General features: G+C 38.2%; 2 long non-coding RNA genes across 3 annotated transcripts; both read left to right on the top strand.

Annotated features, from left to right (window-relative positions):
* Positions 16,757 to 20,378, top strand: LOC106507990. Its single transcript, XR_002337645.1, has 2 exons — positions 16,757 to 17,425; positions 17,754 to 20,378. It is a non-coding gene; the product is annotated as an uncharacterized LOC106507990 (long non-coding RNA).
* LOC106505659 lies at positions 45,965 to 136,165 on the top strand. Of its 2 annotated transcripts, none has more exons than XR_002337644.1 (3): positions 45,965 to 47,468; positions 108,587 to 108,839; positions 113,676 to 113,756. It is a non-coding gene; the product is annotated as an uncharacterized LOC106505659 (long non-coding RNA). The 2 variants fall into 2 exon arrangements; XR_002337643.1 differs by lacking the exon at positions 45,965 to 47,468 and adding an exon at positions 122,236 to 136,165 and having other exon boundaries at positions 104,877 to 108,839.

The following is a 144,179-nucleotide window of genomic DNA, read 5'->3' as shown; positions in this document are numbered from 1 at the left end:
ATCATCAAGAAAATGATCTTAAAACTACAACATCAAAAACACAACAAAGACAATGACCAATTAAAAAAAATAAAATGAGCCTCAGATCATGACTTGTGAAAACCACAGAGATTCAACAAAAATGTCATGGCCTATGAGTACCACATGAAGTATTAGTAAAAACTGCAAGAACTACAGAGTGGTAGCTGAGAGTGGTGCTAATGCCTTAAAATATGATCACGTCTGTCAATTAAAGTCTGAGAGTCTTAACTGAGTTGTCAGAGAGTCTGATTAAAGGGGGAATTGTTAAAAAAAAATAAAGAGGAGAAAAGAAACAGTAGGCTCCAAATGGTGTCACTTGTGCTAAGCCACATGTCAGCAAACCAAAACTTTGTATCTAACTTAATTGCAGTTTAAGCCTTTCCCAGGAATGTGACATTTCACCAGTTAATCTGAAATTACCTGCTCAGTATTGATGGGGTAATCTGTCTGATACACCCTTGTTTTTAGAGGAAGGTGGTCTTGCCTGAAACAATCTTTTTTTTTTTTTGCTAGAATAGATTCCTTGCCCTACTTCTACTTATACAAATTTTCCATTTTATACAGTTCCTCAAAGCTCCTTTCTATCTGCTAAAATGGAATGCTGCTCAATTCATGTATCATTAAATAAAGTGAATTAGATCTTCAAATTTACTCAGCTGAATTTTATTTTTTGGTAAAGCTAACAGTATGGGTCCTAGAATTTATAGGCAGCAAAAAGCTTGCACATACAATCCCATATTAGCCAAAGAGAGATAAACTTTGTAATTAACATAATAGGTTAGTCATTCTCTACATGTAGGAAACCCTAAACATCTCTCTTTAAAAGCTAGGAGAGAAATTGTCACCCATTAGCAGCTAACTTGACTCTTTCTGTGTCAATTCTCTATTTCTCTTTATCCAGTCTCCCTATATCTCTTTCACATTAGGCAGTTTCTGCCACCGATTTTATGCAAAACATTCACTTGGTATCTTAACATATGTTGTTGTGCAAGGGCAGTGTTGATCTTCACATGAGGTGTGTTCTCCTGATGACTGAATCAGATATTTTGAATATAGATTTTTGAAAGATGGCTGGTTCATAACCAGGTTTGGGGGATTATTCCCTAAACAAGGATGGGGAGATGTAAAATTGCATAACTAGAACCATCCCTTCTGAAGCTTGAAGGATGTTTCTGGGTCTGTGCTCATAGATGATAGGAGGTCATTCCTAATGTTTTATTTTTAAGATTAGATAAGGGGATAGAGTTCAAGAGAATGTTTATAATTGCTAAAAGAGCTAATGCGACCTGAGGCCTAATGTTTTTAATAAGTATCATGTTTGAAAAAAAGGAAGAGATGTTTTATCACATGTCTTCTGTTTAAATTATTCATTTATTCAACTAAAATGTATGAGACCTATTTTGTAAAAGGCACTGGTCTGTGAAAGATGCAAATATAACAAATAGCACACTGAGATAGCTATAAACAGCATTAAATGAGAGTCCTGTGAGGGAACTGCTGCTTTTCTGGTTTAGCTCATAGGATTGCCAGAATCTTTACTACAGCAATCCCAAACCAAGAGGTCTACAGGAAGTTGGCTGATAAGTGCATAAAATGGCCTGGTGGGGACTGTGCCAAATTGGAGGGAGCACATGCCCTGTTTGAAGTGGGCAGCTGCTATTCAGCAATATAAGATTTTCATCTTGTGAGAATGTGGATCTGGTTTTGCCAAGAGAAACTGGAGGTCCAGAACTTGGTGTGAAATATTTTGTTTAAAAAAATATTGTCAAGATCTAGTTAATACAAGTGATTAAAATCTCTGCAGAACTCTTACCTGCCCTTGGGCTACAGTCTGCTCTTGGGTTCCTGATTTATATATTCTGCTCTTATCTGTAGGGTCCAGCCAGTCCAGGTATATTTGCCAATATTTAGCAGGGTTTTTTAACACGAGACTTCAAGTAAATAGCCAATGGATATTATATTGAGAATGACTCAATTTACTTAATGTGGTCAGTAGTTGAGGACAAACAGTGACATATGTATGTTTTATGTAATTTTGGTGGAGGGAGTTGGTTCTCTGCTTGCAGTGGAAAGTTTTAGCATATTCAACAGCTTGTGACCTGAAAGTGTTTCACATTTCCAGTGGGACAGGTAAGAGGAATTACAACTCCTGGGGTCCATTTACTAATTTGAGAGCAATGAAAGTTATCACTCTGAGGTCTCTCAGTGTAGATTTGTGGTGACCTCAAGTCAAATTTTCTGCTGATGCTTTGATATTATGTCCAGAGCATCATATACATTTCAAAGGAGCTTGCATTCTCTGTGTCCTGATGAAAGAAATGTATGTGTTCAATTACTGGGCTACTGGCTCTTGAGTATCTTCTGGGCTTTCCTGGATGAAATTTTTATTCCTCATGGATATAACCAAATTCTATCTCTTTCTCTGCTATCATGCCAAAGATAGACATACCCCAATTAAATACTGTACATGAATTAGCCCCACTAACAAGAGAAGCATTGAGCCATCTTCCCCTCAGTTATTAATTATATACAATAATTTGAAGTGCCAAGGCTAGTAATGGTTACCGTTTTATTCATTATGATAGAGAAGATAGATGATATACACTCAGTTGCTTTTTTCTATTTTTTGTCAATTTCTTTTTTAAACTCAATGAATTTTGTTACATATATAGTTATACAATGATCAGCACAACCCAATTTTATAGCATTGACATCCCCCAACCCCAGTCTATCCCCCTACCTCCCAATCTGTCTCCTACAAAAACCGTAAGTTATTCAGAGTCTGTGAGAAAGTATCTGTTCTGCAAAGAAGTTCATTGTGTCCTTTTTTTTTGATTCCACATGTAAATGATAGCATACAATGTTGGTGTCTCACTGTCTGACTAACTTCACTTAGCATGATAACTTCTAGGTCCAGTTATGTTGCTGCAAATGCCATTATTATTTTCCTTTTAATGGCTGAGTAATATTCCATTGTGTATATGTACCACATCTTTATCCACTCATCTATTGATGGACATTTGGGTTGTTTCCATGTCTTGGCTATTGTATATGGTGCTGCAATGAACATTGGTTGTATATGTGTCTTTTCAAGTCATGGTTTTCTCTGGATAAATGCCCAGGAAGGGGATTGCTTGGTCAAATGATAATTCTAGTTTTAGTTTTCTGAGGAATCTCCATATGGTTTACCACAGTGGTTGCACAAGTTTGCATTCCCACCAGCAGATTCCCTTTTCTCCACACCTTCTCCAGCATTTACTGCTTTTAGACTTTTTGATGACAGCCATTCTGGCAAGTATAAGGTGGTATCTCAGAGTAGTTTTGATTTGCATTTCTCTAATAATTTGTGATGTTGAACATATTTTCATGTGTTTTTTTGGCCATCTGTATGTCTTTGGAGAATTGTGTTTCGATCTTCTGCACATTTTTTGATGGGGTTGCTGTAGGCTTCCTGGTGGTAGGGACTGGCACCTTCCCACTGGTTGGTGGGGGTTTTTCTTATCCCTCTGGTGTGTGGAGCTTTGTCTCTGGGTGAGATTAGAGGTGGCTGTGTGCCTGGGGGGTCTTTAGGCAGCCTTTTTTCAGATGGGTGGAGCTATGATCCCATCTGGATTATTGTTTGGCCTGGGGCTTCTCAGTGCTAATGGGTGGGGCAGGACTTTTCTAAAATGGCCGCCTCTAGAGGAACTCATGCTGATCATCATTCCAGAAACCTTTGCCTCCAATGTCCTTCCCCCACAACAAGCCACAGTCACCCTCTGTTTTCTCAGGAGATCCTCCAAAACTGCAGTCAGGTCTAGCCCAGATTCCTATGGAGTCCATGCTTTACCCTGGGATCCAGTGCACATGAAATCCTGTGCGTGCCTTTCAAGAATGGGGTATCTGTTTCACCCAGTTCTGTGAAACTCCTGTGCACAATCCCTACTGGCTTTCAATGACAAATGCTCTGGGGGCTCCTTCTTTCAGTGCCAGATCCCCAGGCACTGTAAGTGAGCCTCTGTGATACAGTCACTTTCCAGTCTGTGGACTTCCCAATCAGCAGGTATGGGGTTGCTTATATCATGTAATTGCCTCTCCTAACATCTTGATGTGGCCTCCTCTTTGCATTCTGAAGTAGGATATATTTTTTGATAATTTGTAGTATACTTGGTTGAAGGTTGTTCAGCAGTTGGTTGTAATTTTGTTGCTTTTATGAGAGAAGGTGCGCTCCAGTCCTTCTTCTCTGCCATCTTAATCTTTTTTTTTTTTTTTTTTTTTTTTTTTTTTGTCTTTTGCTATTTCTTTGGGCCTCTCCCACGGCATATGGAGGTTCCCAGGCTAGGGGTCGAATCAGAGCTGTAGCCACCCGCCTACGTCAGAGCCACAGCAACGCGGGATCTGAGCCGCGTCTGCAACCTACACCACAGCTCACGGCAATGCCGGATCATTAACCCACTGAGCAAGGGCAGGGTCCGAACCTGCAACCTCATGGTTCCTAGTCGGATTCGCTAACCACTGCGCCATGACGGGAACTCCGCTTTTTTCTTTTTTAATTAAAATAAGTGGAGTGATGGTTATCCATCAATGATTACTCATCACTTTATATATAAATTAGTAAAAATTCAGCTGGTATATTTGTTCAGATTGTCTTTCCTAGAGTGGGAAACCTAGAATTTAGGCAAATATCTCTCAGACCACTAGCTAACCTTAAAATTTTCTCTGTCCTCACTGTCAATTCTCAACCATTCAACTTTTTTTTTTTTTAATTTAAGCAAGTCCTTGTTTTTAATATTTTATCTCTTTTATTTCTACCATTTGCTTCTCTTCTTCCAGGAGTAAATCATGATTTTTTCAACTGGCCATTATCTATCTCCATTGAGTCTCTATTTAGTGATTGTCCAGAGTCTCCTTTACAAAATCTAAGGAACCAAGCTATTAAAGACATAATTCTTACTGGAAGACTTCTGAGGAGAATAAAGCTGGGAATATTCACACTTTAATAATTTTTTGCTCTGCTCTGTTACACATAAAAGTGCTTTATGTAGTTTCTAGGAATTATTCATAACAAATATGCTTGGACATATTTTACCTCTGAGCCCCTTTTGAATCCTCACTCTGGACAAGACTAAAGAACAGTATGAAGTTCTGGACAGCATGAGAATCAAGAATGGTGTGGGATTCCAAGTATGTGATGGGAGGTGAGGTCAAGTTCATGGGCTGACTGAGTCTCAGCCCTTGATTGAAACTCAGCCTTGAATAAATATGGCAGCATATTTTTTTGGGGGGTGATATTTCTTAAACTGCACAGATGAGTTCTGTTTTGAACAGCATCAAAATAATCCCATGCCAGAATAACTGCAGAAAAATGTTGTTTACTCTGCCTTGGATGCCCTCTGATATCCTTGCCTCTCTCTTTTCCACTTGTATCACTTTTTCCCCAAACTTCTAGATATTGGTTCAAATGTTAGGTTAAAATAATAGAATATCAGGCCTAGAAAGATAAAAGTTATAAAGTTTGATGGTTCCCAAATCTAATACCCAACTCTTTCATATTGCACAATCTGTATTCTCTGCTCAGAAGTTCTGATTTATTACTTTGCTGTGGGGCTCTAAAATCTATATTTAAAAAAAGTCTTCCCAAGAGTTTTTGTTCACCATGTGGTTTGGGAAATCCTGATCGAGTTCATCTCCTTCCATCCCAGCTGATGCCCAAATTCCCTCCAACTGCATACCTCCTGGTGGTCAGCCTGGGGATAATGTTGGTGATGGTGAGGGAAACTCATATATACCAAATGCTTACTAATTGTTAGACACTGAACTAAGGGCTTTATCTAATTTGTTCATATGATACATATAACAACCTCAGGAACTAGATAAGATTATTAGACACACATTTACCCAAGTCTTTGAATTTACTATGATCTCACTCTCTTCTAGGTTTTCATTCATGTATGTTGCCCTGCAAGGCACTCCGAGCCTAACTTACAGCCTTGGTTACACTTCGCTCCTTTGAACTTCTTCAGTATCTTTACTTACTTCTACTCTTCTGTATTGTATTGGGAGAAAAGTAGAGTTTCATAAGTTAAGATTGTGGATTCTGGAACCAAACTCTATAGTTTCAAACAGCTCTGTTACTCTCTGTCAGCGTTGCTCTGGGCTGTTAGCTTTCCTTTGCTGTTTTCATATGTAGAATAGAGATTTAAAACAGCACCTCCTCACAGAGCACATGTGAGGGGTAATACAGCAATGCATGTTAAGCACTTATAATAGACCCAGGAATAGAATAAACATGTGATAAATGTTTTCTATGTTTATCTTATTATACCAAACTTTGTCCATTTACTTGTCTTTTTCACTTTCGAGGCAGTAAGCATCTTGAAGGAAAAGATTATATCTTGTTAGATCTTGTATCTCAGGTGTCTATTGTAAGACCTAATGGATAGTAAATTGTTTAAGAATTGATAATTCTTAATGTAATTCTAATATGTAAGAGGGTTCAGAATAAAACATTATAAAGACTTCCAGCTTCCACAGTGATTTCTCTGAATATTTATGGCCCTTTTAAATCTAATCACTCCACTGCCCACCAATAATATTTTTTTACTGTTATTTAACCACATGGCCCTATAAGTTTACTCACTGCCTTCCCTATCAGACAAACCTGGGTTTGAAAATTCCTTGCTTGCTTCTCTTCTTCTCTTGATTTGGCATTAGGAAAGTCATTGTACTGCTTAGATATTCATTTTTCTTATCTGTGAACCTGAGGTGAAATATCTTCACTACATTGTAGTAGTAGGGTTAGCAGTGTTGCATGAAGGACATGTTACATTGTGCCTGTGAAAAGATGCTCAGGAAGAGGCAGGTAGGCTTATTGTTCCACAGAAGTTCAGCATGAATGTTGATATGGTCTTGGCCTATGTTCAGTATTCTTTTTTTTTTTTTTTTTTTTTTTTTATTACTCAAATGAATTCATCACATCTGTAGTTATATAATGATCATAACAATCCAATTTTACAGGATTCCCATCCCATAGCCCAAGCGCACCCCCCTACCCCCCAAATTGTCTCCTCTGGAGACCATAAGTTTTTCAATGTTTGTGAGTCAGCATCTGTTCTGCAAAGAAGTTCAGTCTATCCTTTTTCCAGATTCCACCTGTAAATGATAGCATATGATGTTGGTGTCTCATTGTATGGCTGACTTCACTTAGCATGATAATTTCTAGGTCCATCCATGTTGCTAAAAATGCCAGTATTTCGTTCTTTTTAATGGCTGAGTAATATTCCATTGTGTATATGTACTACATCTTCTTGATCCACTCCTCTGTTGATGGACATTTAGGTTGTTTCCATGTCTTGGCTATTGTAAATAGTGCTGCAATGAACATTGGAGTACATGTGTCTTTGCGAGTCGTGGTTTTCTCTGGATAGATGCCCAGGAGTGGGATTGCTGGATCAAATGGTAGTTCTATGTTTAGTTTTCAGAGGAATCTCCATACTGTTTTCCACAGTGGTTGCACCAATTTACAATCCCACCAACAGTGTACTAGGGTTCCTTTTTCTTTCACCCTCTCCAGCACTTACTGTTTGTAGCCTTTTTGATGATGGCCATTCCGGCCGGTGTAAGGTGGTACCTCATCATGGTCTTAATGTGCATTTCTCTAATAATGAGTGACGTTGAACATCTTTTCATGTGTTTTTTGGTCATCTGTATGTCTTCTTTGGAGTATGTTCAGTGTTCTTTATTCATGTAGGCTGAAATATTTTGGGAGTAAACTTCTTTAAGTACCATAATGGCTGAATTTTGTACCTCCCCCAAAGACGTCCTGACCCTCAAAACCTCAGAATGTACTTTTTTTTTTTTTTTGGAAATAGAGTCATTTTAGATATAAGTAACTGACGTGGAATAAAGCTAAAATATGGTGAGTACTTAATCCAGTATGACTGATCCTTTATGAGAGGAGAAAGAGACACAGGGAAAAGAATGCTTAGTGATGGCAGAGGCAGAGATGAGTATGAGGGACTTGTAAGCCAAGGAATTCCAAGAATTGACGGTCACCACCAGAAGCTAGGAGGAGGCAAGAAAGGATTCTATTTGGAGTCTCAGAAAGATCACAGCCCTTCTGACACCTTGGCTTTGGACTCCAGAACTATGAGAGAATAAAAGTTTAAGTTCTTCTAAATCAGCCAGTTTGTGGTATTTTGTTATGGCAACCATAGAAAACATACAAGTACTGTGCTAAACTTAATGACCATGACTTTCTAAAGCTACTCTAGAAAAAAGAGCTTTTGCAGCACTCATAAAATTGAGCAAATTGAAGTTTTCCATCCTAAAAATGACTATAACTGTAGAATGGTGCGCTTCCAGAAAAAAAGGAGTGAAACAAATCTTTAATTTACCACTCTCCTTAGAGACTTTTTTAAAAAAAGTTTTTTCCCTTGAACTTCCAAACTTTTCTTAATAAGTTTAGGCCCCTTGAAGACCAGAAATCTTTCCATTATACTTGCTCGTAATGACAAGAAAAATCCTGTTTACATTTACTATTTATGAGCAGTGGCTTCATGTTGTCCGGTGGCCATGTGATACTTGCTTTTAAGAACCTACAAATGAGATCAGATTCATTATTTTTTAATGTAAAGAGGATGATGGCAAACTATGTAGTGTAATATACAATCAGGCTGTCACTCTTGACCTAGAATTTGAGTTAACATTGCTCACTTAGAAACTAGTAAACTGGGAGTTCCTGTCATGGCTCAGTGTTTAACAAACCCAACTAGCATCCATGAGGACACAGGTCGACCCCTGGCCTCGCTCGGTGGGATAAGGATCTGGGGTTGCTGTGAACTGTGGTATAGGTTGCAGATGTGGCTCAGATCCTGTGTTGCTGCGGCTCTTCTGGTGTAGGCTAGCTCCAATTCGACCCCTAGCCTGGGAACCTACTTCCCTATGCTGCTGGTGTGGCCCTAAAAGACAAAAAGACAAAAAAAAAAAAAAAACTAGTAAACTGCATGCCATGTTTACAAACATCATATTGGACATAAAAGCAATATTTGTTGGAAATAGCATTCAAGTGTTTAATTTCAGTATATGATTCATGGGGCAATCTTCTACTCTAAGTAATTCCATGGTACTAAAACTCAGGACCAATTTTTTTCTATGTAAAGAACACATCTAATAACAAAACTCCTTAGCTTAGCTTGGCTCTTATATTTCTCCTTCAGCAAGAGGGCAGCTGCTAAGATCATTCAAATTTTTTTTTTTTTTTTTTTTTTTTTTTTTTTTTTTCTTATTAGGGCCACACCCTTGGCATAGGGAAGTTCCCAGGCTAGGTGTTGAATCTGAGGTAGACCTGCTGCCGACCTACACTACAGCCACTGCAATTCGGGATCTGAGACATGTTTGCGACCCACACCACAGCTCATGGCAACATTGGATTGCCAACTTTTAAGTACAAGGAAAATGAAATTGAAATAGTCAAATCAGTTGGAGAAAAAATAAAAGCTAATGTTACGGTAGTGTTCCAGAGGAGAATTTAATTTGTATTTATATCCAAAAAAGCCTTTCTTCTGGGGAGAAAAATTTTGCATTGTCAGTCTGAAGTAATGTAGCTGGTAACACAGTCCTGAAGAAGCTGCTGTTTGCTCTCCTTTGTATATGTTCAGCTCTCATGTATCTGTCCTGGCCTCAGCTTCAACAGATGTTGCACTCGATGGAATGAAGACATTTCTCTCTTTTGAAGGAAGCAGTTTCACATTTGTTGGGGTGAATTTTGGCCCAGGTGACTACTGCACAGTAGTGCAGTATTTTTAGTTTTTTTTTTACAGAATAGCATTTTCCCCCAGAATTTCCCTAAAATTGCTGGGTTATCATAGAATTGTTTTCTCCTTTTAAAGTTCATCTTCCATTGGTATTGCTCTTAGCCATCTCTGTTCCCTCACCTAATAAATCATTTTAATTAATTCATTCAGCTATAGCCCACACTTGTTAACAAAGGCTCATTGCCTGTGTTTATGCTACTCAAGAGCTAAGAATGTTTTTTAAATGTTTGAAAAAATAGCAAAAGAGGAATGATATTTTGTGATGCAGAAAAATTACGTAAAGTTCAAATTTCAGTGTCCAAAAAAACTTTTGTGGGAACACAGCCTCGCTCATTTATTTACATGTTATCTATGATGAATAAGTCTAGAAATGCCCCATGGTCATTCTAATACCTCAGGGTTCTGCCTCCTCACAGTTCCAAATCCACCAGCACTATCCATAGGCCTCATATTCCTTTCAGGTCTCATGGCCTTGTATCTATTTTTCTCAGCTCTTCCTAGTCCCTTTTGTGGGACACTAGAGTAGAGCTCTGCATGACCTGACCCCCAATTTTTTCCCTTTAAGACAGCTCTACAGCCCATGATCTAGCCCCCATGAACCCCTATTTCTAGCTTATCTGCTAGTTTGGTATCTGTCTTAGCTCAGATTGCTATAGCAAAATACCATAGACTGGGTGGTTTAAATAACAACTATGTATTTCTCACAACTCTAAGAGATTGGGAAATCCAACATTAGGGTGCTAGCACATTTGGTATTAGGTGAGGACCTACTTTCTGGTTCACAGATGACCACCTTTTCCCTTTGTTCTTAGAGGATAGAGGTAAGAGAGCTCTCTGGGGTCTTTTTTTTTTTTTTTTTTTTAATAAGGATACTCATTCTATTTAGAAGACTCCACCCACATGATCTAATCATTCCAAAGTACCACCCCCCTCACCCCACCCAGCAAATACCATCACATCAAGGCATAAGGATTTCAACAGGTAAATCATGTATTCTTTTATCTGAAAGGGAGCTCAGACAGTGAAAAGATAAAAGTCATGAATTTTTGAAAAGACTCTAAAGCTAGGTTTCACTCTTCCTGAATTTATTTAGGCTTTAAAAAAAAAGTTCAAATATTAGGAATCTACAATTATACTTGTTCGATTTCTCCTACTTGGTTTCAGCCCAACATTGCTACCTATGGAGATTTTTTTGGCAATTGTGCTGCTATATTTCCCAGATTTGTGCTGTTCTAAAGATTTTTTCTTTTTTTTGTAGACACATTTTCTACATTTTTCATTAAAACATTCGAGGGTTGGATCCCAAACAGAGCTTTGTGGCACTACCCTAGAAACTTCGCTCCAATACAATATATATATATATATATTTTTTTTTTGTCTTTTTGCCATTTCTTTGGGCCGCTCCCGCGGCATATGGAGGTTCCCAGGCTAGGGGTCGAATCGGAGCTGTAGCTGCCAGCCTACGCCAGAGCCACAGCAACGCAGGATCCGAGCCGCGTCTGCGACTTACACCACAGCTCACGGCAACGCCGGATCGTTAACCCACTGAGCAAGGGCAGGGATAGAACCTGCAACCTCATGGTTCCTAGTCAGATTCATTAACCACTGCGCCACAACGGGAACTCCCCAATACAATATTGATCTATTAAGCAGCACTCATAAGAAATGGTTCAAATAATTGCCTATCCCTGTAACAACAGGTGATTATGGAAGACTATGTGATGTTCTTTGCTAAAACAGGTATGAACTGTATGTCAGCCCTTCCCTGATCCAATTTTTTAATTTCTCCTTGATTTCTTCGTTGACTCATTGGTTGTTCAGTAGTACATTCTTTAATCTCCAATATTTGTTATTTTTCCAGTTCTGTCCCTTTAATTGATTTCTAGTTTAATATTATCATGGTCAGAAAATATGCTTGGTATGATTTCAATCTTCTTAAACTTCTTAATTTTTTGCAACTTAAATTTATTGTTTTGTAGCCTAGCAGATGATCTACCCCAGAGAATCTCCTTTTGCCTTGGGAAGAACATGTATTCTGCTGCTTTTACATGGTATATTCTGTGTATATATATATATATATATATATATATATATATATATATATTAGGTTAATCTGGTGGAATGTTTCATTTAATGCAATGTTTCCTTAATGACTGTCTAGATGATCTATCCAATGATGAAAGTGTGGTATAAAAGTCCCCTGCTATTATTGCATTGCTGCCATTTTAGCCTTTTAAGTGTTTTAATATTTGTTTTATATATTTAGGTGCTCCTTTGTTGGGTGCATATTTACAAATAATATATCTTATTAGATTTATTCATTTATCTTTATGCCCATCTTCACCTTTTGTTAGAATCTTTGTTTTAAAGTCTATTTTGTCTTATATAGGTATGTAACTATGCCATCTTTATTTTGACTTATGTTTTTTGCAGGAAACATCTTTATCCATTCCTTTACTTTTAGTCTATGTGTGTTCTTATATCTGAGATGAATCTCTTACAGGCAATATGTGCATGGGTTTTATTTTTATCCATATAGCTACTCTGTGTCTCTTGATTATTGACTTTAGTCCAGTTATATTTAAAGTAATTATTTACAGGTATCCACTTATTGCCATTGTTTTCTGGCTATTTGTAGACCTTCTCTCTTTCTTCTTCTATTGCTTTCCTCTCTTGTGGTTTGATTGGTTTCTGTAGTGTTATGCTTAGTTTTCCTTTCTCATTATACTTTGTTCATCTATTGTAGGTTTTTGCTTTGTAGTTACCACAAGTCTATTTTAAGTTGATAGCAAGATAAGTTTGAAAGCATCCGAAATTCAGAATTTTTGTTCCTCCCCCCCATGTTTTATGTTTTTGATGTTTTGTTACATTTTACATCTTTTTATTTTGTATATCCCTTAACTAATTCTTGTAGTTACAATTATTTTTTATTACTTTTGTCTTTTAATCTTCATATTAGCCACACAAGTGATCAATCCACTACCTTTATTATGTATTTATTTTTACCAGTGATATTTTACTTTTCATATGCTTTCTTGTTGGCAGTCTGTGCCCTTTCTTTATAGCATAAAGAAGTCCTTTAACATTTCTTCTAAGGCTGGTTTTGTACTGGCTGGTGAAATTTTTTAGATTTTGCTTGCCTGGAAAGGTATTTTTCTCTCCTAATATTTGAACAATGACATTTACAGGTAGAGCATATTTGGTTAGAAAGTTTTTGCTCTCAGCACTTTGAATATAACATGCTACTCCTTTCTTGCCTGCAAAGTTTCTGCTGAGAAATCTGATAGTCTTATGGGGGTTCCCTTATATAACAAGGGTTTGTTTTTCTCTTGCCACTTTGTAAAGATTCTTTCTTTATCTCTAAATTTCACATTTTAATTATATTGCATCTTGTTGTGAGCCTTTTTGGAGTTTATCTTGTTTGGAACTCTTTGAGTTCAGGAATCTGGACATCTTTTTTCTCCCTCAAGTTACCAGGTTGGGGAAGTTTTCAGCCATTATTTCTTCAAATAAGTTTTCTCCCCCTGCCTCATACCTTTTCCTTCTGGGACCTCTATAATGCATATATTATTCTGCTTGATGTTGCCCCATAGGTTCCTTAAGGTATCTTTTTTTTCCCTTTTCTTTTTTCTCTTTGCGACTCTGTTTGGATGAGTTCTAGTACTCTCTTCAGATCACTGATTCTTTCTTATGTTGCTTCTGGTCTGGTGGTGAATCCTTCTAATATATTTTTCAGTTTGGTAATTGTATTATTTATTTATTTATTTATTTATTTTTGTCTTTTTGTCTTTTTGCCTTTTCTAGGGCTGCTTCCTGCAGCATATGGAGGTTCCCAGGCTAGAGGTCGAATCGGAGCTGTAGCCTCTGGCCTATGCCAGAGCCACAGCAACTCAGGATCCAAACCACGTCTGTGACCTACACCACAGCTCACGGCAACGCTGGATCCTTAACCCACTGAGCAAGGCCAGGGATCAAACCCGCAACCTCATGGTTCCTAGTCGGATTCGTTAACCACTGTGCCACGACGGGAACTCCGGTAACTGTATCATTTAGTTCCATGCATCTTTATATCCATTAGTTTGAACTTTTTATCAGAAAAATTACTTATCTATGTTTTCTTTAGGTTTTATTCCGAGGTTTTTATCTTCTTTTGTTTGGGGTATATTCCCATGTTTCCTCATTTTACTTAACTCCCTATGTTTCTTTCTATGTATTAGATGATATAGCTCTCTTTCCTAGTCTTGAAGGAGTATATAGGACTTGTATAGGGATGAATTTTACCATTTAACTTTTTCTTGGTTTTTGGTTGTCTCTTGAACTATTTCTCCAATTGTTCAGACCTGTGGAAGCCAGAAATACAATCCTCCTATCTACAAGAGCCACACCCTCAAGGGGTGTCCCCTTTGAGGGCTCTGAACACCCACCAGCTTTTCTGGGCTGAAGGAATGGTGTAGGGGATAGGCACATACTTGCCTATGCTATCAGGTTAGAATGAGAATGTAAAAATGGCACCTTCCAGCTCTAGTGCTAACAAAGTAGAAGGAGAATGGAAAATGGTGCCCACCAGTGTCTCCATCCCTGGGAGGAGTCCCAACAGGCTTCTCTTCCTCTGGCAGATGCTTTAAGTTTAGCAATGAATCTCTTTCATATATAGTCTAGGCTTTTTTCAAATTGGTGCTTTTGCCCTGGGTTTGGGGCCAAGTGAGTCTGTATGCAAGCCCTTTAAGAGCAGGATCTCCATTCCCCACATCTTTTTGGTTCTCTTGAATATAGGTCCTGTTGGTTTTCAAAGCCTGTTTTTTAGGGGACTTCTCTCTTCAGTGCAGGTCTCAAGGTTTAGGGTGCTTGATGTGGGGCATAAACATCTCACTGCTCAGAGAGATGCTCAGTATTTATGAGATTTCCCCCTGCTTGCATATTGCAGTGCATTGGGTGGGGCTTTTGGTTTTTGGTGAACCCGTGTCTCTGCCTTCCCTACCCATATCAGTGTGTCACTTTTTTTTTTTTTTTGTCTTTTTAGGGCCACACCCACAGTATATGGAGGTTCCCAGGATAGAGGTCAAATAAGAACTGTAGCTGCCAGCCTACACCACAGCCACAGCAACACCAGATCCAAGCTGCATATACAACCTACACCACAGCTCACAGCAATGCCAGAACCTCAGGGATTGAACCCGCATCCTCATGGATACTAGTCAGGTTTGTTAACAGCTGAGCTACAATGCGAACTTTACAATGTGACACTTTTATTTTTGTTGTGGAGTTGATGTTCAGTTCTCAGGTTTTTTTCAGTGGGAATTTTTCCATATGTAGCTGTGGATTTGTTGTGTCTGTAGGAGGAGGTGAGTTCAGGATCCTCCCATACCACCATCTTGAACTATCTCCTCCTGCATGTATTTTCTTTTCAAAGCCTTCTGACAACCAATTCTCTGTCTCCCTATTTTTCTCCCTCTCTCCATATTTACTTTTGTTGGGGACAAAGTAGGTGCCAATGGGAGGCAGTAAAAATGAGTAATGGGATGAATGCAGTCCAATGTACATTTAAAGGTAAAAAAGAAAATCTCTTGAACAATGAGAGGCCTTAGGCACTGAAAATCTCCTTGCTTGGTATATTTAAAATGCCACCTAACAAAGCACTAGAAAATAACTGCCAAGCGAGACTGCCATTTTGGCAGGAAGAAGGGGTTAGATTCTTCCATAGTGTTTCTTCATTTTGAAGTTCTCTATTTTGGTAACACAGGACATTAGTTCATCATACCAGATACTAAGAAATTTTTTAACTTATGCACAATGGCTAGATTTGAGCAACTGAAAAATGCAGACAACAAAGAGCTATAAGACAATTTCTTATGTACAAAACTAACAACCTTGGCTTCAAAGTGAGCCCCTTGCTGAATGCAAGATTTAGTTTTCTCCTAGGTAGGGTATTATCTGTGAATCTATTGAAAAGTGGATAGACTCAATTCTTTCCACAAAGAGTTGGATTATACTGTAGAGGAGACATTTGCAATATTTGGCACCTGAGCATTTATTTCTTTGTCATTCCTTCTCTACCATATCCATTTCCTTGTCTTATAAAATACAAGTTGACTCCTCTCTGTGGGACTTTTTTTTTTCTACTTGAGAAAAGGAATCATATTTGAAGTGATTCATTGCATGCTTACACACCCTCCTCCCACGAAAGGATTGAAAATGACTGAGTATCATGAAAAACACATTTTTAAAACCTTTTCAAATGTTTTGACTTGTAACATTATGTTTTCACCTCCTACCTGATTATCCATTATCATGTTGACAGGGAAAATTGTGTTCTCTTTTGTGATCTTCTCTCTTAAAATGAGTATGAAGAGTAAAGACCACCTGTTGCCATTTAGAAGTATAGTTTTTCTCTAAATCCACTTGACATTTAAGTCTTCACATCTGCTACTTTGTGATAACATTTCCCTTCATAGATCATGTGGTTTCTAAAATGGTGTCATGTGAGTCAAAATCTAGCCAGGAATGGTTTTTAAAATTCCTAAGCTTAATGTTGTTTTAGGATTTCATCCCCTGTAGGAAAAAGTGTGCATTGTGATAAAATCACACTCTTATCTAAAATATGTGAAGCACATTTCTTCTCTTGTGCCCACTCTGATCAGTTGGAAATAAGTGCATGAACTCCACCAACTTCCAAGTGGAGCTTGACTGTTCATAGTTGTCCAAATAAAAAAATCCTCACTGATTTGGATTACCTATTGTAGGTAAGAGATTGGGCAGTATTCTATAATGATCATTCCTCTTCTTTTTGTTTTGTTTTGCTTTTTTTAGGGCCACAGCCATGGCATATGGAAGTTCCCAGGCTAGGGGTTGAACTGGAGCTGCATCTGCCAACCTATACCACAGCAACAGAAACTCAGGATCTGAGCCATGTCTGCAACCTACATCACAGCTCAGGGCATCACTGGATCCCTGATCCACTGAGCAAAGCAGGGATCAAACCCGCATCCTAATGGATACTAGTTGGATGTGTTTCCACCGTGCTACAATGGGAACTCCTGGCCATTCCTTTTTTAGAGGCTTCTTATAGGTGAGAAAAGGCTATCATTTCTGTCCCAAGTACACTTACCGTCTGGCTGAGACAGCAGGGTAGCCATTGGCATCTGGCAACAAACTTCTACCAATCTGTTCTCCCCTTCCCCTCATCTTTTAGTGACTGGTATTTCATCCATTTGGGCTTTCCTAACAAAGAGGAACAATTCCTGGCCCTCATTAAAAAGCCCAGTCAGTGTGATGTGTGCTTGTCAAGGTAAACATTTATCCTCAAACCTCCTCTCTGGGTCTCAGGGGGCTCTTAATCATCAAAGAGATTCAGGTTGCAGAAATATTTGCTCTTGGTGCATTTTCAGAAGGTGGGATAATTCCATGGGCTGCAAATGAAGATAAGAAGTGGGTTGCAGACTGGGCAGCAGTTGCTAGTAGATAAGAACATGTTATTCCATGCCAGAGGTTAATGGGAATTATCAGTGTGGTGGTGATTTTTCCAGTTGTTTGTCCTCATTTTGACAGAAGACATGGCCTGAGACAAACACAGGATCTTATTTCCAAGAACACCTGTCGCTCATGGATCAAATGTAAGAGATACCTCTTGGGGACTCCTTCTATCCCAATGCCCCATGTCTCTCTGTCATATTCCATCTACATTCCTGGCATAAGCTTTCCTCTGGCTGCCTTCATTTGCCAAATGGCTAATCTCCTCTTTGCTGCATGTTGTTTTCTTTCAGAGCTTTAGAATTGTTTCTGTATTTTTGTTCCTTCTCTCTTGTTTCTGAGAAGGGTATATAAATAACAAAAACATTTCTAGTCAACACAAATATCTCTGTCAGCTTTAGTAGAGGGCTCTCGGTAATAATAATCCATGAAAGAATCAAAGTTAAAGTTTATTTTTGTATTTGTTTTTAGGATGCAGTCAATCAGACACATATAAAAGCATCTACTGAGTATCCAGGTCTCCTCCCTCTCCATGGCTGATGTCTGCATGTGAGTCCAAATGCAGGGAAGCCCACTCCCTGCAATTTTAAATGATTTGGATCCAGTGACTAAATGACTAACATTAGTTTTCAGATAATTTTTTTCCTTCTGCTTATCTGAATAGCTAAAAATGGGTTTTATTATTTTAAAAATGAGAATATTTAGGGGATCAGTTTATAACATGACAGGTACCATTCACCAGCCAAGAGAAAGCAATTTACCATAATGAAGTTATTTCACCTGGAAGAAAGAAGGGGCTTCTTGAAAAAATAAAGACTTCTTGGCTCTGTTAAGAAGGCATTGTGGAGTTGTTATCTACTGTAATAATATCATATCCCACTTAGTGGGTGCTTACCATGAGCCAAACATTGAACTAATTTTGTATGCATGCTTGCTCCTATTTAATCCCTATGGAAAATTCCTGAGGCAGGTACACATCTGCATTTGATGGGTAAGGATACTGACTTAGGGTGATGAAGTACCTTGCCTGAGGTCACTGCTAAGGAGAAACTGAACTAGGTCTTTCTGCTTCCACACTTGTGTTTTTCCTGCCTTCCCATAAAGCAACAGATTTTGTTCTTCAAACAGTGCCAAAAAATATTTTTCCAGTTTTTGCATTTTCAGTCCTTCTCATTTTTCCAAGACTTGCCAGAGATCTTAAATATAAGGGTCCTTAACAAAAATGGGCCCTTGCTGAAAAGGCTGTTGAGTCCATGCATCCCTCCTGCCTCCTAACCCAGCGCTCTTTCAGTTTCAACACTCTCTTTCTGGAGGCTGGTGACAGGAAGTCAAGCAATGGCAAGCCATTTTCATAAGTCCTTTCTTCATTTACCCCCACTTTTCCTTCCCTTCCACAGTCCCTCCTCTTTTGTCGCTCTACTCATTTTCAGGGAGTGTGTCCCTCCTTGACATTTTATTGAATATTTATTTGCTCTCTGTTTATTCTGTTTCCCCATAATAGAACACCTGCCTTAGGAGAAGAGAGACTTTGCTTCACTCTCTGTGTCCTCTGGACCTAGAAGAGTGTCTGAGCCTAGCGAGCCCCTAATAAATATCTGGGGGATGAATGAATGAGGACATAGACCTAGTTAGTTGATCTCATTTCCTTGGCTCACTGGTGCGTGAAACTTAGCAAAACCCCTTCTCCTTCACATACTATATATGAAGAACTTGGACACTTTTTTAATGTACTCTAGAGCAGTTTTTTTTTTCTTTATAAAATGATTTAATACATCATTAATATAGTAATGTTTTATATTCAGGACACATCTGTCCACAAGCTCCATCCTTTTGAAAGCATTAGCCAATTTGAAATTAAATACATTTCAGCAATATTGCTCTAATTTATCATGCCACATCATAGAACTTGAAAACATTTGATGTTTCTCCTCTGCCCTATCAATATGAAAAAAAAAACAGAATAAAAACAAAAAACCCAAACAAACAAAAACTGTTCTATTTAACTGTTTCAGCTTTTTGTAAAACCTTTCAAATATTCATTAAATCTAGACAGAATATGTACATGCTATTTGATGTTAATAGTTCCAGATTTTCCAACTCTGAAAAATGTAGAGAAAACTTAAGCTTTCATGAGGTTTTGTTGTCTTTGGGGAAAGAAAGGAAAGAGAGTACCTATATTCTGAGACACATATCTGGCTTTGGGTATTCCCCATACATTGTAGAGTGTGTAACTTTTGGAATTCAGGCTACATTACAAACTTTCCTAGGAATTAATATTTATAAAAGTGTGAGTGTCAAATGATGGGAGCTGGAAACTGGAGGAAAAGCTAGGATGAAAATATTTTATGCTTCTCATAAGTAATCTAGGGAATGATCTTTCTTGTGCTTGGATAAGGAGAAAAGCATTCTCATTTCATAATGCAACTGCATAAAAAGTGATCTTCCTTGCATATGGAAATGACTTAATCTGAAAGGGTATTTTCTCAGCCAAGGTTATCAGCTTTTCTTGCTTTTACTTCAGCACTACTAAAGGCTCCTTTTCTTTCTTTTCTCACCTCCCCACAGTGAGCTATTGCCATGTAATTTCTTCTGAAAGATCCAAATTCACATTGACTCCTTTTACTTTAAAGTGTTTACTTAACGGAGAATGATCAATGTTGAGCCAAATAGGGAAGAAATCATCTGTATAGTTACATTTCTTTATATCTCTCAGCACATGTTCGCCCATTTTAAATGCTAACATGGCAACTATGTTGGATAAGCATTCTGGGGTGTCCATGTGTTCATTATTCTGCAACACAAAGTGTAGATACTCAATCCTTGAAAATTGCTTTCTGAGATTGGATCCTGTACCAAGTCTCCTGACTCATATTTATCTTTAATAAAAAGATATTACGGGAGGAATATGCTTGTTCTTGCTGGATCAACTCTTTACTATAAAAGTGAGTTAAGATATATCGACATTTATTCTTTTGAGAAAAGCTGCTCTTGTATGTGTGTGTAATGTGTAGCTATTTACCAACATTTACCAGATTACCTTTTTTAGAAAAAGTAAGGCTCCCTTATTAAAAAAAAAAAAAAAAAAAGACTCAAGGGTCAAGCATATAGCAATTCTAGCAGGGCGTTTGAGTTTTGACTTTAGTTTTCTAGCTTTGGGCAAGTACTTAATTTCTCCATGACTCTGCTTGATTCCTTATCTACACATTGGAGGTAGTAAGAAAATTAACCTTAAAATAGAATTAAGGGTTAAATAGTCAATCTATGTAAAGCACTCACCACCTCACCACAAAGCTGGGCACATGATATATCCTTAGTTTATGTTACTACTATTATTTATTCGGTTTGCAAAAGTGGACATACAGTGACGCACACCAGGGTTTGGAAAGAGATGGTCAATGACCTGTTGGCCTTACTTATTAGTATATAGTTCTCGGAGAATCCTGCTTTCATTTCCTAAATTAGGGTAGGCTGTCTTCAGTATGAACTTTTATAGCATCCTTTAGAACATTTACCACAGTTTTATTTGTATGGTTGTTCATTTAGGGTCCAATAAGTAGTGAAAGCGATCCTATGTATTTTGTTTACTGTTATATATGCTGTACATATTCCTCAGCCTACACAAAGCAGGTGCTCACAACCACTTGGTGAATGAATGATGAATTCAGGAAAGGGCTGTAACGTTCTCATGCACCTTATGAAAGAATAAATGAATGGATGAATAGATGAATAAATTCTTTTAGTTTCATTTGACCTCTTTAGTTGCTTTTTTTTTCAGGGTTCTTTGCTGTCTCCTTCTCATTTGCTCAATATCTACTTGTGTGTCTGCATGTTAAATTCTATGGTAGGAGAATTTATTGCTTGGTTACATCACTATTCTAGAATCTGCAGCTTAGAACTGGGAAACATGGTCCTTGAGGTCTTGAAATAGGTTCTGTTTCTACATTGTGCCTGGTACTATCAAATTTCCCACTTGATGATGGATTCTACAAGCATGCAGAAACTTGAGGGTCTTCAGGCAGTTGGTGCTATGAAAATAGCCCCTTATATGCACCTAGGGGCAAACTGGATATGAGTACCCCTTCCAGAGGTAGCCCTCACTAAGTTCTTGTTGATTTTTGCCACATGAGAGCCTGTTGCCAGAACTGCCAGTTTTTCATGAGAAGCTAGAAATCTTCATCTCTTTGAGAAATTCTCCTTTTTGAAAATATCATCAGGAGTTCCCATCATGGTTCAGTGGAAACAAATCTGACTAGTATCCATGAAGACCATGAAGTTCCATCCCTGGCTTCACTCAATGGGTTAAATATCCAGTGTTGCCGTGAGCTGTGGTGTAGGTTGCAGACACGGCCCGGATCTGGTGTTGCTGTGGCTGTGGCATAGGCTAGAGGCTATAGCTCTGATTGGACCTCTAGCCAGGGAATCTCCATATGCCATGGGTGTGGCCCTAAAAAGACAAAAAATAAAATAAAATAAAAAAGTAAAAATATTATGAACTAATTCTTTCATTTTTATTAAAAATTTTTTGTGGCCAAACCAATAGTTCTAAATAGCCCACGAGGAGACCATTTGAACAGTTATGTCTGTATAAATCAAAATCGTTTATTGTTAAGTGAAAAAAAAATCCCTAAATAACGTGAGAAAAGCTACTCCAAAAAATGTCTACAAGGTTGCAGTAGATATAAATGCAGGCTTTAGATTCATACCAATCTAGGTTTGCAGTATGACCTAGGACAAATTAACCTCACTGTGATTATTTTTACTGATAAGTTTTTTTGAATTCCTGGAGGCTGATTTAACAGGAAGGAACATAAACTTCTATCTATACTTTGTTATATGCTTAATTTATTAAATTTACATACCTAATAGACAAAAACTGAAACATAAAATTTGTCATTTAAAGTTTATTACACATGTAATTAATTAAACTCTCATGGAAAGTGCAAATTACAATTAAAATTTTAATGATTGAAACTTTGGACACTATAAATACCTTAAAGAGTAGACAAAATAATTATAATTGTTACTGAACTTGTTTCTGTAATTACCCTTAAACTATTCAAAATTATCAATCATCTGATTTATTTCTTTATTATTTCTATATGTATTCTTAAATATTTTTGTAGAGTTACAACAATACTTGTTTTAATTTAATTTAGAAATTATAGTAGAGTTCATATTGATGTGTTCCCAGGATTGGAAGGTTTTTACTGGTTCAAAAAAAAAAAAACCCTAAACAAAACAACCCCAATATCTTCACACACAACCTTGGTTCTAGAACCCGGATTATCAACCAGCTGATTTTTGATCTGTGAGTGGTACTGATTGTTTGTTCCACATTAATTCAAACCTGAGCCATTGTTTGGCAAGGTCCTTCATACAACTATAATTTATTTGTTATATTAATGATGTGGTTTTAATCCTGTGTCTTCCCCATAGTTTTAGATACTTGTACCTTGTGTCTTTTCCCCAGAATGAGGCATTCTTAAAGTTTTGCATGGCCAGTGCTGTATCATCAATTATCCTGCCAATAATTATACACTACACTCTTCTATAAGCATTGTTGGCAACTTACAAATTTCTCATTATTATTTTGTTATAGTCAGTCAGTAGGACCATCTAACTCTCAGAGGGCATTTGGCTAATGAATCATCTCAATATTTTCTGTTGAGCCCTCTTTATATTTGGTCATTGAATGTGACCATTGTTTGATGCTCATTCTACCTAGTTATTACCTCTGGTCATAATCAGTTTTTCCTATTTAGGGGTTTAGTTCCAAAGTTCCTTGGCTGATTCATAATTCTTTTTTTTTTTTTTTTTTTAATGGCCACTCCAGTGGCATATAGTAAATCCTAGGCTAGGGGTCAAATAGGAGTTGTAGCTGCTGGCTCACACCACAGCCGCAGCAACATAGGATCCAAGCTGCATCTGTGACCTACACCACAGCTCACAGCAATGCTGGATCCTTAACCCAGTGATCGAGGCCAGGGATTGAACCTGCATCCTCATGGATGCTAGTAAGATTTGTTTCTGCTGAACCACAATGGGAACTCCTGATTCATAATTCTTTATCTACCCTTCTCAACTTAGGCAGCAAGTACATATCTTTACCTTATGAACAAATGTACAGAAGAATAAATAAACATCTCTACATACAATTTCTCTTTTAATTATTATAACCAGTCAAGAAGAAAATACATGTATATATATTATAATCACTTTTATTTTTGCATTAGAACTACTTTGTAGCTCACTTTGTCTTAACTTTTCCCATTTGCTCTTAGGATGGAATCGTGTCCTTTCACAGACTCAAATTTTTTCATTCAACCATAATTATTTTTCCCTTTTTGAGGTTCAGATTGCCTTAACTTAGTAAGATTTCTCTTTAAGCTCGCCATTTGTCCTGATGGCCTAAAGAGCACCATTATTCTTTAGCAAAATTCAGATGTTCCAGGATCTCATGATATTATTACTGAGTTCCGAAGTGGGAGATCAGTTACTCTCTGAGAATTCCAGGTTTCTTTTTAGGAGAAACTTATCGGAAATTAATATCTGGGCCATAGAAGATCCACATAAAGTGTTGACGGGGTCAAAGTGCTGCTGATGCTATTGCATCATTTTTAGAGAAAAAAAATGTTTTACATTAATTTTTCCAATTTAGCTATTATGTCACTCAATCTTCCCTTAAATATTATTTTCTAAGTAATTTTATCCATATTAAAAAAACGTATCTCCTCAACTATACTACAATTTTATAATCTCTGCTGCTTTTATATACTATTATGTTCTACCAATCTATAGTCAATTTGGGGATTCTTCCTCCTGTGAAATAATTAGATATATAGTTTTTGATCTCTTCTCCCTGTTCCTGATGAAGAGCTTCTAAACCTATTGGAGTTTCTTTGGTGATAGTGGTACTTTTTATTTTAATGAGCTGACTCTTGGCAGTCTTTTAGATGAGGGCTGGTCAAGAGAAAGACTAAGCCATGAGTGGAAGCTTGTAACTTTCAGCATCACCTCTCATTCTACAAAGAGAGGCTAAAAATGGAGTTAATAACTGATGATGCCTATGTGATGAAGTGTCCATAAAAATCCCTAAAATGTGGGATTTTGAGAGTTTCAATATTGGTGAACACACTCATGTACAAAGAGGGTAGTGATGCATCCCAACTCCATAGAGACAGAAGCTCTGCACTCCAGATACTTCTAGATCTTGCTTGATGTACCTCTTCATCTGGCTGTTCATTTGTATCCTTTAAAATATCCTTTGTAATAAATCGGTAGAAGTAAACAAGCTTTTCCTGAGTTTGGCAAAACACTCTAACAAGTGATCAAACCCAAAGGTGGGAGTTATGGGAAACTCACATGTGAAGCCAAGTGGGACAGAAGTGTGAGTAACCTCGGGGTCCACTACATAAGACTGGCATCTGAAGTAGGGAGCAGGTTTGTGGGAATGAGCCCATAGCCTATGAGATCTGCCCTAACTCTAGGCAATTAGTATCAGAATTGCTTGGTTTGGAAAACCCACACATCCTCAGTAGAAGTCTAAAAACATGTTGCTTGTAGGATTGTCATGAGGAGTAAAGAAATTCCCTCACAGTGCATAACACAGAGGTCCCATTTGACCAATGGAAGTTAATGTGATTAAGCATGCATAATCCAGAGGCACACTTACCTGCAATGCAAAGTACCTCTTGCTCAGAAAGTAGAATTCCTATGTAAGGTGCAGAAGCTCTATTTTTAAAATTTATTTTTTTAATCATAGTTGATTTACATTGTTGTGTTAATTTCTGCTGTACAGTAAAGTGACTCAGTTTACACATATATACATTCTTTTAATATTCTTTTCCATTATGGTTTATTCTGGGATGCTGAATATAGTTCCTGATGCTGTACAGTGGGACCTTGTTTTTTATCCATTCTATATATAATAGTTTGCATCTACTCACCACAAACTCCCAAAATATCCCTCCCCCATCTCCCTTCCCCCTTAGCAACCACAAGTCTGTTCTCTATGTCTGTGAATCTGTTTCTGTTTGGTAGACAGGTTAATTTGTGCCATATTTTAGATTCCACATGTAAGTGATATCATATGGTATTTGCCTTGCTATTTCTTTTTTTTTTAGTTATTATTTTTTAAATAGTTATTTCCTCAATACAATTTTTTTTTCTACTGTACATCATGGTGACCCATTTACACATACATGTACACATTCTATTTTCTCACCTTATTATGCTCCATCATAACTGACTATACATAGTTCCCAGCACTACACAGCAGGATCTTATTGCTAATCCATTCCAAAGGCAATGGTTTGTATCTATTAACCCCAAGCTCCCCAACCACCCCACTCCCTCCCCTTCCCCCTTGAAAACCACAAGTCTGTTCTCCAAGTCCATGATTTTCTATTCTGTGGAAAGGTTCATTTGTGTCATATATTTGATTCCAGATATAAGTGATATAATATGGTATTTGTCTTACTCTTTTTGACTTCTTAACTTCACTCAGTATTAGAGTCTCTAGTTCCATCCATGTTGCTGCAAATGGCATTATTGTGTTCTTTTTTATGGCTGAGTAGTATTACATTGTGTATATATACACCACATCTTCCTAATTCAATCATCCGTTGATGGACCTTTGGGTTTGCGTGTCTTGGCTATTGTGAATAGTGCTGCAATGAACATGCGCGTACATTTGTCTTTTTTTAAGGAAAGTTTTGTCTGGATATATGACCAAGAGTGGGACTTCTGGGTCATATGGTAGTTCTATGTATAGATTTCTAAGATATTTCCATACTGATCTCTATAGTGGTTGTATCAATTTATATTCCCACCAAAAGTGCAGGAGGGTATCCTTTTCTCCACAACCTCTCCAGCATTTATTTGTGGACTTCTTAATGATGGCCATTCTGACTGGTGTTAGGTGGTATCTCATGGTAGTTTTGATTTGCATTTCTCTAATAATCAGCGATGTTGAGCATTTTTTCATGTGTTTGTTGGCCATCTGTACATCTTCCTTGGAAAAATGTCTATTAGGTCTTTTGTCCATCTTTCAGTTGGGTAGTTGGCTTTTTTGTTGTTGAGTGTGTAAGTTGTTTGTATGTTCTAGAGACTAAGCCCTTGTCAGTTGCATCATTTGAAACTATTTTCTCCCATTCTGTAAGTTTTTTTTTTTTGCTTTCTTTTTGGTTTCCTTTGCTGTGCAAACTTGTCAGTTTGATTAGGTTCCACTGGTTTATTTTTGCTCTTATTTCTGTTGCTTTGGGAGACTGACCTGAGAAAATATTCATAAAGTTGATATCAGAGCATGTTTTGCCTATGTTCTCTTCTAGGAGTTTGATGGTGTCTTATCTTATATTTAAGTATTTCAGCCATTTTGAGTTTATTTTCATGCATGGTGTGAGGGTGTGTTCTAGTTTCATTGCTTTACATGCAGCTGTCCAGGTTTCCCAGCAATACTTGCTGAAAAGACCATCTTTTTCCCATTTTATGTTCTTGCCTCCTTTGTAAAAGATTAATTGACCATAGATGTCAGGGTTTATTTCTGGCTTCTCTATTCTGTTCTATTGGTCTGTCTGTCTGTTTTGGTACCTGTACCACAATGTCTTGATGACTGTGGCTTTGTAGTAATGCCTGAAGTCTGGGAGAGTTATGCCTCCTGCTTGGTTTTTGTTTCTCAGGATTGCTTTGGCAACTCTGAGTCTTTTGTGGTTCCATATAAATTTTTGGATTGTTTGTTCTAGTTCTGTGAAAAATGTCATGGGTAATTTGATAGGGATTGCATTGAATCTGTAGATTGCTTTGGGTAGTATAGCCATTTTTACAATATTAATTTTTCCAACCCAGGAGCATGGAATATCCTTCCATTTCTTACCTCTTCTTTCATTTCCTGGATTAATGTTTTATAATTCTCAGCATATAGGTCTTTTGCCTTCTGGGTCAGGTGTGTTCTCAGGTATTTCATTTTTTGGGGTACAATTTTAAAAGGTATTGCATTTTTGTATTCCTTTTCTAATATTTCATTGTTAGTATGCAGAAATGCAACTGATTTCTGAATGTTAATCTTATATCCTGCTGCTTTGCTGAATTTGCTGATCAGTTTGAGTAGTTTTGGGGTTGAGTCCTTAGAGTTTTCTATATATAGTATCATGTCATCTGCATACAGTGACAGTTTTACCTCTTCTCTTCCTATTTGGATGTCTTTTATTTCTTTTGTTTGTCTGATTGCTGTGGCTAGACTTCCAGTACTATGCTGAATAGCAGTGGTGATAGTGGACATTCTTGTCTTGTTCCAGATTTTAGTAGGAAGGCTTTCAGCTTTTCTCCATTGAGAATTATATTTGCTGTGGGTTTGTCCTAAATGGCTTAGATTATGTTAAGGTATGTTCCCTCTATACCCACATTGGTAAGAGTTTTGATCATGAATGGATGTCGGACTTTGTCAAATGCTTTCTCTGCATCTATTGAGATGATCATGTGGTTTTTGACTTTTCTTTTGTTAGTGTGCTGTATGACATTGATTGATTTGCTTATGTTGAACCATCCTTGTGCACCTGGGATGAATCCCACCTGGTCGTGGTGTATGATCTTTTTTATGTTATTGGATTCAGATGCCTAAAATATTGTTGAGAATTTTTGTGTCTGTGTTCATCAAAGACATTGGCCTATAGTTTTGTGTTTTGGTGGTATCTTTGTCTGGTTTTGGAATTACAGTGATGGTGGTATCATAGAATGTCTTTGGGAGTGTTCCTTCTTCTTCAACTTTTTGACAAAGTTTAAGGAGGCTGGGTAGAAGTCCCTCTTTGTACGTTTGGTAGAATTTGCCTGTGAAGCCATCTGGTCCTGGACTTTTATTTGTAGGGAGTGTATTTATTACATATTCAATTTAATTTCTAGTGACTGGCCTGTTCAGTTGATCTCTTTCTTCTTGATTCAGTTTTGGCAGGCTGTAAGTCCGTAGAAGAGTTGTCCATTTCTTCTAGGTTGTCAAGTTTGCTGCCATACAAATGTTCATAGGATTTCTCGTATGGTTTTTTGTATTTTTGTAGTATCCATTGTGACTTCTCCATTTTCATTTCTTATTTTGTTTATTTGGGTTTTTTCTCATCTCTTCTTGGTAAGTCTAGCCAGAGGTTTGACAATTTTGTTTACCTTTTCAAAGAACCAACACTTGGTTTTATTGATTTCTTCAATTGTTTTTTTAATCTCTATTTTATTGATTTCCTATTTGATCTTTATGATTTCCTTCCTTCTGCTGACTTTAGGTTGTGTTTGTTCTTCTTTTTCTAATTCATTTAGGTAGTGGGTTAAGTTGTCAATTTAAGATTTTTCTTCTTTTTTGCGGAAGTCCTGTATTGCTATGAATTTCCCCCTGAGCACTGCTTTTGCAGCATCCCATAGATTTTGAGTGGATGTCTCTTCATTATCATTAATCTCAAGGTATTTTTTAATTTCCTTCTTGATTTCCTCATTGGTTTTTTAGTAGCATGTTGTTTAGTCTCCATGTAGTAATTTATTTCTCATTTCTTTTCTTGTGGTTGATTTCTAGTTTTATGCCATTGTGGTCAGACAAGATACTTGAAATAATTTCTATACTCTTAAATTTGCTGAGGCTAGCTTTGTGCCCCAGTATGTGATCAATTCTTGAGAATGTTCCATGTGCACTTGAAAAGAATGTATATTCTGATTTTCTTGGATGTAATGTCCTGAAAATGTTGATTAAGTCTAATTTTTCTATTGTGTCCTTTAGGATCTCTGTTGCCTTTTTGCCTTTTTGATTTTCTTTTACTTTTTTTTTTTTTTTTTTGTCTTTTTGCCATTTCTTGGGCTGCTCCCATGGCATATGGAGGTTCCCAGCCCAGGGGTCGAATCTGAGCTGTAGCCACCAGCCTATGCCAGAGCCACAGCAATGTGGGAACCAAGCTGTGTCTGCAACCTACACCACAGCTCATGGCAATGCCGGATCCTTAACCCACTGAGCAAGGCCAGGGATTGAACCTGTGTCCTCATGGACACTGGTCAGGTAAGTTTCTGCTCCTTGTCCCTAGTAGGAGTCATTAACCACTGAGCCATGATGGGAACTCCTGCCTTTTTGATTTTTTGTCTAGAGGATCTGTCCATTGATGTGAGTGGGGTGTGATAGTCTCCTACTGTATTTGTTTTCCCAGTGATTTCTCCTTTTATGTCTGTTAGTATTTGTTGTAGGTATCTGGGTGCTCCTATATTAGGGGCATATATATTGACGATTGTAATATCCTCTTCTTGAATGGATCCTTTAACCATTAAATAGTGTCCTTCTTTGTCTTTCTTGATGGCCTTTGTTTTAAAGTCTATTTTGTCTGATATAAGTATTGCAACTCCTGCTTTCCTGCCTTGTCCATTGGAATGAAATATCTTTTTCCATCCACTTACTTTCAATCTATATGTGTCTTTGGTCTAAGGTGTGTTTCTTATGGGCGGTAGATGGTAGGTTTTTGCTTTTCTATCCAATCTGCCACTCTGTGTCTTTTGATTGGAGCATTTAGTCCATTGACATTTAAGGTGATTATTGATAGATAATGTATTTATTGCCATTTTAAACCTTGTTTTCCTGTTGATTCTATGTTTTTTTTTGTTGTTGTTGTTGGACGGTTTCCATTTATTTTATGCTTGAGTACTTTTCTCTTCAGTTTTTGTGAATGTAATGTTTGGTTTTGATTTTTGGTTGCCCTGTTTTTTAAGCATGTTAATCCCTTTCTATATTTGCTTGCTTTTGCCTGATAGTCATATAGGCTCATACACATCATTAAAATAGAAAAAGAATCTATATTTTCTTACTTTCCTTCACCATATTGTATGATTTTGGTATCTTTTTAAAAAATATCTTCATGTTTTCATCTGTATGCTGGCCTATTTAAGTGATTGCTTTCCAGTTGTGGTTCCCTCCATCCTAATTCTTCTCTCTCTCTCTCTTTTTTTTTTAATTTAGAGAAGCCCTTTAATTACTTCTTTTAGAATGCGTTCAGTATTGTTGTACTCTTTTAGCTTTGGTTCGTTGGAGAAATTCTTTGTTTCCCCTTCTATTTTAAATAATATTCTTGCCGGATAGAATATTCTAGGTTGCAAATTTTTTCCTTTCAGCACTTTAAATACACCTTGCCACTCCTTTCTGCCCTGTAGTGTTTCTGTAGAGAAATCAGCTGATAGCCTTATGGAGGTTCCATTATAATTAATGCTTTGCTTTTCTCTTGCTGCCTTTAGAATCCTCTCTTTAACTTTTGCCATTTTTATTATAATATGTCTTGGTGTGGGCCTGTTTGGGTTCAGCTTGTGTGGGGCCCTCTGTGCTTCCTGTATCTTAATATCAGTATGCTTTATATTTGGATAGTTTCCAATGATAATTTCTTCAGATATATTTTCCATCTCATCTTTTTCTACTCCTTCTGGAATTCCTATTATGTGTAGTTTGGCATTTCATTTTTTTTATGGCTAAATAGTATTCTATTGTATATATGTACCACAGCTTCTTAATTCTTTCATCTGTCAGTGGACCTTTAGGTTGTTTCCAAATCTTGAATATTGTGAATAGTGTTTCAATGAACATTGGAGTCCATGTATCCCTTTGATCATTGTTTTGTCTGGGTATATACTCAGGGGTGGGATTGCTGGATCATATGGTAGTTCTAAATTTAGATTTTTGAGGAGTCTCCATACTGTTTTCCACAGTGGTTGTATCAATTTACTTTCCCAACAGCAGTGTAGGAAGGTTCCCTTTTCTCCATACCCTCTCTAGCATTTCTTATTTGTGGACGTATTAATGATGGCCATTCTGACCAGAGTGAGGTGGTACCTCATTGTAGTTTTGATTTGCATTTATAAATTAGCAATATTGAGCACATTTTCACCTGCATATTGGCCATCTCAATGTTTTTGAAGAAATATCTATTTAGGTCTTCTGTCCATTTTTCAGTTGGGTTGTTTATTTTTTGCTGTTGTTGTTGAGTTGTATGAGCTGTTTGTATAATTTGGTAAATAAGCCCTTGTCATTTGCATCACTTGCAAGTATTTTCTCCCATTCTGTATGTTGTATTTTAATTTTTTAATGGTTACTTTTGCTGTGCAAAAGAGAAGCTCTCTATAAAATGTTCAAGTGATTGATATACAGAAAAAATTACTTTTCAAAAATAAGTGCCTTCTATCTCTTTTGTATCGCTATTCCTCTATGTGACTTTCTATAGCTCTTTAAAATATTTTTGTTTTAGCATTGAGATTATCCATCTGGGTGGTTTCTGCATCTGCTTGGGTATTAATAGTTTGTTTTGATCTGTTTCCATTTATGGAGAGGCTGTTATACCATAAAGGATTGGATGGTTTGGCCTGAAACCATTAGAAAAAAGCAGATCTAGAGGTTAGGTGACTCAGATGTATTTGGAGCAACCACAGCTGTAATCGCAGGCAATTCTTTTTGTAGTTGTTTTTTAAATTCGGAAATTATCCTAGATGGCACTCTAAAAGATGAATCCCCACTTCTTTTGCATGACTGATGAAAATAGTTTTGAAAGAGGCCTTCCTCATTTTATTTATTAATCAGAAATCAATCACTACTATGTGATCAAAGCTATCTCAGACACATAGAAGCATGTTTACCAAGGGTCTTGGGTTCAAAAATTTCTTCACTATTATGGAGAAAGAGGACTAGTCACTAAAAAGTCCTCATTTTAAACTCAGCTATATCTTACTAACTGTGTAACCACAAGTAAACTGGCTCTCTTTTCTGGGCCTCTGCTTCCACCTCTACCCACAAGTGAAAACAATACTAACCTAATTGGATCATAATGAGGATGACATTTAATGAGGTATGGCTTGTTAAAATGCTTTATTCACTATAAATGTATATGCAAACATGTTATTAACAAAAAGCAGACTATAAGGCCCATTGCTCTTATAACTTAGACACACATGTCTAATATTTTGCTGTCTACAAAGTAATAACTTGTCATAGTCAAAAAAGTATCATATTCATAAGGTGCTCTAACCAGTTCTGAAGAGAAAGAGAGCATTCTTTAGAAGTTGGGGTGGTCAGGTGCTCTTTTACTTTAGAGATAAACTTAAATTAGACTTTGAAGTATTGCTAAGAATGTGTGAAGAAAACAAAGTAACCCTCGAACATTTTAGGACAGTGAATAGACCTCTCTGGCTGTAACTGAAGGTTCATGGGAGGGGCAGAAAGATGTAAATTTGGAACAGTAAGATGAAGCTAAGTTTTGGAGCATCTTGAAAGCCTGGCTAAGGATTTCAGACTATCTGGTCAGCAGTACAGAAAATTTAATGGTCCACGCATCGATCTTAAACTATATGGTTCCCGAAAGAGCATGTGTCTGCTCTTCCTTTCGCACATGGGTAACTACTTTATTTGATGATGGAGTAAAGTTTGCCTTGATGGCACTCACAATCCCTTTCAAATAATTCTTTCTGTGACCCTTAAGGATGATTCTGGGAAATGTTTTTTTTCCTTGTTACAAAGGCAAAATTTCTGGATTAAATTTCTTTTCATTCCTCCTACCCCTTTCTTTTTCAGAGAAATATGTTGATGTGTTTCCCAAACCTTTTTGTTCATAGACATTCCAGTGCTGTCCAGCATGCTGTCCTGGGTCTGCTAGCATTCCATTGCCCCTCGAGTGCAGAGACCTCTCTGTCTTAACTGCTGTCTCCACAGCCTCTGCCCAGTACCAGGCACATAGTAAGCTCTCAGGAGAATTTTGTTGAGCAGATGAGGAAGGAGAGAAGAATGAAAAAGAAGAATTGAAGAGGGAAAGAAGGCTACCTACAAAATAAAGGCAGTATCATTTGAACACAGAAAATTGCAACCCCATGCATTGGATGGACCATTTATAAGTTCAGTTCTTCATGACTGGGGTGCTAAAGAGTAAAATCAATAAGAAAGATTTATCTCACAAAATAACAGAGTGTTTTGCAAAACACCTTGTAATAGAAGGCCAATAGGGAATTTCTAATGGAACATATATTCCTGGCTATTTTTCCCATCCATCGACTTGGTATGATGTAATTTAAAAGGGCTTGGAGAGCTTAAAGCAGATTTAAAGGAACTCTGAGTGGTGACATGAAAAATAGGAATGTTATGTGATAGTTTCTGTGTTGGTTGCAACTGCACAACGACAAAATGAATTCGCAAGATTATTCTGTTCTCTGTTGCCTTCCAACTTTTTTCAGCCATCAAAGAGGAAGATTTATTTGAAAATGTGGTGATATTTTTAAGAGAAAATGAGTACATAGGCACAAGCAATAAATAACACTAATCTATTATTTAGAGCCATTAACAATTTCTCCTGCGTATATATGGCTTTGAATAGGAAAAAAGGGAGTGGGGACAGAAAATAGCATTAGAAGACTAAATTGCAGTGACCTTTGAAATGTCTTCAGTATATTACCACTCTCCTATGGGACTAAGTTTATTTGAGGGCAGAGGTTTCATTTAGCTGTTAAAAAGGGGAGGTTACCACTTTTTATTTTATCATTAGTATCTTCTAGAACTTCAGCATCTGCTTTGGTAGCCAAAGCCATGCATGGCTATTTAGTTTCATTTATATGAATTAAAATTACATATAATTTAAAATTCAGTGTCTCAGTCATATTACCACACTTTAAGAGCTCAAGAGACACATGTGGCTAGTGACAACAATGTTACTCAGAGAAAATACAGAACTTTCCATTGTCTCAGAACATTCTATTGCACAGTGCTGCTTTAGAACAAGCTTGATCTATTTTCTTGACAACAAACAGGATTTGGACGTAATCATCAACAGCTACTGTTATCTGACCTGGATCTCACAATGTCTCTACATCTTTCAATTCATATATTTTTTAAAAAAATATATTTTCATTTTTATTGTAGGTATGATATCAGGTGTGAAAGTTTGGAATGATTTGTTAAGGCGCATCAAAGAAGAAACTTCTAATAATCATGCTTAAAAATTTGTTCCTTGCTGTGTGAGAGGTTGAAAAATAAGGTTAACAATTTACCTGCACCTTTAAAACTTCCAGAGTAACATTTTCCAAATTGCATTGTTAAGGGTACTCCAGAGAAAGATCCTGAGACAGAGCAGAGCTTCTTGTCAACTAACTGTGGGAAATTTTTTAGGCTGTTTCCCACACAGCAGCCAAAGAGAGCTTGTAAAATTGCCAAGGATATTTCAATTCCTCCTTAAACAAAAGGTGATTTTCAAATGCTTCCTTTTGGCTTTTAAAATCTTGAACTCCCTAATAGGAGGTACAAGGCCACACACGTGGAGTCCACTCACCACCGCAACTTCATCTCCTGTCATTCTCCCCTACTCGCTGCATCCAGACATAGTGACTTTTTTATTCCTCTAAATGACCATGTTCTTTGCAGGCTTGTGTTTTTGCACATGCTATTCCTCTTGCCTGGAATGCTTTTCCTCTCTTCTTCTCTGATGGGCTTCTAGTAACATGGTTCTGAATATCCCTTCTTTGAGGATTTAAGTGACCGCCTCCCCAATTTCCAGTGCGTCTCTGTCTCATGGGACTCTGTGTTTTCCCTTGGCCACTTCAGCTTTATATATTGGTTTATTAACATATTTTCTATTGCCTCCACTGAACTGCAATTTCTACAAGTGTTGACACCATGGCTGTTTTATTCATCATTGGTTAACACTCACTGTGCTGAGGCCAGTTTGAACTGGTTAGAAAGGGTTAATGTGTACATTTTGTCCCTACTTTGAGTTCAGTGATGTCACATTGATAGTTTGAAATCAACCATGTGGGAATCTATATATTATAGAGATTGGAAAACCCTTCAAGTTGGGTTGTTTGCTTTTGCCTTTCCTTAGAGAGCTGGTTTCTAAACATTTGCCAACACACCTCTGTTAGCATGTTGCCTGGCATATGTTAAATTCTTAATATTTATTAAACAAATAACAATGTTTCTTGGGCAATCAAAATACACACCAATAGGTTAATGCTCTGAGATGTTCAGCAAATAACCTGATATTCCCAAATATATATGGCCAAGGGACACCATTTCCATTAGCTTTTTTGGATTATTACTCAGAAGATGTATGGAGCACATTTTGGAAAATGATGCCCTAAAATATTAGGGAAGAAAAATATACTGTTATTTGGCCTCCCCATTGTATAAAGACTCCTAGCACAGAAGATGCCATAGCATTTCTTCTAAGGAAACTGAATCTTATCATCATCAGGTATTACTGTTTTGCCTACTACCTGGAGCACAGTGCTAGGCAAAAGCAGTAGTCTTATTCAATAGGAAGCTCATAGAAGTATCTACTTATACAGTCTATCAACATGAATTTGCTATTTATTATGTGTAAAGTTGTATAGAAACTATGTAGCATTCAGAAGAAGTAATAAAATGTTTCCTGCCCACTGAGAAGTTACAGTCTCACTGAGAGGATAGAACGATTGTTTGAAGAGATGCTGAGTGGCCATGCATTTGAACAGGTAACCATTTTAAAGATCATACTGAGGCTGGAGTGGAGAGGTAGCATCCTCTAGATGAAAGTAGAAAGGTCAAAAAATGTACCACTTGATCAGTGTCTGCAGAAGCTCAAGGCTCACATCAAGAAGTCATCAAAGGGAGTTCCCATTGTGGCTCTGTGGTAATGAACCCCACTAGTATCCATGAGGAAGTGGGTTTGATTCCTGGCATCACTCAGTGGGTTAAGGATTTGGCATTGCCACGAACTGTAGTGTAGATCACAAATCTGGTGGCTCGGATCCCGCGTTGCTGGGGGTGAAAGGTGGGGGGGATTAATAGGTAGAGCACAGAAGATTTTTAGTGAAAATGTTGTTTCATTCTATAATGGTGATTACATTTGTCAAAACCCATAGATGTATAACACTGAGAGTGAATTCTAATGTAAGCTTAGGGTAATAATCATGTGTCAGTGTAGGTTCATTGATTACAACAAACATAGCCCTCCAAGGGGGGTCAGTGTGGGAGGTTTTGCATGTGGCAGGGTATGGGGTACCTGGGAACTCTGTACTTCCTGCTCTGAGATTGCTCTGAAAAGTAGTCTTTTTAAAAAAAATTACATCATTATACCAATTCATAGAATTGTGAATCTGTCATCTTTTGTTTTTCTCAGTGTAAGATTTAGAACTTCTGTTCTCTTTCTTTTCTTTCTTTCTTTCTTTCTTTCTTTCTTTCTTTCTTTCTTTCTTTCTTTCTTTCTTTCTCTCTCTCTCTCTCTCTCTCTCTCTCTCTCTCTCTCTCTCTTTCTTTCTTTCTTTCTTTCTTTCCTTCTTCTTTTGTCTTTTTAGGGCTGCATGTGCATCATATGGAGGTTCCCAGGCTAGGGGTCTAATCAGAACTGTAGCTGCCAGCCTACACCACAGCCCCTGCAACATCAGAGCCAAGCCACATCTGCGACCTACACCACAGCTCGTGACAGTGCCGGATCCTTATCCCACTGAGTGTGGCCAGAGATCGAACCCACAACCTCATGGTTCCTAGTCAGATTAGTTTCCACTGTACCATGATGGGAACTCCAGAACTTTTATTTTCAAACTTTTACCATGTCTATATCTTTATCAGAAAAGTTTGTTGTAGTTTTACTGAAAAGTTAGAAACACTTTTCTGGATTATTGGTACCAAAATCACTTAACTCTTTCCCCCCAAGTATCAGTTATACAAAAATCTAAATTTATCCACAAGAATGTTTTAGATTTATCTGATAGTATGTGCAAATCTTCTCCTAAATAATATAGTGCTTTGCTATTCAGAAAATTAAAAGTGGTGGTGGTGGGGTGATGGAATAGGAGAGTCTAAGACTTCAACATGTTTTTCTTCCTTTTTTAATAAATTGAAATGAGAATCAAATCCATAAGGAAAGTGTTAGTACTTTGTGCAGTGAAGAAGAATCCTTACTTCTCCCTTGCCACCAATATAATTCAGAGTCTAGAACACTGATTTGGAAACTACAAAGAGATATTTGATTTTGATTTTCATTGTTTCTGAAATCCATATCTCCAAGTAACCCATGGTCTGCATGTAGCAAATGAGACTATTGGGTTCCTGAGAAGTGCTCTGACATGAGAACAAAGCAGGTAGTCTGGCACATGGAACAAAGCACTGCTTTGATTTTTATCAACTGAAGTTTTTTAAAACTTAAAATATACTTACGTATTTTTTTCTTAGAAGCAATAGTAAGAATTCTAAAGTCTTTATTATCAGATTTTAATTCAACTTTGCCCTAGGTTCAGCATTTTTATTTTCTGTGCTTATTTGATGTTTATCAGATAGCTGTTCATGTAGGGAAGAAAATGTGATATCAAGGAAGGCCCTCTCCCATAGTCAGCATTTTGACTCAAACTCTAGAGAGGCCGTTGCAAAGGAAAATTACTTAGATATTCACATGCTGGTCTATAGAAAAATGATGCCTGAGTTTTCTAAAGTTTGGTGAGAAAATGGTGTCATATGTGAACATTTTCATTAAGTAGAGCTGGGAAATGAAGTGTCCCAAGAAGGGAAAGTCCTGAGTTGAGAGTGCCTGAAGGCCCAAAGCTGAGGCTGGGGGATCAGACTTGCAGGATGCCGAGGAAATCAAACCAAGACACCCAGCCTCTGTATGTAGCTTACTCCTTCTGAGTTGAAGGAGTGGGTGTTTCTCTTGGGCCCTTTTCAGCACAGTATCTTTTGGTCAAATGTTTCTGCGTTTCAGAAGCCTATCGAGGACTCATATTTTTTTCTCAATAGGCGACCTCATTGTTTTCTTCTATGGGTAAATGTCATGTTGTGATTTTTTGGTTTGTTTTTGTTTTTCTCTTTTTAGGGCTACACCCTCAGCATATGGAGTTTCCCAGGCTAGGGGTCTAGTCAGAACTGTAGCTGCTGGCCTACATCACAGGCACAGCAAGATTCGAGCCACGTCCATGACCTATACCACAGCTCATGGCAAAACCAGATCCTTAACCAACTGAGTGAGGCCAGGGAATGAACATGCATCCTCATTGGTGCTAGTCAGATTCATTTCCACTGAGCCACACAGGAACTCCTCATGTTGTGATTTTTTTATGGTTGCTTCATTGAGGAGGTGAAAGACCTTTGCTTTTTCTTTTTCAGTCATCTTCTTTCCTTTCTCCCTTCACACTCCATGGAGTACAAGTAAACCACTAATGAAAGAATTCTAAGGTTCCATGAAGGTGTCACTTGGCAGTGCCCTAGGATGGGCTAATGGGGCCAGACAAAACCATGGAAGGAAAACAGGTGGCCCAACTCACGTGCAAACTTTCCATCTTGCTCTGGAGCTTCATCTCTCCCATTTATGTCTTTCTATGTATGTCCTGTAGTCCAAGCACACCATGTTTTTCTCACATGTATTCATGTTTTTGGCTTAACCCCAAATCTTGCCCCTGCCGTGGCTTGCTAGCTCTCCTTTCCTTCCTTCAAGAAGCCCTCCCTGGCTTCCTCTCAACTGGTTTGGTGCTGCTATAACATTCCGTGGAAAATTTTCCTTTCATTTCCCACAGATTTTTAGGATGATCTGCTGAAGCATGTCTCTCCTGTAAGACCCTTAGCTCCTTCAGTGTAGAAACTATGCATGATTCATGTTTTTATCTCTAGTGCTTACAATTACCTAGAATATATTTGATGATAAGAAAATCATTTTGAGTGAATGAATGAATGAAATACTTCTTTCCTGCCATGTCTTGCCTAGAGCTTGCATCCCTTGTAGAATGTAACCATTTATGCATATCTTTATTGAGCATGTGCTAAATTCTGGGGCTGTTGAAGGCATCAGACACTGATGCTTTCTTTCCCCCTCTATTATATCCATAAACTCTCTTCATGGAAACAGATGAAATACCTCCTCTAAGGTCTTCTTAAACATTATTTACAATAAATAGTTAGATGAATTATAGGGCTTAGACCTGTAAAGCTCTACTATTATTGATTTATTCGCAATTGAGTGTACTGAGATGGCATTTACATTTCTTTACAGGGCACATAGCATTGATTTTAAAACTTGCCTGCTGGATAACAAGGAGTCTTCAGAGAACAACGGGGAGGGACCCAGACTTGGGGTGGGGTGGGGCTCTCCTTCCTTAAGCCCATAGCAATGCGAGTTTCCAGTCCAGGGACTGAACCTAAGCCATGGCAGTGACAGTGACAACACCAATGCCAGATCCTTAACCTACTGAGAACTCATAGTATTCCATTTTCGATTTCATTTTTTTACAGTTATTTTCCTGTAAACTTCCTTTGAAGAATGTGTTTACTATAAATACCACTGTACTGTGCATCTAAAAAATTGTAAAAATGGTAAATTTTTTTGTATTTTTACCACAGTAATAAAAAAATAAAAAGAATATGGTTACACTGTTTTCTTCCTTTGACCTCACTTTTCACAAATAAAACCAATGGGTTGCAAAATTTTTAGGCATCAAATTCATTCTTCAAAGGAAGAATGAAAAAAGTTATAGAAATACGTATGTTGTTCTGCAAAGATTTCTAGAACTTTTTTCATCTTGTAAAGCTATATTATTTTAAATATAGTAACATTGGAATAGTATGACATCTTTCGATTAATTGCTCATTTCATCCTGTTTTTAAATCAATCTCCCTCCCTTTGGCCCATTTACCATGCTAGCATGATAAAAGATATTTATTTTTTATCTCCTTGTTTTTTGAATGAAGAGGAAATATTAACACACTAAGCTATGAGCCTTCATTCTTAAATACTTCTATCTTGGCTTTATTTATGTAATGAAATCCTCTAAAAACTGAGTTTAATGTGGGATCATCTACTTCAACCCCTTATTTGACAGATGAGAAAACAAATTTCAAAGAAGCTAAGGGACTTTGTCACAATCACAGAACTAGCACATGGACTGGTTTTCTTAGCACCTGACCAGTGTCATCTACCTACAAAATTGAATGTTAGTGGATTATCTGCTGTCTTTTACACCGAATCCTTTATTGTGTGCACATTCCAAATCTTTTTGCAGGGATTGTTTGTAGGGAGGAAGGAGATATTAATGATGGGATATGTCTGTTGCTACATGCTATATGCCAGACACTAATTAGGGGATTTTCTTAGGCCATCTGAGATTATTTTTTTAACTTTTAAAAATTTATTTTTAAAATCTATTTTAAAAAATTATGGTAAAGTACACACGGCAGAAAAATTACCATCTGAACAATTTTTTTTTAGCATACAATTTAGCATCATGAAGTATATCCACATTGCTGTGTAGTTATCATCACCACCCATCTCCAGAACTCTTTTCATCTTAAAAAACTCAAACTCTGTTCCTATTAAACAATAACTTCCCACTCCCCTCTCCCCCAGCCCCTGGCAACCACCATTTACTTCCTGTCTCTATAAATGTGATTATTCTAGGTATATCATGTATGTGGAATCACTTACATGTCCTTTTGTGATTTGCTCATTTCACTTAACACAATGTCCTCAAGGTTTGTCCATGTTGTAGCATGTGTCAGAAGGCCCTTCTTTTTAAAAGGTGATTAATAAATATGTACATATCACATTTTGTTTATCCATTCATTTGTCAATGCTTGGGCTGTATCACTTCTGAGAGGGCGTTGTTATCCTCATTTCATGGATGACAAAAACTGAGAATGAAAAGTGTTCAGTAACTTCCTGCTGGCCCTAGAGCCATAATCAGTAAAGTTATGAGCTGAGCCCAGATATACTTGAATCTACAAGTCACGCTCTTTTCAGTGTTGTGAGGCTCTCTCTCAGTCTTGCAATACATTTGACCTATATCAGCATTGTTCGAGGTTTGGAAATTCTTAATATTACAACGTAGAGTCTTTATTTCCTTTATTTTAGAGATAATCTAGAAGCGGATTTACTAACCTTTTAAAAATTGATTAGGGTTTTAACCTTTAAGGTTTATTTACTTGCTGGGAGTAGAGTATTTATTCAAAGTGATTTTATCATAGTATGTATAGTTGGCAATATTCAAATAAAAAGTAGATTATTTTTTAAACACAGTTCCTTGGTAAAATACAAGATGTAAAAATCATCTTATACCGTTATGAAAAATCATTATGATCTTTAGAGTTGGAGGAAAATATTACCAGCATGGGCTTCTCCTCTGTAAAGCAAAGCAAAACAAACTGAGCTTTAAGGATCTATATCCCCACTTTCATGAAAATAATAGCTAGCATTTCCTGCCTTCCAGCTATATGCCAGGCATTATGCTAAACACTTCATATACATTATCTCATTTCATCTTCTTAGCAGCCCTGTGAGGTCAGTACTCCTTATATCCTCTTTTTGTAGAGGGCAATTGAGGATAGGAGGGAGGTTAGATAACTGTTATGGGTTGAAATGCATCCCTTTCCACTACACCCCAACTCCCTCCTCCCACCCCTGGGCCAAAGATATGTTAAAGTCCTAACTATTAGTATGTCAAAAGGTCACCTTATTTGGAAACAGGGTCTTTGCAAGGTTAATCAAGTTAAAATGAGGTCATGAGAGTGGGCCCTAATCCAATAGGACTAGTGTCCTTCTAAAAGGAAATTTGGAGACAGAGATCAACAATCACAGAAAGAAGAAGGCTATGTGACTGGAGCAATACATCTACATGCCACAAGTCCCAAGGATTACCAGCAAACACTAGCAGCTATTAAAGGCCAGAAAGGATTGTCACATAAGGCAGCAAAGGGATTTTAGTCCTGAAGACATTTTGATTTGAGAATTCCAGCCTCTAGGACTGTCAGACACCAAATTTCTATTTAAGGCACCCAGTTTTGTACTTTTTTACAGCAGCTCTAGAAACTAATACAGTAACTTTTCTAGGACAAATCAAAGGCAAGTGATCGGGCTAATATTTGGACATAGGTGCCTACTAAGAGCTCAGTAAATGTTATCTGCTATTACTATTTATAATATTAGCAATAATATTTAAGTTGTTAAATATTAATATTATTGCTATTATTAATAATAAAACTTAGGCCTATTGCTGTTTGCCTTCTCCTAAGCATCCACTCTGCTACAGTTGAGACTGGCTTGTCACAGATTCAAAAACCCATCAATCTTACTCAAAACTGAATAAGAAATCAGTTATCTATACACAGGCAGCCGGCCAAGGTCAGACACCAGAGAGTCCCCACTTAAAGGAAATGTGCCCTTAACAGTTTGTGTGAGACACGTGTGAAACAGTGAGAGAAAACTCATGAAATGATCACTAAATATAGGCCTGGTACATAATAGCCACACCAACCTGAAACCCTACATCCTGAGCAAGGGGAGACAGCAGATCGTTGAAGTCCTGTGTTTTGATTAGGATTTATGTGGAGAGGATTATTATAGCTCTCAACTCTGCACTAATGTCTAGCATCTGAACATGCATCCACAGAAACATAATTCAGCTTCTTAATTTTCCAGACCTGCAGATAATTGGTTCCATAGAGACACAAAGACTCATGCTCTCAACATATGCGTCAGAGATGCTGCTTACTGGTAATCAGAGGATTGGCTTCCTTTGAAGTTTAAAAATGTGTGTGTGTGTGGAGGGGGTTTGGGGTAGGCAGAGAATCATTTCTGGGTTCTTTATCATAATTAAAGAGGATTATGATTTTTTTTTAGGGTGAAACAAATTTAGCAGAGCCAGATCCAAATTTTTCACCCTCTCCCTGCTCTGTATCTCATGTGGTAAGCCATGTTAAAGAGTACTCTGGAATTTAGTGCAAAACAAAGCAAGCAATTTTTCCAGTTTCATAAATTATCCTGATCCACATCTTTGGGGGAATTATGAACAGCTAAGTGAGGACAGAGCTGACCTTGTGGATAAAACCACAGGCTGGACATTTGGAGATAGAGTTTCTAATTTAGGTTCTAATGCTAGCTTGCTTAGACCCTGTGGGAAGTCATATTATTTCCATGACCTTGGTTGGGTTACTTGCGTGTGCCAGAAACACATAGCCCCAAGCTGCGGGAGAAAGTTGCTGGGAGGGTGGCTCTGATGGATTAGAAATATAGTGGTTTTCAAAAGTGAAGGGCGCTACTACAGAACCCTTTCTGTAGAATTTGTTTGTATGACATTGTGCATCACAGTGTTAGAATAGTTCTAGAGATGAGAGCCATAGCTAATATTAGGTAATGATTTATACATCCTTTCTCACCTAGCCTTTTAACATAGCTTTGAAGTCAAAATAATTCCACAAATCTTCATTACATTCCAGTTAACACTGATACCGGCTGTTTCCAAGGGTGAGAGTCAGGGCCAAGCAGTTATAAGCAACCAGCCACAATCAACTCAGATATGGGTTCTGTGTGTTAGAACTGTGAGAGCCATTCCTTTAGCCTGACCTGAACTCCAGCTGTGAACTGTTTTGCCCTATAGTTCAGCTGCTATGGATGTGTTTCAATCCCTCTTGCTTTGGCATTTGAGAATGATTCCACTGATCTATTACCTTGGAATTCCACCTTTGACATTTGCTCCTTACTTGAGAAATTTAGATCCAAAAAAGCAGATTTTACAGTAACTGTGAACAGTAGCTCTAGATGGCAGATCCATAATATAATCAAGGTTTCCAGAGTGTGGCCCATCTTGGTGTTAGTGCTGAATTCAGAGAAAGCAGAGAAAAGGATTGCTTTATCTGCTCCTGTTAGGGAATAGCTAGTGCCATTGCCTTCTAAATCCTGCACACTATTTCCAGGTTAATTTTACAGCTTCAGTTATATCCCCTTCCAGCCTCAGTAAACCATTAATGACTTCCCAATTATATCAATTAGCTTTCACTGCAAGCCATTCCAAAACTTAGTGGACTAAAACAGTAAGTATTTTCTTCTAGCAGTTTGGAGGGTTGTTTTTCTGGTGTGGATTGGCTCTGTTAGGCTGGAATGTCTAGGACAGCCTCATTCATAAATCTGGAGATAAGTAGGCTGGTGGGTCTAGGAGTCTTATCTGACACAGCTTGTCTCAAGTTCACCTATCATCCTCCAGTAGGTTATATTTGCCTTCTTCGCACATGACCTCGGGGTTCCTGAGAGCAGTAAGAGAGGGCAAACCCCAGTATCTCAGTGCTTCTCAAAACTTTGCTTGCACCACACTTGCTAATGTCCAACTAGCCAAGCCCAGAATCAGAACAGGGACAGGGTGATTGTTGCATGGGGTCATTGCTATAATGCCACTTATAAGGTTCACAGTCATTAACATGGTATTAATTCAGTATGAATGCAATCTAGCACCCCAGTACTGCCGCATATATACCAATAGCACTTAGACTCTGGCCAAAGTAAACTTACTGTTTCTAGTTGCTGCCACCCTTTCTGATTTCCATGCCATTATTCTTGCTCTTATATGTCAGAATGCCTTTCCTCCATTTGCTGCTCAGCCAAATCCATCACAGAATATTTTTTTTTTTCTTTTTTAAGCCCCTACAGTGTATAAACAGTCTGCTAGGCTGGAAATACAATCTTCTAGAAGCCCAGGGCTACCTGTGCTGTATTTGTTTTCTAGGGCTACTGTAACAAAGTCCCATGGCTTAAGTGGCATAAACAACAGAAATGTTTTTTTCTCTCAGTTTTGGAAGCTGAGATCAAAGTGTTAGCAGCATTGGTTCCTTCTAAAGTCCATGAGGGAAGAATCTGTTCCAGGTTTCTCTCCTTGGCTTGCAGATGGGTGTATTTTCCCCGTGTCTTCATATGGTCTTATCTTCTCTGTATGTGTCTATGTTTAAATTTCCTCTTCTCCTAAGGACATCGATCGTAACGGATTAGAGCCCCATCCTTATGGCCTTATTTCCACTTACCCATTTAAAGACCATATCACCAAGTATAGTCACATTCCGAGACACTGGGCATAAGGACTTCTTACGAATTTTCGGGGGAGAGGGACACAATTCAGTCTATAACATATCCTTTAAAATCCCCCATTCAATTGTTGTCTCTTCTTTAAAGCCTTGATAATAACTTCTAGGTGAAAATAAATCTTACCTCCTTCTTAACCATCTCTTGCTAATGTAATTACCTCTTTTATGATTCTGATCAGTTTCTGCCTTGTACTGTAGTTATAAATACCTGTGTTGTTTTTCTCCCATTCATTCACTCAATATTTATCAGGCACCAGCCACATGTCAGGCATTGTAGCAAAGGCCAGGTAAGGGAGGGCAGCAGACACTGCTAGTGTGCTGCCCATTTTCACTGATGCAGTTCCTGCCCTGGTGTCCTGTGTAAGCTCCACAACTCTCAGCCCCATGGCTTTCTACCAGGCACCCAGATCAGGTGGGAGTGCTGGGGAGCTAATGCCTCTGGGAGCAGCCCCCACCCAGTGGTAGATGGGAGTTAGTGGATAAACAGCTCAGCTTCATCTCCTCAGCCCTTCCTTTATCCAAAGGTTGCTGGTGGATAAGTACTTCTGATTCCCACCCCATGGGCCATGGAAGCATGATTTCCCATAGGTTCCCAGTAGGATGGAGCCTCAGCTGCACATGGAGATAATGCATATCTTTGTTATTGGCTCCATTCCCTGTTCTTGCCTTTTTTTTTTTGACAGAAGAAAAAAAACCTATTTTTTTTTTTTTTTTTTTTTTTTTTTTGCTGTTTCTTGGGCCACTCCCTCAGCATATGGAGGTTCCCAGGCTAGGGGTTGAATCAGAACTGTAGCCGCCAGCCTACACCAGAGGCACAGCAATGTGGGATCTGAGCCTCGTCTGCAACCTACACCACAGCTCATGGCAATGCCGGATCCTTAACTCACTGAGCAAGGCCAGGGATCGAACCCACAACCTCATGGTTCCTAGTCGGATTCACTAACCCTGAGCCATGACAGGAACTCCCAAAAAACCTATTTTAACTGAAATGTCACAAGAGAAATTTACACACAACTTGACAAACTTAAATATCTCATTGCCTTATTTTCCTACTTATACTTCCTGGGATCAACCCCTAATGAACTGTGTCCTCTCAAGTACCTGTCTAGGGGTCAACTTTCAGGGCAACTCAGATGAAGTCAAGAGGTGAACATACAGGTTGTGGTTTCTATTCTTATATAACTTATTTATTCATGAGGATACAGAGAAGAGAACAGGGAATTACAATACAGTATGCTAGTGACTAGCATCTATTGTGTAGCCTCAAAGCAATTCTAATAAAAATAAATACTATTATTCCCAATTTACATATAAGGAAACCAAGGCTTAGAGAGGTTGAGAACTGACTCAGGGGCAACACAAACTGAGAAGTCTTAGGGATTTAAACCCAGGCTTGTAAGATTTCAGAGGCAGAATTCTGCCATTTAGTTACCTGCCTGTCATTTATTTCTTTCTTCTCCGTTTGCAGATGGGTTCAGAAAAGTTTGATTTATTTAGGAAAAAGAAAAAACCCTAAAAGGGACTGAGGTCATGGTCCATAACATCGCCCAGGTGTGTCTAATTAATGACTATAACCCACCATGTGGAAGCCGGACATGGAGTAGGGAGGCTCTGGGTTCCGACCTGCCCCAGGCCCGGGGATGCGTTTATCCCTCCAAGCCAGCCGGTTACTTAGACCAAATCCTCTCCCTGTAAATGCCAACAAGATCTGGAAACACATGGGTTTCTTCCTATAGCAGAACTGGTGGACCTGGCATCTTGGGGAAGAGCAGCTGCTAGGATTGTCAGCTTCCAGGTGGCCCAGCCTTCCTCCTGATTGCTGCAGTATTGGGATGGGGGAAGGGTGCTTTGGTCTTCCCTTACCAGATCACTGGTGACAGCAGTTCATCCCAGGCAGCTAACTGCTCCATGCTGCAAGTGACCCTTTTGTCTGTTCCAGGTCACCAGAGCACCCTTTCCCATGGGAAGTCAGAGAGGCTGCTCCCTACTGAGCGACTGGTGGGAAGAGAAGCCCCCAGTGCCCCATGAGAGCCGGGGGGTGAGGGTGGGAGGCGAGCTCATTGCTAATGGTTCACAGGCCTCTTGCATTTAGCAGGGATAGCACAGTCAGGATACAGCTCCTAGAAGGCCAGCAACCTGTTACATTTTTCTCTTCTGCTTCTAGGATTAAAAAACAGCAAACGACAACAACAAATCCAAAACGATGACAACTGTAACTATGCTTAATTATTCCATCCTCTTTTAAACAATTGATGTAATAGAAAACCTAGATTTGAGTTTCTGTTCCTCCAGTCCCTGGCCGTGTGACTTTGGCTAAGTGGCCTCCTCTCTCCCAGCCTCTGCTTCTCCTGCAGTCAAGCAGGGTAAGTACTTTATCTAAGGCCACATGGCTAATGTGACCTGGCTGGAATTCTATCCTGTGCCTCCATTGATACCAAAACACATTGCTTCCTCTTAGAAAAGGGCTGACACATAACAAAGTTTCAAAAAGTTCAGCTCTAGGATGCTGCATTGCCACCAAGGCAAAATTGTGAATGTGATATAGTATGTGCTAATTGTTCTTAGTGTCACCCTTTTCTGTCCTTCTAAATTTTAGGCTCCCACAGTTCTTGACATCTCTGCCTGTCAAGACTGTTTTGACTGCTTCTTAGAAAGAACCTGGAATTTGGATTTTCCTAAAATCTTTAGACTCGGGTTCTGACCCTGCCACTTTCCGGCTGCATAATGGTAGATACATTACTTCTACCTTCTATACTTCAACTTCTCATTTTTAAAAAGGAAGAGCTGGTCTGATTAATCTGTTAAGTTTTCTTAGTTTAAAATGATAGGTTTGGGGTCAAATAGTCAGGTTAAGAATTTTCAGGTGTGTGAATTTGGGCACACCTTCACCTTCCCCAATTCTGAAGTTTATTTGTAAAATGGGAATACTGAAAGCCCCTCACTGGTAGGTAGTGTGCAAAAGGGTCAGTGCAAAGGGGGCATTTCTTAGGATAGTGCCTGGCATGTATTATTAGTTGTAGGAGTAGCAGTAATATTCCTAATGGAAATTCTCTGATCTGGGATCAAGTTGGTCATTTTCACCTTAGCCTGAGTTTCAGTCATGGCTTTTTCTCTGGAGACAATTGCTTTATAAAGATGTGAATTGCTTTATAAAGATGTGGTTAGCTGCAAAAGGGATCTCAGTCCAAAGGAAATATTTGAGGATCTTTCCTAGCTCCCTGGAAAGCATGCCACTTGGGCAGCTGCTGACTCTGACAATTTATAAAACGTGTTTGGTGTGGAACAACCAGGTAGTTAGGCCAGGAGGTCGGATTTTTTCCTGCAGAGGCTCTCTGTGGAACCCCAGGAACAGCATGGCTGGCAAGTCTTCAGTTTGAGTGTGTGTGGGTCTTAGGGGAAGAAGGTGGAGGAGTGTGGCTGAAGATGCCAACTCAGCCCAGCTCTGACATTTCCTTTTTAGAATTTAAAGAGGCTTCCTTCTGCTTTTGCTTTCTCTTGCCTCTGCGGGCTGGCATTCTTATTCAAATCAGACCCCAATCAGAGGGGAGTACACATCAGTCAGTCAGACAGGCTTGCAAGCGTGGGCTTTAATTACCCCGTGCGCCTTCTCATAGTTCACACCCAAAGGAAATCACTACAGCAGAGGATCTGGACTTTATTCTCAAAGGAAGCATCCAGGGAATAGAAAGTGCAGAACCTGTGAAATGTGATGGAACTTGGCAAGCAGACAGAGATGGAAGCAGGCTGTAGAAACATAGTCAGGTTGACTATCAGGACCCAAAAGAGAACCTCCTATCCTTCAACTACTGAACATGCTCCTAGGAATCGCTTATTAAATATTTTTGCTTGAGATCTGTAGGTTCCACAATAGAAGTCCTTCTAAATATGGAAGTATAGCTTCATGTGGTTCTAAAGGATCTTAATGGACATGTTTTCTAATCATGCATATGAATCCCCACTATGCCATTTCTGCAAAAATATCTGCTAATCTCTGCTGGAATGTCTCCAGCAGCAGAATACTTTTCTGGTCCAATCCATTTTTGTTCAGGTATCTTAGAAAGTTCTTCCGTAGTGAAGTATTCTTCCAGAAGCCTCCATTATTATTATTATTGTTATTATTATTATTATTGCTTCTAGAGCCTCTTTGGGCTATTCAGCACATACAAACTCAGTTTTCTAAAATTCAGTTATTGGTACACCACCTTTACAATTGTTCTAGATCTGCCCTCTACCCAAAATTTTATCAACTGAATATTTTCCATTTATTTATTTATTTATTTATTTTGGCTTTTTGTCTTTTCAGGGTCACACCCATGGCATATGGAGGTTCCCAGGTTAGTCGTCCTATCGGAGCTGTAGTTGCTGGCCTACACCACAGCCACAACAATGCGGGATCTGAGCCATGTCTTAGACCTACACCACAGCTCGCCACAACGCCAGATCCTTAACCCACTGAACAAGGCCAGGGATTGAACCTGCCACCTCATGGTTCCTAGTCAGATTTGTTTCCACTGCGCCGTGACAGGAAATCCTTCTTTTTTTTTTTTTCTTAATTTTCCTTTTAAAGAATTTGTTTTTTAACTTCAATACTTTAGTTTTATCCTAAACAAAATTAGGATAAAATACTTAGGACAGATACTTAGGACAAAATAATTAGGGAAAAATTAATAAAATACTTTAGTTTCGTCCTATGGGTTTAAAGGGCAACTGTTGTTTTTCACATTATGTATAAAAATAAATACATGTACCCAGGTAAAACCATCGAGTGTGGCATACCACTTGTCTGCTTTCTAAGTACCAATGTTTTATCATATTCAAGTAAATGAAATAAGTTGGGGGATGTTTATTAAGTAGTTACCCTATGCCAGACCCAGAGTAGGTGCTTCATATATGTCATCTCAATGAAGAGTTGAATGCTCATAGTAACCCTCTGAACTCAGTGTATTTTTATACTTGTTTTACAGATAAAAAAGGTAGAAGCTCAGAGAGGAAATATACTAGCCTCAAGCTATACAGTTAATGAATGAAAAGATTAGGACTTGAATTCATGTCTTCTGGTTTCAAATGCCAGGCTTTGTCCACTGATCCACAGAATGACCAGAAGTTCTACTTGCCCCAGGAAGAAGGTACTTCCAGCGGCTTGGTGCCTTTGCCTTATTTTTTCAGCCAGGGTGGAAGCAGATATCCTTGTCGCCAAACAGCTTACTGCTGATTAGAACAGTTGTTCATTCTTTAGTGAATGCTCTTATAGGATCTAAATAGACAGCTAAGTCAACAGACATAAATGTGGCAGGTGTGTCCTAGCCACGATTCCTTTCTTTTGAGAAATGTCTTGGTCTATAGTCAAGCACAAGTCATGCTAGACACAAATAACAGATGCTGATATGAAAGTGGGATAGGGTGGAGGACAGGACAAAAATGTTTCTCCCCAGCATCTCTGATCTAATCCTTTCGACCCTTCCTGTGCTACCTTGAAGGTGTGCTGTGTACAATGTGGGGGGTTAACAAGGTAGGAGTGCAAGAAAAAGATAAGAACTAGTTATAGGAAGTCTGTTGGAACCATTTGCTCACCCAGGAATAAGGAAAAGTCCTGAAAACCACTAAAATCCTTAGGCAAGAAGAGTGCTGTTTCTTTTGTTAGCTCCAGGAGCTTAAAGCCCTCATGGGCAGGTTTCCGAAAGAGTTCTTTATTGATCTTTTATAATATCTTTAAAAGAATTCCATGAAAAAGAGTCTCATGAACAAATAAACTTGGAAAATTGTCCATACTATGTTCTCTCTCTCTCTCTGTTATTTTTGTTGTTGTTTTGTGCTGTTTTTTGTTTTTGTTTTTTCATTTGTTTGTTTTTTGGCAACATACAGAAGTTCCAGGGCCAGGGACCAAAACCATGCCATAGCAGCAACCTGAACCACTGCAGTGACAGTGCTGGATCCTTTTAATCTGCTAGGTCCCCAGGGACTTCTATGTTCTCTTCTTGTTGATTCTAAACTATGTTACTTGCTAAAGGCTCTGAGAAAAGCCAGCCGGTCACTTTAACTCAATGTTTCTCAAACCTATTTTACCACTATCAGGAAAAACTGAATGGCTTTGAAATGGCCAAGAGATTTCTGCGTATCCTTTTGATTGAATATGAGGTATTAACCACTTTATTCTTTTGGAGTATTTGCTTTTATAGGGGTCTTGGTCTATCATTATCTTTGACCAAACTATTTTAAAGATCTGTGAGATGTAGACAACTAATAGTAATGCAGATGATTCTTATCCTTGAAATGCAAATGTTTTTTTTTTTCTAGTAGAGTTGTATAGATGCATCTGCTAGCATTTTTATCTCTACTTTCGTGATTACCAATATATGTATCTATTCATTGAATTCTCCTTTGAACTCTCTCTTTTTTTTTTTTTTTTTTTTTTTTTTTTCTGTCTTTTTGCTATTTCTTGGGCTGCTCCCGTGGTATATGGAGGTTCCCAGGCTAGGGGTCAAATCGGAGCTGTAGCCACCGGCCTACGCCAGAGCCACAGCAATGTGGGATCCAAGCCGCGTCTGCAACCTACACCACAGCTCACGGCAACGCCGGATCCTTAACCCACTGAGCAAGGCCAGGGATCGAACCCGCAACCTCATGGTTCCTAGTCTGATTCTCTAACCACTGCGCCACGACGGGAACTCCTCTTTTTTTTTTTTTTTTTTTGTCTTTTCTAGGGCTGCTCTCGTAGCATATGGAAGTTCCCAGGCTAGGGGTCGAATTAGAGCTGTAGCCACCGGCCTACTCCAGAGCCACAGCAATGTGGGATCCGAGCTGCGTCTGCAACCTACACCACAGCTCACGGCAAAGCCGGATCCTTAACCCACTGAGCAAGGCCAGGGATCAAACCCGAAACCTCATGGTTCCTAGTCGGATTTGTTAACCACTGTGCCATGACGGGAACTCCTGAACTCATTTTTTATAACGTATTTGTTACCTCATTATTTAATGAACTAAATAAAATCTTAAACACATTTCAATTTTACATTTGTAGGAGATGCATGATTTTTCTTTTTTCTAAAAATTACCCTTTCATACTCATTTTGTTTCAAGTGTATTATGAACTTGATCTCTTTGTATACTTGTGTGCGACACCCCTGCGGCTTACCAATTCTGGCCCCTGGCTTCTCTTTGTCTTCTGGCTCAGCACCCTTGCAGTAACCTCCCACTTTCTGGTCTCAGGACTTCCTCTTCTGCAATCCTATGGATCTAGCAGCCAGAGGAAGCACAGCATCTAACTTATTTTCTCTAGTGGCCCTTTCCAGAATATACTTTCTATTTTCCCATTTTCACTACTGGTGGCATCTTCTACTCTCTAAGCTGCTGTCCTCCAATCTTCTTCCCCAGATCTTTCTGTTCTTCCCAGGCCCCACCCCTTCATCTATGTATCTGTCTTTGGTTATTCCAGCCTGAATTACTTTCCTCTTGCACTGAAGTGCCTTAACATTTTGTATCACTCCTATGGCCTTCTTCACATGCTTCCTGATGATGTTCGTGAACATCTAAAAAATTTCAATACATTCCAGAAGACAGAGCATAATCCTTTATAGTTTTTAATGGATGTGTCTTATGGGTGGTCCTGGTACATGGATTTGTTCGCTTGGAGTCAGTCAAAATGTGATCGGTAATGATGTTTGGGGTGTGTGTGTGTGTGTATGTGTGCATGGAATAAATGATTTATTAGGACTCAGAGCATGAGAGGAAGTTAGGCACAAGGCACAAGTGAGATCTCATGTGACATCTTTCAGAGAGTACCTTCAGCCTGACCCCACAGGAAACTCCGGGGCATAAACTGTGTCTCAGAGTTGTTCTCACCAGGGAGCTCCCTTGATTTGGATAAGAGCCACCCAGGTACTTCCTGGGCATTTGTGAGTAGAGTGGCTCAAATAGCCTGAGGGAAGTTCTCCAAATGTAAGCTATGGGTGCTGCTTGTTAGAATAAAATCATATACAAGCAGGACACAAAATATGCTAAATGGGAATCAAATGGAATCAAGGTGGAGCATCAACATGGCTGGTGACCTTGCTTCATAATATATTTTTTTAAAAACTGTGATAAAATACACATAATGTAAAGTTGACTGTCTTAACCATTTATAAATGAACAGTTCAGTGGCATTAAGTACATTCCCATGCACAATGCCTCACCACCACACATCCACAGATTTTTTTTCACCTTGCAAAACTGAAACTCTGTACTTCTGAAATAGTAACTCCACTCTCCCTTTTCCCAGCTCATGGCAATCACCTTTCCACTTTCTGTCGCTATAAATTTGGACTATTCTAGGTACTGAATATAAATAAAATCATACAGTATTTTTCCTTTTGGAGAACTGTAATGCTTTTAAACAAATGACAATAATTCTTTAAAAATAGTGCCCTGAAATGTTTACATCACAGAAATGACCTCCTTAGCCCTCTCTAATTCTGACTGGTTACTAGAGAACCCTCTTACCCCTGCCAACAATGTCAAGTAATAGATCAACAATAGGCCCATGGGGACTTTCATTTACCTGGAGCTGTATGACCCCTACCCTGGTGATGGAATCAAGTCACTGTAGTGCCTTTTAAAATACAGATTGCATGGTTTCTTCTCAGACCTATAAGCATATGTTCTGTTAAGAAAATTATTTTCCACATGAATTTTGTGTAGCCAGAAAAGCATTTCCATAATCACTAATCTTGAAGAGCAGATTTCAGCCTCATATTTTTTCTTTTCTCTCTTTTTTTTTTTTTTTTTTAAGGTCTTTTTTTTAGGGCTGCACCCAAGGCATATGGAAGTTCCCAGGCTAGGGGTCGAATTGGAGCTATAGCTGCCAGTCTAAACCACAGCCACAGCAATGCCATATCTGAGCCACGCCTGCAACCTACACCACAGCTCACAGCAATGCTGGATCCTTAACCAACTGAGCGAGGCCAGGGATCAAACCTGCGTTCTCATGGATACTAGTCAGGTTCACTTCCACTGAGCCATGATGGGAACTTCATTTTCAGCCTCATTTTGAAGCCACCGAATCCTTCCTTGAAATGACATTTCTCACAGGATTGTATTTTCCAAGAGATGAGCAGAGCTGTTCAATGTGGTTGGGGAGAGAGGGGCTCAGAATCTGGTCACAGCTCTTCTTCCTCTGTAATTCCTGCTCTTCCATCCCTGAGCCACAAGTGTTCTTGGTAAAGGCTTGAAAAACAATCATCCAAAAATGTGTTGGAAGCTTCTTTTCTCTACTCATGTGTTAAAAATGAAAAGTGGCCCCTCTGCCACTAGAAGATGTCCATGGCCAGTCCCTGGAACCTGTGAATGTTACCTTATTTGGAAAAAAGTGTCTTTGCAGGTGTGATTAAGTTAAGCATCCTGAGATGAGGACTCTACTATGGATCACTCTCATTGGCCCTGAAAGGCATCACAAGTGTCCTCACAAGAGGGAAGAGAGGGAGACTTTAGACAGAAGAGAAGAAAAAGTCACAAGGGAGATAAGGCTATGTGAGGACTGAGGCAGAGATTGGAGTGATGCTGCCACAATCCCAGGAAACCTGGGCAGATACCACATGCTGGGAAAGGCAAGGAACTGCCTTTCTCTGAAACCCCAGAGAGGATGTGCTCCTGCTAGAGTTTGGAATTGTAGCCTTCATAATTGTGAGAGAATTATTTTCTGTTATTTTAAGGTAGTAGTAACTTGTTACAGCAGCCACTGGGGACAAATCCACTATACAATTAAAAAACAATTTCCAGGAGTTCCCATTGTGGTACAGCAGAAACTAATCTGACTAGTATCCATGAGGATGCGGGTTTGATTCCTGGCCTCACTCAGTGGGTTAAAGATTTGGTGTTGCCATGAGCTGTGTAGGTCACAGACGTGGCTTGGATTTGGTGTTGCTATGGCTGTGGTATAGGCCGGCCACAGCTCCGATTTGACCCCTAGCCTGGGAACATCTACATGCCAGAGGTGTGGCCCTAAAAAGCAAAAAAAAAAAAAAAAAAAAAAAAACAAAAAAAACAAAAAAAAAAAAAAAACCCAGAAGTGTAAAAAACAATTAGTTACTCTATGAAAATAATTGTTCATCATTGTCATTTGTTCCTTCCTAAGTAGAATATGGGCCAATAATGACACCTGGATAAGCATCTAGGTAGAATCAGAAAGCTCCCTGTATCTCTCCTCCTTAGGCAAGACTGTAAATCTTTATCATTTCAGTTAGTTTGATTTTTCAAGTATTCCCCTACCAACTTAGGTTTTGGAGAAACTCTTATGAGTGAAAATATTTAAACAATTTCAGAGTACAAGCCCTTTTTTCCAGTCAAATTTTCCCCTGTATAGACTATATTTTGTTTCTGTGCTACTAATTCATTTACATAAGTTCTGTCTTGGGGAGATGGAAATGTAAATGGCTTGGAAAAAAGGACTCTGTCTGCAATAAGAGATAATGCACCTTTTTATTTTGTGGAAATTAAGCTATTACTGGGTCCGCATAATATAAATATTTAAGCCATTAGATGGCATTTTATGCAAATGAATAAATGAGAAGGAAACACCACTTGCAGAAAAATAAATTCGCTTTTACGGAAGTAGCATGGCCACTTCTAGACTGTAGTTATATACATGACAATCAGTAGGATGACCATGTGCTGTAAGTTTCAAAATTCAAACTCCCACAGGTCCTAATAAATCTTTGTATTTGTATAGTAATTTACAGTTTGCAAAGTGTTTTGATATTCATTCTCTCTCACATCAACTTGGCAAGTAGATAAAACAGGGATTACCAGCCATTAGGGGTTGAATTATATCTCCCCTGCCCCTCCTCAACTCCCTCAAATTCTCATACTGAAGACTTAGCCACAGTACCTCAGAAAGTGACCTTATTTAGAAAGAGTCACTGAAGATGTGATTAGTTAAGATGAGGTCATGTTGGAGTAGGGTTTAAGGGTCAGAAAGCTGTGGTTAATGGATGAAGAAGTCAAAGAATTGATGCGTTGAAGTCAAGACTACCCTTCTAGCTGCCCAAGAATTTCCCCAGAAGAAGGTGGGGCAGCTCTGTCATTTAGGCACAAGGATCTCTGTAGACTGAAACAGCTCTGTTTCTTGGGGACTGTTCCTTGGGACTTGAGGAAGCACATTTCCAGAAGCAGGGGTTCTGTCCAGGATCCTAGTAATTATCTTTGCTCATGCCCCTTCCCCTCTTTGTTCTTATTCACATGGAGACATGAAAGGAAATAGTGGGTTTCAAGAAGGCAGATATACTTTACTGGGCCTCTGATTGGAGCCAGGTTTGTGCTTTCTCTCTCTCTCTCTCTTTTTTTTTTTTTGTCTTTTTTTAGGGCCGCACCCATTGCATATGGAGGCTCCCAGGCCAGGGGTCAAACCTGAGCTGTAGCTGCCAGCCTACACCACAGCCACAGCAATGCAGGATCCAAGCTGTGCCAGCAACCTACGCCACAGCTTGGGGCAATGTTGGATACTTAACCCACTGAGCAAGGCCAGGGATCAAACTTGCATCCTCATAATACTAGTCAGATTCATTTCCTCTGAGCCATGATGGGAAATACTGGTTTGTGCTTACTCTTGAAGATGGCCACCTGGATCCATGCTACCTTATGAGAAAGAAGTGCAGACACACCTGCTGATGCTCCCTGGAAGTAATTTGTGTTTGCTAAGGAGAAAATGCCCCGTATAATGGGAAACATATGAGGTAGGTTCTTTTGGTTGCAGAGGAGAAACACTCAGCCTACCTTAAAGATCCAGGAGTTTATCATATTGATTCATAGATGAATAAAGGAAACAAAAACATTGGCCATACACGTGGTCCTCTCAGAGGTTTGGATATGGTGTGAATGCTGGAGGGATCCAGCCCCTCTCTGTCCATCTGCCATCAGCAGAGTGGGTTCCCTGATTCCTACTCCTATCCTCTGCTCCTCCTCCTCTCTGCTTCTATGATCCCTGCCAAGAGAGGCTTCAGGAAACTGCAAATCCAATATATGGCAAAGATAGGGCCAGTGAAAGTTCTAAGGCAAGATAAAGAGCCTCTATCCATGGAATGGTTTGGGGAGGTAGACAGCCAGACAGCTGACTTTGAATAGTATCAATAAGATTTTTCACCAAGAATTTGAGTAAACAGAAGTAGGCAAGCTATAGCTTCGGATTCACCTCACATTTGTTAAGAACTTAACATGGTGTACACACTGTGCTTGATGCTTTTGCCTCTATAATTTCATTTTTAAAGCTGAAAGTAGAATTCCTCTTAAGGAGGTGATTGTTTTTGTTTAGGAAAATACTTGGGTTGATAAGTTTTCTGGATGTATGTGCAGAAGTCTGTCCTGCATCTCATGTTTTATGGGAAAAAGCTAGATATCTAAAGATCTTAAAGCTGTGTATGATGAAGCTGGAGAATGTCAAATTTTGAAAGATAGCCCAAGATGGAGAAGATACAGAATTGTATAATTTATTCTTCATAGTGACTATATGAGAGAGATACCATTTTTATCCTCACATCATAAAATAGAAGACTGTGCACAGCAAGGTTTATCAACATCCCCAAGGCCACACAGCTAACTAATGACAGAAGTTACTAGTTATGCATTCTATTTGATGGCAAAACTTGCACTTTTAAACATTAGGCTATACCCTTAGAAATATTTGCCTGTTAGTATGTACCTAATGCAGTGAGATAAGATTAATCTTTAATATCTCCAGTTAATTTCCAAGTTAACTTGGCTTAAAGAATCCAACTCCCATTTCATATTTCTAAGTGGTTAGTTTGGTTTGTAGCAAGACAACTAGTGCAGTGAGCTTGTAGGCAGTCATCGTGAGCGAGGCCAGAGCATCATCTGCTATCTCCCCCAAGAGTGGGTGTAACAGCAACAACAAAATAGCATCTCCACAGATCTGCTTTCGGACTGGCTTATGTTTTTGGCTTGGACTCGACTTTGTAATATTTTACGAGTGAGAGAGAGAGGCTGGAAGTTATGCTGTTTTTGAGATAATGCAGTAACCTAGAATGCTCAAGTGATTTGCAGAAGTTACTTACCAACAAAAAGTAGAAAACAGATTCTGTTTAGAAAGCTTAAGAAAATGCATCTTAAGTTTTGACTGGACATTCCATTGCTCATGTGGACTTGTTGGCTAATTGTAAACTTCTTGACAGATTTACATTCCTCAGGTTGGTGGTAGGGATGGGTTGAGTATCAAATTCCATTTGTGGAGAAGACCATGTGTTGGGCTCAGAAACTCACAAAAAATCGCTTTTAATTTGCTTCCCCTCTAAGCGGATTATATAGAATTTGATTTACACAGTTCTGAGGATCTTCTATCCCAGCCACTATTGCAAGAGCTGTCAGAGGAAGGGAACTGCTAGTGTTCTGCAAAGCCAAATAACCATGTTTGCTGTGAATTTCACAGCAGCACAAGACAGGAGCACTTTCTCTAGATACACTTTGCTCTAAATCCTGAAAAACCTAACAATATTACACACCTACCTGACTTTGAGAACAGAGGATTCCTGTTGGGTGTTTATTTCTGTCATAATCACAAGATGAACTGATAGTGCCTGAGCTAGATAGAAGAAACAAATAGACTGTTTCCAAATGCCTAAATGCTTTTGCAAAGAATATAACTAAAAAGGAAAACTAGTCAAAATATGTGTGATTATTCTAAAAAATAAGTCATTTTTATAGGAGAAGCAGTCTGGAAATTCAGGCTGTAGAAGGCAGAGAGTATATGTGTATGGTTGTTGTTTTTAGGTGTCTGTCTTCAAAGGCTGCAATTATCTGACAGTGCTTTGCTTAAATTCTCCAGAGGATTTTTGACTCTAGTGTATGTCAAATGGAGGAGGAGGAGGATAAATCTAGCCAACTATTGTTCAATTTGGGATGCAGTCTGTATACTGCGCCCAGGATCCTTATGATGAAAAGCATTAGTTTCCCTTAGTTTCTAGAAGCGTTTTGGAAATGAGGTGTTTATTCCCAGGTCTGTGGGAACGCATTTTTACTTATTTAATATGTTCACAAAAACCACTTGGTCCTATTAACCTCAGGATACACTGATTATTTTAAAATATCGAGAATTAATAATCATTTTAAAATCCCTTAGAAAACCTAAAAGTTTTCACTGTCTTTGTATCCTTCAAAAGGAAATACAACCAGGAAGGCAGGATGGAAAGGAAAGGTAGAAAAGGGAAAACAGATCAACTTAACTGTGGTAGCTTGAATGCCAAGTTTATATTCCCTCCCTTCTTATATGACCTGTGTTGTAAGATAATGTCTTTAACATGATGGCTGGTCATTAAATATTTGACTTTCTTTGGAAGAAGAAACCTACAAATTTAGCAATAATGACCATAACCTTGACTATTGGTTATATATAGTACTTTAGAGATTACAAGGCAGATATCACATGGTTACACCCTAGTGACTCCTAGGATTTGTCAGATTAGATGTGACCAGAAATTGAAAAGACAAGGAGAGAAGGAGGGAGGTCCTTCACTTACAATAACTGCTTGTTTATTCATTGATTTTAGTCATGGTTTTTGGTTTTTGTCTGTGTGAGGTTTTTTGTTTTTTGTTTTTTACTGTTAGTTAACTTTTAAAATTAAGAATTGGAGAAATGAATGAAAGCTATGAGCCTATTCCTTAGAAAAGTAAATACACAGATAACCAAAACTCTGTCTTTACTTTCAGGAGGTTAATGGATGTCTTATAAGGCCAGCTGTGGACCTGCCTTAGCGAATTTGGCCTCATAGTACAAGTTGGTCTCTGCAGCGAAGACTGCTAAGAGATTGTGAGCAGGGATCTTGAACTTTTATTTACCACTGTGTGCCCAAAGCCTAGCATGATGGAAAGTACATAGTAGGTATTTAATAGATAAATATTTAATGAATGAATGAAAATGGGACTTCTAATTTTTATAATATGTCTTTCAACCACGGATCTCAAAATGTTTACTTGATAATATTTTGTTTATTCAAGTTCAGTTTGGGTTTGAGAAATATCAGTATAGGTATATCTATATGTCCCTACTGGGGGTTGCTGTGCTTTCTTGTCTAATTTCTAACAAATGAGTGCTTATGGAAAACAACTTGTTCTGATATCTACAAGTAGCTTTGTGAACTTGAACAAATCTTATCTATGCTAAAATTGAGATTCTAATTTAATGCCTTTTCCCCCAATCCCACTGGGATTTTGAAGAGAGAACGTGATATGATACATGTATGAATTTTCTTAAAATAGGACTAAGTGTGAAGTAAATAGGACTAAGCATTCTAACTTAGGGTTGATGTGGCTCCAGGGATAAGAGTCCCCCCGTTTATCATAATGAGAGAGATGTACCATATGCTATTAGGTACTTAGTGATCAAGGTTTGACCTGCCACATAGCTGATATTTTAGGTCAATGTTTTATTTTATTTTATTTTATATTTGGACTTTATATATTTTTTTATTTTAGTTGATTTATAGTGTTGTGCCAATTTCTGCTGTACAGCAAACTGACGCATTTACATACATACATTCCCTTTCTTATATTATCTTCCATCATGGTCTATCCCAAGAGACTGGATATAGTTCCCTGTACAGTACAGTACAACCTCATTGCTTATCCATTCCAAATGTGGAAGTTTGCATATGCTAACACTAAACTCCTAGTCTATCTCACTCCCTCTCCTATCCCCCTTAGCAACACAATTCTGTTCTCTATGTCTGCGAGTCTATTTCTGTTCTGTAGACAGGTTCATTTGTGCTGTATTTTATCTATTTATTTCTATTTTTCTCTCTTATCTTTAATTATTCAATGAATTTATCACACCTGTAGTTGTGCAATGATCATCACAATCCAATTTCACAGGATTTCCATCCCACAACCCAAGCACATCCCTCCACTCCCCAAACTATCTCCTCTGGAGACCACAAGTTTTCCAATATCTGTGAGTCAGCATCTGTTCTGCAAAGAAGTTCAGTCTGTCCTTTTTTCAGATTCCACATTTCAGTGAAAGCATTTGATGTTGGAGTCTCATTGTATGGCTGACTTCACTCAGCATGATAATTTCTAGGTCCATCCACGTTGCTAAAAATGCCAGTATTTCATTCCGTTTAATGGCCGAGTAATATTCCATTGTGTATATGTACTAAAAATCTTCTTGATCCACTCCTCTGTTGATGGACATTTAGGTTGTTTCCATGTCTTGGCTATTGCACATAGTGCTGCAATGAACATTGGAGTACATGTGTCTTTGCAAGTCCTGCTTTTCTCTGGATAGATGCCCAGGAGTGGGATTGCTGGATCAAGTGGTAGTTCTATGTTTAGTTTCCTGAGGACTCTCCATACTGTTTTCCACAGTGGTTGCACCAATTTACAATCAATCCCACCAAGAGTGTAATAGGGTTCCTTTTTCTCCACACCCTCTCCAGCACTGATTGTTTGTAGACGTTTTGATGATGGCCATTCCGGCCGGTGTAAGGTGGTACCTCATCATGGTCTTAATGTGCATTTCTCTAATAATGAGTGAAGTTGAACGTCTTTTCTTGTGTTGTTTGGCCATCTGTATGTCTTCTTTGGAGAATTGTCTGTTTAGATCTTCTGCCCATTTTTTGATGGGGTTGTTTGGTTTTTTGGTATGGAGCTGCAGAAGGTGTTTATAAATTTTGGAGATTAATTCCTTGTCAGTCGCTTCATTTGCAAAGATGTTCTCCCATTCTGTGGGTTGTCTTTTTGTTTTGTTTAGGGTTTCCTTTGCTGTGCAGAAACTTTGAAGTTTAATTAAGTCCCATTTGTTTATTTTTGTTTTTATTGTCAATACTCTAAGAGGCGGATCTGAGAAGATGTTGCTGCCGTTTATGTCAGGGAGTGTTTGGCCTATGTTTTCCTCTAAGAGTTTGATAGTGTCTGGTCTTACATCCAGGTCTTTAATCCCTTCTGAGTTTATTTTTGTGTATGATGTTCGGGAGTGTTCTAACATGTTTTCCATGTGGCTGTCCAGTTTTCCCAGCACCACTTATTGAAGGGGCTGTCTTTTCTCCATTGTATATTCTTGCCTCCTTTGTCATAGATTAGTTGACTGTAGGTGCATGGGTTTAATTCTGGGCTTTCTATCCTGTTCCACTGATCTATATGTCTGTCTTTGAGCCAGTACCATATGGTTTTGATGATTGTTGCTTTGTAGTATAGTCTGAGGCCAGGCAACCTGATTCCTCCAGCTCCAAGTTTCACTTTCAGGATGTCTTTGGCTATGCTGGGTCTTTTGTGCTTCCAAACAAACTTTAAAATATTTTGTTCAAGTTCTGTGAAAAATGTCCTTGGTAATTTGATAGGGATTGCATTGAGTCTGTAGATTGCCTTGGGTAGTATAGCCATTTTGATAATATTGACTCTTCCAATCCACGAGCATGGTATGTCTTTCCGTCTGTTTGTGTCATCTTTGATTTCTTTCATCAGCGTCTTCTAGTTTTCAGAGTACAGGTCTTTTGTCTCTTTAGGTAGGTTTACTCCCAGGTATTTTATTCTTTTGGGTGAAATGGTAAGCAGGATTACTCCCCTAATTTCTCTTTCTGATCTTTCATTGTTAGTGTATAGAAATGCTGTCGATTTCTGTGTATTAATTTTGTATCCTGCGACTTTGCCAAATGCATGGATGAGCTCTAATAATTTCCTGGTCGAGTCTTTAGCATTTTCTAGGTACAGTATCCTGTCATCTGCAAATAGTGATAGTTTTACTTCTTCCTTTCCTATTTGGATTCCTTTTTATCTCTTTGACTTCTCTGATTGCTGTGGTTAAGACTTCCAAAATTATGTTGAAGAGTAGTGGTGAGAGCATTTTTGCTATGTTGTAGTTTTCACATGTAAGTGATATCACATGGTATTTGTCTTACTCTTTCTGACCACTTAGTATGAGAATTTCTGGTTGTATCCATGTTGCTACACATGGCATTATTTTGTTCTTTTAAATGGCTGAGTAGTATTCCATTATGTGTATGTACCACATCTTCTTAATCCATTCCTCTGTCTGTTGATGGACATTTAGGTTGCTTCCATGTCTTGGCTATTGTGAATGGTGCTGCTCTGAACATAGGGGTTCAAGTATCTTTTTGAATTGTAGTTTTATACAGATATATATAGGATAATATTCTGTCTATAATAGGATTTTCTCAGGCAGAACAACAAAAATAATAATAAATTGGAAGGGCCACTTTATGCCTGATATTGAATACCCCTGCTACACCCACACATTTCCTCCTCGTCTTATATCTTTATTCCCCATTATGTCATCATCATCATTATCATCCCAAACAGATTAGTCCAGGTTTCCTCACCAGGAAAATTGTGTTGATCACTGTCCTGCCCAAGACACTCAAAAGCCTTTTTGCATCATCTGTATTGCTTTTTTGGAAGTATAAGCTTCTCTCTGCCGTCAGGGATGCCATTTAAATAATTAAAGCTGTTGTTCTGAAAATTGCAGCATGCTCCTGTAAATCACCATACCCAGGAACACTTCCCTTCTCTTTTCCCTTTATTGTCATGTGATTAAAGACCTTTATCCCCCCGTAAGATAGATTTGGGTTTACATCCAGGCTCTGCTGTATGTTCATAAGTTTTTAATCTCCTGATATTCAGTGTTCTTGTTTGTGAGAGGGGGCAAATAGGATGCTCTTATAGAGCTATTGTAAAGCATAGTTAAGGAAATGTCTCTCCAGCCCTTAGTGTTGTGTCTGGTTGTAAGAAAGAGATTTATAGCTGTTAGTTACTGCAACTCTTGTCATTGATGCTGTTGATACTTGTTTGTTGAAGAAGCTATACTGAGAGTGCTGGTTTGGCCCTGAGTTGAGAAGGAGCCTGGTAGCCTAACCAAGGGGCTTTCCTCCTGGGGACTTCGGCTGGGGCTGCAGTCAAGAGGGAGGGAGGCTCAGCTGTCTGCTGGTGATCATAGTTTGACAGTGAGGATGCTTCAGGGGTTTCTTTCACCTTGGGTTGGTCAGGACAGGAGCTTCATCAGGGCCTGAATCTCTGAATTGAGGAGCTAATGGAAATAAACTGTTTCTCAAAGTAGAACTTACAAAGAGCTCTGGAGCTCTCTGCTTAACCTCTGCAACAAGCCTCCTTTTGGTCCACAGTGAATCTGCTGGCCCCAGAGTCTCTCTTTGCTAATAGTCTAGTGCTTCTGTTGCTGCATCAGAAGCCATTGACCAATCTCTTTCTACCCATTCCATTAACTAGAGCTTTCTGTCCCCTCTGTAAAACATATTGCCTAAGGCCTGGAGAATGCAGATTGCTTCTACCCAGTGGGCTGCTCTCTGTTTCATCCTGGTTCTTCTGTTCTCATCAGTGCAGTTGCGTACTTGCCAAGAGTCAGCTGTGTTGCTGCCCATATCTATTTATGCCAGTTCTGTTTGTTATGTAATTACATATTTCAATTAAATGTTTCACAACTGACTTAATATAAGTGCAGAAAGAGAGTTGTTGACTCAGTGAATGTTTTGGAAACAGTAAGGTTGAGTTGTTAAAAGTGCTGTTGAGTTGGATGTGGGTGAAACAATTCTAAAAACCTTGGGGGTGGAGGGACTCATAAAAACTAGAAAAGTCAACACCCGGATTGTTTCACAAAGGTCTTTACTTTCTCTGCTTTATAGAAGGCAAATGTGGAAATCCTAGTAGATGATGCATTGTTTGAATTGCTTATGCAAGAGAGATTGTATGAATTCTGGATCATTGTACTATTTCAAAGTCAACTGTAATAATACAACTTGTCCTACATCAAAAGCTTAAGAGTGAGTCTAATGTGCACATTTTAAGTTACAATAAAAATTTAAGGTGTGTATGCATCATTTTTAAGGATTTCCAGTATTTAAACCAGTTGAACCAGTATTTTTTATTAATTGACTCACTCCCTGTCTGGTCACATGGGTGACAGTAGAGGACTTCTACAGTCCAAGGTACAGTACCACTGTGGTACCTGATGCATCTGCTATCCATAGCACAAGCTATTTCAGGAACAGCCAGTATGATGGTGGGTTGTGCAGGTGTTTTTGAGCTGATACCATGAAGCAGGGCCCTAGGGTTGATGATGTATTCCACACCCAAAGAAATCGTGTGTGATTATCTACTCATACTAACATTTGATGAATATTTTTTCATACACTGCTTTATTCAATCTCAAAATAGCTCTTGGGAGATAGGAATTATCACTGTTTTATAGTTGAGGTTCAGAGAAGTTAGATGACTTAGTCTTAGTCACATATCAAGTAGAGACATGGCTAAGATAAGTCGCAGACTCTGAATCTTGCAATTTACCCATCAAGACTGGTTTGCCTGTTGCTTTGAATGGCAGCATTAACTGATCCACTCAGTACTGAGATCTAGGTCCTGATGCTGTTCATTTTAAGCTTGAATCAGCTCCACCTAAATGTGGTTCTCACATTCTTCAGAATTGGATCAGTTGGACCAGTTTGGGGCAAAGAATATGGTGCTGACCATGTTCTGATAAGCCAGGGTTTTGTCGAAGCCACAGAACTCCTGGTGAGCCCCGAATTTTCCTCTGGTGCTGGCTGTGCTACAGGTGTTCTGTGAGTGAGAGGACACACTAAAGCATTCAAAGTGAGCCATCAGGGTGAGAAGGGACTGCTTTTGGCAATACAAGTCATTTGCATTGTTGCAATATCTGCTCCCTTTGGTGCAAGATAAGGGTCTATCAGAATTTCCATTATTCCTCCTATTCAATAGGAGAGATTTTTACCTCTGGTCTACAATTTAGGACAATTATGTCAGCTCAGCTAGCACTGCTTTATTATTAAAATCATTGTTGGAGTTCCCGTCGTGGCGCAGTGGTTAACGAATCCGACCAGGAACCATGAGGTTGCGGGTTCGGTCCCTGCCCTTGCTCAGTGGGTTAACGATCCGGCGTTGCCGTGAGCTGTGGTGTAGGTTGCAGACGCGGCTCGGATCCCGCGTTGCTGTGGCTCTGGCGTAGGCTGGTGGCTACAGCTCCGATTCAACCCCTAGCCTGGGAATCTCCATATGCCGCGGGAGCGGCCCAAGAAATAGCAACAGTAACAACAACAACAACAACAAAATAAAAATAAAAAAAAAAAAGTTAAAAAAAAAAAAATCATTGTTGACCATTTTGTGTCAGTATTGAACCAAATACTTGTGTGATTTTTTGTTTGTTTGTTTGTTTTTGGGTTTTTTTGTTTGTTTGCTTTTTAGGGCCATACCTGTGGCATGTGTAAGTTTCCAGGCTAAGGGCTGAATTGGAGCTGCAGCTGCTAGCCTATGCTGCAGCCACAGCAACATGGGAACTTAGCCACATCTGTGACCTACACCATAGCTCATAGCAATGCTGGATCCTTAATCCACTGAGTGAGGCCAAGGATCTACCCCACATCCTTATGGATTCTGATCAGGTTTATAACCTGTTGAGCCACAACAGGAACTCCTAGTGTTTGTTTTCTGTTCTCCAGAATACCTGTGAAAAAGCACAGGAGAAAAAGCCTACCTTTGATAAAAATCAGGAAAAAAACAAAATACCTTGGCTGTTTAAAATCAGTACTTTGTAGAATTGTCTGTGTAATCCACCATTATTGGAATTACCAGAGGAGTTTATTAATCACACACATTTCTGGGCTTTACCCAAGATCTTCTCAATCAGATGCTGTAGAAGTATAACTGGGATCAAAAGTCTGAGGGCCACCAGTTTAAATTAATTGCATGAAGCAATAAATATCAGTTTTCCTAAACTGCTATAATAAAATACCTTAAACTTGGAGATGTCATACAATAAAAATGTGTTCTCCTACAGTTCTGTTCTCTCTACGGACTCCAGAGGAGACTCTCTCGTGCCTTTTTCTTAGTTTCTGGTGCTGTAGGTAACCTCTGAAGTTCTTGGACTTGTAGATGAATTACTCCATTCTCTGCCTCCATCATAATGTGGCACTCGTTCTGTGTCTCTGTGTTTCCTTTCTTTAAGGATACCATTCATATGGGATTAGAACCCACCCTATCCAGTGTGACCCCAACTTAATTTAATTATATCTGTGAAGACCCTATTTCCTAATAAGGTCACTTTTACAGGTACTAGGGTTTTGGACTACATGTATCTTTTTAGGAGAAATGATTCATTTCACAACAACATTCTATACATGTGTTGATAGAATTTCTTATCAATGGAAACAATGTGTGTTTTACATCCTAATGTGAAAAATGTAACAGGACTTATTATTATGAGAAGTAAGCATTCCACTCAAATTAGAGATATTATTTTATTATTTAATGATAGCCATTTGAAATTCTGAAAACTCACTTGAAATGTGCTTTCAGTCACGAAATCTTCCTGTAAAGAACTCTTGACTTTCTTATTTTTCTTTTAAATAATTATTTTTTTTACTAACTAGAAAGTAATAATGCATTTCTCTTCTTTGTAATTTCTCCTAAAGAAAGACATTATTTTATTTTCAGTTACATCTACTCATTCATCCAAAAGTATGTTTAACATCATCTCCTATCTTCCAGGAGCTATTTAATTTAGGCACTGAACATACAAAAGCAAATGATACTTAAGCTTTTGTACTATAATAAAAATGTTTTTCCTTATTAGAAATTTAATTTTTTTCTCCATTTCCAAGATTTATTAATTTTTTATTTTTTATTTTTAAATTATTTTTATTTTATAATGCATTTACTAATGTCAGATTTTCTGTTTACATGTTTTTCTTTTCCTAGCCTTATTGATTTCACAGTTGAAGTTATACAAAGTGTTGATTTGTTACTCATCTGTTGCAAAGTGACCACCACCTTAGGGTTAGCTCATACTTCCATCATGTCACATCAATACCATTTCTTTTTAAGATCTACCCTCCTAGTAATTTCAAGTATATAGTACATCATTATTAATTATAATCACCATGCTGTACATTAGATTCTCAGAACTCATTCATCTTATAACTGGAAGTTTATACCCTTTGACCAACAAGATCTCTTCATGTCTTCCACCCCCAGCCTCTGATAACCACCACTCTACTCTCTGTTTCTGTCACTTGCTTAAGCCTTCATTATTATGAGTTTTGCGTTCTCTTGGTAGAGACTGATAAGTGAATCAGACATTGCACTCAGAATGGCAAGTGCTATGGTCAAAGTAAGGAAGACTATGGGGGCAGGTAGGAAGGGTAAGAAGATGAGCAAAGAAGGCTTCCTAGAGGAGCTAACTTTTCTGTAGATGTTTGAAGGAAGCACAGAAATTTATTAAGCAAAATGGGTGACAAGAGTAGAACAAAATATTAATACATCTGGAAAACATTCAGGAGTTTCTTAAGGTGGAGCAAAAGGAATGGTGAACTGGTGAGCAAAAGAAAGAGTGAGAAAAGTTGACAGTGTTGACCATTAAGAGCCTCTGCATTTTGGGTGCTTTACTTAAGTTTTTCTCTGGAACAGTGTTTGCCAAAGGTTGAACATGATTTCACCTGAAAATCTATTTTTTAAAAAAGAGCAATTTCTTTTTGCTAAAGTGCTTTCTAAAAACTACATATTACTGCATTTTCCCTTTCTTAGAGATTCACAGCTCTAAAATATCCTGTAGAAAGGAAATCCATTTTGCTTTAACTTAGCATTTCCAAACTTCCTGATAATGAAACTCCATGATAGAACTATGAATGTCAGTGTTTCCTGGGTCTGCATTGAAATAGCCTAAAGGAATAGGGCTGGAGCAGTCTAAAGAGGGTTAGTGATAAGCCAGGAGAAACTCCTAGAGTGTTTAGAAAGCAGTCCCCTAATAGTTTTGAGCAGGATACTTTATAAGGCTGCTTCTCCATATTAAGAGACTAGATAGAAACAGGAGAAATAACAACAACAACAAAAATGGTATGAAGGGATATAAATGATCTTAAGTTTAAAGATGCTTTTTTTAACATTTGATAATTAAAATTTTAACTTAAAAACTAGTCATTGTAAAGGTAATACATAGTCCTTGATTAAAAAGATGTATAGACCAGTACAGAAACATAAAAATGAAAACATGAACATTTTTATATATATTTATTTAAAAATTTGTGATTTATTCTGTGTTTCCAAGTTGATTTTCACTTAACTTTGTACTGTAATAGTGTTTGTATACAGAGCATTATCACATTGTATTGGCATGCAATAATTAATTTACACAAATCCTTAAAGATTTTAGGATTCTCTCTTATATTTGATTGTTTCACATAATGCTGTACCATCCTTATGCACATATTTTTGATATCTGTGTAACTAATTTCTAGAAGTGGAAATCCTCCATTAGATTACAAGGCAAAGATTGCTAGTTGCTTCTGAATATCCATTTTCTCCTACTTCTTTAAAAAGGTAATGTTACATTTATTCCTGGCAGCAGTGAGAGAGCTAAAAGACTACACTTCCCAGCCTCCTTTGCAGCTTTGTGACTTACTTCTAACCAGTGAAATATGAGCTCAAGTGTTAAATAATTTTTTTAAGTCTCCTTTCTAAGGAAGGAGTAAACTTATCTTTGTTCCTTCCTTTTGCCTGCTGGCAATACTTGAGCAACCTCCTGGATCATGAGATGACATGCACTTGCTGTAGGTGGATAGCAAGACTGAAAGAGATTGCATGTCTGAAAACTAAAGCCACCATAGTATCCCTGGGGTTCTTCCTTCTGGATTTATTTTACATAAAGAGAACTAAATTTCAATCTTATTTAAGCTCCTCCAATTTTTTTTTCCTGTTATGTACTGTCAAATGAAACTCTCATTTGTTCAAATGAAATGCATGTTAAAAAATTTGAAAAGAATATCCAAGTGCCCTGAAAGGGGGCTGTACCAATATATACTGTGACTATAAGTGAATAGAATTGCCTGGAAAAAATGAAATTTATTACAAATGATGTAGTATCATTTTTTTTTCAAGAGAAGTTTAAGGGTTTTCAGAATCTTGTCTTAAGCTACTAAATATCCATAAGTCAATAGCATTCAGTAAAAGTGGAGTCATACAAACTTCTTTTCTTATCATGACTTGGCTAGTTAATAGCTATTTTGGCTGTGACCCTGGGCTATATTTTAAGTCTTTAGAAACTCAGTTTCCTAATTTACAAAATGTATTTAGTAATAGTACCTCTTTGCGTTATTATAAGGAGTAAATAAGATAATGTATAAAAATAACTTAGCATTGAACACAGGGTAAGACATTCAACAAATACTATTATTCAGTAAGCAAATTGAGGGTCTGCTTTTGTGAGCTATCTTGTAGGCTACAAGTATGAATGACTTAGTACCTATAACCAACTATCTCAATAGACTAGTTGTGGGGAAAAAGACATAGTCACACACACTGTGACCACCACAGTGAAGATAACAGGAATCTCAAAATGTAAAAGTCATATGAATTAAGGGAAGGGGGATTACTTCTGTTAGGGACATGTTGTTAAGAGAGGCATCTCAAAGGCTTTGAAGGCTGGGGCAAATTCCAACTGGCAGAAATATCAGAGGATTTCATTCCTTTTTTTTTTTTTTTTTTTTTTTTTTTTTTTTTTTTGCTTTTTTTAGGGTTGCACCTGCAGCATATGGAAGTTCCCAGGCTAGGGGTTGAATTGGAGCTGTAGCTGCCAGCCACAGGCTCGGCAACACCAGATTCGAGCTGTAGCTCATGACAACGCCAGATCCTTAACCCACTGAGAGGGGCCAGGGATCAAACCTGAGTCCTCATGGGTACTAGTCAGGTTCGTTACCACTGGGCCACAGTGGGAACTCTCCAGAGGACATCATTCTAAACCAGCCAGATTGGCAGCATGGGTTAGCTAGAGAGCCAGGTGGTTGAGGTACAAGGAACATGCAAGGTAAACACAGGGAATTATAGCAGAAAGGTAAAGGTAAAGCCAGACCCTAAAGGGCTCTCACTGAATAGCTCAGATGGGTCCTTAAAGTACTGGGGAGTCACTGAAGGACTTTAGAAGATGAGAGGTGTGCTATTTGAAAGCGAACCCAGCCCTGGTGTGTAGCACCAATCTCACGACTAGACAGACGTAAGACAGGTGGTACAGTGTAGAAACTACAGGCCAGTTGTTGCACTATCACAATGGGAATAAGCAGGAAAATATCCCTGCACAGAACATCCTTCTGTATAACTTTTTCCAGTGACCATTTGGGAAAACTAAGAGGTGGAACAGCCCTGTATCTTCCAAGGTTGATAAACGAGTTAGTAATGAATCTATTAGCAAGTTGCCTTTGATTCTTTCTTCTTATCCACAGAGCAAGTTTGTCTCCTAGCAACACATTTTGAACTTGGCAACACTCAAAGCTCTCTGCAAATGAATAAAGCAAAATGGAGGGAAATGTGAAAGTTACTTTGATGTGAGGAAGTGTCTGCTGGGTATATGTATGCTGAGCATGGGCAGATCCCAGAATCAAGGGGAGCCAGTGAAATGTACAGTAGGAGGTTCAGTATTCAGTAAACAGAAAGTTCCTTTCCGGTTGCAGTTGGAAATAGGACATGGTTTTAAAATAGATAAATTAGGCATTTAGGGAGGATTGCCTACTTTATGTTACTAAAGAAAAGGACAGGAGTTCCCATAGTGGCTCAGTGGTTAACAAATCTGACTAGAAACCATAAGGTTTTGGGTTCGATCCCTGACCTTGCCTAGTGGGTTAAGGATCCGGTGTTGCCGTGAGCTGTGGTGTAGGTCACAGATGCGGCTCGGATCCCGCATTGCTGTGGCTCTGGAATAGGCCGGCGGCTACAGCTCCAATTAGACCCCTAGCCTGGGAACCTCCATATGCCATGGGAGTGGCGCCAGAAAAGGCGAAAAGACAAAAAAAAAAAAAAAAAGAAAGAAAAGTACATTCAGGTATCAGAAGTAATTTTTCAAAGTATGCAAAGAATAACTGTGAAGCTAAAATTAAAGCAGAACAATCACTACCATGGCCTCATCGTCTCCCTTTATGTATCTTGAGGGCCTGTGCAGTGTCTTTTTAAGTAGATTGCTTCATTGCTTATACACAGGATTGTGTCATATACAGGTTACTTCTTAGGACTTTTATCTCTGTTCATTTACCATATTTATTGAAAACCTACTATTTGCTGGGTGTTGTTTTTAGACCCTCAAAGTGTTCTAAGCATGGATTTGACATAGTAAGGTGGTGAGGTTTGTTTTTCAGTTACTCAGCTGGTAGTGCCAAGCCAGATAAAGAAGGAAGAGAGATTATGGGCTGAAAGGCAATGAGGAGGATCTTTTTATACATGCCCAGCGAAGGCACTGTCAGAGTAGGTATAGTTTTCTCCTGCACATAACAAATTATCATAGACTTAGTGGCTTACAATAACACAGATCATTAGCCCACAGTTTCTCTGTGTCATTTCATGTTCCTGAGCCCAGGAATGGCATAGCTGGGTTCTCTCTCAGTTGGGTCATTCATAAAGCTACAATCGTTGTGTTGGCTAAGTTGCATTCTCTTCTGGAGGCCTGACTAGAGAAGAGTTTGCTTCTAAGCTCTCAGGTCATTGGCAGAATTTATATATTTATTTGATTAATATAAATATGTTAATGTATTTTATTTTATTTAATAAATATATTTATATTTATTTTATTATAAATTTTTGTGGATGTAGTTCTGAAGACCTCAATATCTTGTCACCCGTCAGTGAGAGGTCGCCCTTAGCTCCTAGAGATCCCTCTCATCTCCCTGCCATGCAGCCTTCTCCAAATGCAGTTTATATCCTCTCAAGTCACTTTTCCAAGACCAGCAATGCAGAGGGAAACTCTAGAAAGATTCTGTTAGGAGTCATATGACGGAAAGTAACCATGAGGTGATCTATTTGCTGTTCTTTACTAGTTAGAAGCAAGTCACAGATCGGCCCCCACTTCCAAAAGCAAGGGAAAGAGATTCCAAAAAGTCGTGAAGACCAGAAGGCGTGGTTTAGTGTGGGTCACCTTACAGACTGTCCTCCAGAGAAGGCATTGGAAGACAGATATTCAAGGCAGGCCCAGAATATATCTTATTTACCTTTCTATCCTCATTGCCTGGTTCACAGTGACTAATGAAGAAGGTAAGCTTGATTGGACTTCTTTACTGATTGGATGTGAGGAGCAGAGGAGTAACTAGGGAGGAAGATTTGAGGATGACTCTGAGATTCCTAGCAAAGTTTAACTGAATGCTGCTGCCATAACCGGCACAGGACAAGTGGAGGAAATATTGAAGGTTAGGGGGATAATCAGCTAACTTGGAAATACTCACCCGGTGAAGGAATCTTATAGAGCCCTTCTTAGACTTTTAGCAAAGTATGGATCAGTTGGGAATCTCAGTAAAATGATTATGATTCTTCAGGTCTAAGATTAGGACCCATATTTCTAATGAGGTTCCAGGCAATGCTGATGGAGTCCAAGGGTCACACTTGTAGCAGCAAAGTTCAAGAGCAAAGGATTTCAAATACTTTTGTTTCTGAACCATCTAAAGCATTTTGAAAACCTAACTTCTCCCACATTTATAAGGTGATATCTAATATTTTTCACGTGTTTAAATAGCTAAAAATGATATGATTTCCAGTGGGTTGTCACTATTCACATTTTAAAACAAAATGTTACATCTCTCTTTTAAAATGTATCCCCAGGCCTATAAACCATAGTGATTTGATCACTGTCATCTATTTAACAATATACTTGAAAAAGACTTTCTTACATCATCAAAAAATTATACCCTAGTCCTTTTTCTCATCAAACTTACATTTCCATTCTTCTTTTCCACAGATTTTTATCATAAAGTGATATAGTTTTCCGTGGAAAGCTTTTATCGGTCACTCTTTCTACTTAGCGACCACCAAAAATATGTATAAACTGAAATATTTTAAAAAGTAAAATTTCTTATGTCCATAAGTTTTAAATATTAAATATTTCTCCAGGATTAAATTATTTGTTACAATTAGCTGACAGCTGATCAAAATAACACATAATATAAATTTCAGTAAACCCTAAATGGAGTTTTTTTGGAAATGCATCTTTTGATGAATAATTAGGGTTGGTTTTCTTTTTTAATTAGCTTCCATATTAAGGATAAAAGTTACTTATTGTTAGAATGAGACATGATGCAGCATTAATTATCTGTCACTTCTGTGTTCATTTCTCAAAATAGCCATGTTACTCAATGCTATGAATTTTTTAAAGATATTTGCCAACAAATCACCTGATAATCTATCATCAAACTTATTTTTAATGATGTGTTAATGGACATATTTTTTAAAATTCTCCCTCAAATTTATTGTAAGTGATGAATTAGATACCATCTGATGTATCATAGTAAAAATTGGGATAGATGAGAGCCATTCTTTTCTTTTTGTAAAAGAGGAAAAATGGGGATGGAGCGATGGAAAGGAAATTGGCATAAAGCTAACTAGAGGCACTTTCTGTTTTGTTTTGTTTTTTTGTTTTTTTGTTTGTTTTTTTGGTGTGTGTGTGTGTGTGTGTGTGTGTGTGTGTGTCTTTTTAGGGCTGTACTCAAAGCATGTGGAGGTTCCCAGACTAGGGGCCAAATAGGAGCTGTAGCCGCTGGCCTACACCACAGCCACAGCAACTCAGGATCTGAGCCACATCTGTGACTTACACCACAGTTCATGGCAACGTGGGATCCTTAACCCACTGAGCAAGGCCAGGGATTGAACCCGCATCTTCATGGATGCTAGATAGATTTGTTTCTGCTGAGCCACGATGGGAAGGAATACATTTTCAGACCTTCAGTTTCCATGTAGGCTTTCCCCTAAAACTTATCTGCAAGGGGAAAGCCTACATGGAAATTGAAGGTCTGAAAATGTATTCCCAGGAATCTGCTCTTGCCCCTATAACATCTGGAAAGTCTGTGCACAGGAGGGTGCAAGTATTCCAGATTGAAGGCTACTATAGTGGAGACCTGAGAATGTGAGGGGCTCAGGAGAGATACTGGGCTGTAGGTAATATTAGGGATATATACAGACAAAGTCATGCTTATTAAAATTTGCATTACCCAGACCCCATTAATTCAGAATTTTAGGGGTAGTGTGTGGATTAAAGGAGGTGTTGTCTTGTATGTGGAAAGAAGAAAAGTGGTTAGCATACTCAGGGCTGAATAGACTTACAGGGAAACTGAAAAACATGGTACCTTCAAGGACTTTAGGAAATCCTAAATCTATGTGTATGGAAGTAACTGATACATGACAATCAATCACCCTTTTCTATGTTACAGTTTGTTCTCTGCTCAGGAATATTTTGTCATCTTAATTTTTTTTATTACTCAGTGAATTTATTACATTTATACTTGTACAATGATCATCACAATCCAATTTTAAAGGATTTCCATCCCACAACCCCAGTGCACCCCCGACCCCCCAAACTGTCTCCTCTGGAGACCATAAGTTTTTCAAAGTCTGTGAGTCAGTATCTGTTCTGCAAAGAAGTTCAGTCTGTCCTTTTTTCAGATTCCACATTTCAGTGAAAGCATTTGATGTTGGAGTCTCATTGTCTGACTTCACTTAGCATGATAATTTCTAGGTCCACCAACGTTGCTAAAAATGCCAGTATTTCATTCCGTTTAATGGCCGAGTAATATTCCATTGTGTATATGTACTAAAAATCTTCTTGATCCACTCCTCTGTTGATGGACATTTAGGTTGTTTCCATGTCTTGGCTATTGCACATAGTGCTGCAATGAACATTGGAGTACATGTGTCTTTGCAAGTCCTGCTTTTCTCTGGATAGATGCCCAGGAGTGGGATTGCTGGATCAAGTGGTAGTTCTATGTTTAGTTTCCTGAGGACTCTCCATACTGTTTTCCACAGTGGTTGCACCAATTTACAATCAATCCCACCAAGAGTGTAATAGGGTTCCTTTTTCTCCACACCCTCTCCAGCACTGATTGTTTGTAGACGTTTTGATGATGGCCATTCCGGCCGGTGTAAGGTGGTACCTCATCATGGTCTTAATGTGCATTTCTCTAATAATGAGTGAAGTTGAACGTCTTTTCTTGTGTTGTTTGGCCATCTGTATGTCTTCTTTGGAGAATTGTCTGTTTAGATCTTCTGCCCATTTTTTGATGGGGTTGTTTGGTTTTTTGGTATGGAGCTGCAGAAGGTGTTTATAAATTTTGGAGATTAATTCCTTGTCAGTCGCTTCATTTGCAAAGATGTTCTCCCATTCTGTGGGTTGTCTTTTTGTTTTGTTTAGGGTTTCCTTTGCTGTGCAGAAACTTTGAAGTTTAATTAAGTCCCATTTGTTTATTTTTGTTTTTATTGTCAATACTCTAAGAGGCGGATCTGAGAAGATGTTGCTGCCGTTTATGTCAGGGAGTGTTTGGCCTATGTTTTCCTCTAAGAGTTTGATAGTGTCTGGTCTTACATCCAGGTCTTTAATCCCTTCTGAGTTTATTTTTGTGTATGATGTTCGGGAGTGTTCTAACATGTTTTCCATGTGGCTGTCCAGTTTTCCCAGCACCACTTATTGAAGGGGCTGTCTTTTCTCCATTGTATATTCTTGCCTCCTTTGTCATAGATTAGTTGACTGTAGGTGCATGGGTTTAATTCTGGGCTTTCTATCCTGTTCCACTGATCTATATGTCTGTCTTTGAGCCAGTACCATATGGTTTTGATGATTGTTGCTTTGTAGTATAGTCTGAGGCCAGGCAACCTGATTCCTCCAGCTCCAAGTTTCACTTTCAGGATGTCTTTGGCTATGCTGGGTCTTTTGTGCTTCCAAACAAACTTTAAAATATTTTGTTCAAGTTCTGTGAAAAATGTCCTTGGTAATTTGATAGGGATTGCATTGAGTCTGTAGATTGCCTTGGGTAGTATAGCCATTTTGATAATATTGACTCTTCCAATCCACGAGCATGGTATGTCTTTCCGTCTGTTTGTGTCATCTTTGATTTCTTTCATCAGCGTCTTCTAGTTTTCAGAGTACAGGTCTTTTGTCTCTTTAGGTAGGTTTACTCCCAGGTATTTTATTCTTTTGGGTGAAATGGTAAGCAGGATTACTCCCCTAATTTCTCTTTCTGATCTTTCATTGTTAGTGTATAGAAATGCTGTCGATTTCTGTGTATTAATTTTGTATCCTGCGACTTTGCCAAATGCATGGATGAGCTCTAATAATTTCCTGGTCGAGTCTTTAGCATTCTCCAGGTACAGTATCATGTCATCTGCAAATAGTGATAGTTTTACTTCTTTCTTTCTAATTTGGATTTCTTTTATCTCTTTGACTTCTCTGATTGCTGTGGTAGGACTTCCAAAACTGTGTTGAATAATGGTGGTGAGAGTGGACATCCTTTTCTTATTCCTGATCTTAGCGGGAATTCTTTCAGCTTTCCACCATTGAGAATGATGTTAGCTGTGGGTTTGTCATATATGGCCTTTATTATGTTGAGGTAGGTTCCCTCCATGCCCACTTTCTGAAGGGTTTTTATCAGAAATGGGTGTTGGATTTTGTCAAAGGCTTTTTGTGCATCTATTGAGAGGATCATATGGTTTTTATTCTTCATTTTGTTAATGTGGTGTATCATTATGTATGATTTGTGGATATTGAAGAACGCTTGCACCCCTGGGATAAATCCTACTTGGTCATGATGTACAATCCTTTTAATGTATTGTTGGATGCAGCTTGCTAGTATTTTGCTGAGGACTTTTGCCTCTATGTTCATCAGTGAAATTTCCCTGTAGGTTTCTTTTTTTGGTATCTTTGGTTTTAGTATCAGGGTGATGGTGGCCTCATAGAATGAGTTTGGGAGTGTCCTTTCCTCTGCGATCTTTTGGAATAGTTTCAGAAGGATAGGTGTTAGCTCTTCTCTAAATGTTTGATAGAATTTGCCTGTGATGCCGTCTGGTCCTGTTGGAATTTTTTTGAATCACAGTTTCAATTTCAGTTCTTGTGATGGCTCCATTCATCTTTTCTACTTCATCTTGGTTTAGTCTTGGAAGATTGTACTTTTCTTGTAATTTGTCCATTTCTTCTAGGTTTTCTGTTTTATTGGCATATAGTTGCATAGAGTAGTCTCTTATGATCCTTTGTATTTCTGTGATGTCTGTTGTTACTTCTTTTTCATTTCTAATTTTATTGATTCTAGTCCTCTTTTTTTTTTGATAAGTCTGGCTAAGGGTTTATCAATTTTGTTGATCTTTTCAAAGAACCAGATTTTCATTTCATTCATCTTTTCTATGCTTTTTTTCGTTTCTATTTCATTGATTTCTGTCATCTTAATTCTAATTACTCAATTGTTTACAGTGTACCTGAGTTAATAAAACCTCATTATTTAAAAAAGAAATCCTCAGAGTTTCCACTGTGGCTCAGCAGGTTAATAATTTGGCATAGTGTCTATGAGGATGTGACCTTGATCAGTGGGATAAGGATCTGGTGCTGCTGCAAGCTAAGGATTAGGCTGCAGATGTGGCTAACTTTTGCATAGGCCTGCAGCTACAGCTCTGATTCCACCCCTGGCCTGAGAACTTCTATATGTCTCAGGTATGGCTGTAAAAAGAAAAAAAAATCTCAACTTTTTTTATGGCCACACGCATGGTATATGAAAGTTCCCAGGCTAGGGATTGAATCTGAGCATCTGCAGAGACCTGAGCCACTGAAGTCAGATTCTTAATCCACTGCTCCACAGCAGCAAGTTAAAAAAAAAAAAAAAAAAAAGGAGGGAGGGAAGGAGGAAGAGGAGGAAGGAAGGAAATCTGATTTGTTCCTTTTCTTCAATCTTCCTATTCTTCTTCTACATCTAAAATGTCTAAATATATATGACTTTAGAAATTCCTTTCAATACCATGTTTTGATTCTCTTAATCAGTCACATTTTCAAGATATATAAAATAGAACAAGTCACACTTTTCTTTTGTACTTTTATTTTGAATAGATCCTTGGAAAGTCTTTGTTAGATATGCTAACTTTATTTTCATAGAGAGCCCAGGTAAAAGGAAGAGGGAGACCACTTCTACTACAAAGCCGGTGCTGAAGCTTTTTAATTTGTCATTTTATCAAATAATTGATAAGGAAATGATATAATCCAAGGCTGGAGAATGGCTACCTTAGCTTAACAAGCAAAAGTAAGACAACTAGAGGTTTGCAAGCCACATTCTATGAGTAAGTCATCATTTCCAGAAAGAATATATTATCTGGCTTTGACAACCCCAGTCTTATTTTGTGTCCTCCTCTGTCATTTCTCAGTGCACTTCTCTTTCTGGGCTGTCTATAGGCTTTTGCCTTCCTTATTGGTGTCTAGTATCAAATACCTTGTGATAATTAAGCTTGAGCAACTATATATTCCTGAACAACTGTGGTTCAATATTTTCCATGCAACTAATAATAATCTGTCTCAATAACTATGACGAGCATCTGACACTTTATAGAAAGTATGGAGGAGATTGAATTTCCTTAATAGAGAATCACAGGAATAGAGGACACATTTCTTTGTTTCTACGAATCTATCCAGAGCTTTTGTTTTATTTTTTTCCCTAACCATGTGAGAAAGTTGGAGAGCAAAATAAAAGTTTCTAGCTTCTTAACTATACATTTGCTACATCTCCACCCCCTACTTCTGTCCTATTTCTCTACTTCTGACCTAATATTTATTTATACACTTACCAGTTAAATAGGTTAGAAGAGATGCTGATGCTCCAAAGCAGCAAGTCAGTAGGGAGAATAATCTAGGATCAAATCAAAAAAGATTTGCTGCAAATCTTATATGCAGAAAGGCAAAGCTGTTTTTGCCTAATACATCTTTTATCTTCTCTTCATCTCTCAGAGCATGCTTGACATTTTGTAAGGGCTTAATTCTTAAAATTGGATGCAGTGTTTTGCATGTTTGTGAGTTTTTCTCCATAGCCTTCATCAGAGCCTTGAAAAGATAAATTCCTCCCTAAAGGTAAAGAACCACCAATATTATGGGCTGGGTTTTCTCCATGGCATTAAGTGACTCCTAGGGTTGCCTTAATCAAGTGTAGGATTCATGGCCCTTCCTACCCTCCAATCTTTTGAAGACAGGGACAGTTTAGCTAAATAAATACCAAAGTTGCCCTCTGGTTTGTATTCTCTTAGAACAACTCTCTTCCCTAGCTCCGTACAGTCAATTCCATTTTTCATCAAAAATTTAGTGGCAATCATGAGAATACTTTTTAGTGTCTGCTATGTTAAGTGGGAAATGCTGTTGATAAAATCTGATAGTAATTCACTAGTACTTAACTACTACCACCTCCTCTAACACTTACTGAGCCTGCACTATTTATCAGGCATCATGCTAAGCATTTCATGAGCATTATTTTATTTCATTTTTATAATAACCCTTTTAGGTAGGTACCATTGTTATTCTCATTTTAGATATTGCCATTGTGGATAAAGAAACTATAGCACAGAGATATAAAGACCTTGCTTATAGTTACAAAGCTAATGAGAGGAATCCAAATGCATTCTGAAACAGCCTATTTATGGAATCTGAGTTTTAGTTTATTGAACTATTCCTATCAATTAGATGACGTCCATAATGATGTGACCAATCTTTTAAACAAATGGGAAAACACAGGGAAGTAATCGTAAGGCTGGCATAGGAGAGGAAGCATTGAGTTGGGATTCTGGAATCTGTTTCTTAATATTCTCTTGGTCATCAACTTCTAAAGTCATAGTAGAAGTTATTTAAAATCTCTGCTGTTTCTTCTGTAAAATGGAAAATTATTTAAAATTTTTATTTACTTATAAAATTGAAATAACAGACATCAGGGATTTAATAAAGAAAATAATAATAATAATAATAATAATAATACATCTCTAGATTCAGATTAGAGGCCTGAATGCAGAAAGACCTCAGGTTTCCTTTGTGGAAAAGATCTCTTTGTTAGTATTATCTTGAGCATAGTTCTTACTGTCAAGAAATGAATTCTAGTTTTTTCTCAGGATTTCTCTATTCCTCTCTCTCCATCTCTACCATTTTTTTCCTTTCCTTTCGCCTCATTCCTCTTCCTACCCTGTCCTTCTCCCCTCACCCCTCTCCTTTCTTTTCCTCTCCTGCCTCCCTGTCTTGGCTTACAAAGACAGCACTGTGCCTGGGAGAGTGTCGAAGGGTGCTGCGGGAGATGAAAATGAGGCCGAATAAGTTTTAACAAACTCGGTCTCTTTTTGCAGCTGCTGTTTGGAAAGCAGGCTTCCTGCCATTCTGGGTCTGAACCTGCCAAATGCTTATCCTGGGCTGAGCCCCAGGACCTCAGCCACAGACCACTGTCTATGGCATTTTCAAATGTACTCCCTCAGCTGTGCTGCAGGCAATAAATATCTCTTTTTGTAATGGGGAAATGGGCCCGTGAAATCTATCCCTTCATCTTTCAGAGCCTCTGCTTGGCTGCCTCTTTATTTTAACCCAAATTGCATTATTGCTCTTTAAGATAGAATCTAGAGACATTTATCAAGTGCCTATGTGCCAAAGTTCTCAGTATTAGAATATTCTCAAACTCTCCGATGGAGAGATCAATAGAAAATTGTAGCCAGAGGACAGATTCACAAGATTGTATGGAAGATATTTTTTCTGATTAGCAAGATAGTATGGAAGATATTTTTCTTTCCTAGAGACTATAGCCATCTTGACTCACATCATTTAAATTTCTTAGCCTCCTTTTATTAAAGACAGTAACTCAAGGTTTTAAGGTTAGAGACAGATTTATTTTCTTTCTTTTCTTTTTATTTTTAGGGCCCTACCCTGCAGCACATGGAAATTCCCGGGATAGGGGTAGGATAGAAGCTGCAGCTGCCAGCCTACGCCGCAGCGACAGCAACAGGTGATCTGAGCTATGTCTGTGACCTACACCATTGCTCAAGGCAACACTGGATCTTTAACCTACTGAGTGAGGCCTGGGATCAAACCTGCATCCTCATGGATCCTGGTTGTTTTTGTTACCACTGAGCCACAATGGGAACTCCCAGATTTATTTTCTTAATATTAAAGAAAAGAACTGGGACAGCTACACTGAGATAACTTAATGTGGCAGATAAACCAAATGATGTTAATAATATCCATTATTATTATTTGTTTATACATATTTTTTTGTTGATGATGTTTGGAATCTCTTTACAATATCATCTAATTTAATGTCAAAAACAGCTTTGCAGAATAGATATTGTTCTTGGACTTTTGAACATAAGGAAGGCAAAGCTAAGAGGGTTTGGCCATAGGTTTGTCTTCTTAATATTATAAGTCTTAAATTTACATGCTGGAAAATGGACATGTTCATACACTTTTGGTAGGAATGTAAATGTTGTAGTAGTAGATTTTTGCAAGAGAAATCAAAATTAAATATAAGTGCAATATGACCTTTTAAAAATGAGAATACCTATGCATATATATATCTACACACAATTATATTTATATCTACTTTTTTATTAGGGTAAAATTTATGAAAGTATACATAGTGTATATGAAAATATACACTGCAATGATTATCTCTATAGCATAATATCAGAGGATTATTGAAGAGAGGGCTTTTATTTATAACTTCATGCTTATATGAGCTTTGATTTATTATTTGTTACCAAAATCATATATTACCTTTATATTATAAAAAACTAGTTTAAAATGAAATGAAAATGAACATATTATTTGACTTGGCAATTATATTTTTAGTAATTTATCCTAAGGAAATAAGTAAGCAATTATACAAAAATATGTAAAGAAAGATATCATTGCAGTGTCATTAGAAACCCTTAAATATCTATCAGTGGATGTTCACTTAAGCAATATTTTGTAAATTCATACAGTAGAATGACATAAGAGGATTTTGTAAAGTAAATGAATAGAAGAGTTTCTATTGTGGCTCAGACGGATAAGAACCTGACAGAGTGTCTGTGAGGATGCATGTTGGCTCTCTGGCCTCTCTCAATAGGTTAAGGATCTGGTGATGCTGCAAATTCTGGCATAGGCCTGTAGCTACAGCTACAATTCGACCCCTAGCCCAGGAACTTTGGGCAGGTGCAGCCCAAAAAAGAGAAAAAAAATAAAGAATATATATATATGTGTATTGACATCAAATTCCCTCCAGCTAATGCTCACTGGGAATACACCTGTAGTTGAACAAATTTGGTTTCTTCTTTGTTGAAAGGAAGGAGAACCACAGTGTGGAGAATGGTGTGGCATCTCAGAGTGTGTTAGAAGGGACTTAAGGGGGATTTGGCTTTGTGTCAGGTGGTTTGGGGGAGGGTTTCAGGAAGCAGGGCTTTGCTGTGGATTGGTTACTATCAAGCAGTGGAGAAATTCCATGAATGTATGTCTCAATCCATCTTTTCTGGCAGAAAGACAGAGTAGAGCAAAGCTAAATTTGTAATTAATAAAGAAGTGGCAGTCACTAATATTAATCATGAAAGGGGAATGTCTGGTTATTTTTGTGGTAGCTTGGACAGTGATCATGTTTCATCCATGTTCAGAGCTGAGTATAGGCTGTCTCATTTTTGTCTTGATCCATCGTGGTCACAGAGTGGCTTTGTCTGTTGCGATGCTCTATGAAATTATTTATGTTTAACACAAGAACATCAATTTCTAGCTGTAGTACCAGGCCAACTCTTAGATGTCAGAGGATGCTTTCATCTATCTCTGAAGATACCAGTGGTATATTCAGGAAAAAAAAAAAGGCTAGTTATATAACATTTGTTATGAAGTAATCTCATTTCAAAAATAGCAACACAAATTTTATTCAGACACAGAGAAAAGGTTAGAAGAATAGATTCCTCCTTATCAACAATTACTCCATTAAAAGAGGTTAGATTATGGGAGGTTTTTTTTTTTTTTTTACTTTCTATTTTCTGCTCTTCTATTTTGCTTGAAATTTTTAAAAATAATGAGCTCATATTATTTTTGCAAGTGAAAAAGCATTTAAAATATTTCCAAATGAAAAATAAAAAGTGGGATATGCGTCTAAGTATTCATGTGTGTGTTCTGTCCACCAGTGCCCAGATAGTGACTGCATTCTCTTTTCCATCCTGACTCTCTCCCATGGTAGAATTTGGAGGTAAAGCCATATCTTTGAGTTTTTAAACACGTGGTGGACACAGTTTGAGTTGTACTTGATTATTGGGTGAATAGGGATGGGGGAGGTGATTTGAATTTCAATAAGCAAGGTAGTTTCTAATGCTCTTCTCCACACTTAATTTTTCATCCCTCAAGATAGAGAGCTATGTACCTGTATGAGCTAGTGTGAACCCGTATCACGCAAGGGTTCAAGCCAGTGGTCCAACTTTTTTATTTTATTTTATTTTATTTTTGCTTTCTAGGGCTGCACCCACGGCATATTGAGGTTTCCAGGCTAGGGGTCGAATTGGAGCTACAGCTGCCAGCCTGTATTTGCAAAGGCCTGTGGTGGGGGCAGTAGGACATATTTTAGGAAGTAAAAGGCCCATGTGGCTGGAGCTCAGAAGGATTAGGGGAACATGATGAAAGATAAAGCTGGAATGGAGATTTAGGAGCTGAATATATGGGGCTTATTCATCTTGTTAAGGAGTCTATACTTTATCTTGAGAGCCATGGGAAACTACTGAATTGTTTTCAGCAAAGTATGACATGACCATGTTAGAATTTTGAAATGAATCTTTTGTTAATGGTGAGGAGAGGCGCTTTAGGTTCGTGGAAGTTGTTTAGAAAGTTGTTGCCAAAGGCCAAGAGAGAGGTGATGGTGCTTTGCACTATAGTGATATCAGTGGAGATGCTGATAAAGGAATTGGTTGGATAGAAATACAAGAGTTAGCTTAGCATTCTTTTAAATATTTTAAACTGCATCCATTACTCCAAGTCCTATACAGGAAATGTATACATAAGAGAGCCTAAGGGCAAATAATGAGAATGGCTTATGGTAAAGCCAACCTTGGTATCAGCAGAAGTTACCAAGATCAGTTACATTATAGTTTTATCCAGCATATTATGCTGACCCCTGGGCTGCATCCCATCACCCCTCCTTTCTGCAACTGTGGAAGACACCACTAATTGATCACAGCCCTCTCCTTCTGAACCTTGGCAGGGTCAAAGAACCATTTTCAAATCAACATTCCTAAATCAACTTTCCAAGCAACCTCTAAGAATTGTCCAGGATTATTATGCATGAAAAAGCCTATCTGCCATCTTGCTTGTTTAGGAGATAATTTATTGCACGAATGCACTTGCTGATTAAGCAAGTCCTTTATCATTTCATCTTTTTCTCCTGTACCAGGCCATCTGAGCATCTGGAATGCAGAGATAGAAGAGGTTAAAAAAAGCTCTCCGGACACTGCATTATTTGGATCCAGATGGATCTACACCTCTATTATGAAATTAAAATGAGATAAACCAAGGGGGAAATGAAGCATGTTCATTTTGGATTGAGGACATGCTTGCCATTAAAATGTACCTTCATGTCTGGCATGCTGTGCAGGGCAATTTAGTGTTTTTGATTGTTTGTTTGTTTAATGTTCTTCTCTGCTTAAAAAGACATATTGACTAGGAGAAGATTGGAATAGGCGAGGCACTCTTAACATTTACAGTGCACCGGTAGATGTCTCATATGCTAATTGTTGAGGTGGGTGGAATGGAATTGCTCTTAAATAAGTAAAAAAATTAGCATTCAATTATCTTAAAAGTGGGCTTAATTTGGAGAGTTTCATTTAACATATTGTGGATAAAAATCTCATTTTGTTTTTTTAAACTTTATTTTGCTAATGCAAGGCAAAGGAATTTTTTTGCTCTAAATAAGTAGACCGCAGGCTCATTAGGGTGGGTCAGAGATCTGGGATTCTCATATTTTGGAGAAAGTGATTTAATTTCCCTAGAATCATTTTTTTTTTTTAATAGAATAAAGGAACAGCAGTGTCAGCCAGCCACAGCCATGGAGATGACCCAGTAGGGGTTCACAGAATTTTGTAAATGCTCAACCCTACCCAAGACAAAAAAACCCTTTCCCACCTGCCACACCCACTCAAAGATACAACTATCTTAGGATTCTTGCTTCTTTTCAGAAACTGCTTCAAACATCTCCTTTCTTTTCAGACTCTATCTTTCGTTTGCTTCTTTATTTTCTCTGATTTTACCACTGCAGGGGAAAAACCATTTGTGTAGTGGATGGGCTGAGAGCAAGAACTGTGAAGTCGCACAGGCCTCACAGCAAATCCTGAAACCATGATTTATGAACAGTATGATCTTGACTGTTTCAGTGAACCCCTTTGAGTCTCATTTTTTGTGCAGAAAATGGGAATAGGAGTAGTTCCCACTTAGAGTTATTTGAGGATTAAATGGAATTGTTCAGGTGAAGTGGTAAGTAGTAAATTGGTATTAGCAACTGTCGTTACTCTTGCTGTTATTATTTTAATCTGTATGGGTTTGATCCAAGCTCAGGCCCTCATAATTTGCCAGCTTCTGTAGCTGTGCCAAAAGCCACACTTGGTATTGTGGCAACAGTGCGTGGTGATGGTGGAGGAGGTGGTGGTGGCTGAGAGGAAGAGAAGAGGGGTGGGAGAAGCAGGTGCAATGCAGAGGAAGGGGCTGGGAGGGTACCTCAACTCAGAAAACATCACAGAGTTGAAACTATGATTACTAAATCCATGCATCAGAAAGGTTTCTTATCCAAAGTCCAATGTAAGTGCTGAATAATAATTAATAACGTGAAATTCGCTTGTAATGTGTATTTACACTTGAAACACACTCTGACAAGGCATATGCCCTTGGCATTTATAATAGTCAAAGGGCTTAATATTAAGAGCAGCCATTTTGAATAGCAGTGCTTGGACTGCTTGAGAAGAAATGTTGCAATTAGCCTGTCCACTCAGAATGCAAGAAGTGATTTTACTTAACCATTGAGAATATTAACGCCCTGACCTGCCCCAACAGCTGCTGGCATAGCACTTATCTCCATGTGCCTGATTAGACAATTGTAGTTATTTGCTTTCTGTAGAATACACCTGGATTCTCAGTGAGCACCATGATTTATGTCTACTGGAACTCAGAATCAGCTTAAAATCAGGATGGAACTGTTTACGATCCTCTGTGTATGTGGAAAAATGGATTAGACAAGATTGGGCACATTCGGGGTGGTATAGCCATAGACTGTTACATTTGGAACGGATGGGCAATGGGGCCCTCCTGTACAGCACAGGGAACTGAATGTTGTACAAGCTATTGTACACTTTGCTATACAACAGAGATTGAAGAAACATTGTAAATCAACTATACTTTAATTCAAAAAAGGAAAGAAAAAGAGATCAATGTTTTTTGGCTTAGAATCATCACCACAAAACCCCTCACTTTAAGATTCTATTTACTGCTGGGTAACATGGAGCTGTGTTTAATAGGCATAACTTCTGATTTCAAATACGTTACCATCTTGCCAACCAGGTGGCCTGCATTTAATTTCTGGCTCTGCCATTTACTAACTTTGTTATCTTGAGAAAATCCCTTCTCTCTCTGTTCCTCTCTGGCAATAATAAAGGTATTTACCTCACAGGGATATTTAGAAGGTTAAATGAGTTAGTACGTGTATATTGGTTTGCCCTAGATACAGGCAAGAAGGGGAGGGATGCATTGTCTATGGAGAGTTTAGAAAGAATAGTGAAACCACCTGGAAGTCTGGAAGCTTTTTACTGTCCTTGTGTGCTTGCAATTCTAAAAAATATCAGATTTGGAGTGGACTACTTCCACCATGACCCTTGATCACACCACTGGGAAACAGTATGAAGAGCAATGCTTGGTACAGAAGGTTCTCTCAAAGCATTGTCACTTAGTACATTGTCATTGTATTTTCTTCCAAGTTCCAGCTCTCATCACCTATTCAAAATCTTTCAGTGATTCCCTACTGCCTACAGGAAGGTGGTTCAGACTCAATCTGCCATTCAAGGCCCTGCCTACTGATTCCAGCATAGTGTTTACCTAGTCGTATACTCAATAGATACTTTCTTTTAATTTATTGGAAAACCAAGAGAATTGTTTTTCCATGAAACACTCAAGGCATATGCATATAGTGTATTCTTTCTCCTATCTCTTTATGACTAAAGAGCCTGTGTTCTTTGAGACCTAACCCAACCCTATACTGAATTCCTCCATCAAAATTTTTGCTCTTGCTTAGAACTCTCTTTGCCTTTCATCTCTTTTTAAAAGGATTCTATTTTCCTTCTTTCTACCTAGTTACATCAATACTTTCTCTCTTCCACTGGGACAGAGTCTAAGTCAAATTGGCCTTTGATTTCTCACAATACCTTGTACAGCACTTTCCTTTTAGTGAATATTAGTAAAGGCGTGTAGAATGAATGAATTCCAGGAACTGCTATGGAGTGACATGCAAAGCCAGTCTTCTAAGGCAGGAGACTCATACCTTGCCACCCTGATCGTCATTCAGCACAAACACTCTAGTAGGCAATTAGCCACACCATATATTTTATTGGGATCTTCCTAGAGATTTAGAAAATGGCTAACATGGAAGAGATAACTGAACGTATAGTTTGATATATGAAAACATACAGGTGGTCATTCAGGATACAAATGTTGAGTGCCTATTGGATGTATAGCAAGAATACACTAGAGATGACTGCGGAGGCAAAAGACAATATCCCTGCTCCTATGGAGCTTACAGTCTGGTTGGTGAGAGAAAAAAAGAAGTTATGCTAGAAACTAAACAACCCTTATTAACCAACATGTAAACATGTGTCCAGGTCTTCTTCAGCTTATGATGGAGTTACATCCTGACAAACTCATTGTAAGTTGAAAATATCATATGTTGAATATGCATGTAATGTGAGTTCCCATTGTGGTGCAGTGGAAAGGAATCCAACTAATATCCTAGAGGACAAAGTTTTGATCCCTGGCCTTGCTCAGTGGATTAAAGGATCTAATATTGCTGTGAGCTGTGGTGTATGTCACAGACACAGCTTGTATCTGGCCTTGCTGTGGTTGTGGAATAGGCCAGCAGCTACCGCTGCAATTCAACCCCTAGCCTGGGTACTTCCATATGCTGTGAGTGCAAACCCCCCCCCCCAAAAAAAAGCAAGTGCATTTAATAAATGTAACTTCCTGAACCTCATAGCTTAGCTTAGCCTGCCTTTCATGTGCTCAGAAAACTTACATTAACCCATAGTTGGGCAAAATCATCTAACACAAAGCCTATTTTATAATAAAGTGTTGACTATCCTCTGTTATGTATTGAATACTGTGCTGAAAGTGAAAAACAGGATGGTTGTGTTGGTACAGAATGGTTGTAAGTCTATCCATTGTTTACCCTGGGCTGACTGGGAGCTGTGGCTCACTTCCACTGCCTAGCATTACAAGAGAGTATTGTGCCACTTATTGTTAGCCTAGGGAAAGGTCAAAATTCAAAATTTGAAGTTAGGTTTTTACGGAATGTGTCTGGCTTTCATACCATTATTACATTGAAAAATTGTAGGTTGAACCATGGTATGTCAGGGACTGTCTATATATAGTATGTACACACTTGATGAAGAAATGTCTATATATTTGTGGAGAAAAGAAGTTACCCAAAAGGACAGTCATTCAGTGTCCTTTTGAAAGGAAGAGGTCATGATATAGGAATGAGTGCTGGATGTTCTCTGTTTGCCCCACAGGATCTGCTCTCCACTGTTGTCACCCACTCGGTGCCCCAGGGGCTCACCTGGATGGACATCATAGACTCTCTGCCATGCTCTCAGCTTCTGTTGTGTTCATCCTGGGAGGTACTAGCAGAAGAGTGAAGCTCTTGATGGCCATGTCAGGGCGAGGTCCTTCCCTCCTGGGGTGCAGGTCGACTGCTTCCTTCTAGAGAAGGTCCTAGCTCCTGGCAGGCTCCTGGCAGGCCTCTTGCAACATCTATGGCTTTAGCAGCTTTCTCAGGGCATCTGTAACAGCTGTCTCCCTCACCCATTCAGGGATAGAAGGAACAGTAACTCTTTGCTATCGTAGCTGAGGCTGCTTCACCATCCAGCAACGGTGAATTCATCCTAACTCTGCTTAGACCAGCCCCTTTAATCAACTCTCCTCAATGACTTGGTGTGAATGGACCATATGTTTTCAGCCAAGATCCTGACTAATGCATGTTTGGAGTTTAGTGCAGTAGTTTAGTTCCAAAGCACTTACTGAGTGTCTTCACATGTCAGGCATGGTTCCAAGTACCAAGGACAAATCAAGATTAAAACAAAATCTCTTCCATCGAGGAACTTGTAGTTTATCAGGGAAGACAAACATACAAGTTGGTTTAATTTGAGAGTGGATGTTAGAAGAATGCATTGTAACAGGGTGAGAAGGAGGGGAACTTATGAAAATTATGAATAAAGCTAAAACCAACGCTTTCACATTTATCATTGAAACATGCTTAGGATTTTTAGCAACAGGAGGGATAATAGCTGTTTGTCTGGATCAGTGCCTTTATTTTACAGAGGGAGAATGACAGGGTTTGATGAATTAAAATTACCTGTACTCACTACTAACTATTGGAAAAAAAAAAGAAAAAGGAATGAATGTGAGACTCGAGTTTTCTCACTTCTAGTCCATTTCTAGTCCTCTCTCCCTTTCCTATAGAATATAGACATCACCAGTTCTAACTTCACCTGTGTCCTCCCTGACCCTGTCTTGGCTTCTTCCTCCCGAACCGTTTTTCATTTCAAAGCACTTGAGGATTTGGAGCAAGGTGGGTGAACTTATTGATTTCAATATTCTCATTGTCACAGTCAGAGGGAGAGGTGAAGAGGGCTGAGGCATATGGAGGTGAAGTGTGTGGTTAAAGACAGACCACCAATACTAATCTACCCATCCCGAGAAGCAATCTGAGTGTCTGTTGGCTTTGAAGTGTTTCCAGGCCTCCTCCCTGTGCTTGTGAGCTGACTGGATGGTCTAGCCCGACTGGGGTCCTAATAAACATCCTGTGTGGGTTGATTCATCCTTCCTTCCACCAATGCCAGAGAGAGCCTGAAGTACAGGGTAAAATTTTCCACATGGTATTTTAGGTGATAAGAAAAGAAGCTTCTTTATAGAAAAGAACTTTGAATGTTACAACTTAATTTGCTTGGGGGCTGAAAGACCAGGGTTATTCATACAAGTAACTGAATGACCTGGAGTTATCTTAAACATTAGGGTTTTAATAATCACAATAACTTCCACGTATAGAGTGATTTCTATGGGGCAAACATTGTCCTGAGGGCATCACATGTGTTGACTCACTTAATCCTATAGACACTACTATGATTTTTATGATGATTAATATTAATGGGTCCATATTACACATGAGGAAACAAAGGCATAGAGGGAAAGTAACAACCCATTCACACTGTGTGAATGGTGGAGAAGTGATTACAACCTGGCTCCAGAGCCAGTCTTGGATATGATGTTTGAATTTTTTTTTTTTTTTTTTTTGGTCTTTTTAGGGCCACACCCTCAGCATAAGGGAGTTCCTGCTAGGAGTTGAATTGGAGCTGTAGCTGCTGGCCTACACCACAGCCAGAGCAACACCAGATCTGAGCCACAACTCTGACCTATACCACAGCTCATGGCAATGCCAGATCCTTAACCCACTGAGCAAGGCCAGAAATCAAACCTGTGTTCTCATGGATACTAGTCAGATTCATTTCTGCTGAGTCCCAGCAGGAACTCCCTGATGTTTGAATGTTTTTATAGAATCATCCAAAAGCTAGTGTGCTCTTGCGTTTGCTTTTGTTTGATTCCCTTTTATTTTCTTGAGTTCCTATGTTTCCAGTCTTGAGGGTAGGGGAATTTGATTTTGGTATGTAACCAGTGGGAGCAGGACCTTAACTCAGGACCTGATGGGTTTTTAAACATCAGATTTTACCTTAATAAATATTAGATTTGACACAAAAAAGAAGAAACATGATGTGTGGGGGGGGAATAGAATACTGGTGCAATATGAATTATCTCCAGAGATGCACAGAATTGAGGTGATGATGCCTGGTCTTCCATGATCTACCTGACTTGATGGAACTTCCCTTTGTGCCAGAGACTTTCTATGCTACAACTAGAGAAGTTGTGTGTACACTGGGATGAGTTGACCATTCTGCTTTACACATGGTTGGGGTCAATTGAAGCTTACTCTTTTCCCAGACTCTGGAATCAACCTTACCTTAATTCAGTATTTTTTATCACACAGGTCACAGACCACTTGCATTTGAGTCACTTGGAACCCTTGTTTAAAAAGCTGATTCTTACACTTCACTACAAATCTACAAAAGTGTAGGCAGGTAGGGTTAGAACTCAAGGAATCGGCATATTTAAAACAAGCCTGCTGGATGAATTTTATGCTCATAGATGTTTCCAAACTATTGAATTAATCTATAAGGAAATAAGGAAATCATACTTTTGTACCTTAATGATATAACCATCACTCTTGCTGCTATTCTTGTTCTCACTTGTCTCATTTCTAGTCAGTGGAATCTTGCTTTGCTCATCTGTCTCTGTTTGGAGTGCAATTTCAAGAAATGTGTTTCTGGTCTCTACTTCATACTATACATTCTAGTGCCTGCCATGAAAACTGATCCAGTTCCCCACTTTCTATGAGGCCATTGCCCAATCCTGCCCTCTTCTGCTCTCCTGGAACTTAGTTTCTCTCCTGATGTTTGAAACTCCAGGCAGTCCAACTATAGTATCTCTATGTCAAGCTTCCCAATTCCACTTTCACATCTTCTGGTCAAATCCAAGGTTGAGAAGTAAAGCAATTGTTTCCATACCTCACACAATTAACTGTCTGTTTATGTGGTCAATAGTTTGAAACATCTTCACTGGCTTTGAAAACTGGTGCCATTGAAGCCTGTATCTACTTAAACCAAAGCGCATATATATTTACTTAAGCAGCAGATTTGATCACAGCTAATGCATAGGAAGGACCGCATGCTCATCAACCTCTCTGTAATCTGGTATTCCACTGTATTTATTTGCACGTAAGTAACAACCCTCCACATCACTGCTCTACATTTGCCCAGAGAAGACCTACTTAGCTCAGGCATCTGTTGTCTGAAGTCTTCACTGATTCATTAAAACTAATATTTTCCTCTTTGGGGTCCCCACAGCATAGTGATAGATTTCTGCAACATCATCTGTAGCAGAGGCTCTTGGCACCATATCCTATACACTATTGGCTACTTTAGAGCCTACCTGCAGCTGTGATGAATACTGCTCCCTGAAGGCCAACGACTTCTCACCTCAATAACCTATATCTTTCTGCTTCTCAGCCTAAGGGTGCTTTCTAGTTCACAGCCTAAAAGTTCCAGAGACAGACTTCAATCAATGAGGAAGTGTGTAATGGGAGGTTTGGCTTATCCATCCCTCACTGGGTTAACTCTGAGATAGGCTACACATGGTTTCTCACAAGGCCTTGTGGAATTGAACCTCAGTTGCTCTCACAGTAACTTGCTCATTTGTGATCCAAGGATCACCTTCCAAATAAATACTCATATATTTGTAACACAGTCTGCTCTGGGGGAAATCCAAATTAAATCATCATATTTAATTTATTACTAGATGTATGCATTTTTTTTGCCTGTCTCTCCTTCTCAGACTAGAAGCTCCTTTACAGAAAGAAACATGGGTGAAATGTCTTTGTATTTTAACATGTAGCCTGACACCTAGTAAGTGCTCAGTCAATATTTGTTGTGTGAAATAATGAATTTACCTACATTTTAACCACATGGTAATATTTCTGAGGCACTGTAAAATCTTAAAGTATGTCCTAAAGCAGTCATTGTAGTTCTATAGGAATTTCAGTGTAGTATATTCTTTTAAAAAATCAAAACTCTACTAGGATTCTAAAGGTTTCTGAATATTACATCACTTATTTGATTAGCCAGAACACCCCATCCTTTTATTGAACCAGGTAAGAGAGAATATTTTATACTTTTCTAATTGTTTTATTACCATTTTGCCTGAACAAGGATAAATCTGGGTCTCTTCATGGTCTATAAGAAATTTTAAGCCTATAGTGAAATTAAGTCTTTCATCTGTAAATGATGACAGTATGATGAGGGATATGGGGAAATTGTTAATAAATTGAGGACTCCCTTTTTATTGTTTTACTTAAATATCTTTTTTAGATAAATGTTTTAGACTTTGAGAAGAATTCAAATTCGTTTATGCTTGAGGGACTAGAGAAAGAACTCACTCTGGCCATTGTATGTCATTTTGTTAATGTTTTCCGAAGACTGGCAGTTCTTGAGCAATGTTATGAAACCAATAATTTATTCCAATTTTCATCTAGAATCAGTAAGACATTTGTCATTAGTGAGTTCTTCATTTATTTTTTTCCCTTCAAAACTGTTATGCACATTCAGTTGCTTCACCAGTGAGAAAACACAATCTTGCAGAATTATGACTGTGCCATTTTGCTTCTAGCAAAAGTACTGGAAATAATTGAAAGGGAGCAATATATGCTAAAATGAAGATGCACAGATGATCAGGAACAAATTCTAGTGAATATTTATGGTTAAAAATGTAATGTCTCTATTTGTCATCCTTACTCTATACCAAAATAAGTGATATTATATTCATAAGGCCAATGAAAAGTCTGAGCTTATGAAAAGGTTTTAAAATAATTTATATCAGAAGCATTACTGTCACGATACATTATTTTTAATAAATTTCTCTAATAATCACATATTATTGAGCTTTTGGGCACCCTATTTTTCATTAAAGTATATGGTAAGTCAAATATAGTAAAAACTGATAGACTTATACAGCTAAGAATCTAATCACAAGAGACTTTTTTTAGGAAGAACATAAATGTTGATATGGGACTTATCAGCCAACATTAAAAACTAGCAAAAAATTCATTATTTTTATATTACAAGGTCTGAAAGAAAATGCTAACATCACAATAACAAAACCAGTTAGATAAAATAAATAAATTCACTATTAAAGAATGTGGTGGTAGATATTTATTGTACCAGTTTTGATTGACCTTAATTTGATCCTTACTATATTTTATGTTCCTCAAGAGTAAGACCTTTTCATTTCCCTTGGTGAATGCACATGATAGAATTTCAATTATCTGTTAAATGGATATTTTCCCTTTATTAAAAAGGATATCTGAAAAGGGGTTGTGGAAATCCTTGTGACAGGACAAAAATAGAAATAGGACATTGTTACTTATTCCAACAGTTCAAACAAACCATCTTCTAAAGCAAACCTATGTCATAGATGTTTGGTTTTCCCGTGAGAAAAATAGATTGCTCTATACTAACAGATGGTAAGCCTGAACAACTAAAGATAACATATTCTAAAAGTCTATATTTCCCCATGGTTCTAAAGGCAAAATGGTTATAATTATAATGTTTTCTTTATAAAGAGCTATATTCTTCCTTTTGGTAAAGTTCCTAAAAAGTTTGTTCATGTCATGTCAAGTTTAATTTCCATGTTAATCTTCAATTGGCAATAGGAAGAATGCCCTCCCATGATTATTCAATTACTCTGCTTATAGTTGGATAGGGGCATCGTTATGTATATTTAGTCCATGCATTGAGTCTTGCATCAGGAAGCAGTTAACCAGCTGTGAGGGAGATTGGTTTCTAAATCAATATAGCCAGATATTTTTTTTTAACTTTATCATAAATTTTATTTGAAAACTCACATCAAACATGGATAATATCACTTCCCACAACCACAGATCATTTTCCTTGAATTCCAGATATTTGTGCTCAATCCCTTTCACAGAGTCCTTATCACAATTTCCTGTAAATTTTAGTTATTTGTGTTATGTCTGTTACTCCTTATTAGGCACAGTTCCTTCAGTGCAGACATTTATTTTGAGATTCTGGGAAATAATTTTGACAACATATCTTGAATATATAAGAGTTATTCAAAAATGTTTTATTTGTTTTTTGAATTGATTTATATAATTGGCAAAGCCAAAAAGGATGGGACCTTTACCACAAAGTGTCTTTTATAGAGTGTTTCAATACAATTTAACAATACACCTGAAAGCTAAAACTTCTTAGAAGGAACCAGGGAAATATTTTTCTTACCTCAAGTTGGGTAATAGTTTCTTTTTTTTTTTTTTAAATTACTCAGTGAATTTATTACATTTGTAGTTGTACAATGATCATCACAATCCAGTTTTATAAGATTTCCATCCCACAACCCCAGCGCATCCCCCACCCCCCAAACTGTCTCCTCTGGAGACCATAAGTTTTCCAAAGTCTGTGAGTCAGTATCTGTTCTGCAAAGAAGTTCAGTCTGTCCTTTTTTCAGATTCCACATGTCAGTGAAAGCATTTGATGTTGGAGTCTCATTGTATGGATGACTTCACTTAGCATGAAAATTTCTAGGTCCATCCATGTTGCTAAAAATGCCGTTATTTCATTCTTTTTAATGGCTGAGTAATGTTCCACTGTGTATATGTACCACATCTTCTTGATCCACTCCTCTGATGATGGACGTTTAGGTTGTTTCCATGTCTTGGCTATTGCCAGATAATATTTTGATAGAGTTTTTGGTTTATAACTGGAGTTCCCTTAAAATTAACCCTTTCACTGTCCATTCTCTTGAAAAAATTGCACATCTCTTATTTAAAAGTAAGCATTCATTATATCATGTGTGTGGGAAATATGGCAGAAATGCAGAGAAATTACTTTTAAATACCCAAACTAAGGCTTTTGAGTTCCAGAAAACTGAGTTTAGTTTCAAAATTAGAATCCTGAAACTTGCAGGGTGTTGTGTTTATGCAATAAATAATAGATTCTGCAATGAACTGAAATACAAACTATCTCCCAGCATACTGAGCTTTAGGCTGGAATTACTGTGGTACAAGCTGGGCTCTGTGGGGTATCTAAGTTTGAGCAAAGCATTTGATAAAGTTTTACATAATATCCTTGAGGAAAATGTCTGCCAAATGATAGAGATTTATGGGGATTTGAAATTTGGTACTATCAGTATAAAATTTGAGCCAGATTACTAGTGGCATTCTGTGAGGCTCTGCTTTGTTCAAAATTTTAATAATTTAGATAACAAATAGAAAGTTTGCCAATCAGATTTTTGAGAGACCTGAAATTAGAAGAGGGTAGACATTATGTTAAAAACCACATGGAAGATTTAAATAAAACCAGTCAAATAGGCATATTAGGCCAGACATAACAAGATAAAAATATACAAGGATAAATGTAAAAGCCTGTGTTTAGAATTTGAAAGAATAAAACAAAACAAATAATGGACTGGCTAGGCCTGCCTGAAAAAAAATATTTCTATGAACGAGACCTGAGAATCTGAGTTAATTTCACGCTCAGATTGAATGGATGAGGTTTCTGCCAAAAAGATAATGTTTTATTGGGTTGCAGTATGTTTTGCACTGGTCAAACTATACCTGGAAGAGTGTGTTCAATTCTGATTTTTATCTTTGTGGGAAATCAATAAACTGTAAGATATCTAAGGTGTGTTTAGGATTTTATATTTGGCAAAAATGTTTCCGAATTCCTTTGTGTACCAGACATTGTCTTAGGTACTAGGGATATAGTTGCACGTGGGAGTTAAAGACGGTGTATCTGGAAAGGGGATAATTAATCTGGAGATGATATGGGGGGTCTTGCTAGCTGATATCTGTTGAACAGCTGACATATGGAAAAAAGAATTAGCCTGATACTTTGTGGCTCTGGGGGGATTAGGCAGAAGTTATAGGCATGCAGATTTTGGTTATAGCATCTGTTCACAAATGAAGAGCATGGCCTTGGGTTGGAGAATGCCTTGTCATTTTCCAGCGGAGGCAGAAGTGCATCTGTCATGGTAAATGATATAATGCAGAAAACACTTAGCACAATACATGGGGGTGTCACAGGTGCTTAGTCAACGGAACAAAATAATTGTACAGGGTTTTCTTAAATATTTTGAGTATGGATAGATGATTCAAGAATTCTAGAGAACAAGGTCTCTTACTATATTTTTTCCTCTGTGCCTACTCCAGAATTTGACATATGGTTGGTGGTTTTAAATGTCAAATAAATAAAAGAGATTTATATAGTCTCTAAGATTTACATTAATAATCACCATTTTTTTCCCTGTTACTTAAGTTAAATCTCCATCCTTCTCAGGGGCACGTGGATCTTTTTGTCATTTCATAGAATGACAACTTTAAGCGACCTGTACATTTACCGAGAATTTACATGGGATCCATAATTTCATTCTCCAAATCAGGATCCTTTCAAAGCCCAGCTCATTCTGTTATAACTTGCATTATTTTCATTCATACAATGCACCCTTCTCCTCATTTATGAAGTCAACTTGCTTCCAGAAGGTCTTTGTTTATTCTTTTTATTCTCAAAATGAATACCATTATTTTCTTTTTTTTTTTTAGTTATTTTATTTTTTTCCATTATATCTGGTTTACAGCATTCTGTCAATTTTCTACTCTACAGCAATGTGACCCAGTTACACATACATGATACATTATTTTTTATCACAATATCATGGTCCATCATAAGTGACTAGGCATAGTTCCCAGTGCTATACAGCAGGACCTCATTGCTTATCCATTCCAAAGGCAATTGTTTTCATCTATTAACCCCAAATTCCCAATCCATTCCACTCCCTCCCCCTCCCCCTTGGCAACCACAAGTCTGTCAACAGATGATTGGGTTAAGAAGATATGATGTATATATACACAATGGAATACTAGTCAGCCATAAAAAAGAACAAAATAATGCCATTTGTGGCAACATGGATGGAACTAGAGACACTTATACTAAGTGAAGTAAGTCAGAAAGAGAAAGACAAATACCATATGATACCACTTATATCTGGAGTCTAATGTACGGCACAAATGAACCTTTCCACAGAACACCATTACTTTCAACATTCTTTTGAATCACTCTTTTCTCCCCTTAAACTCATTCTGGAAATAATTGTATAACTCTAATCCTCTCAAGAGCTGGATATATGTGTCAATTTTAACTATCCCGAAACTCTCTACCATCTCTTGGGTGCTAACTATGTGTCAGGGGCCTAGCATATCTTATCTTCTTTAAAGGTCCTAGCACCTTTATCTTGTTGGTGCTATTATTTTCAATTTACAGAGTAGAAATTGGAGGAGCTAGGGTTTGGACCCACTTCTTTCTCTTAACCCCCACATTCTAGGGACTCTTCATGTCAATTAGAATTTTGGATTGAAAATGTTAACATGCAAAAAAAGACAGATGGAAAGTTGGGTTTTGTTTTGAATAGGGTTTATCTTTGTTAAACCACATAGGCATAGGTCCTGAGTACAATTAACCATAAACAGTGAGAGATTCAAAGGCTAATACCTCCCAAATGCCTTTAGGGTGAGCTGAGTCCCTATCAGTCAGACTAGAAAGTTTCTTCCAGAAGTGTCAGGCCAACCTCCTGGTCTTAAGACAAGAGTGAAGCACTAAATTGCTCAAGGTCGCCAAGTGGTTTGCAGCACAGAGAGGACTAAATGTCAGGCTTCTAAGTTTCCAGACTCTCAGACTGTTCCTGGGGAAATATGTGTGGAATCATGGACACTCTCTCCTGAACAGAAAATCTACACAAACATTAGATGAAGGAGAAGAAATGCATTTTTTAGTTTCAAGCTAAAAAAGAAAATCTTGATTTATGATCAAGCAAGTGTTTATAAATCATTTCTGAGCCCCTTGGAGAAAGGTGCTTTCTAAATCAAAGTTTAATTTGATAATTCTGAAAAGTATTTTAGGCAATCATTCTTTTCATAAAGTATTTACACATGCTCTAATAGCAAACATTCACATTAATATGCGCTAAAGATCTGAAATTTGCTTAACCAAACTTGCTTGCTTTTCTGGGTCCAACAAGGTGGATTTCCAGAAATCCAAAAAAGACAAAGGGATTTCCTTATAAAGCCTGTTAAAGAATCAGATAGGAATTTGGAAAGGGCAATTCTAAAATAAGGCTCATTTAGAATGAGAACTTCCTTAAGGTCTTGACTTGAAGAATCTACACTGCCTCGAATAGCTGCAAAATGAACAAATAAGGCATAATTTCCCCGAGACTTTAAGCCAAAATCTTGCTAAATTATTTTCACTGCCAAGGACTCAGTTAATGTTTCAAAGAACAAAGCACGCAGGTTTTAGCAGTTTTTCCGAATTTCCAAAAGAGAGAATAGATTTGGGAATTGCCTGTTTTATCAAAAGAAAAGCAATAGAGTAAACTTCTGCCTCTATTAGAGGTGATTCTAGAGATGTCAAAATATTCCTAATGTTGGCAGTAAGCCCTGTGGTAGGTGTATTTTGAATGGAAAACAACCCCACCTGTTCCTTTGAGCTTATTTTGAATAAATCTCCTGGGAAATCACAAAGAATAAGCTCTTTCTCCTAGAAAGGAAATCACTGCTAGGATCCCCATGATGTAGCAGAAAGAGCATCAGACTTTCTAGTTTCCTTTTCCAGCTTTGCTATCTGTCAGATGTTGCCTTTAGATATATCACTTACCCCACCTGGGTTTCAATTTCTTCCTCTGTAAAAAGAGGGCAGTGCTTAATTTCTAAGGCTTCACTAGTGTTTTTGTTTGTTTGTTTGTTTTTGTTTTTTTATTAATATCCTTTTCTGGTGATTTAGCCATGTGTTTTTGCCAGGCTTCTCATGCATCCACCTCTCAGAGGTACTATATCCTTATGAGATAACAGCTTCTATTTACCCTTGCAAATAATATTTATCAGGAAAGAGGCACACATATCAATTCCCTATCTTTTAAATCACTTTTCCTACATGTTGAAAACTAGTAAAACTTTCTCTGTTGTAACCTTATCAAAGATTTTTCTTTGATATTTTTTCAGAAGAGAAAGTGGCAGTCACTTAAGAAAATTATGTAAATCAGGTTTATAAGGGGAATGTTTGACTTCCCTAAGAAAATTAACTCTTTAAGCATGGCAGCCAGTTAGTTCTAATAATGTGACATGATTAAATGGTGTGGGTTTTGGCAAGGGCTTACAGTCTGTTAGCCTTAGTTGCATTTATAAAATGTGATTGAAAGTAATGAAGCCCATTTCTTTAGGAGTAGTTTATGGTTGAGGCTTTTTAACTCTATTTGTGGCTATACGCACAAAACTAATTAGGCCTTTTAATCCAAATTGGCCTATCAAATTCAGTAAGGGAGAAAGAAACAGTTACATTTTAAAAAGTATAGTACGCCAAAAAGGTTTATTTGGTCATACATCTAAATAAATGTTTTTCAGTCTATGAATCAAGACTGATTAGCAGCTTATGAGATACATGTTTTGGCTCATAGATGGCTTTTGAAAAAATATAGAATAGAATAAGATAGGATAGGATAGGATAGAATAGAATAGAAAATATCAGAGTATATCATCTTAAAAATTAGTATTGGCTTATGAAAATCAATTTTATTTACACAGTTGCTTTTAATGCATCTATATTCCTGGTCACATTGTAAATTTTATTTCTTACTCTAGATTTGGATACAAAAAGGTCAACTTTCAGGGGAAAAGAGATTCTGAGACAGAGGCTTCTGTGCAGTGTGTTTATTGGGATGTACAGTATAGGAGCAACACCTGTGAGAAGGAGAGGGAGACAGGATTGTGGAGAAGAAGAAACTGAACAGAGATGCAATAACACAGGTCTCAGTTGATCCCTTTAAGTAGTGGGGGTTCTTGGAAGACTGCAGAGTCGTCCTAAGTTGAGGATGGGTCAGGGCCCGTACCCCACAACTACACGCTGGCTGTAGGCTTCTCCCTGGAGGGTGGCGTAATCTTGGGTCAGGTAGCTCCCTTTGCTGGCCAAGGGCAGTTCCAGCCGAAGAGCTCTGCTGTGAGCAGTCAGCAGCCTGCGCAGCTGGAAAAATGGGTGCCTGGGTACTGAAGGAGGCCATCTGGGAGGCACCCACAGCATCAACACAGCTATTACCCATAAATCCTGAGTCAGACCACCCTAACTTCAGGACAGGGGCTCTTAAAACCTCAGCAGGACTGAAATCCCAGCTTAAAAAATTTTGTCATGGTGGCCATCCCATGTCTTGTACGATGTGGTAAAGAAACTGACTCCAGTTTTGATGACTGATTATTGACAACTCTCATGCTCCACCACCACCCCTATTGCCCTTTTGCCTCACATCTGAACAAGTCCTACAAAAGCTAGGAGGTTCCCTCCCTTGGCTCTAGCAGGGAAGTTCAAATCAGGCAAACCCAGGCCTGTGGGAGGGATTCTTCCCCTCTATTTTCTTCCTAACTACAGTAAAAACCCAAGCCATTTTCAGAGTGTCTTGAGTGTCCACACTTTCCAGGAGGCCTTATTATGTGATCAATAAACCTTTTCATACCCTCCTCATGTGTGTACGTGTGTGCATGTGATCATCAACCTTGACATCTGAACCAAATTTCAGACACAGGCTATCCCACATCCTCCCTGTCCTGTCCTCTACCCAGTATAAGCCTATCCCACTCCAAGTTGGGACAACCAAAATATTCCCAAACATTGCCAGGTACCCCTGGGGACAAAATCACCACTGGCTGAGAGCCCCTGCTCCCGAGCCTAAATTAACCTTTACTAAGTAGGCAACTGAGAGCACATCGAAGTCCAGCATGCTGTGTTCCAAGTATTTCTATATGATACCCAGAAAAGACTTGTGGTTGTTCTACATTCTCATGACTTAACATGATGATAAAGATGGTTTCATGGGTTCTGTGTGATTTGACAGGATGTCTGATTTCCTATTTGCGGTCTGACTGTGAAGTCAGAGCGGGTGGTCTGGTGAGAAAACAGGCTGGAGGCTTTAAACTTTGTTTTATTTATGGGGCACATTAATTCCTTCTTTGGAAAGCACATAGAATCATTTAGGCCCAGTAAAATGGGATAATGTGGTGATCTGCATTTGCCTGCCATTTTAAAATTCCATTTTATGAAATAGGAGTGAAACAGAATAGTATAGTTGGATTTTAATCACTAGAGTTTCAACCTCACCTCTTGGGAGCTATTCTAATCTTTGAAAAGATTAGAAACTGCAGAGAAGCAAGAGAATGGAGGTGGCTGAGCTGGAAGGAGTGCCTTTTAAGTGAGTAATTGCTAGGATGTTTTTGCCAACAGTTGTAGACCACAGAATCATACATTTCACCTTAGTTTTCTTAATTTTTAAATCTAAGCCTACACTAAAATGTGGGTGTTGAAATGAGGGGGAATGGCTACCTAATTGCATTAGACTCTCCTAGTAGTTATTTTCAAATATTTATTTGACAATCAAGAAATTTTCCCCAGGAAGTTCCCATTGTGGCGCAGTGGAATCAAATCTGATTAGTATCCATGAGGATGAGGGCTTGATCCCTGGCCTTGTTACAATGGGTCAGGAATCTGGCATTGCCCTGAGCTGTGGTGTAGGTTGCAGACCCTGCTTGGATCCCATGTTGTTGTGGCTGTGGCATAGGTAGCCAGCTGTAGCTCTGATGGGACCTCTAGCCTCCTAGTCTGGAAATGTCCATATGTCACTCGTGTGGCCCTAAAAAGCAAAAAAAAAAAAAAAAAAAAAAAAGAAAGAAAAAAAGAAAGAAAGAAAGAAATCTCCAAATGTCATTCAGGGATTCATTTTCATCCATGGTAATGCATGACAATGTTCTCATGCTTTGAAAGGTAGAAACTCTTCTATTTTGGTTGTACCATGAACCGAGAAATTTTAAAAGACTATATTTTTTGGTTTTTTTTTTTTTTTTGGTCTTTTTAGGGCTGTACCTGCGGCATATGGAGGTACCCAGCCTAGGGGTTGGATCAGAGCTGGAGCCACTGACCTTCACCACAGCCACACCAACCCCCAATCTGAGCCACATCTGCAAACTACACCACAGCTCATGGCAATGCCAGGTCCTTAACCCACTGAGTGAGGCCAGGGATTGAACCTTCATCCTCATGGATGCTAGTCAGATTCGTTTCTGCTGAGCCATGACAGAATCTCCTTTTTTTTTAATTTTTATTAACTCACTTTAGTCTTTATACACACTGATACTCGTTTCAGCTTTGCATATTTTGCTTTGGTCAATACAAGGCTAACATTATTGAAGAGAAAGGGAGAGGTTTTTAATGGAGAAATTACTAGCTCATTTGTGAGGAAGTCATTGTCTCATTGCTGGGCTTGGTTGCCAAAGTCATGCTGGGCAGAAACATCAAGTCAAAAGAAAGTATAAGAGTAGAGAAACATTGTAGAAATCAGTGCATTGGCTTCTTTTTGAGAAAGAATTCTTTTGATTGCTAGGAATAGATGCCACTCAAGTTAGAACAAGAAAATTGGACATTATTTTAAGTGTTCAACAGGTTTTGTGTAATCCAAGGATAGGGCACAGGATTGCTTGATCTCATGGGAACCAGAAAGATGGCAGAAACTAGGTCCACCTTTGCCACCATCACTCAAAATTTTTTGCCTCTGCTTTAGGTTTGCATCATTTTCTTGTGGTTCACTATGGGTTGTTTTCCTTTGTCATTCCTCAGATTATCAACTGTCCAACAACAGGACTAAGTGCAGAAATTCACGTGACGTTCCCTTAACTTCACACGTTTACTGGCTCAGAGCCCCAAAGCCAGATTTCTAGAAGAATCTGATTGGCTCAGCCTCAGTTATGTGTCCACCCATCATCATATCAGCTGTGACTACCTGGGCCAATGCCTTTCCCAGAGTTGTAGCTGGGCAAGCAGAGCTCATCAGATCTTCTAGGCTTTCACTTTATTTTATGTTATTTTTATTTTTATTTTTTTTGCTTTTTGGGGGGTTAGGGGGTGCATGTGCAACACATGGAAGTTCCCAGGCTAGGAGTCTAATCAGAGCTACAGCTGCTGGCCTGTGGCACAGCCACAGCAACATGGGATCCAAGCTGCATTTGTGACCTACACCACAGCTCATGGCAACACCAGGTCCTTAACCCACTGAGTGGGAACAGGGATCAAACCTGCATCCTCATGGTTATTAGGGTTCATTACCGCTGAGCCACAATGGCTTTCATTTTAAAGATGAGAGACATGAACACCCCTATGAGGGGAAGTGATTTGTCCTTGGTTACGTAAGCAGTTATTGACTGATATAAAGTGATAGAACCCAGGGCTCCTTATGCCTCTTCAGTCTGTAGCACATTGCTCCCCCCTCCTTTTTTTTTTTTAATCATCAAAGGCATATTACATCTGTCACACCCTTCTAGTGTTTCTTCCTAAAGAACAATGGGTGACTAGCAAGTTGGAGATGCATCTAGGTTTTCTGCATAACTATTCTGTAATTTAGTAGGTTGTCAAGTTAATTTCTTTTGATTGCTTTATCAATTTAATTATTTTATTGAGGTATAATTTATATATTATAAAATTCATCCCTTTTAAGAGTACAAGTCAATAAATTTTAGTATGTTTGTAGTTATACAACCATCACCACAATCTTGTTTCAGATCATTTCCATCACCTTATGTCTATGTGAAAATTCATTCATTAATGAATTTGTTGCATTTACAGTAAAAATCTAACTCAATATATTTTATATTTTTCAGCTATACTGTAAACCAGGCACTGTGCTAAAATTTTTAGAAGGAGTCCCCATTGTGGCTGGGTGGAAACAAATCTGACTAGCATCCATGAGGATGCAGGTTCGATCCCTAACCTTGCTCAGTGTGTTAAGGATCCAGCATTGCTGTAGGCTGCAGTGTAGTTTACAGATAATGCTAGGATCTGGCTTTGTGGTGGCTGTGGTGTAGGCCAGAAGCTGTAGCTCTGATTCGACCCCTAGCCTGGGAACCTCCATATGCCTTGGGTGCGGCCCAGAAAAGACAAGAAAAAAAAAAAAGAAAAAAATAGAAAAAAAAATTGTTACAAAACACTTTTGGTCCTATGTGTCTTGTACTTGAGCTGTGACATATATTAAATAATGCATGAAAAATGCTGTAATAGATGTATGAACAAAGCGTGCTGGTGATGCAGAGGAAAAAAATTCATCAGTATGTAGTATAATCTAATCATCTATAGTAATAAGTTATAACCATAATAACATTAAAATGGTTGTCAATTATGAAACTTAGTGTGTGGCAGACAGTGTGCTAATTATTTTGCGCATAGAATGTAATTTAATTCTAATACTAGTTTTACAGAAAATCTGTCCCTGCTATTTTACATTCAAAAATTATGTTATTTAAAATGACATATAATTTTAAACCAATTTGAGAAATTTATATTAGCTATCTACATACAAATCACCCGTTGATAACACTAAAAAGAGGAGTAGCCCTGGCACTTACATGTCTAGTAGAGGAAGGGTGTATTCACAAAGTACTACTTTACAGAGATAGAATATTATCATATCCATTCAAATAGTTATGAAATCATAGAAAAGGGGCAGATTATAACTTAATGAAATTAGGGAATTTTCCTTGTAAAGATGGCAGTTATGCTCCACCTTGAAGAAAGGGGAAAATCTTAAAGCTAAAAATGGATATTGGTAAGGCAATAACTTATTGTCCATATTTGGACAACAGGAGAGATAATTCTACTATTATACTGATGCAATAGGAATAAACTGGGATTGACTTGGGAAAACTGGGATATGTGATCATCCTAGTCATTGGAGGAAAGACAGGATAGGTGGAAAAGACATGAGCAAAAGCTCAAAGTTGGGAAAGGAGATGGCCCTTTAAGGTGATAGCATATAAAATGATACAGTGAAGTTTACCTGAAGATATAGATGAATGGGAAGATGGAGACTTTGGGTATTCAGTGGCCAACAGGCTGGATCTTAGAGGTCCTCACCCAGCTCTCAAATCCATTTTCTTTCTCCATGTGGAAACTTTTTTCTCTCACTCTTGCTTCAAGTACACTGGTTTTTCTACTACTGTAGTCCAAGTTATATTTCTAATCTCACTCCCCCCTTTCCTAGCTCAGTTTTTTCTATTTTTATAGAAAAACAAATTTTGCAAACTTCTGTCTCCAAATCCTATCAGCTAATTATTTGAGTCTTTGTTTCTGGTCAAATGCGAGCTGGGGGATAATGGTGAGTTATAATACGGCCATACAATTAATCTGTTATTGTTGTTACCTAGTTATAACTAGGGTAGTGGTGGGACTGGAAAAATTCATGAATGAGGGACACATTTGTTTTGAATGCCATTCCTGTGGTCCAATTTCAAAACGAAGGACCTCACAGAGTAGAGAAATTAATTTCAACAAGGAACATAGGTAACATCGTCACATATGGCAAAGGAATTGGGTATTTTCTAGGGAGATCAATTAAGACTCTGGAATGTGAGAATAACCAAAAGGAGTGGTGATGGATGACATATGGTACTGAAAAAGAATCTTAGTATAGTTTTGTTTAGAAAAGGTCCTGTGAACAAATTAGCAGCACTAAAAACCTAGGCCTAATTTAAAGAGCATTTAATTTGAAGAGCTTGAGCTCTTTCTTTCACAGAAGCTGCCCATGCACCTACTTAGACATCTGCTATTTGATCTTCAACTTGAGAGAAGACATATTTCACCAGCTCTTTTGCTCTAAGTATTATGTAGGGTCTTCCCATGAAGCACCAGGAAAAATTGTATATGAAAAACTAGCATGGGGCATGTACATTGGGATTTATTTCAAGATATTGCCTGGAAGTTAAAAGTCGCCTAAAATGAAGACCTGAAGAAACTTCAGCTAGTTTACTATCTATAAACACTTCACTGTGCATAATAAAAAACAATTGTCCAAGAGTTTCAGAGCCTATATAACTCAAATTTCCACATAAAATATTAATATTAAGTAGCTTTAAAGTAAAGTAGGACCCTGGTTTCTTGTGCTTCTAGAGCAATTCAATAAAGACGCCTTTGTAATAAACTGGCAACGTTTCAGAGATATCCACCGAACAGCTTCAAGATGAAAAGAAATGACCTTTATGTATACGAGGCTAATTAAAATAGAACTTGTAGTTTAGACTCCTCATTTTCATTTTAAGTCAGAATGTAATACAGATAGTTAAAACAATATAATGATATTTTTATTCCAGCTATGCTCCCATGAAGTGGGTATCAACACAGTGGAACCATTATTATTCCGGTAAAAATGAATCAGCATTGAGTGTCTGTCAAAATTTTTCATGGTCCAATTATGAAGCCATATTAGCTGTAGTTTATTTAAGCTTCCAGCACACAATAAGCCCTAGAGAGATTATGACTAAGAACATAAATATAGCATAACAATAATGAAAGAAAAAAATTTTTTTGAAAGGCTGTATAATTTAACCCAAATAAAGAACACTGGACTTCATTGTCCAACCTAATATTTTATAAATGAAGAAATTCAGAATCAATGAGCTAAGTGATTTATTCAAAATCACACAACAAATCAGCAACCAATCTAGAACTAGAATGCATGTGATTCTAGAGTAAAACTAAAGTATATTAACAGGAAGTGTTCTTCAATGACTATTGCTATGCTTAGCTGTGACTTGCTGGTAAAACATCTTTAGAGAAAAATGTTTTAATTAGAGATGAGTGGACAAATCTCTCTCTCTGCCACTTAGAAACTCTGGCCATGTCACTTAATCTTAGGGTCCAAATTTACTTGTTGGCTAGTGGAGATAATATCTGCCATGCTTCCTTCTTAGGTTTCTTATAAACATAGAACAAATTTCTTTTTTTTTTCCAGAAAAAAGAAAAAAAATATTTCAGGGGATATACAGATGTTACATACTCAGAACTTCAAAAACATAACCTCACCCAGGCTTGATGTGGCCTCGGAATCTTCTAACTGGATTTGGGTCAAAAGACTTTTACTGAACCAGGTTTGTTTTGCCTGACACACAGCAAGCCAAAGTGCTAGGATGCTGAGGATGCAGCAAAGAGAGCATTTAGCCCAAGCAAGGAGGTGGGAGAACAAACTCAAATCCCCTTCCCTGAAGGTGAGTGGCTCAGGGTATTTATGGAATTAAAAAATAAGCTGAGTGGTTGGAGGTGTGGAAACCCTGAGAAAAGGTGATCAGAAAAAGGTGCCTCAATTATTACTCTGTGCAGGCATAACTGAGCTATAGACCTCTGCTCTTTGTTCTGAGGGTGGAGTTTTTGGCACCTCTGATGTCATAAGGTCACCAAACAGTCACATATGCCTAGTTAGAGAGGGGTGTTCCCATCCAGTCTCTCTCTCTTTTTTTTTAAGATCTTTATTTTTTCCATTATAGTTGATTTATGGTGTCCTGTCAATTTCTACAGTACAAATTTCTTTTGCTCACATTACCCTCCATCATGTTCCATTAAAAGTGAATAGATATGATTCCCTATGCTATATAGCAGGATCTCATTGCTTATCCACTCCGAATGCATTATTTTGCATCTACTAACCCCAAACTTCCAGTCCCTCCCACTCCCTTCCCCTCCCTCCTTGGCAACCACAACTCTATTCTCCAAGTAAATGAGTTTCTATTCTGTGGAAAGGCTCATTTGTGCTGTATATTAGTTTCCAGATATGTGATATCATGTATTTGTCTTTCCGACTCACTTCCTTTAATATGAGTCTCTAGTTCCATCCATGTTGCTGCAAATGGCATTATTTTGTTCATTTTTATGGCTTAGTAGTATTCCATTGTGTATAGATAGCACATCTTCTTAATCCATTCATCTGTTGAAGGACATTTAGGTTGTTTCCATGTCTTGGCTATTGTAGATAGTGCTGCAATGAACATGTCGGTACATGTGTCTTTTTCAAGGAAAGTTTTGTCTGGATATATGCCCAAGAGTGGGATTGCTGAGTCATATGTTAGTTTTGTATTTAGTTTTCTGAGGTACCTCCATACTGTTTTCCATAATGGTTGTACCAAAAAAAATATGATACCTTTTAAAATCACACCCCCAAAAATTAAATACCTAGGAATAAACCAGACTAAAGAGATGAAAGACTTATATGCTGAGAACTATAAAACATTAATCAAGGAAATTAAAGAGGATTCAAAGAAATGGAAAGATATTAAATGCTCCTGGATTGGAAGAATTCATACTGCAAACTACCATAATACCCAAAGCAATCTATAGATTCAATGCAATCCTTATCAAATTACCTATGATATTTTTCATAGAACTAGAACAAACAATTCAAAAATTTATATGGAAAATTTAGACCCAGAATTGCCAAAGCAATCCTGAGAAAAAAAAAATAACCAAGTAGGAGGCTTAAGTCTCCCAGACTTCAAACAATATTACAAAGCTACAGTAATTAATCAAGATACTGGAGTTCCCGTCGTGGCGCAGTGGTTAACGAATCCGACTAGGAACCATGAGGTTGCAGGTTCGGACCCTGCCCTTGCTCAGTGGGTTAACGATCCGGCGTTGCCGTGAGCTGTGGTGTAGGTTGCAGACGCAGCTCGGATCCCGCGTTGCTGTGGCTCTGGCGTAGGCCGGTGGCTACAGCTCCGATTCAACCCCTAGCCTGGGAACCTCCATATGCCGTGGGAGCGGCCCCAAAGAAATAGCAAAAAGACAAAAAAAAAAAAGATACTGTGGTACTGGTACCAAAACAGACGTACAGACCAATGGAACAGAATAGAGAACCCAGAAAAAACCCAGACGCCAACAGTCAGTTAATCTTCAACAACGAGGCAAGAATATAAAATGGGAAAAAGACAGTGTTTTTAACAAGTGGTGCTGGAAAAACTGGACAGCCACATGTAAATCAATGAAACTGGAACACATCCTCACACCATGCACACATTTCTTTATTTATTCTCTGTCTTAGTGGACACTTACATATTTATACCCTCATGTTGGGTATTAGCTCACCAGTGAATCAGGATAAGCTGCCTTTAATGGCTTGCAGGATAGTTGAAGAGTAAGGCTTTTCAGTTTGTCATCCCCAACTTAGGGCAAAATTGTGCCCAGTGCTATTTCCCTAGGACCTAGCATAATGTCTAGCATATAGTCAATGTTCAATAACTGCCAAGTGAATAAATGATTAAATGACTAATTGAGTGTATAGAAATAACTCGAACATAAGGTGAGAAGTACTAAGAGCCATCAGGAACAGCAGATTTCATGTTCTGGGTGTTCATAGATCTTTGTTGGATTCCAAAGTGTCCATGAAACCGATGTTAACCCTCTCAGCTCAGACTCTAGAAGTCTTTGGTCCTAGAGCTAATCCTAACACAATGTCTATTTCTGTGATCTTGATCAAATCACAGAGACTTTCTAGGTTTTGTTTGTAAAATGAAAATTGTATACTGTCACCACAGAGGCCAGAGTGACAGTATAAATGCAGGAAGTAGAATAAAGGCAAGATAATGGGGGCTTGTAGAGATGGTACAATCTTGAAAGCTTCCCAGTCTGGAAGGGCTCACCTGTTTTCAATCTAGCAGATTATTTCCAATGCATGAATAAGAACTTAATGTTGTAGATCTTCCACATTTTTAAGAGAAATTCATATTTTTCAACTTTTAAAGTTTTCCAGTATTTAAATGTTAGCTACCAATTCAAAAATTTGTTTAAAAAGGCAAATCAAATCAATCTGTCTCTGGACAAGATCTGGTCCACAGGTCACTAGTATTTTACTTATAGATTAGATGATCTTCAATATTCTAATAATCTCCAGTTCTTTGTTTTGTTGCATGTCAAACTAGTATTGCTAAAGTTGGGAAACTATGTAGCTAATATTGGAGTGATCCCTTATTTTTCCCCAAATATCTCTCAGTCAACTTTTACTTATGAAGTCTGTGCTGATGGTTTTCCATAAAGATATGGTCTATGATGTCACAATATAAATATTGCTTCCTGAAATTCTTGAAGGATAGCTAATATTTGAAAATCATGCTGACATCTAGAATTGCTGCTAACCACATATAGAAGGACAAAAGTAAAGATTTTATCTTTATTAGGGCTCTCTATTCAGTTTATCTTGCAATCTTTTTACAGACTATTTTTTCCAGAGATATGCCCTTAATTGAAGGTTGAGAGCTTAGAACTGACTGGAAGAGGTTCTTGGCTTTCCCATCATACATTTCTCTCTGGTCTGGGTATCCATTACAATGAGCTGACTGTTTTAGAACAGTAGATGCCTTTTATTATTGCTGACATAGATCTTGGTTTTTTCCCCCCACATTTGCACCATGTAGATTGATTTCTTTTATGTTTATTCAGCTAAAACTTGTATGCCTGAGAGAAATTGAAATGGTATGCCATTTGTTATTTTACCTGGCCGTACCTTTAAATAACACCTGTTTTTTATTGAATATTTGCAAAATAATGTATTTTTAAAATTTATAGGAAAACAATCTGGTAGCATATTACAGTATTTTCATCTGTTGACCTTATACTGTACTTCTCTACTTCCTTTGTAAGATGCACTTTTTAGAAAGGGGGGATTCATAGGCTTCCTTTTACTTTCCTATAACACGGTGTGCCTTCACTAATTTATCATCATGGCAGGTTTCCCTAGTACTTTTTGAACTAAAAATTAAAACAAATTTTAGTATGGAATAGCATGGTATAGGCTCTGAGTTAGATTATCTGTATGTGACTTTCATCTGTTTCTACAACTTGCTGTGTGATTTGGGGCAAGTTACTTAACCATGCTGAACCTCAGTTTCCTCATCATACTACTGTTTTAAAAATTAACTATGAAAATTAATAGTACATGGTATACAGTAGTTATTCTGCAATTTGCTATCATTTTCATTATTATTATTTTAAACTCTCTTGGGAAGAATAGCATTAGGCCACAAGTTGCCTTAGATGACATTTTACGGAATAACATTTGCACAGCATTGTCCCCTTTTCCCAAAATCTCACATGCCCTTTTTGCTTTCTTTCTGTATTTCATTGTCCTCTCTCCCTGTTTTCTTACCTGTCCCAACTCATTCTTGAATATTTGAGTTACCACTAAGTGCATGATGTGGGCAAAAGACCATGAAAACAAAAGAGATTCGAAAGTGATCAAAAGAAACTCTGTCTCCTCTCTCAGGGGACTTGCAGGATGTTGGAGGTAGGAGGCAGGAAGGAGGCAGCCATTAATCCAACAATGGCATGAGTATACAATTACAAACTGTGACAGCTAACCACAATTAATGAACACCTAAATTTACCCTTGCTCAGGGAACTGTGAAGCATAATAACATTAGCAAGTAATATTTATAAGATGTTTACCTCTTGCAAAGCACTTGTACTTCTGCTTTATTTGAACCATATAATGGTGGTTGGTGTTGTGATGTAGATATTACCAATTCCCACTTTAGAGAAAAAGAAACTGAAAAGTTAAATGACTTGCTTAGAGTCACATAATAGTCTTATCAAAAGCCTTAAAGCAGGATCTTCTGTCTATAGCCTCTCTAGTCTTTCTAATAATCTGCAAAATAAGAATTTTTGTAGTTGCCAAACTTGCTTAGCAGCTTCTGGTAATGACTGTGTCTCTTAAGGGACTTATATTCAAATGATATTTTGGGGCCCAAGCTCTAGGCTTTAATTTCTGGATAGACCATGTGACCAGGTTACCTCTAAACTGTGGTTCTAATCCCAGCCAGCTCCTCCCAAAGCGTAAATGCCAAAGAAGGCCAGAGAGATTATAGCTCTGATTTATCAGGACCCACCGCTGCTTTTGGGAAAGCCTATTTAAGGTCCACATAAGCCTATTTCCCATCCACCTTGGTTGCCAGCCTCTCTGCCAGAATCCCTATTGTTGCCCCCACTCCCAGTCTTATTTTTCTCTCAGTTTACAAAGGTAAAAAGACAATAGTAGAAAAATGTCCATTTCTTTCCAGCAGAGTTGGAATTCTGAAAAACGTGGAACAGAGTTACAAAGCCACAAGCTATGGCTTCACCAAGTAGAAATTTCATTCTTCCAGGTATGTGTGCATCTTCTTCCCTGGGCACAGTGATGCCTGAGATGGCCTCATATTTCAGGAAATGACACAATACTAGGTCACCTCACCTAAGGTACATGCTCAGAGGGATATCCAGGGAAGCTTTGCCCATTATTCCCATGGCTATACCTTTAAACAGTCCATCATCATATTGGCTTGCTTGCTTGATAGGAAAATGTAGCTCTGACAGGTGATTCTGTTTTGTTACATTCAGAAGGCTCATAAGCAGCCAGGTAACACAGGGCAGCCTCAACTGGTTTTAGGGATCAGCCCTGAGCATGCTCCCCTCCCTATCCTTGAGACTGCCTGGCAGTTATATAGCCACAACACCAAAGCTTAGTATCAATCGCCCTAGATGAAATGAGCACCCTCTTCAAACAGGAGATTTTGCCTTTACTTTTAGCAAACTTTCTCATGAGTTGTTTTGGAAAGGAAATATGACTTCTAGTCATGGCTCCCAAAAGAGTTGTGACATTTTGGATTTGAAAGAGCTTTAGTTAAGTGCCTTCATTTACTGAAAATAAAACTGGTAAATAATAACCCCTCAGAGATATATATGTATGGATCCTTAGAATCTGTGAAAATGTTACCCTGCATGGCAAAGGGACTTTGCAGATATGATTAAGCTTAAGGACCTTGAGATGTGGAGATTATCTTGGATTATCCTCATGGGCCAAATTCCCAGTCCCTACAAATACAAGAGAAAGGCAGAAGAGGAGATCAAAGAGATGCAGCATGAGAAGGGGTCTACCAGTGATTGCTGGCTTTGAAGATGGAGAAAGAGGACATCCAGCCAAAGAATATAAGTCCTGTAGGAGTCAGAAGTGGCCTCCCCTTACAGGCAGCTGGACAATAGGAACCTTGGTCCCACAACAGCTGGGAATTAAATTTTACCAACAATAAAAATGAGCAAAAACAAAAAAACAAAGCAAGCAAACAAACAAACAAAAGAATTCTCCCCTAGAGTCTCTAGAAAGAAATAGAGCCCTGCCTAAATTTTGATTTTAACCCAGTGAGACCCATGTTGGATTCCTGACCTACAGAAACGAATGTAATGTATTTGCGCTGTTTTAAACTGTGAAATGTATGGTTATTTGTTCCAGCAGCAATAGGAAATGGATACAGGCATACAGAGGGAAAGAGACTTGGCCAGTGTCACATACGCACGTTATAGCCCAGCTGGGAGCTGTACTCAGGACACTTGACCACTTGTTGCTCTAGAACTTCCCAATCATCCCAACTTCATTTACTCTCTAACACATCACTTGAGCTCTTTCTCTTATCTTGGTGATCATCTCTCAAACATGCCTGATTCTGTCTTACTTCCGTAGTTGGTTTCGTATCATCTGTCTCATTCTCTAGAATGGAAGCTCCTTGAGTACAAGGATTTTGTCTGTATTGCTTACTATTTAACACTTAGTTACCAGCACAGCACTGCACATGGAGTAAGGCTCAATAAAATCTGATTTTTAAAAAAAGGAAGAATTAAAGAGTGAGTGAATGAATAAACACTATGTAAAATCAATGGAAATGGAACTATTATGCTAAAAGAGGTTTCATAAATTTATGCTCAAATCTTTAATATGTGATGAAACCTGAGACTGAGAAAGTCACAGGTTCAGTTCTTAGCAGATCCAGAGCAGACCCAAGGCCTCTTGATCAGCTGGACAGCACATTCCCTTTTTTAATTTGATGTCCACCAAAATATCAAATTTTTTTCTTCTTTTTATCACCACACCTGCAGCATATGGAAGTTCCCAGGCTAGGGGTTAAATCAGACCTGCAGCTGAGGCCTATACCACAGCCACACCAGCAAAGGATCTGAGCCACATCTGCAACCTACACCACAGCTTGCAGCAGGTCAGGTATTGAACCTGCATCCTCACAGAGATAAGTCGGGTTCTTCACCTGCTGAGCCATGATGAGAACTCCAAAGTGTCACATTTTAAAAGCAGTGTGGACGTAAGTGGATGCTTGCAACCAAAGTGTAGAAGCTGAAACTGATACAACCTGGGTGTATATATTGCTGAAGATACACTGGGGCAATACCTGTCCTGAAATTGTTTGCCTTTTACATTTTTTTTCTGTATTAGTTCAGATAGACCACAGGCGATTCAAGCAAACACTTTCATTCATTCCTGAAAAAAGATTGTAAAGGTCTTTAGGAGGAACAGGTTTGGCAGTTCCATCCAGCATCCTGATTGTGCTGGTCTGGACTAAAAGGCATTGACTGCCTGTCTGGATGGCGACTGAAGTCTGGCTTTTAAAATCTACTTCTAAGTGGCTCATATGTTCCTTCTTCTTTTTTGATTTTACATACTTAGTGTACAACCTTTTAATGACCATCTCCATGTGTTTTAGTCAAATCTTCTTGTTTGTGGGTTTTTTATGCTATAAAAAAATTGGAATTGAGCAATTCCTTATCTATAAATTTCATCACCAGATATCTATTGCAAATCCTCCAGGATCAAGAACAGAGATGCCAGCCTGGAGGAGACTTTTAGACCTAGACCAAGGGCACCCTGCTGCAACTGTCAAGGATAAGTGCTTGAAGGGGTCTCCCTGAGAGGGTCACAGCAAGGCCACTGACCCCTTGTAGAGTCAGGCCACAGGCCAAGGTGGAGTTTGCACTCCTGTGTATACTCAGTGCTTTAGGCTAAGTGTTTGCGTCTCCCCAAAATTCATATGTTGAGACCTAACCCCCAATATAAGGGTATTTGGAGGTAGGGCCTTTGGGAGGTAATTAGGTCATAAGGTAGAATTAGTGCCCTTATAAAAGAGACCCCAGAGAGCCCCCTCTCCCCTTCCTCCATACGAGGACATAGTGATAAAATGGCCTGTAACCCAGAAGAGGTTCCTTACCAGAACCTGACCACAATGGACCCTGGTCTTGGGCTTCCAGTCTGCAGAACTTTGAGAAATAAATTTAAGTTATTTATAAGCAAGGCAGTTCATCTTTCTTTGTTATCACGGCCCAAAGAGAATACAATACTTGCTTTTCTTATTTTTACCTTTTTTAAAAAACATTTGGGACACATTTATTAGAATATAATTCTAGGAGTTCCCTTCATGGCTCAGTGGTTAACGAATCTGACTAGGAACCATCAGGTTGCGGGTTTGATCCCTGGCCTTGCTCAGAGGGTTAAGGATCTGGCATTGCCATGAGCTGTGGTATAGGTCGCAGACACAGCTTGGATCTGGCACTGTTGTGGTTCTGGCAAAGGCCAGCATCAAGAGGTCCGATTAGACCCCTAGCCTGGGAACCTCCATATGCTGCAGGTGTTGCCCTGGAAAAGACAAAAAAGACAAAAAAAAAAAAAAAAAAAAAAAAAAGGAAGAAAAGAAAAGAATGTAATTCTAATGAAGTTAGAGATCTTTGACTTCTTTGCTCATGGATGTATCCAAGGCACCTCAGAAGTCATCTGTTGTATAACTGCAAGGCTATGTCTTCAGGAAACACACTTAAGATACCTGATTTTCTATGTAACATTTTCCTTTGATTTACACATTCTTCCTCACTCTTCCAACACTGGTTCCATCTCCATTTCTTCCCTGGGAAAACAAAAACAAACAAACCAAACAAAAGCAAAAACAAAACCTTTACCCCTCTGTGCCAAGGATAAGCGAACCAAGACACTTTAAAAATGGCAAATAAAGGGAAAGACAGGTAAAACATCAATTTCTAGCTGTGAGTGACCCGAGTCTTATTGGATTCCTCTCTTTCTGGTCCTGTACTGCCATTTCCACTTCTGTCAGGCAGTATCTTCTGTTGGGCCGGGAGGCCAAGTCAGATATGTTTTCTGGGCTGTCTGGAAGCATAGTCCGTGCCCAGGCTGGCAGCTTCTATCAGCGTAGCTCCCTCTGTGTGCTTCACCTCAGTGTCCCTCGGCCTCCTGCCTGCATTGAGGAAGCAGCAGCCGCAGCCGGGCTCCCACGGGTGAGAGCCACAAATCAAATTGTCGTTCCTTTCATAAGCTTGACCCAGGCAGTCACTCCCACGAGGCAAGCATTTTCCAGGAGAGCTTTTTCTATTCTGACAAAGCCCATGAGGCAGCTATTTTGTGAAGAGATTCAATCTAGGTTTCGCATGAGGAAGAAAACTTTCAAATTATACTCTAGGCAGTGTTGACACCAGTTCCAAGTCATGGGAGACTGGCAGGGAGTCCATTCTCATTTCTGCTGCTCACCACCTCAGCCACCTTCAAAAAATGTTTTGACCTCTCTGGGCTTTGGCTCTCCTATCTGTAAAGTGAGAGTTGGTCTAGTGTCAGCTATGATAACATGGAGGCCTGGGATCTGAATTCAGTCTGCACATACATTTTATTTATTCTAAGCAGTTTTTCTGACTTTTTGTTAAAGCAATCATTTTAATGTCTTCCTTAGAGATAGTTGCCCACTAGTCTCTCAGTGGTCTCCCAGCCCATTTGGCTTAAATTGAGTTATACTCATTTGCTTTACCTATTTGTTCTCTGAAGGCATTTCAGTGTACAACCCATGGACTAGATGGCCTTAAACTTTATTCCTGGTTTTAATGGTTTATGATTCCCCAATGCTAAATCACTTGTGAATGAACAGAACATAGAGATAAATTAGACATTTCATGCATTTTTTTCATCAAGACTGTTTCCATTTCACATGCCCTCACTTTTGCATGCATGGTAATCATTTTCAGCAGTAACTCTGTCTTTGTTAAATGTGTGTGACTCGATGGCCCACGAAACAGGAGAGCATGAGGGCTGGTGGCTGAGCAAGGCAAGTCATAGTTTTCAACAGTTTTGAGCATGCAGAAAGGAGAGACTCTGTGGTAGATGGCAGAGTGGCCAGAATTCCACACCCATCCCTGGAGTTTTGTTCACATGACTTTGCAGCTTGTCCCACTGAGGTCAAGTTTGTTTCCCCACTCCATGAATCTGGGCTGATTTGTGACTTTGTTTGGGCAATAGAATGTGGCAGAAGTGATCTGATACCAGTTCTAAGTTAGGCCTCCAGGAGGCCTGCTGTGCTTCCACTCAGTGTCTCAATACCCCGAGAGCTGCCATCTGAACAAGCCTTGGTTAGCTTGCTGGAAAATGAGACATATGTTGCCAACAGTACCCTAGCCAACAGCCTGCCAGCTCTAGAGGCATAGTTGCCTACCTGACCAGCAGGTGACTGCTCTTGCATGAGTGAACCAGACAGACAACAGATCCTGAGCCCAAAGATCATGAACCAAAGAAACAGGGGTTGTGTTGAGCACTAAGTTTTGGTGTGGTTTGTCATGCAGCAGAAACTGGTATAGATCAGTGTACTCTGTTCAATGCAACAAACACTGAACAAGTAGCCTGGGAAAATCCAGCTGAATAAGATACTATCTCTATCCCAAAGAAATGTATGGGTTAGCTGAAAAACAAGAAAACTGAACAGATATTGAAAAGGAAATATTGAGATATGGCAGGTGTCATAAAGAAGGTGCAATTGCAAGTTTAGAGTTTAGATTGGAGGATCAGAGAAGACTTAGTAACGAAGGGGCCATTAGAAGTGGATATTAGATCATGTCTAGAAATTACACAGGTAAAGATGGGGGATGGATTTGTTATTTATGGGGAGAGATAGCTGAATAATAAAGATTCACAGAAATAAGAAGGCAGAGCAGTTTCAACAAGTATTTACTGCATTCCTGTTTTCCTATTCGTGAAACTATGAAGATATACATGATACAAATCTGGAACTGAAATGGCTCATGATCCAATTGAAAAGACAATACCTGACTACATGAAACAAATTATAAAGTAAGGCACAAGTCTTCTTTCAGATCTACCATGCAGGAGGGCAGATCTGAGTAAATGAGTTTACAAGCCTGATGACAATGATCTTTGGGAAGATTACCTAGGGAATCACAGCCAAAATCAGTTTTGAGGGTGAGCAGCATCTTGCCTTCCATGATATTTCCTCTCAGGCCGCAACATATTTTCTGGTGATACCTAAGAAACATATTTCTTGGGTTTCTGTAGCAGAAGGTGATGATAAAAGTTTTCTTGGACATTTAATGATTATTGGCAAGAAATCTCCTGCTGATCTGGGCTTGAATATGGGTTATTATCGAATGGGGGTAAAGGAAGGCATGGAGAGAGACAGTCTGTCTATCATTTTTATTGCCACATTCCTGGAGGTCAGCAGACAAATTGGGATAATTTCTCCTTCTCTAAGCAATAATCTGGTTTGCAAGTGTAAGTGTGTTAAACAATATACTTATCTTTGCCTATGTATGGAGAGACTGAAGAAATAATTTAAAACCCTGTTCATAATAAAATATATTGCTGTATGGTTTATAGTAAAAAAAAAATAAGATGTGAATTAAATGACAACACAAAAGTAACTGATCCTTCTATTAGGGCTACAAGACATCCTGAAAGTAGGGTTCAGTATTTTCCAGAGTTTTCCCATAAGACCTCAATCATTTAAGATGCCTCATGGCCCAGTAAGTTTAGAAAATGTCACATGCTATAAACTGCTTGTGGAGATTAATTTTTCATTTTAACATATAAAGGTTCTGAGGAGCTCTTGCTTTAAAAAGACCAAGGTTAACCCTTTCATTTACCCAGGGACAACTAAAACAAGTCAGCAAAACTTTGACGTAATCTGATCTTTCCCTTTGTCTGGAGAGGGAACCAGTTAGTGGCTAAGTGATTTACTCAAAGTCTCAACCCAGTTATTGGTAAAGACAGATAGGACCCAGGTCTCCCCAACAGATTCTAGGTTAGGAGTATTCTTTCTCAGATTTCTTTTTGCCTCACACAAGGTAATCAGAATACAGTGAATCCATAAGTGGGAGCAAAACAGAGCTTTGCAAGCGAAAACCCTATGGAAGCTCCTTGATAGTGCTGGAACATGGGTGGGTATTGGCCAACAGGGAGAATTGAGACAGGCCAAAAGAAGCGGGGGGCTTTCCAGAGAGCAGATAAAATATTCCTGATAGGACTCACTCTCACCACTGCATCTCCCTCACCCCTGCTGTTTTTCCCCTTTTTATTTTAATAGACTAAATTTTTTCAAGGAGTTTATTTATTTATTTATTTTTGTCTTTTTGCCTTTTCTAGGGCTGCTCCCATGGCATATGAAGGTTCCCAGGCTAGGAGTCTAATCAGAGCTGTAGCCACAGCAATGTGGGATCCGAGCCACATCTGCGACCTACACCACAGCTTATGGCAATGCCAGATCCTTAACCCACTGAACAAGGCCAAGGATCGAACCTGAAACCTTATGGTTCCTAGTCAGATTCATTAACCACTGAGCCACGACGGGAACTCCAAGATTTATTTTTTAATGATTTTTTTTTTCCATCATAGCTGGTCTACAGACTTAAAGGAAACCTTAAGTGAAGGCAAAATTAAGTGGAAGTTACATCAATATCCTATTTGTCCCCCCCCCCCATATGCACAGCTTCTCCCACTATCAACACCCAGCCTCACAGTGGTACAGTGGTTATAATTGATGAATCTACACTGACACGTCATAATCAACCAGAGTCGGTAGTTTACCTTTGGGCTCACCTTTGGTGTTGTACATTCTGTGGATTTAGAAAAATTGATAATGACATGCACTCACCATTATAGTATCATACAGAATGCGTCCCTCTTTGTATTTGCCATAAACGATAAAATCGAAATATAAAAGCAAAATATCTCCACTCTACAAAGAAAGCAAAATCCAACTAGGGAAAGAACTAAATTACATTAGAAATTCAGTTTTATGAATCATTTGGGTTTAGGGTTTTTTGGTAGCAGTGCATTCGTGCCGTGATGTTATCAATAGTATCCAATAATGTAATAGCATAGGGTTCCCTCCTCTCTGCTCTCTCTTATTCTTAGTATGTTATCGGTAATTGTACTTGTCCTCTGCCTAGGACTTGGCTTTCAGGGTGTATTAATTCAGCCAAGATTGAAGAATAAGTCAAAAGCTTTTTAGGAAATTACTAGTGAAGAAAAATTTGTTCAAAGGTATTAATTACACAATGTTGTGAAGACGCAGTGCAGAGGGTCACATAGATTAGAAGGAAAAGAATTGTTGAGAACATCAGGATAAAGTGATTAGATGTCTGAACAAATAACAGGAGTTGCCCAGGCCAGAATCCCATTAGACCTGACATGTTCTCAGTCTCCAGTGTGATAAATGGGCCTTTTGTTCCTGCCTGAGTTCACACAAAGCCAGGAGAGCTCACTTAGGAGTGAGGGAAGAAAAGAGGAGTAATGAAGGAAGGAAAAGTTACCTTAGGTTCACGGGCAAAATGGCCTTTTGCAAAGCATTTTGAATATGATTTCTTTGCTCTTTCATTTATTCTCAATAAATAGATGCAAATTCAGTGCTGTGTTTATTACTCTGGGAAGAGAGGGATCTTTCCCCCCTTTGCCTCAGAACAGGCATAATGCAGAACTTCTCAGAGATCTTTTTCTCCATATCACTCTTCCATTTTCCTCTGCCTCAGGTGCAAGAACTGCAGTTTGCTCTGCCTTGGACTCTCTTCCCTGTGATTTGAAGGATGAACATTTTTAGGGGAAAAATTGTCTTCTCTCATTTTAATCTGTCAACCCTGCTTCCAGAGCTCTGCCTATACACAGGAGAGACCCATTGGTATAGCAGGTATAAGTGATGTCCTTTTGTGACCATTATCTCTCCTCTATCAATTTTACATGTGATCATGAAAAACATGTTTTCAAAGGTCTCTGAAACTGCAGCTGCAAAAACTTTGTTAGTCTACATCTTAGAGCTGGCATCCACTTAGACGCGGCAGTCTATTTTTCCAATCCGATTTCATGTCAATTGCTACTCTCTTTCTCCACTGCATCCTGCTCCTCCCCCGCCCACCTTGAAAAGCAAACTGCTTCTTGCTGCTGGGTGCACCAGAAACATAAGTGAACTGCAGCGGGTTGGTGTTCAACCTCCACGCCACACAGCTCTGCCTGACTGATTTACAGAGACTGTGCTCACGATGGCTGTCCTGGGGCCAATAAAGATTTTAAAAGGAGGGGATTATAGAGAAAGAATGGCCCAGGCATTTTCATGAGAGTTTCTCTGTACTCCAGAGGAGTCTGAGTTTCACAGGATGGCAAGATCAGCTATAAACCACATCTTTCTGGACTGTGGAATGTAGGGTTCCCCAGGCATAGCTGGAAGGGGCTGGGAGGGGGCAGTTAGACAGAGAGATTATAAGGCCCTGGAGGAGACCCTCAAACAATAGAAAACATAAGGTCTGTCTTTCAGGAGTATAAAGACTATTCTGGATAAGTAGTTAGGACAAGAGAGAGGGTAGATAAAACTTCAGGTCATTAAAATGGTACATGATATATGATTGTCATGGGCAGCAATTGTGAATAAAATTGGAGAGGAAAACATTTCTTTCCAGAAGGTTCTGGAAAGGTTTCAGAAGGAGAGTAGAATATGACTTGGATTTCAAAAGAATCAGCATCACATCAACTTAAAGATTATAGTAGACATAATTGTTAATATAAAAATCCCCCATTAAAACAAAAATGTAACAAAAAAACCCCTACTTTTATGTTCCCTTTCAATCTGGGACTATGCATTTCAGAGTTAATATAGTGTGCCAAAAATTATGTATTGTGCCTTTTTTACATACATTTTGAACATAGTTTGTAGACACTGTATAGGTGTCTGCAAAACAGCAATGTACAATAGCATGATCAGATTGTTGTCTTGTTTTAGTTTCTGTGACTCTCCCAGATTTAGCACTGAAATTCCTGCAGCCAGAAACCTCTTTCCCCACGCACACAGTCTCAACAGAAATGTTGGTCATCCTAATAAAAAGACCCCAACTTCATGGAAAATTACAATCTGATGGAGGCAGGACTGTAAGCCTCTAATTTTAGGTGCACTGAGTGTTAGAGTGGAGGTGCAGAGGCTTTGATAGTGTCTAGTGCCTAGGAAAGAACCCTGAGGAAGTTATATTTCATGAAGTTTGAAGAAGAGTGAGTTAGGGGAAGAACTCCCTTAAATTATGCTATAGTTACGAACACACCCACTGTGGGAAGTGAAATTACACTCTTGAAGTTGGTTTTTAACCTAGAAGCAAAATCCTAGGAGAACATGGGGTTGATCATACGCTTAGACAGGCTAGGAGAGTTCTGTCCACACATGACTGTGTATTAGTAGAACTACATATTAGTCTTATTCTTCTGTAATGATAAGGTTTGCTAATTTGTTTGTTTTTTATGTTGGTAACAAATTTTGCAATTTTTCAATAATTGAACTTCAGATAGAATGCCACCTCATGATCACAGTTTATATAGATGATTTTGTATATTTCTGACAATTTCTCATATTGTTTATAGTTACACATCCTATTTATTTCCTCTTCGAAAAAAATTGAAACACATGGCCTGTCTCTTCTCTTGGCATTTCCATGCTTAAGAAATGATGGCAATCATAAATAATGCCCCTCCTGACCTTAAAATGACTCTGTAAGGACAGACTTGTGGCGGTCACAGCATGTCCAAGGACCTGAGTGAATATCCACACTATATTCCACCTAGACCATCCCGCATTTCTATTTAAGTACTCTTTCTTCAGATGTGCTAATACCATTGATTAAGCTACTGCTTACTGCTTTCCCTTGTAGTCCAACTTTTAGATTTTTCCCATGGTTTTTTTATTTTTTTTTGTTTGTTTGTATGCTTTGTTTTGTTTTGTTTTGTTTTTTGCCTTGGGAAATATTCTACAAGGAAAGTTGCTTTCTAAAACAGTCAAATATTAGCCATTAGGATTTTACTAGTGAAGCTCTCAGAGACTGTGGGGCATCGCACTCATTCTCACATGTTTTAGACATATTTCTCTATTGATACTCTCTCTTCATCCATCTGCTACCTTGCTCCTCAAAGAAAATTTTATGTAGGTAGTGCCTCCATAGGCTTCCAATATTTTTGCCAATGCCTGCACAGGAATAATGTGACCAGCCCCAATGGGAATCTTAAAAGTAGAAGTCATCCTTGACCCCAGAAATTGTCATAATGCACTGTTTATTTCCCAATGAAGGATAGAAAGAAATAAAGAGTTTTTAGTTGAGGGGAGAGAGAAATTTTTATGTAGTCCAGGAACATTGAATAAAAGAAAATATTTGATCAGGATTTTGAAAAAACAAGAAGAGTGGCGCTCCAAGTAGAAACTGCTGTTTCCCTCATCAGCATATTTTCATGAATAATGGTAAGGTGTGGTAGTATTATTTTGCTGATGTGATTCATATACTCTTTGGGGCTTCACATCAAGCCCACTGACCCTTTCAAAAAGGCTTTCAGAATGTTTTCAGACAAGCAACTTCTAACCTGGATAATAGTAACCTGGGGTGAAATGTTTGTCTCTCCATTTTTTTTCAAGTTCATGAATCTCTGGTTAGCCTGGCCACTGTGCCTTATCTAAAGAGGGGATAATATACAATGTTCTCTCAGGGAGACAAATGATGGGGCATGAGACTGTGGCATGGAGCTGAGGAATAAGGAAAAAGTCCTCTCATGATTGAGATACCTGATGAGGTTACACATATCCTTGCAGAATACCCAGTCAGGCACAAATACAGCTTTATTTCACCACAAAATAATAAATCATAAAGAAGAATGTGCTAAATTTTTTTTCCAAATTAAATTTTCATTGATACTCAACCTTCTGAAGAATAAGGTGAAGCTAAGACAGACATTTATTTGGTGAAGGCTTAAAATAAAATTTCAACTGAGAAAAAAATAATAACAAAAAATGCAAGTTTAATGTCTAACAAGACATGCAGTATGTAATTAAACTCAACTTTATCAGCTCCAGCATTCATTAAGGGATTCTAAGCCTGAGGAGCTATGAAGTTCTTTAAGAGGCAATCAATAATCCATTACAATTGTGACACCAACTCTGAACCTAATTACCAGCAACAGAATAGTTGTGGCCCATTTAAAAAGATAGTTCCTATTATTAGAGGTGAGCAAAGGTATGTGGGGGTTAATCGACTTTGGCTTGTATTTCACCAAACCTATACCTTAATTTTTTCCTTTATAATACTATTGAGGAAAAATGCTAATTAGAGCTGTTCATTAGCCTTCTGTGTTCTTTCTAACCTTGAACGCCATGTTTGTTCTTTCTGAAAACCTTGCTTTTCAAGTATTCTGAGAGTGGATCATTTAATTTTATGGTATTTTATAGGATTTCCACTAAATGTTTCTTGTTTTCAGCAGCCTCGTGAGTTGCTTTCACCAGTCTTTCTTTCAGTGCTCCTTAATTTACTCTGATAGAAACCCACTCCCCTAAAGCCATTTGCATTTGGATCTTTGGAGTGACATTGTCATTGAACATTCTGTGTTGACTCTTCTACGTGTCTGTAGTGCTAGAACAGATTTGAAAGAGTCAAATTGTGTACATGCTACTACCTTGTGTTACTGATGTTACTACTTTCTTACTTTGGGTTCCACAGAAGAAAATCTTGAGACAGGATTTGATGTAAGTAATTTATTTGTATGGTAAAGAGAACCCCAGTAGGAATTGTGGACATAAAAGAGTGAAGAGAAGACAGCCTACAAAGAATGATATTCATCAAGCCAGGTTTAGTATGGGCCATTGGAATTTAATCCTACTGGGCAAATTCTGGAGGCCAGGAAAAAACACACACCCTCGAGATTTCTGCCCAACAGGCTGAGGAGCTGAGTGTCAGTTATGAGGAGCTCCTGTCAGTTATGGCTCAGGATTGCTCCCAGGGTGCATAATTCCCTGTTCTGTCACTTGGATCACAAAGTGCTCAAGAGCTAAGAGAATGCCCTCAGTGTTGGCAGCTGGAAGTCAGGCAGTGTGTACTGATGTGGCAAGGGCAGGGGATGTGGAGAAGGTGCTCAAACCTTCTGCTCCACCCACTGCTAGTGGGGCTTCTGCCTACACCTGCCAAAGTACTTGAGGTCTAGAGGACTTTGATTAGACTCTAACATTCCCAGTGATCCTTGTTGTCCTTGCAGACATTTTAAATTTACAAATTTACATGAGTATTAGTAGCTGGTGAAATGGGCTTGAGAAATAGCTATAGAAATATGACAGGAAAGGTCTTGGCAGGACAAGAAGCTACACGACTTAAGGAAGGGAGAGGCAATAAAACACAGTGACTGTTACTGACAATTATCTATACAGTTACTACCAGGGATAGAAAGAATCATGCAAGGAGATCATTTTGCTAATTTCTTGTAGCACCCAAAGAATCAAAATCAGGTAATAGCCTATGATTAGACTGGGTGACGTGTGCAAGATTCTGTGTGTGTGTGTGTGTGTGTGTGTCTGCACACCTGCATGTGCATGCCCATGTATGAGCCAGAGAGTTCATGATATGTGGATATATAGCTGGGAGATGGATCCACAAGACTGCAAATCAGGGCTAATTTTTCTTGCTCAGTTTTTACATTAGGCTCCACACTATAATGCATGGGTCCCCACTTGTCCCTTGTCATAAAATACTGTTCTTCAGATTTATTTTCAAAACCACAACCTGTCTCTGAAGGCTGAAAGACTCCAAGTAACGGTATTATTTTAATGAAGAAGCAGAAGGACATCTTAAGGAATTCAGCTGATTATCTCTAACACAACCCACGAGGTTTTTCTATGATCTCAGTTTTCTTTTGAAGAGTGTTATTTTGGGGAGCCACATCAGCATGTGTGAGGTTAGACTTCCAGATTGAGTGAGAGTGAGAAAAATCAGACTTAGCTCTTCAACAAGGATTGCTCAGTTGTCTTTCTGGGATTGTTCATAAGCCAGTGCTTATGGTGGCAAGTGCTGCAATGATGTTTATTTACCTGCGTGGCCTAGATATGGCCATTTAAGGATTATATTCTTCATATGCCTACAATGGAATCCTGTGAAACAATTTAGAATCTGAAGGTTTCTTTCGTTTTGATTGAACCTTGATCCAGTATTTTTTTTTCCATTTATTTTCTTCTTCTCAAGGACCATGAGTATACCTTAAAACAATTTTATGTACAATAGTCTTGTGGATGCTAATTAGGAAATAATCGGCCTTTGTAGTCTTTTGGAATCTCCTAGGAAATTAACATAATTGGCTATTTCTTGCATGCTGAAGTTTCACACCCTTGATGAAGGACACATTCATCTTGCATTGATCTTTCCTCAATTCCTCATCCCCCTTGTTCTTTGCGCCTAATGGGTATTCAATAAATCCTGGTTAAAATAAATGCATCTTCTAAATTGTTCAAAGTCAGTCCTTTAGTCTTCTGTCCAGTTAACACCCTAGAATATTTCAAAACAGTTGAGCTATTTGTTCACTGGTCCCTTTCAGCTACCATGCCATATAAATCCCACTGTAAACTCAGTTTACTCAGGCCTTATGGAGGTAGGCAGAATGATATTAACCCAAGCCAAGAGTGGGCTTTGGGATTAGATTTGTTGCTTTCAATTTGGAATCTGTTATACCTGAGAGTACATGTTCACTAAGCCTTAGCATGTTTCTCCCATGGTGGCATAAGATGTATGGTTGTGACTTGGCCTTGATTTTCTTCCCTAATTAGCATCTACTTCTTTACTAGACCTGCACCTAGTTTAGATTCCAACTAAGCTGGGACCTTGATACCTTGCTTAAATCATGCTAGTACATTCTCCAAGGGGCTGGAGCATATGCAAAAAACTTAAGCTATTGTCTGTAGTTCTCCTATGAATGTATTTAGGACCAAAACTATTCTTTCACCAAACACTTGACCTAAGGAATTTGCTGTCACTTATATCCATTACACTGAATCATGCTGATTAAATTTGATCACCCCAGTTTTATATTTCCCTTAGCCATTCAAATAATAAAACCTATTGGATTATTTATTTATTGATCCTCTTACCCTTCCATGAGGACCACTCTGCCCCAGGCACAATATTGCAAGAGATTCTGTCTTTTCAACCTATATTTTGGATTGTCAACTACTATACCTAGAGCTAGAGCTGGTTCTACACCCAGTCACTTTCCCTCCTATCTTGTTTTTCACCCATACCCAGTTGTCCTCCTCATCAGCTCACTCATAGACGTTCTTATTTATCCTATATCCAGGCCTACCCATCTCACAAGGGCTCAACTAACTTTAGTCTTTATATAGTCCACCTACTCTTGCCAAGTACATCCTATTGTTTCTTTATAGTTTATATGGTAGTTACAGTTAATAATTGATTTTGTATCCTTATAGGAAGAATAAAGTCATATAAATTAATTAATTGGGGGTATATTTATTGAATACCTAGTAAGTGTCAGGCACAGCAGGATACAGTGAACAAGACAGACAAGACCCCTACTCTCAGGAAGGTTACATTCTAGCAAGGGTAGCATTCATTTAATGAGGATCCTCAATCCTTCATTATTCCCAGGTTCCACATTTACAAATTTGCCAACTCACTGAAATTTGTTTGTAACCCCCAAATCAACACTCGCAGCACTTTCACAGTCATTTATAGACAGGCAGAGAGCAGCAAAGAATTTGAGTTGCCCAATCCCCATGATTCCAGCTGAAATATACAAAACGACATTGGCTTTTGTTTCAGTTTATATGCTATAAACAAGTATCCTTTTCATGATGCACTAAGTACCATGTTTTTTGTATTTTTGTTGGTGAGTTTGCTTCTTAAAATGCCCCCTGCCCCCCAACCTATTGCTGTCTAGTGTTCCTAAGCAAGAAGACTGTGGAACTGAGAAGATGCTTGTGTTAAATAAGCTTTATTCAGTCAGGATTATAGTGCTCTGATTTCAATGCTAATGAATCAATAATATATATTTTCAAAAGCTCTTTAAACAGATAACACACGTAAACAAGGTTATGGATTGAGCAGAGATTCGCAGGAATGTAACTCTGTATTTGCTCAGGAGCAGTGCTTCAGTATTCACTAATTTAGTGAGTGACTTTATGGAACATAAGTACTGTGACTAATCCACTGTATTTTTTAATAAAACCTCTTCATTTGCTTATGTGATAAGTATTACAAATTAATGGCACTCCATACCATGAGAGTGTATAAGAGAGGGACTTCATCTGAGAGGGTAGGAAAGGCTTCCCTGAAAAGTAATGTTTTAGCTGTGACATAAAAGAGATGTGGGGATTAGCTGAGCCCAGAGTGGAAGGAAGGACACTTCAGATAGAAGCAATAGCGTAGGCAAAGTCTTAAGGCAGGAAAGAGTGTGATTTGTTAGAGAAAAAAAGAAGGCCACAGTGAGAGGATAATTGTGTATGTGGAGAAGAGAATGATGAAAGGCAAAGCTTTAAACATGGACAGGGGACAGTTCATGAAGGACCTTGCGGGCCAGGCTAAGGATTGGAATTTTACTAAAGAGCAAGGGAAAGATGCTGATGAATTTTTGTTGAAGGACTGATCATTCTTCTTTTCTAGGAATAATGGAGTAAAGACAAAGTGGAAATAGTGTGATGATGAATTAAGTTGTGACAATGGGTATAGAGAAAATATGAGGAAGTATACATAGAAACAGATTTATAAGAGATATGAGAGGTAAAAATGACCACATTCATTGACTGAGGAGACACAGAGGCTGGGGGTCAAGGAGGATAAACTCATTAGGCTCATCTGAGTAGACGATTTCTGAAATGGCAGAGCTATTGAAGAAGACCACAATTAGAGAGGATGTAGTAAATTTTGTTTTCAATGATGGTTACGACAGGATCTCCCATTTTGTCTGCTTTTGTGCAATATGACCTTCCCACTGCCACTTAAGAGGTGGGATGTTTTCCCCTCTCCTTGAATCTGGGCTAGTTTGTCTAACAGAATACAGTGAAAGTAAGGTGGTGCTGTATTGTTTCTGAGACTGGACCTGAAGAAAATCACAACTTCTGCCTTCATCTCTTGGAATATTCCTTCTTGGAATCAAGACGCTATCCATGAAGCAACCCAAGCTGCTCCATGGAGAAGCTCACCTGCAGGAGAACCTGATCATCCTAGTTGACTTCCAGCATCACCTGCCAGGCTTATGAGTTTTGGACCTTCCAGCCTTCTTAGCACCTAGTGACCCCACATGGCGCAAAAGAATCTTCGGATAACTTTCAGAATCATGAGAAAAAATTACTTCCTATTTTAAACCATTATGTTTTAGAGTGATTCATTGTATAGCAGTAGCTATCCAAAACAGAGGTAATAGGAATTCAGTTTAAGGAATGTCCATGAGATGCTGTGGAACATTTCAGTGAAGATGATTCTCAGGGAGCTGGTTATAAAGTCTGGAATTAAGAAGTGACATCTGAGCTAGAGAATATAAATTTGGGAGCTGTCAGCATATACATGGTATTTTTAGCCATGGAAGTTGATCAAACAAACAAAAACTAGCAAGAACATAGAGATAAAAAAAGTAAGGTAGAATTAGAACTAGGTTTTGAAGAAATTTAACATTTAACGGCCATGTATGGAAAAGGAGAAACCAGAGAGATTTTTATTTGTACCACAAAAGCCAAGAAAAGAAAGAGACTATTTCCAGAAAGAGGATGTGATCAATAGTAGATTCAAAAGCTAAGAGAAATTATATAAAATGAGTTCAAAGTGTATCACTTATTGATTTAGAATCAAGGCGGTCATTGATGAGTCATCTCAGTAAATTTCCAGAGTACTATGATTGACTTCTTACATTGTTGTTAATATTTTTATTTTAACCTTTTTAGGTATAATGGTTAACATTGCATCCTTAAGTGTATGTAAGACATTGTATTGGACTCTTCATATATTATGTCATCTCTAATTTAATCGTTATAACAACCATTTTTGAAACAACTAAAGTTTAAAGAAATTGAGTGAGCTCCCTAAAATTATTTAGCTAGTAGGTGTCCAGATAGCCTCTGTTCTTTTCTTCAGCCCCCACACCATCTCCATCCCCTACCCTCAGGCCCATCATATTTATGACCCCAAGTCTACAGAAGGAAACGAAGCCACATATCTGAGTTTGATATGATTGTGTCCACAATAAAAGGAAAAGTAGCTGTTACTGAGATATTATTGTTCATTATTTTATGTATAATAATATTTACTTTCTTAGATTTTTTAAGAGTCCCTATCTTTTAGAGGTACACAGTGAAATATTTACAGATGAGTTCTTATATATTGCATATGTTTCAAAGTTATCTGGTTGAGAGGGAAAGTATGTAGGTATGAGTGAAACTAGATTGGCCCTGTGTAGGTATAGATGAAACTAGATTGTTAAGGCTAGATGATGAGTAAAGAGGGGACCATTGTACCATACTCTCTGCTTTTCTATAGTTTGAGATTTTTTTTTTAATAGTAAGTTAAAAAAGTAAGTGTCTTAGTGAGGTTCTGAGGCCTTTCCAGTGAATAAAAGTGCATGGGCTTTGTAATAGCTATTTTGGTGCTTAGAGCTTTATTTCTATTGTTTTTTTCTCTAGTGTTGTGGATAGCTAGAAGTGATAGATAAATGGCCCTGGACATAGATAGAAGGAACTATTTATTACGTACTCTATAAAACCTGGAAAAAGAAAAAAAATGAATCTCAAATTTTAATTTACCGAATAATCATTAAATGTGACATTTATCATTATTCTATAAGCTGAGTAGCATTTGTGAGATGACAATTAATTAGCTGGATAGTTTTATAAAATGTATGTTGCTTCTAATCATTATGGCCCACTTTCCTTGTTTAATACAAAATCAGAAGCTCATAAATGCATCAGAAATCTCTCTGGATTTGCTGTTGCATGGTTCCACAGGCATTTTTCCCTGGAGACATGGTAATTTTACAACTTTTAAATATTCAACCAACTCTAATTATAAATAGTTCTCTTTCAAAAGCGATAGCCAGACTTTTGGCACAAGTGCTTCTCATTATGGGGTAAGGATGACAGTGTAATGACTGATGATGTGTGTTAGATTCCCCCATTTCTCTTAATTATAATTTTCTCTGAATTATCGTGTTTTGTAACTAATCAGCTAATTCCTGACACTGGTTAATGTGATCAGGAATGATTTTAACTTTGTGTTTCATCTGGAGAAACAGACAGTCTGTGTGGTAACCTGTGCAGGCAGAGGAAGAAAACTCGTCAACTCCTTCCAATTTCTCTGTTCTGTTTGGGTTGGTCAGGATATGAGGACAGATAAGTGAAAGGGGAGTATGCTTTGTGCTCTTAGAAATGGAGGAATAGATACAGAGGGGAAAAGAATGCAGCTTGGGATAGAAGGCAATGAGAAGGTTAGAGAAGGTGACCATATGGAGCCATAAATCAGTAGCTACCCGGGCAACAAAGCTGACCCTGGACATCTGGTTTGGGACTTAGCCATTATTTATTGAACACCTGCTGTGAGCATAGCTCTGCCATGGCTACTATTAGGGGAATACGAGAGACTCCAGAGACCTTTTCCTTGCCTTCAATTCTAGTTAGAAACAACAGGCCATCTACAGTTTAATATCCTCCTTGAAAGCAAAGTCTTGGTCTCTTTGGCTCACCCTTATATCCTGTTGCCTGGTAGTGGGTATAGCTCATAGTCATTACCTTTAATAAATGATTTGCTAAGAAATAGATGGATGGATGAATAAATGAATGATTATGGGGCCACTAATGAAATGTTAAAATAACCCACTTCAAACTAAATATGCAAATGCTGACAGGGAAGTCACAGACTATGACCAGAATGAGGATCTACAAGACGATGTCAGGCTTCTAAAAAGCCCACCTTGAATCCCATTCCTCTTCCAATCCCAAGACAAGTTAAAGAAAGATAAAGACTATGGGCATTAAACTGCCCAGGCCCCACTGATGGAACTTTTGTGACAGCAGAACTCCTAGGAACCATCCTCCAGGAAGGTGAGAGTGTCTAGTAGTTATGAGGTGAGAGAGTTTGAGCTCCTCAGAGGTTGCATGAACACTCATGGGTTGGCCACCTGAGCGAGGAGGCCATGTAGCTTTACCAGAGTTCTAAGTGAGGTGGATGCAGGATGTAGCTGGATCTTAAGATTTTTTTTGACTTTGTGTTGTGGCCAATTCTGAGCCTTTTGAAGCATGAGGAGATAATCTTTCAGAGGTCATTTTTTACAGTGTCCTGAAAAAAGGGCTTTCAAAGCCTTCTATATGTGACTTGATGGGTGACCCATGGCAGTGTTACTGCAACACCTTGGACAACTCACAAAAGTACTATGCTTTGCCTTCAACCTGTAGATTTCTCACCATCAACTAAAGGAGGACAGAGTTTCTTCTCTGGTGCAGCAGGTTAAGGATCTGGTGTTTCTATAGCAACTTGGGTCACTGCTGAGGTGCAGGTTTGATCCCTGGCCTGGAACAGTGGGTTAAGGATCTGGTTTTCCCACCATTGTGGCTAGGTCACTGTGGCTTGGATGTGATTTCTGGCCCAGGAACTTCCATATGTCACTGGTGCATATGAAAAAAGAAAACGGATAAACAAACAAACCAAAAAAAAAAAAAAGTGAGAACTTTGGAATAGGTTTGAGAATGTAATTTTTGTTTTGGAATCCTCCTCTAGAATCAGGATTCAGCAGAATACCTGACTTGAAAAAAATATTTGGATCCTCCTATGGGATTGCTTTCCCTGGAAATTCACATTATATTTGTCCTTCAAATTAGTGGCATATATGAAGAAAAGAAATTCAACTAGAGAATTTATGACAAACACTTTCCCATCCCTCTTCCTATTAAAGACATTTGGGAACATTTTTCTTCTTCCAGTGAGCCTGTAAAAGTTTTGGTAAGCAGAACATATTGATTAATTACCACCACATGGCCAGACCTCTGCTTAGGAGAAAATATTGTTATTATGGACTGAATTGGGTCCCCTCAAATTCATATGATGTAGTGAAGCTCTAATCCCCAATGTGACTACATTTGGAAATAGGGCTTTATTTAGATAATTAACGTTAAAGGAGATCATGAGGGTGGGAATTTAATCTAACAGACCTGATGTCTTTATAAGATGAACAAGAAACACCAGGAATGCACATACACAGAGGAAAGACGAGAAGAGACAGCAAGAAGGCAGATATCTGCAACCCAAAGGGAAAAGTTTCACCAGAAACCAACTTTGCCAGCACTCAGATCTTGGACTTTTAGGCTCCAAAACTGTGAGAAAGTATATTTTAAGCCTCCCAGTCTATGGTATTATGTTATAGTAGCCCTCGCAGACTAACACAATCATCTAAAAGTAAATAAATAAAACACGGCTTCAGTTGTCAATGAACTTAACTTCAACTGAGGAGAAAAGACTAATGTACATAAAACGGAGAAGATATTCTGCCGTGTTAAGTAATTCCGACCATAATAGAATAAAAATAATACGCAATTTCATGGTCAACTCTCTATGCAGTCATGTCAACTTTATGCTAGATCCTTGTTATGGGTTCATTTGTGTCATCCTCTCCCGCCAATAAAGATATGTTAAATTCTTAACTCCCAGAACTTCAGAATTGACCTTATTTGGAAATAGGTCTTAAAGAAGTAACCAAGTTAAAGTAAGATCATTAGAGTGGACTCTAATCCCCTGTGACTAATGTCCTTATAAAAAAGGGACATTTGGACATAAAGAGAGACACGCATAGAGAGAAGATGGTGTGAAGACCCACAGGGAGGAGGAGACATGTAGCTGGAGTTTTGTGTCTTCTGGCCAAAGACCACCAAGCATGCTGGGCATACACCAGAAGCTGGAAGAGATGAGGAAGTATTCTCCATCAGAGCCAGCAGAAAAAGCCTGGTCCTGAGGACACATAGATTTCTGACTTCTAGCCTCCGGTACTGTGAGACAATAGATTGCTGCTGATATTTGGTTTTGGCAGCCCCAGGAAGCCAACACAACCCTCTTCTCAGAGCCAGATGAAGGGCAGTTTAACAGGACAGCTTCTCAATCACTAGTCCACAGGAGGTTTTAAACTATCACTGGAATGATTTAGAAATTATATAACCTAACTCAAGTTTCCTCACATGGGGTGAAATGTCCCTGCTGAAATAGTGAGCCATCTCTACTGGAAAGAAATAAATAGTAATAATTTAAAACATCATTTGCTATCACCCAACTAATGCTGTTGAGTGTTTCAATAATGTACACATGATTTACATTGTAACATCCTATAAAACAGATACAGTGATAATCTCATTTTACAGCTCAGGAGATGAGAGTCAGAAATTGATTTGCTTGACTTGATCTTAGTCAAATAGCTAGTAAATTGCAGAGCTGGATTTCAGACTAAGGTTTTCTAGAGCTATGTATTGAAAGGTGAAAGATTTGGTAAATAAAGAAGAGAGGAGGAAGTACTTCTGAGCTTGGAGAGTAAACAGAGTTATTTCCACTAGAGATATTTTCAGGCATACATAAAAGAGAGAGGGGAGGAGTTCCCGTTGTGGCACAGTGGCTAACGAATCCAACCAGGAACCATGAGGTTGCGTGTTCAATCCCTGCCCTTGCTCAGTGGGTTAAGGATCCAGCGTTGCTGTGAGCTGTGGTGTAGGTTGCAGACGTGGCTCGGATTCTGCGTTGCTGTGGCTCTGGCGTAGGCCGGTGGCTACATCTCAGATTCCACCCCTAGCCTGGGCACCTCCATATGCCGCAAGAGCGGCCCTAGAAAAGGCAAAAAGACAAAAAAAAAAAAAAAAAAAGAAAAAGAAAAAGAAAAAAGAAAGAAAGAGAGAGAGAGGGGAAAGTATGACTGGGGAATGAGGAGCTTAAGATAACAGGACTGGAGTGGGCAAAAAATCAAGTGGCTCTTCAGGTCCATATAAATTCCATATAAGGTCAATTTTCTTCCAACTTTAGGGTTACTTGCTTCTAAGAATAGTTAAGAAAAGATAAACAGGAGTACCTGCTGTGGCACAATACGTTAAGGATGTGACATTGTCTCTGCATCCATTTGGCTTCAATTCCCAGCTCTGGCCAGTGGGTTAAAGATCTGGCATTGCTGCAGCTGTGGTATAGGTCACAGCTGTGGCTTGGATTTGATTCCTGGCCCAAGAAATTCCACATGACATAGGTACAGCCAAAAAAGGGGGGAAAAATAAAAAATAAAAGATGAACAGGCAACAGAATTTAACCTAAATCCCATTGGTGTGTCCTGCTTAACATGAAGTTCTATGTCCTCTTCTTGCTTCTTTTCCTACTTATCTCTTAAGGTTCTATCTGGCTTGGGGAACCACAGAGATCATCCATCATACTGATCTCAGGGAGGAATCCATGTGTCCCTTCTGAGATTGACATAGAAGAATCCAAGCAAATAATGGGCATTTCTACAGATATGTCATGTTTTATAAACAAGTAGCAGTAAGATTCAGTATCTTTAAATTCACTGTGCTACAGTAACATAGTAGTAATAATACTAATAAACATAGTAAAATAAAACAATAACTGCAAACTTGATGTAAGATGGGAAGACCATCTTGATTTCCTAAAATTCCAAATTGTGGAGTAGTTAAGAAATACAGCTTTGTAAGGTAAGTCTGCAGGTAAATATGGGCCACATACAAATGTAAGGATTTGCTTCATAGGCAAGAGCAGTTTGTCATTAATAAAGCAGGGAGAGGATGCAGCACTGTGTAGAAAAAAAACTCTTTTTTTTTTTTTTTACTGGAAGGTTTAATTATGCTTCTACTGCTGTGTAGCTTTGGGGTGTCTCTTCATGTCCCAGAGCCTCACTGTTCTCACCTACAAAATGAGTATATTTCATTAAAAATCACAATTTTCTCTTGCTCACTAAGTCCTGCTTTATCATGTTCAGATCCCAGTTCTTCTCAGGTGCCTAAAGGTACTTCCAAATATCCTTAATATCAGAACTTTCTTAACATGGGAAATATCTGCTCCAAGAATTATGCTCTGGCTGGGAAAACACTATTCCATCCAATCAGAATTACAATAAATGTATATCACTGGTGTCTAAATGAGGAAGGTGTTGTCATAACTGAGCATGTAAGCAGGCCTACATGTTTACAATAACATAATCTTTCTTTCATCAGGATCTTCTTGCACCATGCTGATAATTTATTCCTTGGCAAAGGACTATGCATGATAAGATTCTAAACCTAGCTATTTATAGTTGTACCAATATATAAGCAATAGCCAACTGCATTAATTATCACCCCAAATCTAATATACTTATTGAAATCTCTGCAATCTTCTGGATTTCATGCATTATTTACATGGAGCTTCTTAATTGTATCATTTAGATATAAAGCAGATAATGACACAATTCATAATATGGGGAGAAAGGAATAGTGTTTCTCTCTCCTAATTAATCTATCCACTTAGGAGAGAAATTCTATTCCCATACTCTTCCTCCTCATTATTCTTCCCCAAGTTAAGAGAGATAAATAATCTGATTGATCAAAACTGGGGACATTCATTCAGCCACATTTTTCTAAGAAGGAGAAAGGATGATGAAATTAAAAATGGGAACCCCAGATCAGGTGTCCTTTTGTTGTTTGCTGTGTTGTACTGGTGATGACGCTTGGGGCAGCCTGGGTGGGAGAACACATCCTTTCTGCAGATCCAGCTCTCCTCACACAGGTTGACTTCTAGATTCAGGTTTCTGAGGGAAATAAGAGGTACTCACTACCTCAAATCCAGGCTACATTCTCCAAAACCATTTACCAGAAGCCCCACATTTGAGAGTCATTGGGTGCTTGCCTGTCCATGGCTAAAGCTGACGTGCTGTACCAGTTTCTTGAAGCCATTAGTTAGGACCCTTGTTAGAAGAAGCGGAGAGTCTTGGCCCCTTCCCAACTTCCAGGATTGTTGTGTGTCAGCATAGCAGACAGGAGCTTGCAAACTCCTGACTCTTTATCTGATTCAATCTGCCTCTTCAGGAAGCCTCTCTGTCCCAGTTTTTAAGACACATCTGTGTGTATATATATAAGCTTATATTTTAACGTAATCCTGTTTGAACTAGCATAGCTGTTACTTTTATGTGTTATTATAAAACAGTGCTTCAGCTGTTAACATGCTGTTCTCCCTCCATATGTTTTGCCTGTGTCTTCTGACACTGCCTTTCTGCGGCCCAGAGGAAGCAGAGGGAGGCTATGGCTTGCCTGGAGGATCACAGTGCAATTCTCAACAGCTCAGCTCTGTCCTCTCACTTAGTGCTTCTCACCTCCCCTTTGCTGAGTCAGGAAGATCCACCCTTCTCTCCAGCACCCTCTGCTTTTGGGCCTGGAGCCTAGTTCTTAAACCTCAGTCTTATAACCCAATGCTGAAATTGCTTTTGCTGCCACATTATTGTAGCAGATGGGAAGAAAGAGAAAGTTTGGGAATTTTGTATCTTCTAATGGCAGAAACTAACATGTTCCTTTGGGTTTGTAAATATCTCTTGCATTTGTATATACCTTATAATTTACAAGGTGTTTTCATGTTTATTATCTCCATTGAGATTCACAACATTAAATACTTGCTCAACATTTATTATCTATATACCAGTTAGAATGGTGACAAATCAACCAGGTATTATCTGAATACTTACTCTGAATGCTTAATTATGGGCATTAAGAATTTGAGGGTGAGCTTATTATTATTCTTTGAATATTGATGTTGGCATTTATTTTTTTCTTTATTTATTATTTCGATCCATTTTATAGATGAAGTTACAGGCTAAGAGAAATTAAGTGAATTATCTTAGGTCATCTAGATGGTAAAGTGTGGTGTGAAATTTTCAAACCTAGACTTTTTCTTTTCAGTTAATAAAACTTTTATATACCATTTTAACGTGTATCTCAGGTTCTTCTAACTTACCACTTTTGAAAGATTTTTTTTTTTATTTAGTTCAAAAGCTAACAGAATAAGCAACTATTTACTGAGTGTCTGATAGCCCCTGGGTATTAATCATTAATGCTAGGTTAGTGTCAAAAATGAGAAGCAATGAGCTGAAAAAGTATAGATTTTGAGAATTCAGAGTAAAGAGTTATAAAAAAACAGGAAACTAGCCCTCAAGGAGAAAACAGAGGTATTAAAGTGATCTTTTTTTACTTTCTACACTGATGGGCAGATTGTCGAATGTTTTCCTGGACTGGTGATTTCACTTCTTGGGCATATTGAGAATTGGGCTTCATTTTTTATAAAATATGGTTTATATCACAACATAGGTTGTAATTTATATAAATGTTACATAGAAACTAGGACATTACTGTGAATGACTATAATGAACTTAATTGAAAAACTGCTAGAGATACTGACAAAACTCCAAAATTAAGTGAATAATAAAATGAATACTTAAAAAATTACCTTGCTTCTGTGATCATAATATTCTAGACAAGTTATTAAAATAAAAGATGATATTCAAAATAGCAAGGAAAATACTGGATCCTTGAGTAAACTTCGAAAGTAACATATTATTCCTAGAGAAAGAACTTAATCAAGAGATCAAATACTGGGCTTTAACACATGGAGAGAAAAAATGAATATTAGAATGAATTAATTCTCACAAAACTAGTTTCTCATAAAATGTACAGGTTAAGTGTAATTTCAGTTAAAATCTTTGAAGGACATTCTTTAGCTTCTGCCATAACTATTCTGAAATATATCTGGAAGATAAAATTTTTCAGTAAACCAAGAAAACTTTGAGATGAAAAGCAATGTAGGGAAAATTTGACTTCTGAGATATTAAAATATATTAGGAGGTTCCTATAATCACAATATGTTGTTGTGGTTCAGGATTGGACGGATAGCACAGAAATAGGCTTCAATGCAAATAAGCAATGTATAAACATATGGCAAATAAATATATATATAAATATATAAAAGGGTTCATTTTTCTTATAACATAAAAATCTTTAAAAAGATTAACAAAATATACTGTTTTTCATATATTAAGGTGAAAATTGGTAGAATTTTAAGAATGGTAATGTTTGGTTGCATCTCATTCAAGATACAATCTCAAAAATAGACAAGGGAGTTGCAGGTGGAGAAACAACATAAACTATTAAACTTTCTTATTGCTACACAAGGAGTATGAGATAATATGACCATCCAAGAGGGAATCAATAGCAATCAAAAGTCCATAACCCATGTCATTTGTTTTCCAGAAGTGCAAGGAAATAGATATACACAAATAATAATCTATAGGTGTATTTATTGCATTATTATCTACTTTTAATAAAAATCAGAAACTTCCTAATGTTTAATAATGACTAATTAAACTGTGGTATATGTCACACATGTACACACACATATACACACATATATACATATATACAAATGATCAACTGCTTAGTAGTCATCAATGTATTTTCAACTAACATCTCATAAAATGGGGAAATGATAAAAAAGAACAAAGAAGATCCATGATCATACATATGAATGAAATATAGAATTTAAAAACCTACCACATGGACATCTCTGGTGGCCTAGTGGGTTAAGCATCTGGCATTGTCACTGATGTGGTGTGGGTTCAGTACCTGGCCCAGGAACTTCCACATGCTACACAGGCATGGACAAAAACAAAAAAACAAAACAACAACAACAACAAAAAATACTATCACACTATTAATAATGGCTATGTGGAATTCCCATCATGGCACAGTGGAAACAAATCCAACTAGGAACTATGAGGTTGTGGGTTCGATTCCTGGCCTCACTCATTGGGTTAAGGATCTGGTGTTGCTGTGAACTGTGGTGTAGGTCGCAGACGTGGCTTGGATCTGACATTGCTGTGGCTCTGGCGTAGGCTGGCAGCAACAGTTCCGATTAGACCCTTAGCCTGGGAACTTTCATATGCTGCAGGTGCAGCTCTGAAAAGACAAAAGACATAAAGAAAAAAAAAAAAGACTCCGTGTCTTAAGCTCATTTCAATGTTACTATTTACATTTTTTCACATGTTCAAAATTGTCTACAAAAAGCATTTCTTATAGTTACACTTTTTAAAATGAACATTAGTTTTAATAATACTTTATTATTTAATTGAGTAATATTTTATGTGAATTCCCATTGTGGCCTAGCTTGTTAAGGACCCAATCATGTCTCTGTGAGGTTGCGGGTTTGATCCCTGGCCTTGCTCAGTGGGTTAAGGATCTGGCATTGCCACAAGCTGTGGTGTAGTTTACAGCTGTGGCTCAGATTCAATGTTGCCATAGCTGTGGCATAGGCCTGAAGCTGCAGTTCCAATTCGACCCCCAGCCAGGGAACTTCCATATGCTATAGGTGCAGCCTTAAAAAGAAAAGAAAAAAGTAATATTTTATGTATCCAAATCCAGAAGCTAGTTAATTAAAGTCAGCTAGTCAATAATTTCATTTTCCTGAATGCTTTCCTTGGTTAATAATATAGTTTTACAAATTTTAGCTTAAGATGTTCCATGTAATAGTTGTAAGTAGTATTTTGGTTGTAAGTAGTATGTTTTAATTGGTATTTCTTTAATTGTGCTGAGCATAGTTTCTGACATTTATTTGTCAGAAATAATTATTAAAATATTTAATATTTCTACTAGGGTTTTTATATACTAAAGTATGATTGATATACATCCTATTTAATTCATTTATTTGGCTGTTCTTATACTATTACCATGTATTAATTATGTAATACGTAATTTTATAGTATGCCTTAATATCTAGTAGTGTAGGTCAATTTTTAAAATTGAGGTATAACTCAATTACTAACACTATATTAGTTTCAGGTGTATGGCATGATTTGATATTTGTATACATTGTGAAATGATCACCACAGTAAATCTTGTTATCTTTGTCACAATATGTTGTTACAAAATTGTTTTCTTGTGATGAGAATTTTAAGGTGTACTCTTTTAGCAACTTTCAAATATGCAACAACATTATTAACTATAATCAGCATGTTGTACATCACATCCTCATAATTTTCATAATTTATTTAGAGCTAGAAGCTTATACCTTTTGATCCCACTTGGCCATTTTATTCATCCCCACCCCTACCTCTGGGAACTACAAATATGGGAACTCTGTATCTAAGAGCTTAAGGGCATATATATATACTTTTTATTATATTCCATACAAAGTGAGATCACATGATATTTTTCTGTTTCTGACTTATTTCACTTAGCAAAATGCCCTTGAGATCCATTATATTGTTGCAAATGGTAAGATTTTATTCTTTTTTATGGCTGAATAATATTCCATGACATATGTATACCACTATTTCTTTATTCATCCACTGATGAAAGCTTAGATTGTTTCTAGATCTTGGCTCTTTTAAACAATAATGCACTGAACATGAGGGTTTCTTATATGTTTTCTAATTAATGTTTTCATTTTCTTTGAATAAATTCCAAGAAATGCAATTTATAGATCACGTGGTAGTTCTATTTTTAATTTTTTGAGGTTACTCCATACTGTTTTCTATAGTGGCTACATCATTTTACATTCCCAACCAGTAGGGCACAAGCATTCCCTTTATTCCATGTCCTCACCAACACTTGTTTTTTCTTGTCTTTTTGTTAATAACCACTCTAACAGGCTTGATTTGTGATGTTGAGAATCTTTTCTTGTGCTTATTCCTTATTCATATGTCATTTGGAAAAAATGTCTGTTGAGATCCTCTGCCTATTGTTTAGTTGGATCACTGTTTTACTGTTGAGTTGTACAAGTTCTTTATATATCTTGGCTATTAACATGTTATCAGATTATGTGGCTTGCAAATGTTTTCTCTTCAAATGTTTTCACAGGTTAAGTTTTCATTTTGTTGATGGTTTGCTTTGCTGTGCAGAAGCCTTTTACTTTAATGTAATCTACTTGTTTATTTCAACAAGACTAAGGCCAATGGCAGGGTCTCTTTTGTTCTAGGAGTTTTATAATTTCAGGTCTTAGGTTCAAATTTGAGGTAATTTTTATGTATGATGGGACAGAGTGATCCAGTTTCATTCAAATTGCTATCAGGTTTTCCCAATACCATATATCAAAAAGGATATCCTTACCTCATGATATATTCTTGAACCATATAGGCATGGATTTATTTCTAAGCTTTTTATTCTTTTCCATTGATCTCTGTGTCTGTTTTTAGGCTGTTATTATATTGTTATGACTTCTACAGCTTTGTAATAGAATTTGAATTCAGGGGGCATGAATCCTCCAGCTTTGTTTTCTTTCTCAAGATTTCTTTGGCTATTCAGGGTATTCTTGTTTTTCCATACAAATTTTAGGATTATTTGCTCTATTTCCATGAAAAATGCCATTCAAATTTTGGTAGGGATTGTATGGAATCTGTAGATATTTTTTTTCTTTTTTTGCTTTTGGGGCTGCACCTGTGGCATATTGAGGTTCCCAGGCTAGGGGTCTAATTGGAGCTACAGCTGCCCATCTACACCACAGCCATTGCAATACTGGATCCAAGCTGCGTATGTGACCTACACCACAGCTCATGGCAACACCCGATCCTTAGCTCACTGAGCAAGGCCAGGGATTGAACCTGCAACCTCATGGTTCCTAGTCAGATTTGTTTCTACCGCTCCATGACAGGAACTCCTCTATAG

This window comes from Sus scrofa, chromosome 13 (assembly GCF_000003025.6).
Source record: "Sus scrofa isolate TJ Tabasco breed Duroc chromosome 13, Sscrofa11.1, whole genome shotgun sequence".
NCBI classification, from domain to species: domain Eukaryota; kingdom Metazoa; phylum Chordata; class Mammalia; order Artiodactyla; family Suidae; genus Sus; species Sus scrofa.
The sequence above is the reverse complement of the archived record's forward strand: the minus strand, read 5'-3'. Positions and strand labels throughout refer to the sequence as shown.